This window comes from Diabrotica undecimpunctata, chromosome 6, assembly GCF_040954645.1.
Source record: "Diabrotica undecimpunctata isolate CICGRU chromosome 6, icDiaUnde3, whole genome shotgun sequence".
Classification (NCBI taxonomy): Eukaryota; Metazoa; Arthropoda; class Insecta; order Coleoptera; family Chrysomelidae; genus Diabrotica; species Diabrotica undecimpunctata.
In genome coordinates this window covers 135,955,308-136,084,927 of record NC_092808.1, presented here as the reverse complement: position 1 = coordinate 136,084,927, position 129,620 = coordinate 135,955,308, and the positions used below count along the sequence as shown (strand labels likewise).

At 32.6% G+C, this 129,620-nt stretch overlaps 2 protein-coding genes across 4 annotated transcripts; one reads left to right on the top strand and one right to left on the bottom strand.

Annotated features, from left to right (window-relative positions):
- Nucleotides 1-3,733: 3,733 nt before the first annotated feature.
- On the top strand, nucleotides 3,734-15,967 carry LOC140443958 (uncharacterized). The gene is made up of 4 exons (XM_072535493.1): nucleotides 3,734-3,852; nucleotides 4,219-4,661; nucleotides 5,431-6,258; nucleotides 10,654-15,967. Exons 2-4 carry the CDS (start codon nucleotides 4,228-4,230, stop codon nucleotides 12,986-12,988), a joined length of 3,597 nt encoding a protein of 1,198 aa, XP_072391594.1. The 5' UTR covers nucleotides 3,734-3,852; nucleotides 4,219-4,227; the 3' UTR covers nucleotides 12,989-15,967.
- Nucleotides 15,968-23,296: 7,329 nt separating this feature from the next.
- On the bottom strand, nucleotides 23,297-127,596 carry LOC140443957 (uncharacterized). Of its 3 annotated transcripts, XM_072535491.1 has the most exons (5): nucleotides 127,435-127,596; nucleotides 108,623-108,852; nucleotides 75,068-75,259; nucleotides 45,664-45,993; nucleotides 23,297-24,119 (listed from the first exon to the last, which is right to left on the bottom strand). In XM_072535491.1, the coding sequence occupies exons 2-5, from the start codon at nucleotides 108,645-108,647 to the stop codon at nucleotides 24,067-24,069; spliced, it is 600 nt and encodes a 199-aa protein (XP_072391592.1). In that variant the 5' UTR covers nucleotides 108,648-108,852; nucleotides 127,435-127,596; the 3' UTR covers nucleotides 23,297-24,066. The 3 variants fall into 3 exon arrangements, with proteins under 3 accessions (XP_072391592.1, XP_072391591.1, XP_072391593.1); XM_072535490.1 differs by lacking the exon at nucleotides 23,297-24,119 and having other exon boundaries at nucleotides 45,164-45,993; XM_072535492.1 differs by lacking the exons at nucleotides 23,297-24,119; nucleotides 108,623-108,852 and having other exon boundaries at nucleotides 45,164-45,993; nucleotides 127,363-127,596.
- Between the last annotated feature and the right edge of the window lie 2,024 nt (nucleotides 127,597-129,620).

Sequence of the window (129,620 nt, the reverse complement as noted above, 5' to 3'; positions counted from 1 at the left end):
CTCTCTGGCGATTTGTGTACACAAAAAAACCTAACATGGGAGAGATTAAAGGGGGGTTATGACCTCATCCCCTGCCGGACGACAGTTACTAATTAATATATAATTTAAACGGTATTATTTTTTTAAGAAAAAGGAGAATTGCTGATTATTAGATGATATCTTCTTCTTTGAGTACCGTGCCCAAGTATTAGGCGTGGGTAGTTTCCATGACGATTTTCCGTTGAGTATCAACTGCATTATTCTGTATCTGCTTCCTCTCATTATATGCCCCAGATATTCGAGTTTTTTCTTTTTTATCATCTTTATTAAGTCGCCTTCACCTTGACCTACTCTGTTCAAGATTTCTCTGTTTTGAATTGTGTTGAACCCATGATATTCTGAGCATTTTACGATATAACCACATCTCGAATGCTTCTAATTTGTTTATCATGTTAACCTTCTTAATCCAGGTTTCACATCCATACAGTAATACAGGATACACATAACATTTTAGAAACTTAATTCTCAGCTGTAAGTTCAGCTGAGAATTGCTCAGAATATATCTAAGTTTCATAAATGCTCCTCTTGCAATTTCTACACGAGTTTTAATTTCTTCATCCGAATTTAGTGTTTATCCAACATCCTAGGTTTTTAAAATGGTTAACTTTTGTTATCGGTTCATTATTGACAATTAGTTGTATAGCGCCGAGGTTTTTACTAACCATAAGTAACTTTGTCTTTGTTGTATTTATGCTTAGTTCGTTATTAGATCATTCTCTAGTGACTCGATCTATAAGGAACTGAAGATCTTCGATACTTTCGGCCATGATCGCGGTGTCATCTGCATATCTGATGTTAATAGTTTCTCCCTCGATTCGAACTCCACATTGCCCTTCCAAGGCTTCGTTAAAAATTATTTCTGAGTAAACGTTAAACAAAGTTAGGGACAACACACAACCCTGTCTAATACCTCTTTGAATACAAATTTTGTCTGTTTCTTTGACGTCTATCAGAATAGAAGCTTCTTGATTCCAATATAGATGTTGTAAAAGTCTCGGATCTTTATCATCTATTCCAATCATTTCTAGATATTCGAACAGCCTACCACGTTGAACCCTATCAAACGCCTTCTCAAAATCATTAAAACAGACGTAAATTGGTTTCTATACTTCCCATGATCGTTGAAGTAGTATTAGCATTGAGAACAAAGCATCCCTTGTTCCCATTCCTTCTCTGAAACCGAATTGTTTATTTCCCATTGTGTCTTCACATTTCTGCTTGATTCTATTAAGAATTATCCCAAGAAGTAGCCCGAGGGAGTGACTCATGAGACTAATTAGGCTAAAGTCTTTACATGATGATGTATTAGGTTTTTTTGGAAGTGGGATAAATGTAGACTCCAACCATATTCGTGGCAGTGTTCCAGTTTCGTATATGTGGTTATAAATGTTTGTTAGTTCTAAGACATTGTCGTCGTCTAGAAGTTTGAGCCAGTCTGATGGTATTTGGTCAGGGCCTGGAGATTTCCCATTTTTGCTTTGTTTTATGGCTTTCTCTACTTCTGCTTTTAAAATATTAGGACCAGTATTCGTATACTTTGTAGTGTTAAGTGGTGGCCTCGTATCCAGGAAGAGCTCTTTTATGTAGTTTGTCCATTCTTCCTTTTTTTCGTTTAAGTCGAGAATAATTTTACCTTTGGAGTTTCTCATAAAGTGAGGAGTTCTTTTTCTCTGAGTGTAGGTAAGTTTTTTGTGTATACTAAACTCGTCATGTTTTCTTTGTAGTTCTTCCATCTCACGACATCTCTGTTCCATCCAGGCCTCTTTTGCTCGCTTAACCTCGTATTATGATTAGTTGCTGCATCTGCACTTGCTAATGTTTTTGCAGATGTAATACTGTTTCTAAACCTTCTGTTAATGATAATGTAGTCGATTTAATTTCTGACTAGGTTGATCAGCTGGAGATTTCCAGGTATATAGTCGTCTTTTAGGTTGTTGAAACAAAGTATTTATTATAATGCAATTATCTTCTTGGCAGAACTGTATTAGTCTCTGCTCTCTTTCGTTCCTTTCTCCAAGTCCATACTTTCATTAGATGATATAGATAAGATTAAAAAAATAGAAATACAAATAACAATTTTAAACCTTGAAAAGGAAGTAATAGATATTGTTTTAAAGCTATTTTCTTGTGGCATCTTAAAGCAATTACTATTTTTATTAGGAATAAGCCATAAGTTTATTGACGTTTCAATTTCTACTTCGGAAATCGTTTTCAAACGTCAATAAACTTGTTTTAAACTTAAATTCTGGCTTATTCCCAATAAAAATAATAATTAAAGTAATAGATGTTAATTAATTTAAAAGTACAAATAATTAGTTACAAAAATTGAGGTACTCCTGTCGGTTTCCTGGTGTCTGGTGGTGTGGCGAACAGGAAAACTGCAGACATCCGGTTGGATCCAGGTGGAAAACTCAAGATTGTTCTTTCAACGCATACAAAAACGAAAGGAAAGAAAACCAATTCTTTTTGGTTCCGACCCTTCTTAGGGGAGATCGACGGCTCAGTGGTGCTTAACAAAAATGTAACATAGAAACTTGCATAGAAAAATAATAAAAAATTTAATTCGTAAATAAAAGAAAAATTTTTAGATCCGTAATAGGTAAATAGAAGTAAAATCAGTTGTAAAAAAACTTATGTTTGTTGCTATAGATCTGGGGTACATACCAAACAGGATAAGGATGGCTTTGCCCAAATCGGAAATGAAAAAGCTAAGCCTCTGAAATCGATAAGTCTGATATGATTCATACTTTAGAAAAAAGCTGGATAGAAACGTTAGGGATGGTGTATTGGTTGAAAGACCGATACATAAGGAATAGTATGAGTATAGATTAGGACTCTACGGAAACTGCACTGTACCATATCGTACAGAAGATGGAGTAGATACGTTCTGGAATACCAAGAGGAAATGCTAGGTGAATTTCTCGATAGAGAGGAAGTATTTCAAAAACATCTACAAAGCAATGATAAAGGCGATAAGTCTAAAAGTAATTATAATTAAAAAAAAGTAAAATATAAAAGTAATACTTATAAATAATAAGTAAAAGAGCAGTCTTAACCGCACTCTTGTGGAATCTGGTCATGAATCGGTGATAACTGGACTTATAGCAACAACAGACATTAATATACAAAAAGAAAGTAAGGCCTATTTTAAAAAATAAAAAATAATTCTGCATAAATAGTTATATTTATATAAATATGTTACGAAGACCTCGTTTAGGCTTTCGCTTCTTCACGTAATGGCTGCTCTTTAACGGAGAACCATTTCTCGGGGTTTTAACCATGATATTTTTCTTCCAATTCCTCGCTTTCCGAAGACGTTGCCTTGAAGGATTATTTTTTAGTAATCTATAAAGTAGATTAGCAATTATAGTCCTACTTCGTTCTCTACAACCAAGTGCATCAACGAACATTTAACGCTAATGTGTAGACAAAACAACATTAAAGCGATGTAAAAATGCTCCTAGATATACACTTCTTTACCTGTAGAATTGATATTACCTACTGAAATATATTTCTATAAATTCTTTAATATATCTTTAAATTTTTATCTTGTAGTTATATCCAAATGTTTTCTGTTTTTGTTTTAATTATAAAAAGAAGAATATGGCATATTTTGTTTATGTTTACTGTTGACTGTACAACTCATCGAGATGGTACAACTGTACTATGACATAATTTGTCATTTGTCGAATGCCAGATCTGATGTCAGAGTCAGATACCCCTTGAATGTTTTTTTACCGGCGATTTAGTTTATATCTAATTTGTTATTAAATTTTTGAACTAAATTTTTGTAGAAGTGGATCCCAATTTAAGGTAAGTTGGTTCATCGTAAGCATTTTTACTAAATATTTTCAAAAAAATTTGTTGAACAAAAGTTCATATAAAAGTTGAAAATGTTTAGGCATAAATATAAAGTCATTCAGCAAAATTTATAATGACTACACTACAAACAAGCTGTGAAAACAAGGATTTCGCAGTCAAACTTAGTTATGATTTTTTACATGGCTCATTCCATGCTCAGTCACAGATTATTGCTTGCTTTTTCATTAAAATATAGGGACACACAAGTACTGATTTTATTTTACAAGTATTTTTGAAGATGGCCTATTACATGGAATCAAATAAGCATTTGAAATATTTCGTGTTTTGGCAGTTTTTATTAACACTTTTATTTTTTAGGAAAACCTAATGGGTGATCAGGTGGACTTTGCAACAAGATTTCATAATCTTGATGGGGATTTAAAAGGGGAAAGATCAAAAAGTCTTTTTAAGTTATTAAAAACAACAATTTTTGAAAATGAAGCACAATTAGAAAATGTCTTAAAAAGTCTAAAACCTAAATCTTACCAAGAAAACTTGTTTTATATTGACACTTTAATTTATTATAAAAGATCCAATGACCTTATTGAAATTCTCAAAGGAGGAAATGATGTTTACATAAGTAAAATTTTGAAGCAAGTTTGGTTTTTCCAGAATATATTTGATGATATAGAAGCTGAAACATTTGTAACAGAATTCTTGCCACATTTATCATATGCTGTTAAAAAGAAGTTTCTAAAAAGGGTTTCAAATCATTGGAATGAACAAAAGATAGATTCACTCTTTGAAGCTCTTCAAAAGAAGTAAGTAAAACAACTCAAGCCTCTTAATGTAGTTATTTCACCATTTGTGTTTTCTGTGAAATCATATAATTATGTCCATTCTAGTCAGTTGTCATTCTCTCATTGTGCCCTTATTCCATATATTGCATGCCATTTTACCTTCATTATTTTAACATCTTGGATTCCTTATCATTGTATGATTGCTATATTTGTTTTTTTGGTATATCTTATGGTCTTCTTCTTGTTCTGCTTTTTGTTCTGTGGATGTAGCTCAGCAGATACAGTGGTAACATATTGGCAATGTTTTCTGAATATTTTTCCTTGTACCACTAGATGTAAAAAGTTGTACTTTTCATTATTGATAGACACAGTATCTTATTATCAATGCCCCAATATGTGATAATATTACACTAGCATAATAATATCCACTATTTCTATTTATTATCAGAATATTGGGGAATATATACTAGACTAGATTAACTTTGAACCTCCATCTCCCAATGTAACTATGATGTAGTCATTCTTGTAGACACTTAGCTAAATTAAAATTGCTCATATAATAAGTTCTCAAATTCTAACTACCACATTTTCAGATTGGATAGTAAATTAAGAAATAGCACTAAGAACTTTTAATTTTATTACGAAACCATTTTAAAGCTAAACAAATCAAATCTGACATTAATAATATTGAACATCTGTTCAAGTAGAATATGAACTTTTATCATTTATTTTGGGTGTAATAATTGCCCTATTATAAGATGCATTTGACTTAAAATCATAATGTTTTCAGGTATGGTTTACCACTAGCAGTGATGATCTTACACAAATGTAGTCCTACTAAAATCAAAACTGTAATAATTGTAGAATATGATTTAAAGTTAAATTCGAATCAAGTACTTAATATATACAATAAAAGTGAAGAGCTGTTTATGTTTTATTTGAAGCACTATTTCAATAGCAATAAAGGAAAATATAATGACGAAAAAGTTCTAAAGCACATAGCCACAAAGAACCCGAAACTTCTGTTGAAACTTCAAAGAGAGGAAAACATTTTGATATATGGAATTGGCAAAAGAACTTCTAAAAACATTTTTAATGTGGCTAATGATGACATAATAAAAGATACCGATTATTACCTAAGATTTTTAAAAAACTCCATAGTGATTCGGAAATTAGGTAAAAATTTTGAAACTTTATTTAAAAATCTGTTTCCTAATACGCTCAATAGTGTAAGTATATACTGTAGGAGCTGCATGTTATTAACCTATTATCCTAAAAACAGAAGGTGGAATTTATTTAATCAAACTTTTATCGAAAAATTCAATGGCCGAGATTTAAAAGATCTCTTGCTGAATTTTAATTCAATGATGAAGCTAAATCCACCCAAAGAAATTATTGAGCTATGGGCTGAAGTTAATTACAAAGAACAAAAGGGAGATTACAATAACTTTCTTAAATATTACCCACCATCAAAAGCAATACCGATCCTTAAAGAAAAAGTTAATGTCACTTCTGATATAAACGGTAGACTGTCTTTGGTGCGCCTAATGATAGAAGCATGTAGCAACAGTAAAGATTTGGATTCGCTGGTGGAAGTTTTGAAATATGTCTGTTTCAGGTAAGATATATTATTTAGTTACTTAATACTTTGGAATTCGCAAATAATAACAAATTTGTTGTTTAACACTTTTGCGGTAAAATCAGTAATGCGATCTGCATGCTCTCGCCTCTATGAGTATCTAGTGGTGACTGGGACAAACATAATTGAAATATACCTATCGAGTGTATTAACAGGTCAACTCTTTTTCTTCTTCTATCTTCTTATTAGGCAGTTCTTCCTGATTCTGTTTCCTTGGATTATGCCTTTATATTGGTACTACATTTTTTCTGTCGCTGGTCTACACTTCTTCCCGACGGCGATTTGTCTTTTGCTATGTTGACTACCCTATCATCTGTCATTCTGCTTATATGATTGTTCCATTCTCGCTTCCTATTTAGTATTCAGTTATCTATTTTTTTCACCTTGCATGCTGTTCCAATTTCGTCACGTCTTTTTCGATCGCTCGGTGTCTTTCTCGTGATTCTTATTAGTATTCGAATTTCTGTTGTCTTTAGTATACTTTTTGTTTTGGATGTATCAAATCTCGTTTCAAGTAAATAATACATTTTTTGTTTATAGAAAAAGTAAGAAACAAATGTTCGAAATGTTGGAAAAAATTTATTACCTTTGTACAATTTGTGGAACAAAACTTATCTTATGAAAAAAACACACAAAAATGCGTGTATGGGTGACAGAACTAATTTAGGTCTCAACTACAGTAGTGTGAAATGATGTAAAACATTTTTTGGAACATAAAGCTGCTGACAATAACTACATAGAATGTTAGTTCGTTTTTCTTTTTTTTTTTGTTGAGCAAAATCTGCATCGTATATAATTTTTTTGGACATCTGGTGAAAGTGATTCTACATTTTCTCACCCTAATTTCGCCTGAAACATCAAAGTTTCCCGTTCTTTTTTTATTTTTAAATATCACAGGTCGAGATTTCTTTATTGTAAAGTCATCATGTGAATGAAGAAATACCTCTTCGTTACCAATTTTGGTTAGTCTATTTTTAAATTTCTTTCTCTTCATTTGAAATCCATGCAAAATCATTACGCCATTTCCTAATATAACATCCTCTTCGATGTCAGCAACTGTGTCAGTATGAACGAACTTTTCTATCACAATTCCTAATTGTGTCTGAATTTCTCCATGAATGTTGGTATTTTCACCAGCGGCAGTCCGCAGTCGCAACCTCATTGATAAAGGTTTGTTAAGGTTGTTTATAATAATTGTTGGGTGTATAATGGTCCTAATCGCACAAGTATCCAGCAACAATGTTTAGTTTTTACCATTTATTTCATCATTTATGTATACACTATCTTCACGACATTGTAAAGAAGCTATTAGTATTAGATGGCATTTGAAAAAGTTTCGGATTGAAGTTGCCCCCCTAACGCCAATCCGTTCTTGATTTGTGGCGTACCTAGGATAATTCGTACATGTGCCATTTTACTACAACTACATCAGCTTATGATCTTCGTTTTTTTGGATGCAGTGCCTTTCATCAGATTAACAAGCTGGTTGAGTTTGTCTTCAGCCGCCAATCAGTGACTTGTGTCAAAAACCGAAGAACCCAAAAAGAAAAGGCTGTCAACCTGACTATTGCTCTTCAAGTAGATGCCTTCGATGTGCTGCATATCATAGCCGTAGAGGAGACAGATGATTTTGGATTAGGAAAAGACTAAACATGTCTACCAGTCACAGTTCAAAAATCGAAGACAAAAGCGAGATGAGGCCCTTCAAGAATATGAGGTATATGTTGCCAGGTTATGCCAGGTTGCCAGGTGCAATATGCTTATCTAACAGCTACTGAAGACATGTTAAAAAAGTTGTCTGTTCGAACATTTATTGGTGGTCTTCGTGATCATGAAATGTAGAAAACACTGTGATTAGATTAGATGTATACTACGGCTATGGTAAGAAGCACATCCAAGGCATCTCCTCGAAGAGCAATAATCAGGTTGACAGCCTTTTCTTTTTCGTACCATCCATTCGCTCTTGCATCTGCTTCGAACTGTTTCATGTAGTTATTTCATAACGATTTTCTGTAGAAAGTTAGAACTTAAATAAGAACAGAACCTTCATTCCCTTCAAAGTCGGCCGTGGTTCCAAATTACATTTTGTCTCTTCGTCTTTTGTCTCTACTGTAATTGATCGAATTCCTCTGTCAGCTGTGCACGTTTTCTTTATCTTCTTTTTAATGTCTTTCAGTTTCTGTTCAAAAGAGGATCAATTTCTTTTATCTTTCCTTTAAAAGACGTAATATCGGTAACAACTTTGGTTTCATCAAGAGAAGAGATCTCAGAAGTGACTTAGGAGATTTTCAAATACATGTTAGCAGAAACTTCGTTTTCTTCAATGAAGAAATATCGTTAGAAACTTTATTTTCTAACGAAACAATGTCCGTAGAAACTTTGGACGTACCAGAAGAAACTTTATTTTCTAACGATGTAATCGAAGAAATCACAGCAGCATTCTGTGGTTCGTAAACACATACATTTCCGGATCAAGATCCTCTTCTTCCAGAGTGTTTTTCAGCCGTTGGACTAATTCAGCCTTTTTCTCAACAGAATTTAGTTCTCTAGCTTCCAGTTTCCGTCGTAAATCGGTGACTTTAAATCGCCATTTAACAACTCTTGTAGCCATTTTTCACAGAATTTGTTTAAATATGCCTAATTGTGACACCGATGTAATGTTTATTTTAATGTATTTACAGTGTTTCAACACTAACACTAAAACACAATTAGTTTATAATATTTAATTATTTAAAATCCACAAGGAAAATAATTCCTGCAGCTGGCTGTATACCACGTATAACAAAAGAGGTTAGTCTTTGTATGTGGGTATATTTTATTTTATAAAAACCCTTAAAAGGGCAACATTAAAGCACGAACGTTTTCGGAACAACTGTTCCATCATCAGGTTAAAATACCTAAAATAAGTATAAACCATCTAATTACAGCAAACGTGGTTTAAAATTTTGACAAAGGTTAAAAATCAAAATGGTTATACTTACAGGTTACCATGCCTGAGCCACCAAAATATTTGGGTAAAAACCCTTTAAAATGTAATGTGTTACCAAAGATTGTACATGATGTTAATATTATTGTTATTAATATATTAATATTATGTTAATCATATAATATTATTATCATCATGTACAATCTTTGGTAACACATTACATTTTAAAGGGTTTTTACCCAAATATTTTGGTGGCTCAGGCATGGTAACCTGTAAGTATAACCATTTTGTTTTTTAACCTTTGTCAAAATTTTAAACCACGTTTGCTGTAATTAAATGGTTTATACTTATTTTAGGTATTTTAACCTGATGATGGAACAGTTGTTCCGAAAACGTTCGTGCTTTCAATGTTGCCCTTTTAAGGGTTTTTATAAAATAAAATATACCCACATACAAAGACTAACCTCTTTTATTTAATTATTTAACCGTAGAAATTTATCGCTCTTATATATAGTTGTCTTGCTTTTTGTGAGCCCTGTGGAGTGTTTTCGGCGTCGCTAGAACCTGTAGCTCGAATGATCAGAACGCTTTGGAATTATCTCGACAGCGATAGCTTCTTCGAACGTTCGATCAGTGGCGTAGCAAGGGTTTGGCGTAACACTAGAGTGCAAATAGGTTTCATCGGTGAAAAAGATTATCCTTAACAATCCAATTGGTCAGTATCTTTTAATTCTACGTAAATAATCAAGTCGCAATTTTTGCACATCGTGCTTTTCCATTAAAATGCGACGATTGGTTCTTGTTTTTTCCAGCGAAAACCTAAATTACATATTTCTTTTCTTAACTTAATACTTCTCAAATAATCACATTGTTCAGTAATTTTTTCTTTCTATTCTCTGTTATGTAAAAATTAATAATAGTCCGACTAAGTAAAGTCTCATCAAATGTATCCATTTTGTTTTGGTGGAGACGAAAACACTTTTTCCAGCATCAACTGCAAGACTTTTACCAGCAATTATTTTTATAGTTGAGAGACTCTAACCTTAAAAGTAGATTAGGTTAAAAATAATAGTTAAGCAGTGGTACTGCGACATAAACACCTGCCATTGCAGCAGTACGTTTCTGCACTTCGTTAAATTCATAAATAATTGTTCATCTTCTGCTTCATTTTTTGTAAATTTTAAAACCTAAACTACTTCTTGCACTTACCGATTTAGAATTTGTCGTTTTCGTACATTTTACTTATTTATATCACAACGTTGCAACACTGTAGAAGAGTAACCTTCAAGCTGTCCCCACTGTTCTGAATTTTTCCACAGCGTACGCAGAACGGCAGAACTCGTGTCTTTTCACCATATTGGTCTAGTGTATTTTATTGAATACAAATCATTGTACATCTGGCAGTTTCAGCTTATTTTTATTATTAACAACAAAATTATGTTTTTTAGACATAGAAACGAAGAGACGACTTTTCGCAAACAAGTGTTGGGTTCAGTAAGAAATAATTTCAATTTAGAAGATTTAAATGAAAACCACTGGAAATATATCGACGAGCAAATCCATATTTTAAGAATTCAGAAGAAATTGTACCTTAAGGAAAATGGAGATTTTATTGAAAAACATTTGGAATACTTAGTTAAGAATGGTAAAGATTACAAATCGTTGCTTATTGACTATTTTAAAGACATGGTTATAGAAGGCCATAGTATACATTACAGTTATAAGGATTTATCGCTAAGGAAACGACTTTATATAGAAATGATTGAACTCTTAGATGATGTTATTAAGAGTGTACAGGGTAATACGGATAATAAACATTTTAAACTAGATTTTCTCCAAACAATTTTAAAGTTTTGTCAGGAAAATCCCGAATACTGTATTAAGATTGCAGATTTTCCTGTATTTGTGCAGTTAATACATGAAAGTTTTAGTAAAAATTCTAATTTCGATAATCAAATAATAGTAAATGTTATTTTATATAATGTAAAATTCCCTCAATATGCTGTAGAGTACAATAGAGATATCTTTCAATTAATGCGAGAAGCGATAGAGGAAAATAAATCTTTGGGTCCGTTTGGTACACTCTTTAGTAAAATACTTTTTACTAAAGACCGAGATGATTTCGCAAACAAATTGTTAAAGTTTTATTGTGAAAATTTCTTTGAGAGATTTCCGGATTCTTCTATTATCGGCTGGTTTTTAAAAAATGAACCGAAAGTTTTATTGCCTTATATTGCAATAGTAGCACTAAATACCAAGTGCGTAGACCGTTATAAAATGTATAAACTAATTAAACATTATTCGCATTTAGGATTTGATAAAGCAGTGAGCGATTATCTGATAGCTCGATTGGATAGTGGTAACATCGATATATCAAGATTAATATTAATTAAAATATCTATCCTACTTTCTACTGATGATTTTATAACTTTTGTTTCTGAAAGATATTTACCCAAAAAGGACAAACTTGATCTAATGGATGATGAGATGCGTAAAATATATCAAACTCAGTGTGACGTAGCGAAACTACTTGGCTACGTTAATGAACCTTACAAAATGCTTCCCACAATAATGAAATTTTGCAGAGGAGACTATTTACAATCGGTTTTACCATCATTGCAGAAAAGTTTCTATAGATCTCCAGAGAGAATACTTTACTCGTACGTAGAAGCTTTGTCCAAACAAGCAGTCTCTGCGAGGAAACACGCCATATTCTTTAGCTGTGAAGTTCTGGATAAACAACACGCCTTGCATGTATTAACAAATACAAAAGAAAGCAATGTTTCGAGTTTAAAATATCTATTTTCAGCAACTTTAAAGTATTTTTTAAAGAATCCGTCTGAAGAGCTACTGGATAAAGTTATCGAGAGCATGAATAATATTGATGTTAACGATAAAGAAACTTTGGATAGTTTGAAGGACGTTACTATACCTGTCAAATATAGAGCACAATATATCGAAAAATGTTGGAAGTACTTTGAAGGATTGAAATCGAAAGATGTTAAAATAACTGATTATTTGAATTCATTTCTAAATCACATGTCTGCAGATATATTGTCAATACTGTCTGTGTCATTCACAACCCATATTATCAATCGTTACTTCCCCGTTGTAGACGAACGTCTTGATGATATCGATGATTTTGTGGTACGTGTGTTACGAACTCGTATACCGGAAAGAAACAGGAACTTCCAAATTGTGTTTGATATGTTGTCTAAATTTTTAAATACCATGAGAATTTCATTTTTTAAATCTTTCATCGATAGTATTAACAATGAACCCGACCAACAATTCCTAGCTATGTTCGCCGAAAATTGGTATAAAAACTTCAGTTTGATCGACAGTTTCGATGAGCATATAATTCTGAACTTGATCTCATTTAAATTGGAAAATTCTTCTGTCGACGATTTAGCCACCAAAACAGTAAATTACTTAGAACAACTAATCGCGGAATTCGGATATCATTGCTTTGACCGTTTCAACGACAAGTTTAAAAGTGCCTTTAATTACCTCTACGTGGTGGAAGAATATTCGTTATATTTGGCTATTTTGAAATATAAGGCAACTCCAACTACCTGTTCTTTGGTACTAAACAATGTAATCGATATGAGTGATGATGACGATGAAAAACTTAGAAATATATTCAATGAAATTATTAACATTATTAAAAATGTTGAAACACCAATTGTTCGAGTTAATTTAAAATCGTTTCTTGATGACAACCAAGTGAATCAGTTTGTAGCCAAAAAGCGCAAGGGTGCAAAACGGTTCCGTCGTTGTTAAGTTTTCCAATATTAAAATTCATTTTATTGCATTTTTATCTTATTTAAACTAATTTGCAGTATTAACCTACTAAGCTATATTTTTGTGCAACTTCTTTTGGTAAGTTTCGTGTTTTTTTATTATTCTGTCACTAAACATCAATATTAGTTTACTCTGAGCACTACTATAAGTGCTCAGAGTTTTTGTTGTTTTCCAGAATTGTATCTGACCTCATCTCAATATTCCGTTTTTTAATTTCGACTTAAATCTCGAAATACCGGATCTGAGGCTATTAAATGACTTCTGTATAATGTGATAATCTACTGTGGCACCTTCAGGCAGATTCTCTCAAAATCTGTCAAAATTTGTGATTTAGTTCTTCCATGACACTCTTTTACTATTTTTTATACTGCATATAAGGTAATAGTTATAATTTATAAATATACGAGCCCCTTCCCATATTAGTTGTTCCAACGTTAGATTGATAAGAAAATTAAATTTTAGAGAACAAAAATAAAAGTGCAGCGTAAATTTTAGAAGGTTTAATGCATCAAACAACATTTTTGAATTTCCTAATTATACAAAATATTTTATAACGTAAACTATTTAACGTTATAATGAAAACTATTGATTAAACAGAATAATAATAAATTTAAAAACACGCTGGAATATGAAATAACAAAAAAAAATGAAAAAGTTTACCACTGAGTTACATCCACTTTATTTTTAATGACATCCACAATTCTTCGAGGCATAGTTTTTACCAAGGTTTGACAAAATTCTAATGTAAATGAATACCATATTTCTTGCAATTTTTTCTTCAATTCGTTGACGGACCTAGCTGGATGTTTTCTTAAAGCTTTTTTCATTTCGCGCCACAAAGTCCCAATCGGGGGCAAGTCGGGACTGTTAGAAACCCATTACAGAAGTGGTATGCCATGGTCTTCAATCCATTTTAAACTCTTTTTCTTTTGAGGTATTACAACCTGCGCCGTGCTGTTGGAAGACAAAATCTTCCGCTGGTGTTAAACGGTGTTCCATAATCGGTAAAAGAGATTCTTCTAAAATATTCAAATATTTGTCCGTGTTTACAATCCCATCGATAAAATGTAACTTTCACAAACCTTTAGACGACATGCTGCCCCAGATCGTGACAGATGCAAGAAATTTGACTTTTCTCTTCATACAGTCGGGATGGAAAGCTTCATTTTTCCTGCGAATGACGCGACTCCTACTGTCTTCAACACACACTTCAAATCTGGAGTCATCACTCCATTGTATTGAATCCTATTGCGACAGAGTCCAATCTTTATGCTCTTTTAACCATCTTGGGCTATTTTTCTTTTGTTGTAATGTTAAAAGTGGCTTTTCCTTAGCCTAAAATATAATGAAATTTATTAAAATTTCGTACTAATTTTTTCGACTATAAAACTTACTTTGTAAGTACCAAATCCTAATTTGTGGGCCTCTCGGTGACATGTTGATCTAGAAACGTGTCTTCCAATAACGTCACTCCATAAAACGCTTAACTTCATATAATTTGCTCATCGATTTTTCACTATATTGCGTCTTAATGCCCTTCGATCTGCTTCGGTTATTTTACTTTTTCGTACATTTTTAGGTTTTGTGACCGAACCTGTAGGTTTGTATCATCTGACTTATTATTATTATTATACTATAGCGTGACAATTGCAACATATTCGCGATTTCCGAATTGGAGTATCCAGAATTAAAAAATCTAATGATTGAACAAATTTTCTCATCGATAACTTTACCTCGACCCATTGTACAATCCACAAAGGGCAAAGAGCTTTACAATACTACAAAATACATTTGACATTAACTGAGAATATTTTTGTTTTGATTTTATTTTTCCATAGCTACCTCTGGATTTAATGTAATAATGAAAAAATCAACGTATGTTGACATAAGTGAATGCGTAGCCAGGGTTTAGTGAATTTTTTTTATTGTTGAAAATAAATAAAAAACCATGAGGGCAATGTTTTTAATAAATATTAATAAAAATGCCATATTAATTAATGTGGAAATTTATAAAAACATGCAGGGTATAATTTGTTTATGGTAATCGATTTAAACTGCAAATTCCATAGGTGGACCAACTTATATGGGAAGGGACATATATATGTGTGTATATAATGATTTCATCCAGCGGTATTCAAATGTCGTTATCTCGTCTCTATAATATTCCTTTGGAAGTAGTGCAAAGTATTCATCTATGTTCGCAGAATCTAAATCTAAGGAATAGGCAGATACTCCGGCACTTCATAATGGATATCTTTCAATGTTTTAATTACCAAGACATTTGTTTAGTCATGTTAATTGTTCTGATGAAAAAACTTCTTTAAGGCCAGTCTACTCTCCACAGTGATTGTGTCCAGTTTCATTAGAAATTGTGAGTTATATTCTGCAGTTATGGTTTTCACGTTTTCAAGATATTCTATCTGCAAAGCCCTTTGTCTTTCTCGTTGATGGCACTGTCCTCGACTTGTTTGAAGTCTTCAAACTACTTCTATTCAAACTACTACTTCATTCAGTACTTTAACTGTTGGTGAGTTTAGAAGGGAATCCATGTTTCATTAATTGTAACGAATCGATGCCAAAATTACTACTGTTTTTCTTAAAACGCGTCAAGCACTTTTCGAAAAGTGTCTGGCGAATGCGTTTTTGATCCGCGGTGAGTACACGCAACTCCCATCTTCTATAAATTTTTTAATTTTCAATTATAGGTGCAGGATGTGACCACCACGTTTTTTTGATATTCTTTAAAGCACTAATAAATTCACAAATATTTATCCGAATAATTATACAGGGTGAGTCATGAGGAACTTTACATACTTCTACCATATGTAGAGTCTCTCAGGGAGCATATCATGTGGCCACTAAAAAATGTCAACTCCTCTTCTTTATTAATTAACAGGGTGATTGTTGTAATTGTGTAAATTGATTTCATTTTACTGTAGTGTTTATACGGCTCATTTGATTTTTTTAATTTTTGCATGATACAGTACACTACTATCAAGCATTCGATTGGTATTAGCTAAACTAAAAAATTCCAGGACTGGCTTTGGAAAAATTAATTTATAGATTCGTATTAAATATTACACCCTGTATATATTTTTTTTAAAATGCAATAAGTGATTTTTAAACTACATAAATAGCCAATGAAAACGACATATGCGACAATGTGGTCGCACTTTTATTAAATTTTTAGTGAACGATCAAATCTTACCAAAAATAGAACAACCATAATGAAGTATCAAATTATAAGGTAATTAATTTAAACAAATGTTATAAATTTCAAAAATTTTAATTGAAATGATAAACTGAGTCACTGCACAACAAAAAAAAAGTAACTACTAACAATAACGAAGAACAATTAAAAAAAAAACTAAAAATATGTACATAGTTATGATAAACCCATAAATTAGAACTGGAAAAGATACAATAATGGTAACAAAACAAAAATAATTCAAAATAGATTTTCGAAATGGAACCCTGCAGCCTGTACACATTTTTGTTGCCGAATTGTTAATTGACGTATTGAATTACGGATAGTCTGGGGATCGTTTCTAATAGTATTACAACAATGTATAATTCTATCAATTAATTGTTGTCGGTTATTAATATTCACTGCGTAAACTAGTTGCTTCAATCGTCCCCAAATATCGTAATCAACGGGATTGAAATCAGGGGATCTTGAAGGCCACGAAATAGGACCTGCACGTCCTATCCACCTGTTGCCATAAACATTATTGAGATGTTGTCTCACTGCCAGTAAAAAGTGTGGGGGTGCCCCATCATGCTGAAAATACATCCCTCGGATAGCAACGTTCGCGTTGGCAAGCAAATTCGGCAAAATATTTTGTAGAAAGTTCAAATAGACCTGCCCTGTTAAAGGACCATCAAAAAAGTGAGGCCCTACTAATTGGTTATTTATGACACCAATCTACACGTTAACCGAAAACCTTAACTGAGAACGACGTTCTCGAATAGCATGGGGATTTTCTTCTGCCCACACATGTGAATTTCGTGAATTATTTATCCCGTCTCTGGTAAATTGGGCTTCATCTGTAAATAGTGTCCTGTATAGCGTTGGTCGATTATTGTTAATCCATCTACAAAATTCCAACCTATCGATCTCATCTCCAGCATGTAGTCGCTGAACCATTTGAATGTGATATGGGTATAGATTATTTTTTAGTAAGACTCTACTTACTTTTGATTGAGTAACATTGAGTTCTCGACTTACTTGTCTAGTGCTTATTGTAGGATTCATAGTAACGGCGTCCATAATGTCATCTTCCTGCGCTTCATCTACATGTCGCTCTATTGTTCCTCTAGGAAAAGTGCCATTTTCTCGCAAATAATTAAAAACTGACCCAAATGTTGGATGACTAGCAGCCCTACCATTCCCATTACAGAATCCATAAACAAATATTATGTCTGCATATTCTCTGGTCGAAAACTGATGTGGCATTTTGAACGAAAGTAACAAAAGCTCTACCAAAACTAACACAATGTACTTAACGTAGATATGACAGAAGAAATATGTATTCTTGTACACATAAATAACAATTGATAATGACAATAATGACAATGGGTATAAAATATCAAGAAACGTCAAACGGTCAACGCCAACCTTCATTTTAAACTTTTTTAGATTTATTTTTATTTAGTACAGTTGATGCAATGTATTATTATTTGACATAAAATTTTAATCATTTACAATCAACAAAAACTAACACATACAAGATGTTTGACTTTTTAATCAATTTAATTTATTATTTATCGAAAATAATGCCCCAATACGATCTATGAGTAAAAATTTAAAATTGAAAAATAATTGATTCTATCGTAGAGATAATACAAAGTGACAGTAAAGATGTTAATTTTCTACGTATTAGATTATGTTGTAGGAACTCATTTTAATTAAAATGTTTGAAATTTATAACATTTGTTTAAATTAATAACTTATAATTTGATACTTCATTATGGTTGTTCTATTTTTGGTAAGATTTGATCGTTCACTAAAAATTTAATAAAAGTGCGACAACATTGTCGCATATGTCGTTTTCATTGGCTATTTATGTAGTTTGAAAATCACTTATTGCATTTAAAAAAAAAATTATACAGGGTGTAGTATTTAATACGAATCCCTAAATTAATTTTTCCAAAGCCAGTCCTGGAATTTTTTAGTTTAGCTAATACCAGTCGAATGCTTGACAGTAGTGTACTGTATCATGTAAAAATTAAAAAAATCAAATGAGCCGTATAAACACTACAGTAAAATGAAATAAATGGTCAATTACACAAATCACCCTGTTAATTAATAAAGAAGAGGAGTTGACATTTTTTAGTGGCCACGTGATATGCTCCCTGAGTGACTCTACATATGGTAGAAGTATGTAAAGTTCCTCATGACTCACCCTGTATATATTCTCTTAAAACCACATCATCCACTTCGTCGATGTTTTCCGATATGGTTGTCATCTTTTGATATCACCGCGTGGCATCTATGTCATCACAGCTATATTTAAATTCGTCTGTTCATTTTTTTACATTATTAAATTGAAGACGAATACTCTACAACCACATTTATAGACCGCAAAGGAATTTCAGTCGATATCAAATTCTCTTTACGAATAATTTTATCATTGCACAATACTAGATTGTTTGCGAGTTTTGATCAAGAACTGATCAGATCGCCTTCATTCATCGTTTGAAAAGTAAAACTGTAACTGATACTTTGACTTCCAAATCAATAGGCGTTGCCAAATAATTTGCTTATTGGAAGTCGAAACGTTATTAAAAAATCTTATTTTATAAATTTTATGTTGTTTTTCCAAGACAATATAAAAATGTGCCTTATTATTATTGTATTAACAATACTTTCATGAGTATTTATTCTGTTTTGAAAACTGCCATTTTTGTTTTACGTTTATGTCAGGATAGAAGATTTAATTTTTTCATCTGTTTTTTTTTTCAAACAATATAAAGGTACTGTTTTGTTATAATCGTTTAGATGCCTTCAGTTAAAACAAAGGGTAAATCATAATTCAGCAGCTGTATAAATAAAGTATTGGCACAACAAACGTCAATCGTGGTGATGTTTTAAAAAATGTCCACTTGCAGGCATTGATTAAGTAAAAGAGGGCAATGAAACAGGAGCGGACTCGTTTCTCTGAATAGCAGATGATACTAACACTCAACAGTAACTAACACGTCGCAGGTACGCCATCATAGACATATATTACAATATAGACTGCGATACAGTCGTGTTTTCCCAGTGCGACAGAGAAAACTGACGCAAAACAGTCCCTGTATCTCTGTCTAATGGGCCGGGTTTATCGACCACGTGACCTTCTCATTGGTCATTTAAGTCACGTGGTCGATAAACCTGGTAAATTAGAAAGAGATGCAGTGACTGCTTTGCGTCAGTTTTCTTTGTCGCACTGGGGGAACGGTCTTTTATTGTAACAATTGGACGGACTCAATGTTCATTTTGCGGGATAGGTAAGGGAATTTTTTATTACGAAAAGGATTAACATCTGTGTACCGGTTTAGGATCTTTAGATCCTCTTCAGGGTAGAATTGAATGTGTTGTTTGTGAGCGACAAAAGCAAAACAGTCCGAAAAACACAACTGAGGCAGTGTGTGTGGTGGAGCATCTTGGAGGCTGTTGAGATGGAGTCACTAATTGAATCGGAGGCGAGAGACTTGTCTGGATGTGGTGTTCTTTCCAGAAATGTAGTGGATGTGTTTTGAGTCAAATGCGACCGGGCCGTGTCTCTAGTTACTATTGTTCCTGTAGCCGTTTTTACGTCTACACCCAACTTCAAAACTAGTGTATTGAACTAAAATTTTGTTATTGGGTGTTTTCGCTAACGGCCAGGCCTCGTCATCTTTAGAGAGGTGGCCTGTCGTAGATAGCCCAGTGTGAATGTGTGTGTGTTAGCCTTTCAGTGATGGACGCTACCATTTCTATGTTACTTTAGCTCCGTCAGTCGTATAGACATCCGACCCAAGAATCCCGTGGAGTGCAGGGGTTCTGCTGTCGGTAGGGGGTCCCAGCGACGAGGATGCCTCGGTAGCAGAAAGAGGACCCATTTCACTGTCATGCTAGTGTGAGTGTTGTGTGTGTGTGTGAATGTGTGCGGGTCTGAATCGGCAAAGACGAAAAGCGTGTTCTCTAGTGATCCTTGTTCCTGCAAGCCGTTTGTGCGTCTGCGACCAACTTCAGAACTAGTGTATTGCACTAAAATTCGTATTATTGATCTCTTGCGTTAACGGCCAGGCCTCATAGGTGTTTGACATACGGTTTCGGCGCTTCCTGATTCAGGTGAGAAAATAGTTGCGGCTATTTTCTCAAAGACGGACAGGTATCATTGAGTCGTGAGATTGGGAAACCGCAGAAAACCGATCTCCACCAGTCCGGGGGTGTAACAATCAGTCTATCTTTTATTAAATGTCTATAATATGCCACTGAATGAATGCCGAGCTTTCGATCGCCAGTGGTAGAAGTCCGGTATTTCGAGGCGGAAATATGTATTTTCCTACACCTTTAGACAGTTGGCGTTTGCAGTATATTGTTTATTGCCTACCTTTCATTAAGTGATTAACGTTGATATTATTTGATGTTTTGAATACAATTACTAATATGTAATACTAATATTTAGTTTTATAAAAATAATTTTTGTTATAAGAATTAAAATATATTTTTTTATGTTGTATTAATAAAGTGTTTCAATAAAGTTATCGTTTGATTTATTATACCTCATCATAAAATTCCTATTTGGTATATCAATTTATATCAAATAAAAGAAAGTAAAGAAAATCAACTTGGAACATAGGATGAAATAAAGAAGAAATAATTTATATGTAACAAGTTTTTAAATGGGTACAAAACCGTATTAAAGACAACTATGATGAACCTAATTAAGCTGCATTTAAAAAAGGTGTAGATATTGGAAAGGAAGATCCAAAAAACTAAAATCAATTACGAACATCGATATAATATACAAGGATGGAACCAACGATGTAATATATTAAGGATGGAACATATTGATATTTTTACATGTAGCTGATCAACGACGAAACTGACGTCACATTATCGGCTACAATGTCCAACGTGAATATAGCTATTACCGATATTTTAATTTTAAACGGGTAAAATTATATGTTAAGTTAATAATTTAATGTAGTCTTTTTGGTAAATCAATAAATTCGTTAAATTTTTAATATTTTGCATCCAGTCATATCAGTGGCGTGCGATTCGCAACTACGTACCTGTAAAATATATCTATATATTTTTATGTTCTATATTTTTTTTATTTTACAATGTTACACGTCATTATATATTTTATTCAAATATAAATAAGAACGAAAATAAAAAATTATTGTACATACATATGTACCAAAAGAATTTTTTTCGAAAACCACTTACATTCCGGAAACAAGAGTAGGCCATTGTTATCAGCTACTTTGGATGCAAATATTTATTCATAGGTTCCACCCTTAGTATATTACATCGTTGGACGGAATCTTTGAATAAACACTTGCGTCCAAAGTAGCTAGTAACTATGGCCGATTCTTGGTTCCGGAATGTAGGTGGTGTACGAAAAAAATTCTTTTGATACATATGTATAATAATTATTTATTTTCGTTGTTATTTACATTTGAATCAAAGATATAATTACGTGTAACATTGTAAAATTTAAAAAAATATTATTTTTATAACATAAAAACATATATTTTACAGGTACGTGGTTACGCATTGCACGTCACTGGTATGACTGAATTCAAAATATTAACAATTTAACGAATTTATTGATTTACTAAAAATAATACATCAAATTATTTACTTAACACATAATGTTACCTGTTTAACATTAAAATATCGGAGATAACTATATTCACGTTAATCACCTGTCAAATTCACGTCGGACATTGTAGCTAGCAATGTGACGTCAGTTCCGTCGATTATGTGCTACATGTAAAAATATGAACATGTTTCGTCCGTAGTATATTTTATCGATGATTACGAATAACCATAATGACCTATGCAATGAAGGTAGACGTCAGCAGACGATTATGAAGAAAAAATACAAGGAAAAAACTTAAGAACATGAAATGTTAAAGAAACATATATGCCGAAGGAGGAATAAGATCACTGGTATTATAGAAGAAATCAGGAGATATAACATTATGTTGACAGCCATACAAGAAATGAAACAATTGGAATGCGAAATAATGGAACTTACAGATGCAATCTTCTTTAAGAGTAAAGTGTGAGTCAAAAGGCTAGGTAGAGTGGTTATAACCACAGTGGGTATGAGGACGGAAATAATTTCGTTTAATCATATTTCAGAAAGAATGTGTATCATTAGAATAAGAGTTACTAAAAGACACATCAGCGTCATAATTGTCCATGCGCAAACTGAAGAAAAGGATTAAGATAAAAAGGAGAAACATTATGAGAAGCTTACACAAGAATATGATTAACTACACAAAAGTGATATTAAAATAGTGATGGGCGATTTCAAAGCGAAAGTGGGAAAAGGATCTCAAAAAAAGATACTGTGTATGAGCGATTGCATCGTTTAATGGGACATATGATATATAGGTATAAAGCCAACGAATATAGACGCATATGCGCAGTGGCGCACCTAGAAATTTCCTGTGGGGGGTTTTGGTTGGCCACCGAAATTTTTTTATTCTACCTTCATTTTGAGTCCTTAAAATTTGTAAATAACCACCCCTGGGTGGGGAGTGTAATTTTATTTTATATTGTAGTCTTTATTAAAATCACTTTTTCGCCCGCTCTTTATTTGATACCTTCTGTTTTCCTTTGTTTCGGCAAGGTAACTACCTACATCCATTTAGAGTTTTCTATATTTGCTACAATGAAGTCTATTTTATATTGTAGTCCATTTTACCACATTCATTAATCTTCATTTGTAGTGCGACTGAGGCGATATTTAGGCTTTTTAGCAAGTTGGATTTTTGGCAACCCTCGTCCTCTATTCGGTCTTGGGACCGGCAGCACTACCATCGAGCTAGTCAATCCAATTATTTTTACTTATTTTATTTTTTGGGCTGCTTGAACTACTTGCTCTTTTGTTATTTTGATGATAGTAACTGTTACTGTCTTTTCTTTTTTTACGGGTTTTATGTCAAGTTTTTGTTAATAACTAAAGGTGTATTTTATTATTTATTTGTTATTTATTATTTATCTATCTTCCTTTCAATCTTCGGATTTTTGAGTTCATTTTATATACATATGTTTATAAGTGATAAATAATACAACAATAACAACGAATTATTTATTGGACCATCAACAACAAAGATATTTTTTTATTATAAAATGATTGGTGTACTCGATAAGGCACACGAAATTAAAAATTGTAGTTACAAAGCGAGGCAATAAGTTTATACAAATAGGTAATAATAAAAAGTCTATAAATAATGTTGAAAATAATATAGTTGATCACAAAAGTATCAGTGTAAATTATTTTTAATGTCTGTCTTTTTGATATAAATCCTGCCAAACTCTGTTGGGTTACCGAACATCGCCTACCTAGTTTGTTTTAAATATTATCTCTTGTCTTATGTCATAGTAAAATAAACTACAAAATTTTAATTAAATAAAGATGTACCTATGAATGAATACTTAGGTGCAAAACTATATTTTCGTCCTTTTTTTATGGTTATGGCTGTTTTCTCCGTTACTCGTTTTCTAATTCATTTTTTTGATTTTGATCTCTTTCTACCAATTTCTCTTATTTATATAAAGCCATGTTTTGCTGGATTTTAATTAATAATAGTAAGCGTTTATATTCTTTGATAATAGTTTCAATTTGCATCCTAACACTACCTAACCTAACCTAACATAACCTAATCTAATAACAATATTCTGCGCATAAAATACATTAAAAAGTGGACAAATATAGAGATCTTGAAATGTAAATAACAAGGCAATAGAAAATGGAAAGTGTTTCGACGATATTTATAATCCTATCAACTCCTGTTGTCGTTCCGAAGAATCTCTTAGACAACATCAAACGTCTTGGTCAACATCTTTATAACATCATACAAAAAGTATTGTATCTCGTGTCAGAAAATTTGAAGGAAGCTACAAATAAAATATGTAGTTATTACATAGCATGAATTAGACAAAAAATTATATTACATATAATACTAGCAAGAATTAAACTATTTTTACAACCTGAAATTACCAAGAAACAGATCGGTTTCTACAAAGAAAACTATTTTAAAATTATTCAAATTATCAGTGTTATATAGGAAGGTTATGTTAGGTTAGGTTAGTTGTATTTTTACTCTGGTTAATTATTTCCCTTACTTAAATACCAGACCATGAGGATATAAAAGAAAAATAGGCGACAGATCGTTTAGTTAAGCTTTATAGTAACACGACGTTTTGTTATTACTAAAACGTAAAGCTAGGTACGTAGAAATCAACTGGATTTCTAGGTGTATTAACCGTCCACGCTTGAGATAATCGGTCTCTCCGATTTAAATATAAAAGAAAGAATAACCTTCGTACATAAAACAGAAAATATAAGATATAAGTTTTTTTAAGTTCCACCTACATAAGATCTGTTTATTAACCAATAACATGAGTCGATTTTGGAGAATCAAAACAAGACTACGATGATACGCGTTGTCCATTTGAGAGACGATTACTCTTCAAGATATTCTAGACCGTAAGTAATGTCAAAATTATCGTATACAGCATATCTTTAAGTTGTAAGTTTTTAGTGATTTACCCCAAACGAGTAGATGCCCAGCAATGCTTTTTACGTCTTCACTTCAATGCGTCGGTGGTCAACCTCAGCTACAATTGTCTACTCGTGGTTGAAGAGACAATACAGAGAGGCAATATAGGTGTACCTACCCAACAATTACTGTATTTTTAAATTTCCGTTAAAGATAGAGCACATTTTAAATAGTATTAGTAAAAGGAATTGTTAAATTTTCCTATTTAGGAATGTAGTAACTCGTTTTCCAATTTTTACTGCAGCAAAATATACAAGAAAATACTAGTTATTTTTTACCTATTGTAAAATTTGCGATATGTAGTATGTAATATGTACTATGTAATACCATAGTGTTAGAAGTAGTCGACCGCAAGTTTAGAAATATTTTCATTGACCATATCGTACATTGTTTTCATACTGGAGTTCAGCTTGAATCAGCTGGAAAAATAATGTATTTAGAAAAATACTTTTAGTGATTTTTTTAGTACCAAATTGCTTTCTTGAATTTTTTATTTAATATGAATCTTGTGTTTAAGTTATTAAAAAAATGATATAATAATAATAATAGAAAAAAAACTAAAAAAAAAGAATAAACAAAAAATAATAAATATTTATGGATTTAAGAGAAAAATGTTTGTTAACACAATTCATACTATATATGGTATAGTAGTATATTCATACTACATTAATAGAATATAGTATTTCAGTAAAGTTATTGTGTACAAAAAAGATAAAATAACTAATAGTCACAAATAGTCTGTCTAATAGGCTAAGCCATACCCATTATATAATAAAAAAAACTTTTGTTTGATTATTTCATCATAGAGAAATCGTATTATACTGAAATTAAGATAAATTCATTGCTGAATAATCATGCATTTATAACGGTACCTATGTCACTTTATAAAATCTAATCAAAATTGATGTATAATTGTTTTGTTTTTAAAATTTAAATAAAATTTTGTAAAATCGAATAAAGTAATTTTATTATTTATTTATTTATTATTTGTGTTTTGAACAAATCATATTATATTCAAATAATTCAATAAATTATTAAGTTTGCTCCTAACGCCATCTGTTGACGTATTAATAAAGCATACGTTGTTTACTTGTGACAGACCTGTCAAATTCAAACGATATATTAAATTATAATAAGATATAAATCAATATCACTTCATAGCAAATTCAATTATTATATAAACTAAATAATATGTTTAAAAATATTAATTGTATTTATATGAAATTATTTTAAAACAAGAAGTGTGTTAAAAAATTTGAATTAAACAGATGACTCACTATTGTTAATAACCGGATGACATTTATGACTTTTAAATTTTGAAAATCGTTGCGAATCGAATCTTTTATTGACAACCATTCTTTTAATTTTTTACTTCTCATTTAATGTTTGTATCATGCAGTTTTTAATTTAAACCTACTTAGAATAAATATGTGATGACTAGAAATGAATTGATCGTGAGTAGTGGATCGATGTGAAAAACCGGTATTTTATGACGCTACGTGTGACGCCGCCATCTTGTGACGCTAGTTCCGTGACGCTCGCATCAGCATTTTACTTTAGAGAAAAAAGTATACAATTATATACAACGCCAGTATAGTCGTTTCGCTACAAAAACTTTGTGTTCCTTTTTGTGTATTTTTATGTTTTCATTATAGCGGCGGCGTCCTTTTTTAAGTCATTAATGACCTGAATGTATCGACAGTCTATTTGCTTTCTTATAATCGCTTTTAATATTGTCCATTCTAATCTAAAGAATCTAAATTCTTGTACAAATTACAACCATATATGCGATAGAGGGGAAAAATAAAAAATATGTTCTTAAGTAAATGATATTTAAGGACATATTTTGATAAACCTCGCTGATGAAAATAATTTATTTATTTTTGAACCACTGAATGTTGATATCCTAATAGAAAACTTATATTAATTCAACTGTACTTAGTGTCGAAGAAAAATTAAATTTTAATCTTTGTTATATGTTTTTTGCTTTTAGATTTTATTTAAATCACAAGCTGCACATTCACAGTTTTCGTCTTCCTAACTTGCAGCCGACTTTACATTTTAAAGATCACTTTTGTACTATCTACACGTTTATTTACAAAATAATATAATACAAATTTTTGTCTTAACTACAGACTGATAGTATAAATAATAATAAGGAAGGAATAGTTAAATATCTTCGCTATTTTGTGTTATATTTAGCAATTTGGTGTATCAAAGAAATAATACTTACAATTAAATTTTACAAATTTTACAAGTGCTAATAAATCAGAGGATAAGTTTAGCAGATGAACAACAGGGTTTTCGTAATGGATGATCGTGTACAGATGCAATATTCGTTATAAAGCAAATTACTGAGAAATCACTAGAGTATAATAGACCAGCATTTCTGTGTCTGATTGACCTAAAGAAAGCGTTTGACAGAGTAAGAGTCAAAGATGTAATCCATCTTCTGTATAATAGAGAAGTTCACCTAAATATTATAAAAACTATCGAAAACATCTACCAAAATAACAAAATGGAAGTCAGAATAGATGGACAACTTACAGAACCCATAGAAATAGGCAGCGGAATAAGACAAGGGGATCCATTGAGCCCCATGCTCTTTAATTTGATCATGGATGAAATCATCAAAAGCGTTAACAAAGGAAGATAGTCTGCAAAGACTGGTCTACAGATTTAACATAAGAGCAAAATAATTTAATATGACAATCTCATCTCAGAAAACTAAAACAATAGTAGTCAGCAAAGAACCAACCAAATGTAAAAAAATAGAAATTGATAGCATCAGTATTGAACAAGTAATGGAAATAAAATACCTGGGAATTACACTGTCTAGCTATGAAGACCTGCACAAAGAAGTGAGAGTTCAAGTACAAATAGCAAATAGACTGGCAGGATGCCTTAATAACAGTATATGGCGAAACAGACACACTAACACTGAGATGAAGTCAAGAATTTATAAAACCAGTGTAAGACTAATAATGACATATGCCTCAGAAACAAGACCCGACACAGCCACAACGCAAAAGCTACTGGAAACTGCAGAGATGAGAGTACTGAGAAGAATTACAGGAAATACGCTGAGAGATTGAAAGAGAAGTGAAGATATTAGAAGAAAATGTAACGTAGTGTATAAATGAATGGACACAAAATAGAAAAAAAAAATGGAATAACCACATAAGCAGAATGGAGGAGACCTGTGTCGTCAAAATAACAAGAGATAAGTAAGCAATCGACAGAAGTATCGGACGACCGCGCAAAAGATGGAGTGACAACCTTCCATAGAGGTATTAATCTGCCAATGAACAAGCAGAATTGCTTATAAAGAGGGAGAAGAAGAAGAAGAAAGAAATAATATTGGATTTATCTCATAAATTAATAGGTTCTTTATAAACCTTCTACGGGCTCCCACCGGTCGCGCCATTCTGCGCTGCACCTCTCTGTGCCGAACAGCACAGAGCAGAACTACATAGAGCGCCGCAAATTTGCGCGTGTGGTTTGTCGATAAGCAAATAAGTTTTTATTTACGTGCACGATGGAAACAAAATTAGCAAGTACTGCTGTTACAGTAATTAACCATTTTTGCAAGAAAAACGAAAAATCCGGAGGAGACGTCGTTATTAGGTTAGGCTCGCTCAGTTTACAAAGATAACAAAAACGTAATTTTTGTTTTAGCCTCTTCTACAGACCAACCTATATTGTGTGCACATTATACCCACGCGTCATGTTTCTTATTTTTTATATGATGGTTATTGCTTTTTGGATCCCACAATTCTAGTTTGTCTCTGATGCTTTAACTTCTTTTTTCACTCAAAATTCATCCCAAAAATAGAACAAAAACACAATCATAAGTGAAAATGTTCTTCGATCCCAAGAACCGTTCCAACTGAACGCGCAATTTTCTTTGATGTACCGACAACTAACGGATAACGTTCATTCTTGTTCGAACTTTCACGACGCTGCGCAATTTGCCTTCTCTCAAGTCCATGCCACGCATCAACGAACCAAAACGAACAGCGCAGCGCGGCCAATAGGGCTCCGACTTAATAGTAATAATTAATCAATTCTACGGGCACTGCAAAAGCTTCGAAGGACTTCTAGTTTCTTGAATTTTAATTTGTACTTCCTTGATCTCTTTTGATTTAGTTCGACTTTATATAAAATTTGTGGATATTTTTTTTCTTCCTTTTAATTTTAAGTAGATTAAATTAAGATCAAATAACACATGAAAATCACAAATATCAAGAGAAACTCTTCTCATTTTACGAATGTAAAGATAATGGACCACGCAATGCATTCATAAAAATTGTAACTTAAAATATACAAAGAAGATTTCTTGATGCATTGCAAAAAAGCATGAAAAGAAAGAAATACATACAACAATTACCACTTTCAATACTCTCTAAACAACTAATATCTTTTTGTGCAAAAAACACATCAACAGTGGAAACAGAACCCATTTTTAGTACTGGGTTAACTTAATATTTCCAAATCGTGGATGAAAAACAACCAAATAAAATCTACAAACTAAATATACTTTAAGATTCCTATATCAGATAGTTATACCAAACAAGACTAATCAATCTTCTAACCCAAATAGCAACAACCGAAAAAAGTAACGACGAATTCAATAAAATAAAGGAAAATGTACATAAAATAGTTTAGAAGTTCTAGAAAACGAAAAAAGAACTATTAGTAGAAAATATGTATAGAATATCTAAAGTAAAATATTTAAAAATGAATTTAGCAAAATTGTTAAATATACTGCGACATCGTATGTAGTAGAGTTAATTTAATCGACAATCAGTCTTATACAAATATTTTCGTTGAGCATTTTCGGATATTGTAATGCCGGCCCTTGCGCGACCGTTCAAGATTGCGATGGAAAATACATGGTCAACAATGGACTACCCAAGTCTGACGTCACAATCGGCGGGGATTTTATAAACCTTTCCAAACATTTCTAATTTGTGTATATTTGTCCCACAAAACGTTGGAAATATAGGTTTTTTTAATTGTTTGAAGAATAAATAAGGACTTTGGGTTATGAACATTCATTCTGTGCAATTAGTGTTGTCTGCTGTTAGTGACTTTGTGAGGTAAGGATATCAAAGTATTAAGATATTTACTATGAATGTTCATATTTTAAGATTGTGTTATTGTTTGATTAAAACTTTAATTATTTTTTTACTGTATTTCAAGGTAAGTACTTTGTTGTTGTTTTTATTAGGGTTATTTCAAAATAAATCAATAAATCATTGAATTTATTTACGTTACAAAATATTTAAAGGAATGTTTTATTCTTTTTTCGTTGCCAGTGATTTTATCCTGTAAAAGACTAAATATATTCGTTTTCTCGTAGTTTAAGTTGTAATATAACATTCTGTGGAAACCCTTTTATCAAATTGCCATAATGAGTGTTTAAAAAAATGTTTTTTGAATGTAGTAATTGTTAAAATCTAAATGACCTGACGACGGATCTGTCGTCTTTGTAACGACGCAAGCATAGCTTGGCGACAGCTTGTCGCTAAGGGAAGATAAGTAAGAAGTCCCGTTACTTCTTAACGGAAAGATGGTAAAACCAACCCTCCTCCGGCAAACGGCAAAAGCATTCTGTTTCAATTCATCGAAGTAACAACATGTAGTATAATATTATAATATTAATATATTTGTAATATTTTTTATTTTCATTACAAACAATTAAGTTTTTTCATATTATAACGTTTACATAGAAGTATTAAATAGTTTAATTTACGGTCTTGTGTTCCTTACTAAAACCACGGGAAGTCCAAATAATATTTAGCAACAAGTAACTGGAAGAATTCAAGATTTCCGTTTTCCACTGAACAGTTACACAATATACTGGTCCTTCGATTTGGATGCTTGCTGCTTTGGAAATACGAAATATCAAAGGTTAGTGCTTTTCCTTTTACCTTTATTTCATTTTTTACATTTTCACATGAGATTTACATTTGATTTGTTTCAATTCGGTGGAAAACTACTTCTATCTTAATTGTTTGTTATTACTCACTATTTTGTACAACATACGAAACATTTATTTGATTATTTTACTTGGTGTAAACGCGGTGGTGTACTATTACAGGGTTTTATTCCTTATTTTACATTTAAAAATAACTAATTTGATTTGTTTTTAAATAATTTCTGCATTCTTACACTACATCACTGAACATATATATTTTTACGTCCTATTTGGATGTATTTACTATAATTTGCTATAATTTACACTTTTGGGTTCTATAACCAATACGGTTCGTCATTTGCGTAATCGTAATCACACCTTATCGTCATTTCTACATCCTTTCTGGATATATTTGACATATTTTCTTAATTTACAACTTCTGGGTACTATTTACCAACCGATTCGGCTTTCCAACGATTCGGGCACGCTTTATAACTAAATAAAGCTACATCTAAATCACTTTAATCATTTACACATTTTCTGTGCTATTTTATTACAGCAATTTTATTATTTTATATTTTTTAAGCACAAAAAATTTACATTTAGTTACATTTTCATTTAACACACAAGTTATAATACTTAACATTGTACCTTACTTATTTTACATTTAATAAATTTACTTGTCACTATGGCTGAAGCTGCTGATAATGCTAAAATTAAACGCACTTCAATTAAGGGCACTTTAACTCGTTTCTCGAATTATTTTAACTCTGTCAAAGAGTTACCTGCAACTGAAATTAACTTTAGGGATTTACAGTTACGCCTTGAGAAAGTTGAGAAGCTCTATGACGATTTTGATAATGTTCAATCAATTATTGAGGCTGCTGACCCAAACTATACTACAAATGCATCCACTATTCATGACAAGGAACGAGCATCTTTTGAAAATCCATTCTTTTCTATCACTGGCCTAGCTAGAGAACTTCTTGCCAAACTTTCGACTCCTCCTGCTGGTCAGATATTCCAATCATCTACACCTTCCACAAGTGAAGGTAACATTTCTCAACAAAATATACGTTTACCTACCATTAATTTACCTTCGTTTGAAGGCGACTACGACACCTGGTTATTTTTTCGAGACACTTTCAACTCTATCATCCACACAAATTCCGAACTTTCGAACATACAAAAATTTCACTATTTGAGACTATCCTTAAAGGGCATTGCTGCAGATACAATACGCAATTTAGATATTTCTGATGCAACATATGCCACAGCATGGTCACTTTTAAGGGAAAGGTTTGAAAATAAACCACTTCTGGTTAATAACCACATCAAAAAGCTCTTCAATTTACCCAACATTTCTAGAAACTCACATAATGATTTGCGAGCCTTATTAGACGGTTTACAACGACATCTACGATCTCTTGAATCTTTACAAATAGACATTACAGGTTGGGATCCTCTTATTATCTACTTAGTCACTACAAAATTGGACAACACATCTCACCGCGAATGGGAACAATCGTTGAAAGATAACGCTACAAATTTACCCACATTAAATGAGCTCACAGAATTCTTAAAAGGAAAATGTAGAGTTCTGGAATCTCTTAATAATCACGATGATAAACTCCGCACCAAAGCAAAATCTTTTGTATCTACGAACAATAACAGCAACACTTTAAATTGTTCATTATGTTCACAAAATCATCTTATTTATTCGTGTCCTAATTTTAGCAAATTACAGCCAACCTCTCGCTTAAACGAAGCAAAACGTTTAAAACTTTGCATCAATTGTTTACGTTCTGGACATCCTACTAAAAACTGCAAATCTTCTGGCTGTCGCAAATGTGGCAAACCTCATCATACGCTTTTGCATTTTCATAATTCTATTCAGAACACTCCAAATTTGGAAGCATCATCTTCTCAAACACCTTCTAATCAAACTACAAACTCCTTAACAACTCACAACCATTTTGCTAGTTCGTCGCAAATTTTACTGTCTACTGTTTTAATTAAGGTCTTTGACTCCAAAGGTAACATGCATGAAGCTCGTGCACTGTTGGACAGTGGTTCGGAAAGTAATTTTATTACTCAACGGTTACTTAATACTTTAAAATTACCCACAACTGCAATTGATTTTTCTGTCTATGGCATAAATCAAACAAATTCTGTGGTTCATCTTAAAACTTCTCTTACCTTCAAATCAAATACAATCAACTTTACACGTACAATTTCTTGTTTAGTGATGCCTGAAATAACTGGAAGACTGCCTTCAGTCACACTAAACAGGGAATCTCTAAACATTCCCTCTAATGTTACATTAGCCGATCCACACTTTAACGTTTCGTCTCCTATAGACATTTTAATCGGTGCAGACACATTTTGGGATCTCTTATGCGTTGGTCAAATTAAGCTATCACATGGTCAACCAACTTTACACAAAACCAAGCTTGGCTGGATTGTATCTGGTCCTATACCTTTTCTTTCTCGTAACAAAACAAATTGTCACTTTTCTAGCAACAGAAATCTCGAAAATCAGTTACAGAAATTCTGGGAACTTGAAGAATTTCCAAGAACCAAGTTCTTTTCTGAAGAAGAACTTCAATGTGAGAAACACTTTAAAGAAACTACTTCCTTTGATTCTACAGGCAGATTCATTGTCTCTCTTCCTTTAAAGTTACCTCTATCAAATCTTGGTAATTCAGAGATTTCAGCTACCAAACGTTTTTTCTCTTTGGAAAAGAAATTAAACTCTAACCCAACTTTGAAAGCAGATTACATTCAATTCATCAGTGAATACTCATCATTAAATCATATGTCTAAACTTCCTCCAAATTTAGTATCTCATCCAGACTTCTTTCTTCCTCATCATTGCGTTTACAAAGGTAACAAGATTCGTGTCGTATTTGACGGATCTGCTAAAACTGACACTGGCTTTTCGTTGAACGATATACTTATGGTAGGTCCTACACTACAAGACGATCTTTTTACTATTATTTTACGTTTTCGAAAACACAAATTTGCTTTAACTGCTGATATCGTTAAAATGTATCGACAAATTCTTATAAAGGAAAATCAGCGTTGTTTACAAAAAATATTGTGGCGATCTGATCCAAATTCATCTATTGAGACTTATACTCTAAATACTGTGACTTATGGCACTGCTTCCGCCAGCTTTTTAGCAACGCGATGTGTGCAAGAAGTAGCTCACATTTACTCTGACCAATTTCCTGATATTTCGTCTATCATTTTACGCGATTTTTACGTGGACGATCTCCATACCGGTGCTTCCACCTTAGACGAACTTAAACGTATTCAATCTTTAACCACTGAATTACTTTCAAAACATGGCTTTCATTTAAGTAAATGGAAATCAAATTCAACCGAATTAAAAATCGATAATATAGATAACACTCCTTTGGACATAGGTTCCAATGAAACTGTCAAAACATTGGGTCTCTTTTGGAATCCCAAATTAGACGTTTTCTTCTTTAATGTTCAACCTACTGCAAACAATTCTAGGATTACTAAGAGACACATTCTTTCTGCAATTTCGAAGATATTTGATCCTCTTGGTCTCTTAGCAGCAGTTACAATAACCGCTAAGATCATTCTACAAGACTTATGGCGTCTAAAAATTTCCTGGGATGAAGTTGTACCCATGGATATTCATACAAAATGGTCAAATTATCAATCCCAATTAGTCAATCTTAATAAATTACAATTCCCTAGATATATTACTGTTTCAAATTTTACATCCATACAATTACATGGATTTTCCGATGCGTCTACTGCAGCATATGGTGCTTGTATTTTTATTCGTTCCTTAGATGCTCAAGGAAATATAAGTTGTTATTTACTCTGTGCCAAAACCAGGGTAGCTCCTTTGAAACATATTCTTACAGTTCCCCGACTTGAACTTTCTGGAGCCCTACTCTTATCTGAATTGGTGGACAAAGTAAAGCAATCACTACAAATTAATTTTGATGAAATTGTTTATTGGTGTGATTCCAACATTGTTCTAGCATGGATCAATACATCTCCCAACTTGTTAAAACCTTTCGTTGCGAACAGGATTTCACAGATTCAATCGTTGACTAATTCTAATTCCTGGAGATATATAAACACACAGGAAAATCCTGCAGATTTATTATCACGTGGTATTTCACCTACGGCACTACAAAATTCCGATCTATGGTTTCATGGCCCTCCATGGCTTTTATTATCTGAAAATTTATGGCCTCATCAACCCTTCAAACAGGTTAAAATTCCTGAACTTCGATCTTCTGTTAATCTATCCGTAAGAATTTGCATGAATCTCGACATTATTTACAAAATTTCTTCCTTAACTAAATTACAACGAATTGTAGCCTACATATTACGTTTCTGCAAAAATTCCAGGCTAACCATGCCAGAAAGAACCTTCACCAATTTAACATGTGAAGAAATTGCCTGTTCTCTGATTTGTCTTATTCGCATTGTGCAAAATCAGTCTTTTTCTGATGATTTCACACATCTCAAAAAGCATGGCAAGGTCGATCATAAAAGCAAACTTCTCACCCTGAATCCTTTTCTTGATCAAGATGACATAATTCGAGTTGGTGGAAGAATTCACAACGCTGACATCTCATACGAGAGAAAGCATCCCATCGTAATTCCACAAAAACATCATTTTACAGACATACTTGTACGGCATGAACACATGAAATTACAGCATGCTGGTCCACAGCTACTTTTATCTTCCTTGCGAGAGAAATATTGGCCTCTCAATGGACGCTATGTCGTTAGAAAGGTTGTGAGAAACTGCATCACATGTTTCAAGGCAGCTCCAAAACTCGAAACTTATTTAATGGGTAATCTACCTTCTTCACGTCTTACTCCTTCACGACCCTTTACCCACTCGGGACTTGATTATGCTGGACCTTTTCTTTTAAAGGACCGTCTTACGAGGAACTACAAGACTATTAAGGGTTATGTAGCACTTTTTATTTGTCTGGCCACAAAGGCTATACACTTGGAGGTTGTGAGTAGTCTGACTACGGAATGCTTTATAGCAGCTTTAAGACGCTTTACTTCTCGACGGGGTAAATGCGCTTCTATTCTTTCCGATAACGGGAGCACATTTAAAGGTGCCAACAATGAACTTTCCAACTTTCTCAAAACTAACAATTCTGCCATACATGACAGACTCTCTTCTGAGGGTATCGATTGGAAATTCATTCCGCCGCGTTCACCTCATTTTGGTGGTATCTGGGAAGCAGGGGTAAAATCGGTAAAATACCATCTTAAACGAGTAATTAGCAATACGGTTCTCTCCTATGAGGAGTTTTCCACTGTTATGATTCAAATTGAAGCAATTCTCAATTCCAGACCTCTTTTTCCTATGTCTAATGACCCCTCAGACCTACTTCCTCTCACACCTGCACATTTTCTGGTTGGATCACCTCTCACATCAGTTCCTGACCGCAATCTGTTAGATGTTATGGAAAACAGGTTGAGCAGATTTCAAAGGGTGCAGCAAATGGTGCAATGTTATTGGACACGATGGTCCAAAGAATACGTCTCTTCTCTTCAGCAACGCGTCAAGTGGAAGAAACAATGCAGTTCCCTTCTCAAGATTGGTTCCCTAGTACTTGTTAAAGAAGATGGACTGGAACCTCTTAGATGGACCTTAGGTAGAGTAACTGACATCCATGCCGGCAGTGACGGAATTGTGCGTAGTGTAACGCTAAAAACAAACTCTGGCGTATACAAACGTCCGGTTGTGAAGTTATGTGTACTACCGAACGAAAATCAACTTTAGTTTTTCATATTGACTTTTGGACATTATATATTTGAGTTTTTTGAACCCCCTTATGGCGTTCAAAGGGGGCGGCTTATGTTAAAATCTAAATGACCTGACGACGGATCTGTCGTCTTTGTAACGACGCAAGCATAGCTTGGCGACAGCTTGTCGCTAAGGGAAGATAAGTAAGAAGTCCCGTTACTTCTTAACGGAAAGATGGTAAAACCAACCCTCCTCCGGCAAACGGCAAAAGCATTCTGTTTCAATTCATCGAAGTAACAACATGTAGTATAATATTATAATATTAATATATTTGTAATATTTTTTATTTTCATTACAAACAATTAAGTTTTTTCATATTATAACGTTTACATAGAAGTATTAAATAGTTTAATTTACGGTCTTGTGTTCCTTACTAAAACCACGGGAAGTCCAAATAATATTTAGCAACAAGTAACTGGAAGAATTCAAGATTTCCGTTTTCCACTGAACAGTTACACAATAGTAATAGTTTTTGAGTTTATTTTTTAGATCTGGGCATATAATGGCTATTAAACATGTCTTGAAGATATCCAGTACTACTGAAGTTTTCAGTTATGGCAACAAAACTACTATTAACTACGAAAAATCGAATATCTTTAGTCTTTTACAGGATAAAATCACTGGCAACGAAAAAAGAATAAAACATTAATTCCTCACAAATTCACGAACAACAAATAATACCAATCGAACAGAATGAATGTTCATGACCAAAAGTCCTTATTTATTTTTCAAACAATTAAAAAAACCTATTTCCAACTTCTTATGGGACAAATACACACAAATTAGAAATGTTTGGAAATGTTTCTGAAATCCCCAACCATTTTGACGTCAGAGCTTAGGTAGTCGATTAATTTACTATAGTTTACCTATTTATAGCAGCTGCAGTAGCGCACCTAGAATTTGCCTCTGGGGGGGGGGGTCCGAAATTTTTTTTATGATGTTACCTCCTCCATCCACCTCCATGACAGTGTCGGAATAGGGTCCTGGGGGGGGGGTTTAACCTCCCAAACCTCCCCTACCCGCCCTGGGTGCGCCACTGAGCAGCTGTAAATCGACAAGAGTCTATGTGGATTTAGGACTGGCTTCGATGAAAGTTTCAGAACAATTGAATATGTGTATAAATAGTTAAATTAAAAGTAGATTTAATCTGAATTATAAATTTGTATTGTAAAGTCTGAAATATGTATTATATAAAAAAATATGTTGCAGTCTTAGTGTAAATAAATTAAAATAAGTTTTGGAAAATTGTACATAAATTAAAGTACTGTAATAAAAGAAATTAAAATAATTTTAATACCCTTATAATCACAGTGGCAGTGCATCTATAGGTCGTACAATTTTATTAATTTGTTGTTCATTAGAACTAGCCTAGAGAATTGATTGACATTTTTATTAATGATTTATACTAGATAAAATAAGAAGCTCCAAAATAGGAAGATATTTTTCTCCTCCTGTAACACATTTATTCGTTATTTTTCTTAATATTACATCCTAATTATTTCATTATCCTTAAAAAGTCAACAGTACGTGTAAAAAAGCGGACAGATATAAAAATTATAATTGTCAGTAATTGACATGTTCGAAGAAGCAGTGTTTTAAGCTAAAATTTTCGTTTTTTGATTCTTGTTGATTATACGATAAATTTACATTAAAAATATACAAGGCTCACTTGATAAAATACTCACATATACGAAAGAAACAAAAGAAAACATTTACCAAAATTGACTTTATGAATCCATGAAAAAATTGAAGTTATGGTATAAAAATAAGAATTTATATCAAACGTGTCAGTTTTAAATAACGGCGTCATTGTTTAAACATTGATATTATAGCAAAAATCACGGAGAATCAATATTTTTTTTTAATACTTCTTTCCTAATTAGAAGTTTTCAGTTTTGTTTTCTTGAAAGGTCATGAAAAAACAATTCATTTTCAAAAATATAACCCCTAAAATTAAGTATAAATAATGCCCTAATATGTTTATAAAGTTTTTTGTTAATAACTTTACCAGAAATGAAATGAATATGAAATAATGCCATTTCGATATTCGTTTAGCTGGTAATTTTTCACAAATTAAAAAAAAATTGTTCTAAAACCATTTGTGATAGATAGTCATTTGTTTTTCAGAAATTCACCATTTGTTTGAAATAGTTGAAAATAATTTATTTTGTTATTATAAATAACTATTTGGAAAAGTGCGAGTTTCAAATAATTCCAAATATGAAAAGTGGTGGAGAGAATGAACACGTCGCTTTCAAAAGAGAAATTGGAACTTCAAATTGAATTCGTCTGCAAATTTTACAATATATTTGGAAGTACTGGGCCAATTTTGATGTTTTTTTTTAATCTGTGCTATTTCGAGAAAATAATAGATAATAAATGCAGAGTCAGTTTTGTAGTGGCCTCACTTGAGAAACAGTTAGTGAGTAAAGCAGACGTTTGATTATAAAATGTGCACTGTGCACGTGGATTTAATAATAAACACCAACAAAACGAAGTATATGAAAATAAGCACGCAACCACAAATCCTACCACCACTTGTTATAGAAAACGACGTCATCGAAGCAGTGAACGAATTTGTATACCTGGGAGCGCTCCCTAACATTGAAAATAATACAACCGCAGAGATAAACTGCAGAATTTGCACGGTCAAAAGATGCAATTTTGCATCTGTTGGCGGAAAATTTGGTATACCAAGGAAATTGTTAAACTTAGTTCAAGCCACTATGACTCACACAGAAGCGCAAGTACGAGTCTAAAGTCAACTGACAGATTCCTTACCGATAACTAAAGGGCTAAAATTGGTAGAAGGACTAACTTCGACTCTGTTTAATATTTGTAGGAATATTCTAAAAACGTCTCTTAACTCAACAAATACCGTTGAAATACTTTAACACCTTTAAAAGAAATATATTGGGAAGGATATCGGGACCCATTTGGAACAATGGTGTGTGGAGAATAATGTTAAACCATGAGTTTTATTAATATTACAAAAAGCCGCAGAACATCTTATGACAACATCTAGCAGAACGCTTACTGGAACTATGGTGAGGAGTCTGCCAGTGAGAAGATTAATGAATAGGTGGTCAGACGAAGGGATCACCGATACTAGAAAAATGCTGAGGCGAATAATACTGGTGAAGGCCAGGACTTGATTTCGGATGTAGCGCCATTAGAGAGGGCGATAGCCTTTCACGGTGGTATGTTGTAGCGATATATTGGATTCCTATATTGCAGGCGTGGTCCGGAATTATTTCTTTTTGTAGTTTAATTTGGAAATCTCGGGCGAATATATAAGAAGTATATATTTATACGCGGTATAAATACCACGAATTTTCAAAAAATACGCTAAGTCAGAAATCAGATACAATTATTCCTGTTAAACCTGTGTAATAAATAATGAAGAAATCGATCTATCATTCTTGTAAATACTTTGACACTTATCAATATGGCATTACATATTTGTATGTATATTAAAGGTAATATTAAAGGTGCTATTAAATCAGTATAAACCAGACGAACTAGGTAAAAACACATAGTTGTGATGTACTGAGTTTTCGACTGCCTCTGTAGAGTCATCCTAATATCTCTACCATAATCTTTTTTTCTTTTTATGACCTTAATATGACTGAATTGTTATAACGGTATGTAATATGTATTTATTATTACATGTATTTAAACTACTTATGATAGTGTTGCACAACAAAAACTCTGGGAAGTTCTCGAGAAAACAAATATTAATGCAACCTTAATCAAGGCTGTTCAAGACCTCTACAACGACAACACAAGTAAAATAAAGAAAGGTCAGGAGGTATCCAAGGGTTTCACTATCAGCAAAGGACTCGAACAAGAATGCTGCGTGTCTCCTACTTTGTTTAAGATCTACTCGGAGCAAGCGATGAAGACGTAGAGAAGAAAATGCAGAAACATGGGAAATTCAGAAACTCTAAACGACGCAATATTATACACATTGAGTTTTGCAGATGACCAGATAGTGATGGCTCAAGACTATAAAGACCTCGATTATATAGCCCGTAAACTTATCGAAGAATACAAACTATGGAAGCTATAAGTAAATATCAAGAAAACTGAATACATGTGTATTGGGGGCATTCAACAAAATATAATCTTGGAAGAAATACAGCGAGAAATAAATCACTGTCAAAAATACTAATATTTAGGCATGCAAATAACCAACGATGGCAAATTAGACGAAGAAATTAAAGATAGAAATAACCAGGAAAGACAAGCTATTAGGCAATTACACAGTGTACTGTGGACAAAACAATCTCCAAACAAAACAAACACAAAATCTATAAGAGAATTATAAAAAGCATTGTTACATATGGAAGTGAGGTATGGCAACTGAAAGGAAAAAACTTAAAAGCATTAGAAGCAACAGAAACGGACTTCTGGAGAAGAGCGGCTTCCTAGAAGGAATCGATAAAGACTTAAGGGAGAGGGGAGTTGAAGAAAACCTCTGGAACCTCCGAGATAAACGGAGACTGGAAATCAGAAAACGGCGTAGAACGTTATAAACTGATTGATTGATTGATTTACACTACTAAGTTCATATCTCCCTTTGTTTCTTTAGTTTATGTGATCTTAAAATTATATGAATAAGACATAATCTTTGGTAGAACATATTACTCTTAAAACCGTATTTAAATAAATATTCCAAATAGATAATAAACAAGTTTTTATAGAAAATAAAACGAATGATATAAACATTGTGCCAGACTTTGTCTAGTTAATTTAAACAGAGTTATTTGTGGAAAGAAATAATGTTTTCTTTATTTTTCGCAATTTAAATGCAGCTTTATGAATGTTTGAATATAATAGTACGATCCAAATCTAAAAAATATGTTCTTAATGTATACAATTAACTGGAAAAATGACTTCTAAGTGTCAAAAGTACGATTACTAATAAAAATTAAACAATTAGTGGAAAGTTGGCTAAATGTATGTTTGCTAACTACTAAATTAAATAGTATTTTGTATGTTTTAAGATTTAATTTGTGTTATATATGGTCTCCATGAAACATTTGACATGATAAAGGAATTATAATAGTTTAAATATAGATCTAATATAGTACTGAGTGGAAACCTATAATATAAAAAAAATTATTACTGGAGATTTTTAGAAATTTAGTGATAACAGCATCTGACAAATATGGCTAAAAGATAAACACAGATTATAGAAAAATAAATGAACAAACAAAAGAAATAAATAAAATAAAGGTGGCTACACACATAACTTCAAGTTTGATTATTACAAACTAGTACAAGCTGTTAGAAATTTTCGTACTCGAGAAATTTTTTTACGATAAAAAAAACTCCAGTTTGCATTTCGATGGGCTTTATATTATGTGGAACATAAATATATTGTATAAAACTACTTCCAAAAATAAAATTACTTTTATAGCCGTCATATTATATCGACATGTCCATATTTAAGGAGATTAACTACTATATTAATATTAATACCAGTATTTATCAGATCTTCGCCAGGCCTTCACCTTTATTGTTTTTAACTTTTTTTTACTTCCTTTACCTTTTGTAAGCTTAGAGCTTGTTCGTGCATCTTGTAGATGGCTCAAGATTGAAATTTTGAATTAATTATGTAGCCAAAGTTTCCATGTGTTGTACCATCAATTCTGGTTTAGTCTATTGAAGTTCCCATTGAAGTGAAATAGCTCTTTTCTGCTTGTAATATTCAGTGTGATATTTAAAAAGTCGTAGTAAATTACAAACTAATTTGATTAACACTGTTAGTTGTTCTATCTTAGCTGCTTCGCAATATTTCAACATTTCATTTGGCAGAGTGGTATTTAACAACTTAATGCCTTTGTAGTTTTTTGGGTGTTTTTATCGTCTTTTTTAGTAGCGTTATTTGTGTCTATGTCTACAATATTCCGGTATATAATTCTGTTTTATAATTTTGTTAATTAAGGCTCTTCGGTCTGTAAGTTATTCTGTCAATGCTGCTCCTCAATATTTTAACATACGACGAAATACCCACATCTCAAAACTCTCTAAACATCATAAGGAGGCGATTCTTTATGTCCAAGCTTCCATCAGTCAGTTCAAGATTTCGGTGAGAAATTGCCGCAGTTTTAAGAAGGTATTTTGGGCCTATTTTATTCTACAAACGATTTCTTGCTCTGGACACAGCTATTATGGTTCTATAGAGATAATATGACAACATATATAATTGTTATATAAGCTATCACTCACGCTTAACATTTATGTGTATAAGCTCTCGGCACACTTGCCTATTAAATTCACTTGGTAGCGTTTTAATTTTTCTAGCCATTAAAATGTTTGTTAGTGTTGTACCAAGATGTGACTACATTATTACTGTTTTTTTATTACGTCTAAATACGCCATAATTAGGTTCCCATGTAATTAATTTTATCTGGGTGTGATTATGTTAAAAGAATGTAATTTTTCCCCTGAAAATGACTGCGTATTATAGACGCAAATGCATTTTCTTTCCCCCAAGCACCTAATAAAAAACGTCTATATTACCCTACATTAGTCTGGGAATAGGGTGTATAACACACAAATGCCCAGATTTCAATTCGTTCTTAGGTTTGTTGTTACGATGGTTCGTGAAGGTAAAATTAGTTTTTTTAAATACAGTTGTGTGATCAAGAACTTGGATTTAAGCCATAAGTATGAGCTCTTTGGCCACTTGAGCTGATTTTCCTTACAACTTCACCATAAAGCATCAATACAATTAAAATCTTGCATAAAAACCGTAAAGTAAAAGCAAAATTTGTACAAAAAAATATTAGATATGCTGTCAAATTTACAGTTACATGTGCAGCTACATGGGATAAGAAAGTATAAAACTTTGTTTCAAGCAAGCAAGTGTAATAGTAAACATAGACGTAAAATAGAAATGGCTTAGAAATTACAGTAAAACTTCTGTTAAAGTGTGCCTCTCTACAACGAAAACCTCTGCTGAACGGACGGCTGAACTGGAGAAGTCCATAACGATTCCTAACGCCTTCATTTGGATTCTGGCAGCGTGGAGAGACAACTTCAACCAAAACAATTGAAAATTGTTTCATTGGGTGCCGCTTTTTAAAAAAACGATAGTAATGGAGAAGAAACTAGGACCTGGAAGATGATTTGCCGTTGTCAACCTTTTGCGAAAGTCATAAAGTTGAAAATTTCTGAAACTACCTAAAGATTGATGCAGCCATATTGACGGAAAATCCTGAAGTAAACTTAGCTAGTTGTGTTAATGATTTTAAAGAAACCGAATAGGTGTCCAATGTTTCCGACAATGAGAGTGACAATGAAAAATACAATTATGTACAAACCAAAATGTATAATTAAAGATCAAGCAAATCGAAACCTCTTTTTTTATTTCGATTGATTAAGCGATAACTCTACACAACGGACAATTATTTTCCCCGTCGGAGTCCGTTATGGAGAAGTTTCACTGTATAAGCAGGATGAAGAATATTTTATAAATAACCTTAATAAATAAAATAACAAATATAAAAAATAGCTATCAGATCAAACAGAACATTATATTGATGGAAGATATCGCGAGTATTACAAAGGTAAGCAGCTTGAGGATATTACAGTAGCCAGAAAATTGGAGGCATTGCAAGGATTGTATGATATAAATACGGAAAAAGATAAAAAAGGGTGCATTTTTACAAAAAATAATTTTTACCTTAGATTTTAATGTTAATCGATATGTTCCACATAGTTATTTTACGTAATATATAATAATAACTGACTAAGGATTAAAAAAATCAAAATAACAAGCATTTTAGGAATGCTGCATAAATTAGATAAAATCTGTGACAGTCAACACGACGGATGACATGTGACAAGACTTATATATTAAGCGTCATCTGCTATGGAAACCAATTAGATCAGAATAGAAAATTTGTCGACATTTCAAAAGCATTTCTATTTGTCTTTACAATGTGACTTCCTGGGAAGGAATCATCATCATTGGTGCTACAGCCCTATAAAAGAGCCTCGACCTTCCCAAGTCTATTATGCCAGTCAGTTCTATCCATTGCCAACTGTTGCCAGTTTGCTGCGCCTATTTGTCTATCATCCTCATCTACACCATCCCTCCATCTGAGTTTTGGTCTACCCCTATTTCTACTTCCCACAGGTTGTGACATAAGGATTCTTCTTCTAGGAGGTTTGTTCTGCTGTGATCTTGCCAGATGTCCTGCCCATCTTAGTCTTCCTATTTTTATAAAGGATACTACGTCTTTACCACCAAATATATGTTTATATCTGTGATATATCTCGTAGTTGTACCTCCTTCTCCAAACACCATATTCACACATGCCACCAAATATTCTTCTCAGGATCCTTCGTTCAAATATAAGCAGGAGATTTTCATCTGCCTTGGAAATGGTCCATGTCTCCGACCCATATGTCAACACTGGTTGTATAAGGGTTTTGTATATGGTTATTTTTGTTGTTTGGCTTAAGTTTCTGCTTCTCATATGTCTACTCAGTCCAAAATAGCATTTGTTTGCTAGGATTATTCTTTGCTTGATTTCTTCTGTCATGACGTTCTCCTTGGTGATCAAGGAGCCTAAGTATGTGAAGGATATCCTTCCCAGGAATATTGCCCTATTTTTGCATCAACGTTACAAAGAATATCTTCTGTACCTAAATCTGTACAGTAGCTTTTCAGTACAAATATTTTTGTACCTTCTGTATTTAAACTGTGCTATAAGTTACCATTTATGAAGAGCCATTGATGAAAAGCGTCATGTACTTAAATTGTTATTGTCTTGAAAAGTGGTTTCTTCGTTGAATATCCAATAAAGGAACTAAAAACTAATCTGTACATCTTCTGTATATCATACAAATACAATAGCTTTTAAACATCGAAATTAAAATTGTTTTAAATATAGGATTTTTAATAAATATGATACTCTCACTAAATACCTCTGTTTAAAAATACATTTTAATCTAAATTCAAATTCTGGCAAAACCACCATATTGTCGTTGTTTTACTACAGTTCGTAATACTGCAATATATTAACTAAACACTCAATTGATACTCGTTGTTTACATTACTACTTTCACTACCTCTAACAGAGTTCACGTAATCATTCACCAACTCACTGTTCGCATTTTTCTCTCCTTTCAATCGTTCCAATTCACCAGATTTCTGCATAAGACTTATTTCGCTATACGAAGGCGGAAAGTCCGGAAATACATCTTCGTACGTCGGCGGGGGTACACCTAACGAAGTGGGAGAAATCCCTTTGGAAGTTTCACTAGAGTCCAAAATGCTAGGAGTGCTTCCTAAGTGCCTGTGCGTATTAAATAGATCAGCGCTGATCTCCATAAGTTCGAGTTCGGTGCGTAGGACGTTACGGTCCACAACCAGCATCCTGCCGTTGGGAAGGAGGATCACTGTTGGGGTGCAGGCCTCTTCTGTTCTTGTGCTACCTGTAAATATGAATATATGTTATAAGATATCTAAACTGCTTGAATACATTGGTTGTTGAAGTGTTGTTTTTTTCTACGTGTTTTTGTTTTGTTGGCATTTTTTATAGATGGTGTTTAACACAATATATTTGTTATTTTTCTTGCTAGCCTCTTCGAATCATTGGACATAATAGTAAGTAACAATAAAACACTGAAAACTTTGTTTTCAAACTTCCACAAAATTTATTTTAAATTCTTATCACTACAACTGTTTCGGCTGATTGCCTTTCTCAAGTGATCTGTTTTTGGTATGGGTTTACACTTTATAGTCTCTAATGAAATAGGTTGAGGAGGGGAGAACTGTTTGTCTCAAGCTGGTCATTCAGAATTATATCTGTGTTTTTTAATTTGTTGATTTCCATAGATTCTAACAAAGATAGCTTAAGGATTTTATTTTGAATGTGGAGAATTTTAAATTCGTCATTAAACAACGACAACAAGAGCCAACATAAAAAACACTTACACAGTGGTGCGTACAAACTTAAATGTGGCGACTGCCCAAAAACTTACATTGGTCAAACAGGTAGAAATTTTAATAAACGAATAGCAGAACATAAAAGGGCTTTCAATAATAGAAAAACAGATTCTACATACGCACTTCACCTTCTAGATCATAATCATTCTTTTAATGACGAATTTAAAATTCTTAGGTTAAGTTAAGGGAATATCTTGGACATCCGTGCAAAATAAATGATTTTAAATGTATTTAATTATCGTCTAAATTTAAACAGTGGTGAAAGTGTTAGAAGTTTAATCGATAAAGTAAGTGCTATGACAGGAGTAGGTTCTAGTACTATTTCTAAAATACGCAGAAAAGCTACGGAGAAAAAAGGCCCGTAAAAAAGTACGAAAACGTACCAAAAGTAGAGTGAACAGCAAAAAGTTCACTTACGACGCAGAAGTTCAAGACGTTCATAATTTTTTCTTTAAAAATTTAACACCTATATTGAACAAAGTTTTTGCAATGGTTAAAAAAGTCAAAGATTTAGCAAACATAACACGAACAACAATGTGAAGAATACTCCATGAAATGCACTTTGTATTTACAAACGAGTAGTAAAGTCGACCATGATGGAACGGTCCGATATTCTAAAATGGGGGCATCAGTATTTGCGTGAGATAAAAAAAATTTCGTTCAGTGGTTTATTTGTTTCCTAAGATATCAACATAGTGTTTCCTAAGAATGGAAGGACCTCTCAGTGACTTCAGCCAGGGATGCGTTTGTTAAGAGATTGTCAACAGACCTAAAATAGCCAACAAAATGAGATCCCCGATTTATTATAGTGCATGCAGGTAATGAACTGGGCTTTGTGGATGGCTGCTTTTTGGTTTTTAACTAAAAAAACTTAGCAAACTATCATGATGAGATGGATGGTTCTATATTTGAACTGGTTTAAGGAAAAGCTGAATCCTAATCTTCCAGAGAAAACTATTGTGGCGATGAACAACACCTCGTACCCATGGTACAATGAATACACAAGGTATGATATTGCGCATGACATTTGACAGCTGGCCCAGGTGTATGACGTAGTTAAGATCGCCTGAACCACCTCGAACCCATTATTACAGCTTAACGTACACATTAATTTTGAAATTGTGGTTAAAAAGTGATCTAATTTTTTTTTTAAATGTTTTGTTTTGGTTATAATTGAATAAAAAATATATTTTCAGTAGCAAAACCTTTACTTCTCTTAGAGATTCAGGCAAAATATTTATTTTTGTTTTCATACATATTTACTAATAATATAAGTACTCTTTTTGTATGCAAATCCCTTGAAATTTAAAATTTTTCTGCAGAAGAAATACTGTGAATAGGTAAATAGTAGTAGATTTGCTTATTCTGATTCACTGTCACTCACTTCCAAGCAGTTTTACTGAAATAAAAACAAAATAGAGTACAATAGAGAAAAATCTGTTTTACAATTCAATATGGTATTTTAGATGAGTTATAATGAAATTTAGTAAAATAAAAAATATACACATTACTATAACCTACCGATTATTATATGCAAAATTTACTTATCAAACAATATAATAATATGAAAATAAGACACAAATTAGTTCAAACGCAAAACACAATAAATATCGACTTCAGACGACTTTACACCGGCAAGACAGAAAGCTTGTATAAAAACAAAAGTTCAACAATAATATCGGTTATCAATGGTGACTATTGCAAATTGCAAGTTATGAGATAATAAATATATTTTAAAGTATCTTAATACTGACTGAGTCATATATTTTATAATAGAAAAATAATTTATATATATGCTTATATATGTGTCTTTATACAAATGGTGTTTAGTTACTATTTATTTATACTGTATAGTATATAGTAGTTATTTGCCATTGTATATCTGGTTTTGTATCTTTTTCAAAGTACGCTGTGCAATTGCTTGTTGCAATAGTGACAATGAAGATAAAATCTTTAGGTTTCATACATTTCCTAAAGATAGCGTGACCAGAAAACTGTGGATTGTATCTTGTTGTAGATAGGATAATTTTAATTGTAATACTGCAAGAATTTGTTATACACATTTTAAAACTGAAGATTACCAAAGAAATCTACAACAGGAACTTTTAAATTACGTTTCTAAAAAGGGTCTAAAACTCAAACCTGAGGCAGTACCTAGTCTTTATTTGCCTAAATCAACATCGGTTACCCTTTTAACCAACCAAAAGAAACGCGTACAAGGAGGCGAACAAAGAGAGTCCAAAAAGTATGTTGAGCAGCTTCTTACTACTTCTAGGTCAACGACGTAAGTCTAAATCTTTATTTTTATTAATTATTAGTCATGAAACCTTAATGGTTTTTTCATATCGATTTGTTAAGTAAGAAATTAGCCTCAGCCTGCTATGCAATTTGCAATAAGAACTGTTTCGGAGGAAATCAATTTAGCATCTTCCAAAATAACATATTTTTCTTTGTTAAATCATGTTATCATTATTAAAATATACAATGTTATGATCATTATAGACAATACCAAGATAATTTTATGTGTGAATATTACAAAAATGTCATTTTAAATGTTGTGCAATATTGTGTGCCCTCACTACACTCATATTCGATGGCCAGCTAGCTCATTCGATATAAATAAAGTTGACTTTGTCATTATTTATTTTGATTTTGTGTTTAGTTCAGTAGGTATATATACGTACAAATTTTGTGTACCTCCATTACCACTTTTCTGTATATTTTTAAACATCTGAAATATCGAACTCTGGAGTATAAGTTAATTAACCTGTACCTACGTGTAATAAAAGATAATTAAAACTTGTCTTATAAAGGATATCTATGTTTTATAAAGGATAAATATTATAATAACATAATTTTATTATCTCTTTATAATTACTATAATTAAATTAGCCAAATTATATAAAAAAAACTTAAAATTAAAAGTCTTTCCTATACAACTACATTCAAATGTTGCGGGAATAAGCGATCTTGACTACGTCATGCGCGAAAGCGAACCGATTTTGGAACATTATGTATCATACCTTGTGTATTCATTGTACCATGCCTCGTACCATTCGAGGAGAGAAGTGATTCCGACACAAGCGTTTAAGTCACGTTTAAGAATATAAAATATATATTCTTGCTTTATCTTGCTGTTTTAAAAACTTTTGTTGTTTTACTTATTTTAAATTTTATATGTATATTACATAACATACTTAGTTGTAAATTGCCGTAATTACTTTCATGACTGAATTCATTTGCCAAATAACATAAATATTGTATTAGTAAACGAAACATATGCTATAATTTAGCAGCAAAATATTGAGTTTGGCGTTAAAATCGCTTAATTTGACAGTGAAATCACTTAAGACAAATAATTTTAATAAATATAAAAGACCTCGTGTAAAAATAGCGACGCTATGAAAATAAGAGGTGTTATTATCCTCATTGCTTTAGTATTTTTGATTTATACAGTGGTCGTATCAATAAAGCATCTCCCACCAGTGTAACGTTATAAACCTCACATGTTTGTTACTTTTCTTTAAATAATTATTATAAGTATATATTATATTATATATAAGTATTTTGTTCTACTATTTATCTTCTAAAAATAGTTGGCGCTCCACTCTTCTATTTAGTAAATATTCTGTTAATCTATAAATAAGACAAAGCTACGACTTTAATGTAGAAATATGATTATTATTAAAATTTGGTTTAATTACAATAAATAATTTTAGGTTAGTAGATAATGGTTGAACCTCTCTAAATCCGCGATCGTCGATGAAAGCCGGCAACTCAAGAATTCAGTTGTTTTGCTATCGAAGTTAACAGGACATGAGTCACATAAACACATTGTAAATATTTACATAAACATTTTATCGAAGCAGTGAACATATATTTTAGTGTTGTGAGCAATATGGAAAGCGAGAGCAGTCAAATTAAACGATACTCAAATTTTTCGATGGGAGAAAAAACTATTACATACACGTGTCTTGTAGACTTCATGAATAGTATGTTCGTCAACGATATAGATACTCTGTGTAGTGATTTGACTAAAGTGTTGACGAGAACTGTATACTGTATACAGAATTCTAAAAATTTTTAAACAAAGTGAAGGCAAATCGGATAATGTATCTCTTGAAAATATTGAAACCAGAGTTAGAAAACGTATCCAGCTTGAAGATGACACCAAATACACTATTCAGAGAAAATTCAACGCTTTCTTTTTCGGAACGAAATCCCATCCTTAAAAGAAAGTTGAAGTCGAAATAAATTCCGATGATTAAAAACCCAAAATACACGACGTATTTTATTGCTAACATTAGGGCAAATGGACCTCAAATATATGAAAAGAAGCTGGAACAGTCTCCTCATAGAAAAAGATGAAATTATCTTATGGCGGAGACATTACTTACAAAAAATCCGGGAGTATCGTCGTGAAGTGCGAAAAGTGTAATATTTAGATGAAACATGTCTGAATCAAGCTCATACTGTCTTGTCAACTCTGTCAAGATGTAGCAAGATTTTGAAATTAAAAGTCGTCGACAAGCCTTCATTGAAGGGTTTTCAACAGGTTTAAAAACACCAGTGGGTAAAGGATGGATGCTCATAATAATACACATAGGTAGCGATTCAGGTTTTTTGGACAACAGCTTGTTACTATTTGAATCCAAGAAAACCAACGATTACTATAAGGAAGTGGACGCTCATAGATTCAACGGTTGGTTTTCAAAAGTGAATACGGCGGATCGCTTAGACGCTTAGCAAATGTGTAGAATGTAGCATTCTTTCATTTCGCCAGTTTGCTAATGTGTGTTTTTTTCAATTTTTTTTAATTTTTTTTTTATTTTTTTTTTTTTTTTAGTTTGATGGCCTTGGCCGAGCCAATAATGTGTGTTCATATGTGCATTTTGCACATAAACACTTATTCTTCTTATTATTGTTCTTATTTACAACCCTACGATGTATTACTACAATAGGTAATAAGAAATATATGTTATTTTTAATTCATTTGTAAATTAATTTATATTTTCTCGTAGGAAAAATGAATAAAATACTAAAGAGAAGAAAAATTAGTGAGGAAAACCGCGAATTTAATGAAAAGTGGACTTTTGATTATTTTAATTACAATAAAGCACTATGCTTAATTTGCCAGTAATCTATAAGCGTATTTAAAGAAAACATATAATTTGTGTCGTCACTACGAACAGAAATTTGTAAAATCAATAATTTGTATTTTTTCCAACACCTATTTATGCGAACCAGAGATATGTAAGACTGCTCTCTTACATATATCTGATGCGAACATACATTTTCATAAAATGAAAATATAGAACGTGGTTGACAAACGAAAATTTACAAAACTTGTTGAGGATTTTAGTATGCTAAACACTGCCGAACAACGAATTATCAAACAATCTTCAAGAAAAAAAGCTTATTGAATTTTAATGAATGGTAAAATGAATGATAAACTATTTTCCTTAATATTTTATATACATATTTGATATTTACATATTTATATATTTTAGGTATATAGGTACCTATACATATTTATACATATCTAATTGGAATTGTAGTTTCTTTTTCCTTAAGAATTGTAAAATTTTTGTTTTCTGGTATTATTGTCATGTGAATGAAAAATAAATTTTTTCTATATTTAGTTTTAATAAAATTTATACTCATATATGATATAAAAGCACAATTTGTTACATTTGAATGTGCGGCGACCCGCATAAAAAAATTTATTTTGAAAATTGCCAGCCGCCGCCGTCCCTAACAGGTTGTCGACCCCTGATCTAGGTGATCTAGGTGATAGTTACACTGGTGTACATTGGTTGAGGTACCTATTGTTACAAAAGTTTTGGTGGAATTCAGTGACATAATCATTAAAAATGTCGGATAGACGCAATTATATAGGATAATTTGAAATAGGATCATAATGTGGTATATATTATCTTATTTAGAAGCTAATTTTAAGTTTATTTAACTACTTAGATCATAAAATTTAATCCGAAAACCACAAAATATCCATTTAAGTAATATCAATTAGTTAAACAATATTTTCCGAACTATGAAACTTAAATTATTAAGTTTTTGGGCAATTGAAGTTAAAAATCCTTCGACTTCTGTAGTGGTACTTAAGCAAACAATTTTTACTCGATTTTCCAGTAAAAACACTATTAAAACAATAGAGAAAAAGAGAAACAACTAAAAATATTTAGGTATAATAATGATCCATATTTGAAATAGTGTCTTAAACAGATAATATACGAACATTCGCGAGTATTTTTATACAGACTGGCAAATAATCAAACAAACATTTTCGACTGTTAAATACCAGACCTAATTATACCAAGATTCTAATTTTAGTTAGCTCATTGTTATGCTTAAAACAAATAAAAAACATTACTAAGATTTCATAGGAAAGCGTTCAAAGGTCCTATTTTTATCTATGCAGTTGAAATTAGTAATATTATGTTCTCATCACTCGACGATTTGATGTCGGCTTATAAAAGCTTCCTTGCTGTGTTTACTGTTGTTATTTTTCGGCGTGTCAGCCTCTAGATTAAAGTCATGTAACAGTTGAGTTATCCCTGCATTCACTAAAAAAAGCTTTTAATCTTAGTTACATATAATGGCGTGTACGTGAAGAGAATACATTAAATTTTATACATATGAAACATTTTACACTGAAATTTTATTCTTTATTTCCTAAATTCCACATATTATGACAAAAGCACGTTACCATGCCCATTTTATGGACGTAGTGCAGAAAAACTGACTGTTTAACGTTCCACCAAACCTATAAATTACTCGTATCACGATTATTGGTGCTGAGTCATTATGTTTTCGTCGGTATTGATAACAGCAAAAAATCGACAGAGTTCTAATAGGCTAAACTAGATACTAGTCGACGAAAACCACCTTTTTGTAGGTATCCAATTAAAACATTAGTACAGTTCAATGGGTGGATCGAATAATGTACCTATAAATAAATGTCATTGTAATGTACCTATAAATAAAAAAACATAGAAAATGTAATAATAATTTATGATACTTTACCATAACAAATTTATATAAAAGAAATCTAACGAAGGCACTCTAATATGCTCCATTGACCTATGAATGACTTTGAGTTTTACTATTATTTCTTTCTTTAGTGTCCAAGTTTTGCAGCCATATGTCATTATTGGTAGTATAACTACGCTGATCGAATACTCTTCGGTATTTTCAGCTATTTTTCAGCACTAATACAAGATGGAGGTACGAGACTTTGCGTAGACGTAGATTATCAACGTTTAAACGCTGTAACTACAAATGACTCTTATGAACAATTTATTACACGTCGGATGAAACATGACAATGCAACGCCTAAGATACGCAAAAGAAATATGCTGATCGACGTTTCAAGGAACCCAGTCCATTCAAGGTGATTTAGTATGAGCCAAAACAACCACTCCCCGTAACAGGTTGAAAGGTCAGACAGCTAAATTCTACCGGAAGAGAGATGGACCCTATAGAATCAAGCGAGTGGTATTGCCTGTGAGTTACGAGCTTTGTGGAGTAGACACCACTAGTGCTCTTGCTTACACACGCTAATCTCAATGCTGAAGCTCGCACGCCCGTAGTGCAAAGGCGAAGACGAGGACGCCTAGAAAGAAACCTGCATCTTCTGCTTCACTCTTCTAACAAGTTCGATGCCCGGAGGGAGGGGGGGGGGGTGAAGACTGTAATAAACCGTACCTTCTATGACGGTTACGCCTATAGGACGTCGTATGAGAACAGGAATAAGCATCTGCGACTTAAGTGGTAAAAATCCTAAAAATCCCAGAGAAAAAGTAAGTTCCTGCTATAATTGATATTAAGAGGTTCTATATTTAGTTAACGGAGTTCTTTATTCTTCAGAAAACATTTTTGTGTTTGTCTTGATGTTACATGAAATTATACCTAAAATTCGCAATCTCTGTTAGAAAGAGCATTGCGGCTATACTGCACATGTACTAAAATTCATTAAATAAAAAAAAAATAAAATTTTGAATTCAAAATTTTTAACAAACTCACATATGACAAAAGGTTAGTATAAGTTCTATATTGTGTATCCACTCTTCTATTCTATTATAAACTTCTATATGCTACAAAAAATAAAAGCCCAAAAATTTAGTACTGTTTGTTATAAAAGTTTTCCATATTCTTTAATATGCTGTAGTTTTAATTATCCATAATAATAGGATTGTAAAAAAATAACTTAAAAATGCATTCAATAAATTAAACTGCTATATACCAACTTTCAATTGGTTGTACTATTGTCTATTGTACTGGATATATGGATTGAATGCATGATTTTTAACATTTTTTATTAACCATTCGGAGGTCGCGGTCATAAAGTGTACTGTATTGGTCGCGGTGTATCTCAGAGGTACATTCGTTTAAGTTCAATGTTTCAATAATATTGAAAAAAAAACTGATCGATTTTTTTAGAGAGGAAGAAACGTTTATTTTGAACATAACTAATTAAAAAATAAGCGGATTTAAATTAATTTATTGTCAAGAGAAAATAAAATAAATGCAGTATTAAGAATATAACAAAATAAAAACATGTAATAACTATTATTATTGTTACTAATCTAAGGCAAAAATAACCCAAACACATAATTAGATTTAGCTAAACTTGAATCATATTCATCAGCGGAAGGTTTAGTAAAATATTGCTATGCTCAAGACAGAAGAATGTGGTACAATATTTACAATAGTATTTGGATAAACGCGTCGTCTTTGTGGCATAGCAAGAAGAACACCTTTTTCTTTTATTGCCAGTTTTAGCAACATCTGGATCTGCCCCACTGGTTGAACTTTCCTCCTTATGTTTCAAAGAGCTGCTATGGTCTGTAAATACCAGTTGTAATATCCGATAGCCGTTTTATTTGCTCTGACAGTAACTGACTTGAAAGGTTTCGAATGAAGAGTCTAAGTCGTATTTTTGAATTCTGATTTAGCATGTGAATGGACTGTGCGATGATCCCAGCAACGTTCAAGACGACGTAAAATAGGCCAAAATAGGCCACCTTCTGCTGTTTCTGGCTACATTATACGAACCAACCATTTGGTCTACAGTGTCAACCCTGATTTCGTCTGATTGTAATAATTGATTATCTCTATCTTGTGCGTATCTGAATTTACTAGTGCATACTAGATACTAAAATTATGTTTTTCCCTTCTTCGGCACATGCGATACAAGAGTACAATCTTCACTAAAAGCAAAAAAGTTAGATTGCATTGGTTTGTTTGCCGTACTTACTAATTCGGGTGCTATTTGACGTTTGTTTCTTCTCACTGTCCATATATATGTTCTTCTTCTTCAAGTGCCATCTTCGTTCCGAAGGTTGGCGATCATCAGGGCTATACGTATTTTCGAAACTGCTGACCGAAACAATTCGTTGCTGCTACAGCTATACCATTCCCGTAGATTCTTTAGCCAGGAGTTTCGTCTTCTTCCTATGGACCCTTTTCCTGCTATTTTCCCTTGCATAATTATTCGAAGCAGTTCATATCTTTCGCCTCTTGTAATGTGTCCCAAGTATTGCAGTTTTCGCTTTTTGATCGTAAATATGACTTCCTTTTCTTTATTCATTCTTCTCAAGACCTCGACATTTGTGACTCTCTCGGTCCATGATATTCTCAGGATTCTGCGATACATCCACAGTTCAAATGCCTCTAATTTTTTGGTATCAATCTTTTTCAACGTCCATGACTCCATTCCGTAGAACAGCACAGAAAGTACGTAACATCTCATCAGGCGAAGTTTCATTTCAAGGCTCAAATATCTTCCGCAGAACACTCTCTTCATTTTAGTGAATATGGATCTGGCTTTTTCTATTCTTATTTTGATTTCTGCTGAGCTATCGTTGTCTTCATTTATAAAAGTGCCTAAATATTTGTATTTGCTAACTCGATCGATAATTTCATTGTGTAAATATAAATTTTGGACATTTTGTGTTGATTTCGATATTACCATAAATTTAGTTTTCCTTATGTTCAAAGATAGTCCATATTCTTCGCTGCAGTCTGCTATCTTATTCACCAATGTCTGTAGCTGTTCAAGTGTTTCTGCGATCAGAACGGTGTCGTCGGCAAATCTCAGATTGTTTAATCTAACACCATTTATTTTAATACCTACATATATATGATAGTCTGTTTTTTTTTCAAATCGCTGACGAGAGTTAGATCGGTGAACCAATTAGAAAGCAGTGATATTTCGTCCAGAATTATAGATAGGTTCAGCTAATCTCTTGACCACACCTACTTTTTTATTGCTGATACGAAATGGACATTCAGGCTGCAGTCCTGCATAAATTTCCATATTGCCTGTGTAAAATAGCTTAGAATCAACCATGGAAAAATTTTAATCCCATATTTGTTAGGTTTTGATGGGATATATTGCCTAAATCAGCATCTGCCCTGAAAGTTTGCCAACATCTCATCTATAGTTACGTTTTGTCCCATAGAGTATCCTTTTTTGCAATTGTCTACAAATAGTGAAAAGATTTGTCTAACAGCTGACAACTTATCAATCTTTAGTCGATCTGGTCGAGTCGTCTTGTCGTCGAATCTTATACAGTTGTGAATAAATTTAAATCTTCGCAGTGACATCGTAAGTCTAAATAATTCAATTCAACTACCATCTGTTGCCCATAAATCTTCCAAATTTAGTCGATTACTGCGGTGTAAGCCAGCTAAATACAAAAGACCCATAAATGATTTTAGTTCTATTTTGTTGGTTTGTTTAGCATCTCTTTCTCTCTGTGGCGCACCCAGGGGGGGTTTTGGGGGTTAAAACCCTCCTCAGGGCATATAAAGTAAACAATATATAAAGAATAGTAGGAAAATGTAACTTGTCTTTTACACATAATACAAAAAATCCAAAACACTGATTGAATAATTAAATTACCACTTTAAATATGTAGAACACAATAATTATTGTATAAATACACAATAATTAATAATATTTTTCACTATATTTAGATATAGATACCTAATATTAGGCTTATGAAAAAGTAGACAGAACGAGTCTGTTGCGAATAGCATGCGCCTACAGGACTTTATCTGCGGCGGCCTTGTGGACTATCACGGGTTGTGTTCCTCTGCATGTGTTAGCAGTAGAAAAGAGACATCTATATGAGAGAAAAAAGCATTTGACAACAGCTATAAAAAAAAGGAAGAAAGGGAAAGATCAATGAAAAGATGGCAAGAATAGTGGAACAACAAGGGATATGTTGCTTAGTGGACAAAGATGCTGATCCCGAGCCTAAGGGACTGGGTAGATTGTCTGTTTTAGGGCGTATCTTCATAGGTTCAGAAATACAGATACACATAAATGCCTATACTGCCAATATTCCGACATTGATACTCACACAATGCTGGAGTGTAATAGATGTACGGTGGAGAGAAACAGAATGTATAAAGAAATCGGTATGAACCCCGTGACTGTAAGAGAGATGATCGTGAAGATGTCGGAAAATACGGAGGGATGGAATAGTGTTCACAATTACATCCGAGCAGTCATTAAAAAGAAAGAAGAAGAAGAAAAACACCAACCGGGCTAACGACAGAGATAAGATCTAATTACTATTTTAATGGGAATAAGTCGCAATTGAAAGTTTAAATAAGTTTAATGACGTTTGAATTTTTGATCTTTGATCTTGCACTGATAACTTGTTTATACTCCAACAATTAATAGAAAAAAGAATAGCGGTTGGTACCCAAGTACATCTAGCCTTCATCGACCTAGAAAAGGCGTATAATACAGTTCCAAGACTTAAATTGTGGCAAGCTTAACAACAACTCGACATTAGTCCATACCTTTTAGGAATAATCACAGAAGTATACAGTGATAACACTACTTACCTAAAAATCGGATATAGACCATCAGAGCTAATAAAAGTAACTAAAGGACTAAAATAAGGATGCAATATGTCACCCTTACTGTTTAATTTATATATTGAGGCAGCCCTCCAAAATTAGAAAAACCACTGCCAGGGAATGGGAATCCCCATAGGAAATGACGTACTGTTCTCCCTGAACTTTGCGGATGACCAAGTCATTCTAGCTCAAGATTCTTATGATCTAGAATTTATGATAAAGCGTCTATAGAGAGAATATTTAAAATGGGGGTTACAAGTCAGCATGAAGAAACCAGAATATTTACTTAGTTATCAATTCAGATGCAAGGTTTGAAGTGTTGATAGACAAGGACGTGGAAATCAAACAAGTGGAAAAATTTAAATATTTAGGTCCACTCATTGCTAAGAACGACTTGGAAGAAACCAAAATTAAACACGAATTAATCAGTGACTTAAAATTGTAGGATGTCTGAACTCCTTATGGTGGGATAACAACATTTCCAAAAGGAACAAAAAAAGAATAGGGCAAACCATGGTTGAATCAATTCTTTGTTATGGCTCTGAAGTATGGACAATTAATGCAGATCTGAAGAGAAGATTGTTGGCAGTTGAAATGGATTATTTAAGAAGAAGTGCTAGAACATCAAAGCAGGAAAGGAAGACCAACGAATCTATAAGAAATAACATGAATGCTACAGAAACGGTCATTGACAGAATAGAAAGAAGAGGTTCAAAATGGTTTGGACATCTATTGAGAATTCCTGACGAACGTTGGCCCCAAAAACCCCACAAACGGAAGCCCTCTGGAAGAAAAAAAAAAGAGGTAGACCTCGACGCTCACGGAATGAAGGAATTAGAAGAGCGATGGAATCAAGAGGTTTGGAGGAGGAGCATGCCTTGGACCGGAAGGATTGGCGGAGGAGAACGGGAATACGGCGATAGCCGACTTCAAAATGTATTGTATTTACAAGTTGGATTAATGCCAAACGTCAATAACCTTATTTTAACCTTCAATTGTGGCTTATTCCCATTAAAATAGTAATTATTTTAAAATGCCACAAAAAATAGCTTCAGAACAATAGATAAGATCTAGATAAGAGAAGGGAGTGTTCCAAAAATGTCGTCAGCCTTACAGTGGCCACCCCACGTTCGGGGTATGGTACGTGCGACAGTCAACGGCGTACAAGTAAGAGAGGGTGGTTTTAGTTGGTAGGCAGGATAATAGATACCTGAATCTTTGGCACTGCTATCTTTAGTACTTTAAATTAAACTAAAACCCAAATTTTAGGGACTCAAAATGGAGGTAGCATAAAAAAATTTCAACCCCCCCCCCTAAGACAAATTCTGGGTGCGCCACTGCCTCTGGAATATTAACTTGAAATAAAGTCTATATATTTATTTGTATAATATAAAATTAAATCTAAAAGTTCTTCTGACACGAAACAGCTCTAGCATTCATATTCAGTTTTTGCATCTTTTGCAGTATTCCTTACTAGAGGCAATTGACACAGAATATTTTGTTTCTGTCGCTTAATTTTATTGCCGTAAATTGGCTTTTTTCCCCACTTTGTTACTTTATCTTTTCCGAAAAAATACTTCCCGTTTTCATATACGTTCTCTTCGCTGTCCTCACTAGAAACGTCTTTTTCGCTGTCCGAGTTTTCTGATCGCTCTTCGACATAATCGATTTCGTCCACGCCACTTTCGGCTTCAAACTCATTTCTTTCATTTCCATCGTCAGAATCGAGAAACATACTCTGAAGCTCTTCGACATCCTTTGATCATCCAACTTATATACCTTTTTCGACATTCTGAATATAATATATATCACACAACGAAATAAACACGAAGAAATATAGGTTCGATCTGCGAGGTCGCGGTATCTGTCAGATACAACTGTTCGGTTACGACAAACATTCACTTCTTAACCGCTAGAAATTACTACCTGAAAGCCGACGTTGTGTGTTTCCCCACTCCTAGAAGACATAAATGTGAAGCTAGACAGTGCCGTAGAATTATACGATGCACTTCTTTCAAAATATTTATAAAAATGGTTTCAATTTATCTCTCAGATCAGCCTCTACTTCCGGAGGGTTAATATTTATTAATCTAGTTTTTATTTTTATTTAGACGTTTTGTTTTCCTGTTGCAGGGAATTACTACAAGAATAATTCCACAGCCTGAGAGATGTGATGTAAACAAAAACTACATGATAGGTGAAAATATCAAGAGAATTTATAAGATCACCAGAGAATAATGTGTAACATTGACCAGGAGTGGGTACCTATGAAAGTTTTTTGATTTTAAGATTTTTGATATTCTTGAGTGAATTTTAAACATAATTAGAAATTACAGGATGAAAAGAAAGAATAAAAAAATAATAAAACACATCGCGAGAAAAGATCAAGAAAAAGTAAATGAGGACTGTAAGATGATCTACAAGTGGAGTGAAAAAGCAGTGGCGATTAGAGGTCTTACAGCGATACAGTTTACTTAAAAATGCAGATTAAATGATGAAGATCATAAACCGAGACTTAAGTGAATGATAGACTTAAGGAAGGTGTTTAGCTGGTTAAGAATTATGGAACCTATACATGTATTATATGACAGAGGAATAGTCACAAAGTTAATAACGACAATAAGGAATATAACGGGTGGTAAATCGTCAAACGGGCCATAGGAAAGATGAGAAACTATTTGTAGAGGACTGAAATCTATATTGAAAACAATGTTAAAATTGTTTTACGAATTAAACACATCCTAACATTTTGTAAAAATATAATACATTTGCCCGAGTATTATTGTAAAAGTTAGGACACACGTAGCGCAGAATGTGTATAATAGGTTGCGTTTGATCTCATTATTTGAATTTTCAATTTTTTTAATTTTTGAGACGTAATAAACTAGCTATACCTACTTCTATTCATCAGGTGACTTTCTTACCGTTTTTGTTTATCCTCTCTACAAGTGTTAAAAACTGAATAAACTACAGAATATTAAATAATACATGAAATACTTTTATGAAACATGTACGTTGATCCAAAAAGTGTTAAACATAAGATAAGCACATTTTTGCTACACGTTTTTCAACCAAGACTCACGTCAATCGAAAGTGGGGTTACGCGATTCCCCAATATGTTCAGTTTCCTGGTCTCCTTGAACGATCTTTTGCTAAAAACGATTCATTTTTAACAATATTAAACACACTCATAAAATATTAGTTATTAAAAACGTAATCTTTCAACACAAAAACGACAAGCAATGGATAATGTTTTTTTAGCCCAATTAAAAGTGTTACCGTTTAATCTAGTTGTGGCGTTTCTGAATCCAGTGTATTGTAAATATATTAGGTCCACACCTTGACAAAAAATATTTCACACAAATCATTATAAAAACAACGAGTTGGCATGCTTTTCACGACATATTAATAGACAACAAAAAAGCTGTTAGAATGTTTTGGATTGTTAAAAATTTTTAGATTTTCACGCGTTAGTTCTGATTATAGAGCCAAACGTATTTGCAGCAATCGATTTTCTTGCAAAACCGTAAACTGCATTACTATGCAGGACATTGAAAATTTAGATCACAATATTTTATTATCGTTGGTTATATTTTCTTCTTGTTTTTTTATTGACTATATATATTGGCAAATAACTGTTAAGTTAGCTTTTTCATAAATACAATTTTTTAGAAGGAAATTTTATTATCACCGAAGAATAGCAAAAATGATTATCTCATTGGATGTATATACCTTGTTTTTAAAACATATTAAAGCAAGTTCCAGACAATTTGATATCAAGATGTAATTACAAATAGCTTAAAGTACCTTTTAAAACTTTTTAAAACTATACATTCGCAAAACTTTAAAATGGTTCGATAATTTAAAGATAGGATGGGTAAGAATTTTATCTCTAAATTAAAGACACGTAAAATGATGGTCGAAACCATAGACGTAAAAAATATATTAACAGGGTGCGTTCAGGAAATAACAGCGGTTGCTTGGGTATGCGTGATACGCAATAATGATTTTTTAAAGTTTTTAATTAAACATTTCCATTGATCTAAAAACGGGATTTACAATGGAATAATGAAAGTACAGTTTGGTACTGAAACAGAATATTTATTTATAGAAGTATGTATGTAAACATTGAGGTTAGATTCATCGAAACGTCAAACATGAAATGAAATGTTGAGAGTGTTGAGACAATACTCCTTCCTAGTAGAGGTAAGACTGGTAAACTTCCTAACCCCTCTTCCTAGAAGGGGAGGGGGGAAGGGAAAAATCGATTTACCAAGAATCTGAGAATCTGTATGCCGTAGAAAAAAATGTTCCAAATAAAAAATGTAGCTGAGATAATTTTAAACAAAAATATTATTAGCACTTTTTATGTAGAATAAACTATTCTCTTAGAAACAACGCTTGAATCGACCGGCGGTTTTGAATGTTAGTTACGCGCGCGAAATCAATTTTAAAAAGATTTGTATCAATTCCAGGGTAAAAAGTCGATATCTTTTGATCAGGGTGTTAAATAAATAAATAAACAATGCATGATTTTTGCCATTTTACATTACAATCGATCTGAAACGTTTAAAGTTCTTTTTTTTTTGATAATACAAGTACGTTTTTCAAAACTTCACAACTTAAGCTACAAATTTAACCCAATACCGTCACACCGTGAGGTGCGATCGTTTGTAATGTCAAAGTTTAAAATCTGCGTTTCTTAGGCATATTTCAAATACCTCATATTTGTTGCCAAAACTCAAAATCGAAGTTTCATGTTATATGCTTTAAACACTAGACTCTAACAATAGAAATTCCACTACGACCAGTCAATGGAATTAATAAATTTTATTGATCTCATCAGAATCGTAAAAAATAGCAAAAATCACCTAACGTTTATTTATTGAACAGATTTATAGAAACTAACTTCTTTTACTGCAAAATACAAAAATTTCATATGAAAGCTGTACCCGACACCTTAAAAACGCATATTCATTTTCGTCGATAAGACACTCTGATAAAAAATATCGAATTTTTACCGACGAGTTGATACAAAATTTATTTTAAACTGATTTAGAACGCGTGACATTCAACATCGCCGGTCGTTTCAAGCGTTGTTTCTGGGAGAACGATTCATTCTACACAAAAAGTGCTAAAAAACATTCATTCTAAAACAGGTCAAATATCTGACGACTGGACTAACAAATGCGTTCAGATGGATTTTGTCTGCTAGATTTAGCCGCTGGTTATAACCACTAAGCGCTTTGTGCTTAAAGTCAGCCGTTGAGGTCATCTGAACGCACCCATAGACTGGCATGCCAGCAACGAGCAGTGACAACAACATATTTTGCGGATGTTGGATCTGTCGCTTCCTCTGGCATTGAAACTCCCACTCGCTCTCTCCTGAACAAAAAGAGACGCTGCTGTACTTACTTGATGTAAGATAGAAATACAACTAACAATGACAAGAAAGATGATGTCATCACCTAGCTCTAAATACTGCTCGCTCTATGTTAATGGAAGATGTACAAGATGTCTAAGGTGGAAACTCCTATAATTTTAAATACTTGGCACGTGTAGTAGGTGTCTCGCGACATACCATTCTAAAGGTTTATTTTTATTCAATAATGCTATTGTTTTCAAATTTATTATAAAAATTAACAGTAAAAAAAAATAAAATTATATTTGACAAAATTCGCTATAGCCTATTAAAAATTTCAAAGATAATAAGTACCGTTTCGTAATTGATAATGAGAAAATAAGCAAAAAACATTAAAGTTTGTACAGTACCAATGTAACCAGCAATAAAAATTTACCATAGTAGAATCTTAGTTCCGTTTTAAACAGATCAGTTAATTTTTAAGTGGTTGAAACTGGACGATATATTAGTTTTTTGGTTTTTAGTCTTTACTCTTTAGTCTTTAGTTTTTACTCTTGGTAAAACTCGATACTGTGTACCGTTTTCGGAATATTTTGATTTGAAAATTATGAAGTAATAATTGATGCTGGTATAAAATAGTTAGTAATTAAACAAAACTCACAAGAAGAAAATTAAAGTAATGACTAAGTAATGACTCTTTTTCTAAAGATTCCATTAACCTTCTAAACGGTAGGGGATCAGCTATGATGTCATTAAATTGACGTTGAATTCTTTCTTCCAATTCTTGGCGTGAATTAACCCCTTGTAGCATAGACTTTTTCCTTAATATACGACCAAACTGCGTAGTCCAAAGGGTTAAAATCGCATGACCGAGGAGGCCTTCGGGCTTCTGCATCTCTACCAATCCATGGATTCGGAAAATGATTACTCAACCAATTACGACACCTATCAAAGTGTGGTAGAGCTCCATCGTGCATAAAAAATAAAGATCTTCGCTCGTTTAGCGTTAAATCTTCTAATATCTCGAATAAGGAATTGTTTAAAAAATCAAGATACATATCACCATTTAAATTTCCAGGTAGAATATGATAACCTATTAATTTGTTACCTAAAGTTGCTGCCCAAACATTAACTTTAAATGAATGTTGGTAATGTGATACCCTTTTGACTCGTGGATTCTCATCTCATCACACCAGTAGTGTGCATTATGGGAGTTAAACATACCTTGTCGCGTAAAGGTGGCCTCGTCCGTAAAAGAATGCATTTTAAAAAATTTGAATTGTGGGCTGTCCAATTGTTGCAATGTTTCACAAAAATCTACTCTAACCGGTAGATAATCTGGCAAGAGCTCTTGGACTTGTCTGTAATGATAAGGATGTAATTGATGTTCTTTCAGTATCCGCCAAGTACTTGAAGAAGAAGTATTTGTTTGTCTTGCTATATTCCTTACGCTAACTGTTGGATCTTGATCAAGTAAATTTAAAATATTATTTTCTTTATTAATTGTTCTTGTTGTTCTTTGTCTACCAGAATTTATTTTATTTGGTCTCACATTCCCAGTTTCTCGACAACGTCGTTCAACGGCTCTAAATGTTTTTTTTACTTGGTAAGTTTCTTCTAGGAAACTTTTCTGCATAACGTGGCACAGCTGCACTAGAACATCCTAAACATTCGCCTAAGGTTAATAACATGTCAGTGTATTCAACATTTGAGTACATTTTGATTTTATTTTACAAATAACAAGGTTTCAAAACTCTAATTATTGTTGATTTATCGTCATAACAATTAATAAATGTCAGATTTCCATGGCACACTTGGAGAAAATAGAAGTATACCTATTAGAACTTTATCATTACTACCAGCATCAATTATTACTTCATAATTTTCAAATCAAAATATTCCGAAAACGGTACACAGTATCGAGTTTTACCAAGAGTACCTTTTTCGTGTAAAATTGAATGATGTTTAAGTTTACTTGAAATTTTGATTAATAATTATACTCTTAAAAAAGTTATATTGACTAATACTTAGTACGATCCGTGTAACTAGCGCCCTTTATGAGAATCAGATATAAAAACAAATTCATGGGATGTATCAGCTTAACATATTCGTATAAAATTTATTTACAATGTTGCCAGTAGTTTCGGCAAAATCGTAAGAAATGCGTAAATTTTTTTTTCTTCAACGCCCTGTATCTTGAAAACGGATGGCGTTACAAAAATTTTTTACTAAGCAAACCCCAATTATTTTTCAGTTTTTTACCTACCCTAGAGACGGGGTTACCTTTTTTTTAAACACCCTGTAGATACAGAATATCTCACAAATCTCTCATCGGATAAGAGAACTACTACATTGTATACGGACTTCAATTTCCCAGTAAATTTACACTAGATATTCAAATACTAACAAATCAATACAAACAGTTTTGATAGATGCTTAAATGTGATTATCAAAATCGTTAAATTTGCTGAAAAGCCCATTTTGATTTAAATTAGTGCTGTCAATAAATTTGTTTACTAATATGAACATCTGTCCATACTTTAAAAGCGCAAAATAATACTTTTTCTAATTTCATACACAAAAAAATCAAACATTTGATACAAGTTGGTTGCAATAAAGTTTTAAAAAGCACAAAACAAAGACATTGTAAATTCAAATAATACTGTCGATAACCTACTGTTGTTTTTAAAAGACTTTAGTTAACTAAGCAAAGTGTAATTAGCTGTTAAAGCTCCGCTGGTAACCTTATTAGGTTAAAACGGTTTTTTGGTAAATAAAACAAATTGTTTCTATAATTTAGTCGTAATATGGTGTAGCACAATATACGGGAACTTCTTGCGAATTTTTTTAAATCTATTGCTGCAAATACCTTATTTTGTTCTATAATTTACTCTTATTTGACATGGATTAAGGCCATTCATCTTTACCTTCTTTTTAAGCTCACTAACTTCATTTATTTCATCTCGCGTGTCATAACCATACCGTCGAGCGTATACTGAAATAAACAAACAAAAAATAAACAAAATTATATCTATATTGTATCATACCGTCTCAAATTAAAATAAATATTTAAAATATATTAACAACAATTTATCTACAATTCGTACAATTATTAATATAATATATTGCCAAAAAATAATTCTTTATCATAACGCTATCAAGTCTATAGCTCATGATGATGATGTGAAATGTCGATTATATCCGAACATCGATCAACCGAACGACCGCTTATCCTAACTCCCGACAAAAGACGAGCATAAGTAACTTTATGTCCCAGCTTGGGACCAATGGCCAATGGCAAGCATAAACTTCTGATCTGGCGCCATTAGACTTCTTCTCCTAGAGATATGTCAAAAATATTGTATTCAAAACTAAATCCCTCGACTTAACTGTCTTAAGAAGACGAAAAACGCTTGCGGTTAGATCGATCACGTCTGAGATGTTGAGTAACGTTAGACTAAATTTCTATTTAAGATTAGGATGTTGCCAAGACGTTCGCGCCAAGCATTTTGAATGTCTCCTACATTTCAGTAATGTACCCAGCGTTTTCCTTCCATTTTGCTATGAATGATCAACCATAGTAAGCGATATTTAGGTTGACGTTATATGACCGAAGTATTGGACCTTTCTCAATTTGATGATCAATTCTCGTTCTTTGTGCATGGTCTCTAGCACATGTTCGTTAGAAATGCGTGCTGTCCACGGGATTCTAGGTATGCGACGGTAGCACCACAACTCGAACGCTTTTAATTTGTTAAGATTTTCTTTGTTGTCCAGGTTACACCGAAAATAATCGACGTAAGGTGCCTCAAGTATAATAAGAATCATCCTGAAATACTTCACACCCCAGAGAGCGGCGCCAACACAAACAAAAATCAAAGTCGAAGGACTAAATACGGAATACTTATACAGAAAAAGAATATCAAAGAAGCTGGGGATGAAATATTAGAAAACGATAACATCGAGTAAAGCTGGAAAAAACTCAAAAATAACATAATTAACGCAGCAACAGAATCATTTGGAGAGAGGAAAGTACCTAACACTATTATATCAAAAAAGAAAACTCCATGGTTTAGAGAGGAAGTGAAGAAAAATGCGAAGAAAAGAAGAAAGCCTTTTTACAATACAGAACACAACAAACACAATAATCAGAGGACCAAGAAAAGAGATCTTCTTTTTTCTCTTCTTCTTCTTTTTATATAAACATGACTCTGTCTGTTTTTCAATGTGCCTCCAGTATATTGTCGTTCCATCGTTTTCGTGGTCTTCCTACTGATCGTCTTCCTATTGGGTAACCGTCTCTTGCCGTCTCTACTACTCTGTTTGTTGTCATTCGGCTTATATGATCGTTCAATTCTACTCTTCTATTTCTTACTCAGTTCCTAATGTTCTAGACCTTGCATCTACGTCGTATATCTGTACTTCTAGCTCTGTCCCATAATGTCTTGCCATAAATTTTTCTAAGTGTTTCCATCTTTGCTGTTTCTAACATCCTCTATGTCCTCTTTGTGTCAGGTCTTGTTTCTGCCGCGTATGTCAATATTGGTCTGATGACTGTTTTGTCAATTTTGCCTTTTGAAAAGAGATGAACGAACTAATGAAAACGAAACACATTCAGAAGGAAACATGGGTAGACTACTTTCGATCCCCATTTGCTAAAGGTGACGATAATAAACCACAAACAACAGAGGTGACGACAAACGAAGAAATAAATATTTTGAGGAGGAAGAGGTGAAGGAAGCATAAAGGAAATTAAAAAATGGAAAATCACCAGGAGAGAACAGAATACCAAACGAACTCCTAAAGTACGGAGGGCCAGATCTGAGCAAATATCTATTAAAACTACATAAAAAGAAGAAGAAAAAGAAGAAGAAGAAGAGGTTACACATCCATAGAACAAAGTAGACCGACTTTAATACCCTTAGACGCGTGGTCAATGACAGATTTCTACTTCACAATGCAGAACGCCAGTTAATAAAGCTTTTTCGTGCAAGTTCTATTCTGGTTGAAACCTCGTCACTATCAACTCTGCAATTAATCCAGCTACCCAGATAGCATCCATTTTGTCTTCTTTGCATTGATTTTTAAGCCCTTTTCAGTGCATTCATTGTTTACAGCGTTCAATTGGGTTTAAAGGTCTTCTAGGCTCTCTGCATTGTGGCGGTGTTATCTACGTATCTAATGGTATTAATAATTTCAACAAAGATTTACTATATAAGTACATGTCATTTATCTGGAACATTCTGCGGAATCCAGAAATTAAATGATATATAGGGTGTTGTATATAATATAAGAAAGTTGGTATTTTTCACTGTATAACTGTATGAAAAGTTTTGATTGCAAAAAATGCGCAACTAAAAATACCAATCGACGTATACGAGCGTTGTTTTTAATTACGCCCCCATTAATATATTATCAAATTTATTCCATTTGGCTGTTCCACTCTGTATACAGTTTATTTATATTTAACTAAGTTTTTTTTTTGAAAATGATTTCGCGATCGGAGGTTGAAACGTAAAAAATATGTAATTTTAATTACAATTAATGTGGTTTATTCCCCAAAAAAATATGTTATTCAATATTAGAAAAGCTGTAAAATTATTGTTCATCGTGTATCGGTACTAGTTCATATTGACAGCACTAGAGTATTCTTCTAAATGTTATTTATACTTTCAAAACTAATTTAAATTATAAAAAATGAACACAGCTGCGTTAGTAACAAATATTTTTAAAGAATAATTCTGAAAATACTTTTAAAATAAAAAAAAACGAAAGTGTATATTAAAAATTGTACGAAATGAAATACTGCATTCATATTTTGACAGTCATAGATAATTAACTTAAATCTTGGCTTCACTGAATTGCAAACCATTATCCAGTTTATGATTTTGCTTTCAACGTTTATCGTTTGTCTCGGAGATATTCACAGAATATTTATGGCCCCGGTATTCCGGCATTTGGTTTTCAGTAGTAGATTGCTATTCAGAACTGACGCAGAAATGATTAATTTTGCATTTAAGTTTGATGTTGTTATCGTTTGTAAAAGTGAGTCAATGTAAATGTACTAAGTGATATAGAAATCAACACCCGTTATAAATCATTATATTTTGAAATCTTTGTACAATTATACAGTAAAATAAATAAACGATCAAAATTTCAATGTGATAGAAACAACTTACAGAGGAAAATTAATAATTTGTTGATGCACCTCAGAGATCAACACACTCTTGGATGCATCTGGGCTCGCTTCTGATTCATCATCATCAATTATCAACCTGTATGCGTCCACTGCTGAACATAGCTCTTCGTAAGCTCTTTCCATCTGTCTCTGTCTAGTGCGGCTTCATAGCCCTTTGAGTCACGCGAATCTTATTAACTACTTTTTTTGTGAGTGTTAATGGTTCCGCTCCATAAATGACTACAGGACACATACATTGGTCAAAGATTTTTCTTTTGGGGGATATGGGTAGATTTAAATACCCAACCGAATTTCACGTCCAAAGTACTTATACGATGTAGTCTGCACAATATCCCTTCAGTATGCTGTATTCAGAATTTATTTGTTTCTTGTTCAGATAGTCTTACGCTAGCTGTGGCATTTTGGTAGATATATTTGATTATGTTAGTGCAACTGGTCTATTAGGCATTCTGTCAATGATATTAACATTTTCTGATGGCTCATGGTATCAAATGCTTCTGATTAGGTGGTCAATATCCTCCTGTCCATGTCCTAATTAAACTATGTCAAACACGTGTTCAGTTGGGTATAAATCTGATGATCTCGGAGATGAGGGCAAAAGATTGACTCCAGCCTGTTCAAAGAAGTCCATAGCAACTCTCGCCTTGCGTTACGATAAGGTTGTAGAATTTCTTTTAGGTATCGCTGAGCTGTTATGTTAACTCAAAAGCCGGCCACTCACGATACTGCGGTGTCGTTCGACAAAATCGTCGATGATATCAATTCTGCAGTACTTCATCATAGAAACCAGTTTCTCTGGTTGGTCAATTAGTGGAATTCGATAAAATTGAATGACGTCGCAGTATCGTGAGTGGCCGACTTAACAAAGATTAGAGGTGACCTTGAACCAAAAGCGATGGCACCTGACGGCATAACCTCACGCCATTGGCACCCGCGTGTGCATAATGCACGCATGCATTACACGTGCCGTTCGAAAAAAAAACTGGATATTTAGGGTTGCATCCCTAAACAGAATCGAAATTCGTCACTAAAGACAACGATTACGTCGATTTTCATGAATAAAAGGTAGCACCCAGTATAACCGAAATAAAAAAAGCCAAAGATGCGAATTTGATAAACGGACATACTGAAGATGCATGGATGTGTGCGATGGAGGTCGCGGTCGCGGTCGATTCATCGATGTAAAAGAAACATTCATTTTCTTATGAGATCGCACATACCAAGGATGTTTCACCCGTTCACCCTCAATACCTATCAACGCGGTTTACAGCGATGTCGATGCCAGAACAAAATAGTTTGTTTTACATCGCAATCGAGCTTTTGATCGCGTGGTTACAAGTTTACGAAAATTACAAGTTTATTGGTGGTTTTCAAATCACGTGACATTCGCCGGAGATACGGATGGTATGATAAATATACTGAAATGTATCCAGACTCGTTCTCATATAAGCATAAAATCTATCTGAGTGGTGTTTCTTAAGCTCTTTAAATAGGTGATGGTATTCTCCTAGATACTGCCTTTTTTATCTATACGATGAGCCGAAAGCTGGCGATTTAAAGAATTACAAAAAATGATCCACTACTTTTCACTTCAAGACATGAATTCCCTGTCGTTACTACTGTTGCTCATGTACATTATTTTATAATGTAAAAAAACTAATTTTCCCGAAACACATGTCAGTCACCCAAGAAACCGCAAAGAACCTTGAAAGGAAAGAATCTTCGGTATGTTCTGCCCGTCATCGATGTAAACCTCTACCGCGACCGCGACTTCCACGTCGCACATCCATATATCTTTGGTATGTTCGTACCCCCTGTAGACGATGATCTTGATGCTTTGTAGTTCTCCGGCGCCACCCTGTGCTCCTCTTACGCTATGTCCGATAGTTTTGGATAAAATAAAATTGTTTTTCCAGACTATTCTCATTTATCAATAAAGGCAAAACAAAGAGATATACATGGATAATTTCGTTACAATAGACTTTTTCTGGGTCATCGAATTTTTTTTTAAATCACTAAGGATATTTAATAATTTTAGTATGCTGGACGTAGGAAGAAGAAGCAAATTAGCAATAAAAACCAAATTAAGACTCATAAACAGCATCATAATACCCATAATAACAAAATAGACTGTCTTTTTGCTCGATGGGTGATAGCCAACGTTTGATCACAGATACGGCACTTGAAGAAGTTACTTTTTGAAACTGTGTTGGTATTCAAAACAACCAGCAATAGCTTCCAATTTATGCTTAACAATAAATTTTATTTAAACACTTTTTAACAATATCCATAACAGTTGACTAACAGTTTATTTAATATTATGTATAATGTTATAATTTTATCCATGTTCGAATAAATACTTCTTTGGGGTAGGTACCCAAAGATCGGGTTGAGTTTTTATTCTGAACAGTTGTTATCATGCTACGTGTAGGAGTATTTTAATTTTTATGATGTGAGCTGTAACAAAGTGGGTTTGTGACAATTAAAAATTCCCCAAGGTGATTTGTTACACACGTAAATAAGATATTACTCATATTTATCATTGTGGGAAGTGGTTTATATAAATTAAGATCCACTTTCTGCTTTACTGCTTTTTACTGCACCATTATTTACACTTTGGTTGTTAAATATATTTGTATTTGTTAAATACCGTTTATTTATAATCTTTACATGTTCAGCGTTCTTCACTTGCAAATAGGTAGGTACTCTGTTTTCGCGAGGTTAATATCTAGGCCAGCCTTGGTATATTCTTCTTGTAGTTTCTTCATCATGTAACTGAGGTCTTCTTGGTCTTGCGCAATTACTACTTGATCGTCTGCAAAGCTTATCGTATATAGGTATTCGTTTCGTACCGGTACTCCCATGCCTTCGCATTTTCTTTTCCGTGTAGTATAGGCTTTCTCTAAGTATATTTTGAATAGGGTTGTACATATGATCCTTGTTCCCATTTTAATGGACACTTTATTTTCTTAATACAGAGTTTTTGTAGCTTCCATGAGTTCCGTCTGTATTTCTAATTTGTACATTGCCTTCAATAGTTCTGACCTTGGTACAGATTCGTACACCTTTCTCAGGTCCACAAATGCCAAATGTATATCTCTATATTTTGCTTTTTTCTTTTCCGACAGTTGTTCCAGTGTGTATATGTGGTATACTCATGATCTTCATGCCGTGAAGCCTGCCTGATCCTCCCCGATTTCGCCTTTTATCGCTTGCTCTATCTTTTCTCGCAGTATCTTCCCATATAATCTTCCTATTGATGATATTACGCTTATTCCTCTGTAGTTTTCGCATCGTTTTCTATCTCATTTCTCAAATATAGATGTCATATATACCTCCGTCCATTCTTTTGGGAGCTGTTCTCCATTTATGGCTTTCTGAAATATCCATTTTATCATCCGGTGTAACTTTTTGAGCCATACTTTATAAGCTCAGGTGAGATGCCTCCAGGTCCGGGTGCTCTCTTATTTTTGATTGCTTTTATGGCCGTTCTCATTCACCTATCTTTTATTTCTATTTCTTGTTGTGTGGATCTGCTTCGTCTTTGCCTGTTTTCTTTTCCAATGAATTGTGGTCTTTGTTCTGTTAACAGTTCCTTGTAATAGTCCTTTCATTCTTGCCCTGTATATTTCCCAATTCAATTTTTTCTTTTGAATTTTGTTTCAATCCTCTCAGTACTTTCCATGACTCCGAAGTTCTTGCACCTCCTATGTATGTTTCAATATTTAAGCAGGTTATTTCCCATGCTTCATTATTTTGTTGTGTTATTGGTTTTTTCACTTCTCTATCTTTTTCTCCACATTCTTTATAAACTTAATCTTTGTTTGTAGCTAGCCAGTTTCTGTATAGTTGCTTTTTTTCTTGAATTATTCTTTTTGTTGGTTCATTTATTTTATAATAGTGCTGTTTATTTATTATATGTTCTTTCTCTCCAAGGGCTTCGAATGATGCTTATTTTATACTTGCCTTTATATGCTCGTATATTTCTTCGATATTGCCATATCTGAATTGTATTAATTTTTGGTCTAGACGTTGTTTGTATAGTTCTCTTATTGATTGTTCTTGGAGTAGTTCTATATTATATTGTTTTTCTCTTATAGTGTTCAACGGTTCTTCTGTAGAGGGGGTCTTGTTATGTTTCCAATTAATGCCCATTTTTGCTGTCAGTAGTTTATGGTCAGTTCCACATTCTACTCCTCTTCCGAATCTCACATCTTTTATCTTTATTGTGGTATCTTGTTTGAATATTACGTAGTCTATTATCGAATTCAGCTTTCGTGTTTCTTGCGTCCATGTATATTTATAAATATTTTTATGTCTGAAGAATCCGCTGGTAATTTTTAGGTTGTTTAGTTCGCATAATTCAATCCGACGTCCTTCGTTATCGTTTTGTTCATCCTCTCCAAATCCCCCCACTACTTTATCGTTTTCTTTCCTTTCGGTTCTGCCGTTAAGGTCTCCTGTTATAATTATCTCCACGTTCTTCTTGATTAGTTCTATTTGGTTATTTGGTGTTGAAGTTGTTCCGTGAAATTTTCTTTTTCTACTCTCGGGGAATCGTTTGTTGGTGCATATACTGCGAGTATCATTGTCCCTTTACCGTATATGTCTATATGCATTTTTAGTTACAACGTCACATACTCATTACATCATCGCTTATCCCCTACTACTGTAGCTTTTATACTGGCGAATTATTCAGCATATTTCCAGCTATCAATACATTTCATCAACAAATAAGCAAGTTGCTATATGCTCTGGCGCTCTAGCCTCAATTCAATGTATGTATTGTTACGCTCACGCTACGCTGCTGATCTACTGAATTCTAAAAGCATAGGCGCACCATATAAACGAGTAATTACAATTGTAGGAGTTAATCAATAATATAAATTAGTCGTGTTTTTAGTGTTAGCGTTTAAAAAACTGTCAATAAATTAAAATAAACATTACAATATGTTGCAACTTTTGTTTTGTAATCGTCCGTAAAATAAGAATTTGCAAACAAATTAATAAAAATAGTTATTAATTTATTTAAGTCTATATGAGATATCTTTAAAATTAACACTATTTTAGATTATTACATTAACTGCAGCAGTAAACTTACCGTTATCTATATTTGGGTCATTTGGAAGACACCGCCTAAAGATATACCTTTTGCACATCATTCTGATTCCTGGTGAAGCAAAACAGCAAAATAGGACTATGATGAATAAAACTGATATCATGACAATGAGCGTCGCATAACCCTGTTGATTCGTGTGGGGACTAGTAGTCTTCGGTGGCGAGGGAGCATTGCCTGCAAGCAAACAAAAATGTTAATAATTAAAGACTATTATACTGAAATTTATGGAAAATTATAGTATATCGATGAAAAGAGCTCAGTTGAATACTAATATGATGGTAACAACGTCACGTTTAATATTAGATTGATTGGGTGACATTGAAATAAGATTTGGATATGAAAAGTCCTAAGAAATTCCGATAACATGATAGCTTAAAGCTAAAGGAAACTAGCAAAAAATTAATACCAAATTTGTCTATGTGGTTTTTATTATATACCACTCATTTTATACCTATTGCTTGCATGCTTCTGTATCCTGTGCGAATATCATTCACTGTTTGCCCGCCACTGCTCTTATGTAATCTACACAACTTTCGAGGTCTTTCTGTGTTTTTTTTACCTCCAGGTCTCCACTCTAGGATTCTATGTTTACCTTGTGTTCATCGTATCTAGTTATGTGTCAGACCCATTGTCATTTTATGTTTATCACCTCTTCCACGATGATTCTCAAGTACATTCACAATCTGCCGGTTCTGTTGTCAGACGTTTCAGACGAAATATAGTTTGAAAGTATATAACTTATAGTTGTTGAATTGTACTGGTTCCAGGCTACAAACATCAAAAAGCCAAAGAAAAAAACAGTATTGTATCTGTCATTGTACCTACTATTTTTGGAAATCGATCCGGAAACATCTTGCATATAGGAATTTGCACACTATACAGCCAAGCAACAAATTCAACTACCTCAAACAATAGCTTCTTCTTCTTCTTCTTTCGGCGCCATAATAAGTTGCGCTGTTATAAAACGAGGACCAAAATATGAAATTTTCAGACTCATAATACATTTAATTATTCAAGGAAGAGGATCTCTTGGCCGAAGACAGAAGTCTTGGTTGAAGGATCTACGTGATTGGTACCAAGGCAGATCGATTAATTTGTTTAGAGCAAGTTCAAAAATAAAAATAGCCATTATGATTGCCAACTACCTTAGAAAGACGGCATTCTAAAAACAAGAACGTTGGCAATTACATTGGCGAGTTGTTCATGGTTTTCAGCTGATCGGAATAGTTATTCGACAGTGCGCATTCCTATCTAATCGCGAATTTTCTTGAGCCATGACATCTGCTCTCTTTAAATTGCTCTGTGGCCCCCGATTTTCCCTTTCATGATAAGCTGAAGACTTCTGTATTGGTATCCTCTAAGAACATGCCCTAGGCATGAATTTTTTTATATTTTAATAGTTTTCAATAACTGACGAACGGCAAACGGTAGCTACTTCGGCCCAAATAAATGTACTGATCAAATATTCAAGGGCTTAATGGAGAACTAGCTCATTTATCAGCGTTATATTTGTATATTTTTGACTTAGTCTTATCGTTGGGGATGTGCACGTCACATTTCTCATAGAATCTTTTTTTCTGTGTCTGTTTTATCCTCGGTGGGAGAATGTGCGTTTATGAGACTGTAGTTAAAGAATGTTCCAAGTGTTCTTAGAACACATATTCTACGATTTATAGCATCAAAACCTATTATTAAGTTACTACCTTTTTTGCTAACTACAAAGCTTACACCAACGATATGTTGCATTTGATGGCAGCTATAGTTATTTTATTCAAATTCTTCTGGATAGTACAGGTTCCTTTCTATCGTACTTCCTGTATAGCTGTTATGTCCATATTATATTTGTTAGGAGTATCTAAGAAGCATCTCATTGTTCCTGCAGAGTACAATGTTCTCACGTTCCATGTTCCAAATCGAATATCCTTTTTTCGTTTGCTAGATTGTCTACATAAGTCCGAGCCATTTTTGTTTTTTCAGCTGTGGTGTTAAACTCTTATGTTAGGGTTACTATACCTTAGTCTGTTTTGGTTCGCGGGTGGTATTTTAGGTTAGGGCGTCCTCCTATCCACCACCTGCGGACGCGTCCGATGGGAGTCCGACAACTTCACATGGACTTATAGAACAAACTAATTTTATATAAAATTACCATCAAACAAAAGTATATCAAAACCAATTTAGGTTTATGCAGTTGAATATTGCTACTAAGAGACCATGATGGCGATGGCGATCTCGGTTTCTATAGAAAGCGAACACATTGGACCGATAGCGACCTGCGATTTCAATAGTATAAAGAATACAGTTGGAAATATAGTGTATAAAATGTGCGATTTACAAGAAGAAAAGTATGTGTATGCCTTCTTTTTTTCCATATTTTTAGAATGAATTTTGAAAGCTTTGATTTGAATTTTAAATCAGACAAAAAATCACCAAACAGCAAACAAATTTTAGGGAACGAGTTGATGCTACAGAACGATTTTATTTTTAATATGTACGTTTTTATAATCTGAGTGGGGCAGGTTTCAGAATATATCATATTTTTTTTCGACAAGTTTTTCGATATCCATTTTTATTTGCATCGACGCGACCAGCAATTAACATAAACTGCTGCGTTCTGTACGCTAAACTAATTATATCGCCGCGATTTACTGACAATTTATACGACAATTATGTGCTGATCCATTTGTTTCTTAAAGACGAGTCGAATCGCAGTCGCCATCGTGAACGCCATCGCGTCGTGATCGTTAGATGTGTTTTCCGCTGTATACAGAGGTGCCAGTCTACAATTCTTCATATGGTGGAAAATACTCTTGGAAAATCTGTAACGAAATTCACACTTGAACATTTGAATATACCAGGACGTCATACATACCCAAGGATGTCATGACGGAGCCAAGTATCAAACACCATGAAACTACAGAAATAATCTAATCTACTCCATCCACTTTTTATACCATACCTTAATAAAAGACTCAAAGTACTCTGATCAACAGAAAAATTATCGTAATAAGGAGGACCTGTCGCTGGTCAAGGCTTCATCACGCTATTGTAGAAGAGACGTACAGCTCTACAGTCATCACATTACTTATAAATAAACAAGTAAATAATTCAAGAATATTAGATCTTTCCATAAAATATTGTGCAAACTGTTAATTATCCAGGTCTGTAAATTTTAAATGTTAGCTACAACATATCGATTTGCGATGCTTTCGAACTAATCGAATTTACCATTATATATGTTGTAAAATATTCAGAAATTGCTTCGTTATCTCCCCCAACGTACGAATGTTCGATTTTTGTTCACCTTTTTGCGACTTATTCCGTGGGGTCCATTATTATTTAATGAGAACGGTTTAAACATGTTCGTCGCTTATTTTACCAACCTTTTGACCTAGACTTATTATTGACAGAATACTGTACTCATCTATTTTGAATGCATTACACTGTTTTGTTTTCTAACTGATCTCTCTGTAATCTTTATAACTCTGTCGATATTTAAATTCATATAAATATAGCAAACACATGTTTTATTTCCAAACCAGTTTTTTTCTGCGAACTTTCTTTCAATATGATATTTTCATTGTTTGGTTAAAATAAGTATTATAAGTAGAGAACTTATATGACCATCAAAATTTCTTAGCCATTTGTGTTTACTTCTTCCCCACCTCTTCTCTTTTCAGGGATCTCTGTGCCTTACTCTTCTTCACCACTTATTTCTCTCCATCGTAACCTCTTCACCTAAACCATTCTTTCTCAAGTCCTCTGCTACATGGTCTTTCCAAATCCTCATTGGTTTTGATCTACCTCTTCTTCCATCAACTTCTAACAGCTCTATCCTTCGTCCCACATAGGGATCTTTAAACATCTTTAAGTTTATCTTGTGCAGTTACAATCCAGTTTTTTATTACCTACTTTCTTTAAATCATCTGTTCATCTGGTAGGTGGTCATCCTGGATACCTTGTCATCGTTTGATTTTCCATTCTACAATCTTTGGTCCATATGGGAATTTTTTCTCGTTAGGTGATCGGCATATGTCAATTTTAGTCTTAGATAGATACATTGTCTTAAAATAAAAAGAAGATACATTGTCTTAAAATAAAAATAAGAAAAAGAAGAAGAATAGTCACCTCTTTACCTTCATTAGCTTTATTTTGTAGATAGTTGTAAAAGTCTACCATTTTAAATCAGAAAATTAAGTGTATGGAATGCAAGAAAGATGGTACTGAAGAAGAAATCCTTTATTGTGATAGCTGTGAGCTACCTTTTCACAAAGATACTTATTGTTCTGGTCTTTGTTCATCAGAGATTAGGATTATGGAGTTAAAAAAGAATCGTGTTCTGCAATTTTTGTGCCAAGAATGTAAATCTGGTATAAAACTTGTTACCAAACTGTTAAAATTAATTGAAAAACTGCATAATGAGGTAAACGATATGAAATTACGGAATTCTAAAAACCAAGAAGAAGATATTCTAAATGATGTGTTTGAAAAACTAAAGAGAATGATCAACTTAATTATTCATAATATAGGGGAACCTGTGAATAAAAGATGATAAAGAGAGAGAAAGAAGATAAGAGATTATTCAAGAAAATATCAAAGTTGTCCCAGCTGTTATATTTGGAAAGCAAAACAAAAATGGCGCCGTATATGCTCACCTCCTTTATTAATTTATTATCAAAATGTTGGCGGGTTAAGAACTAAACTAAGATCTCTGGAAATTGTAAAAGCTCAACGTAATTATCAAATAATTATTATGGTGGAAACTTAGATAACTTGAGATTACAGCAATGCGGAAATGACATAAATGCGCGGAAAGTGATAATTCCTGATTTTGAACCAAAGCAAATTTTTGTATTATTAAAAATTAGCAATAAGTGTTATGGAGAAACCTTGCTACTAAGTGGTGATTAAATTTTACCAAATGCCTATTGAAGTAATGTCAACTTTGGTTTAAATGTTGAATGCTCTAATGGCTCTCCTGCTGTGTACTTTTCCAATTCTTTTGGATAATTTAAAATGTTTCAAATTAATAATTCACCTAATAGTCGTAATATCTTTCTAGACTTAGTATTTACAAATTTAAACAAAGTTGATGTAGTTATTTTACTTAATTTAGTATTTTATAATAGTATATTATCCATTCCGCTATAGTTGTAGGATTGGCTGGTTTTGAAAAGCATTATCAACGGAACTATGAGGAATTTTATTATGATTTTAAAAATGCAAAAGACAAAACGGAGTTGCAACCAACGAACATCGGAGCGTATGGAATTGAGTTAGAAAAAGTCCATAATATTATCTATTTGAGCGCAAACGTTAACGATAACTGGGATATAAATAAAGAAATAAGAATACGCATTGAAAAAGCCAGAGCAGCCTTCTATAAATTAAAGAAAATTCTAATTAATAAAGATATTACGTTAAACCTTAAAATCAGATTAATACGCTGCTACATATTCTCCACATTGCTGTATGGTATGGAGAGCTAGACCCTTACAGAGACATTAATAGAAAAATTGGAGGCCTTTGAGATGTGGATCTATCGAAGAGTATTGCGCATAAGTTGGGTTGATCGAATAAGAAAAGAAATAGTTTTACATCGAATGAAAAAGAGCCCAGAAATAACAAAAACGATAAAAATTCGAAAGTTACAATATTTCGGTCATGTAATGAGAGATCCAAAGAGGTATAACCTTCTACACCTCATAATACAGGGTAAGATCGCCGGACAGGGTACTGAAAGAAGAAGAAGCTCTCTGACATAATTGATAGTGTTTTAAAGATCCTTGGAAATTATCGATTGGGCCAGATTGTTTGCCAACGTACGTACTCAAACATTGCATTTTTACTGTTGTAAAACCTATCCACCACTTATTTCATTTATCACTGAGTAGTGAGTACTGCTATCTGTCTGAAACTTTCATGGCTGCGTAATATTCGGCAATATAGTGTGTTGTCACAATAGAAGAACTATTTCGCGCAGTAGCCAATAGAGAAAGGTTTCAGGAATTTGTAAATATCATGATGGACAACGTCCAAAAACGGACACGGCACCTAAAGAAGAAGACTGGTATCTGACACTTGATTTTTGGTAAACCACTTTAAACACCGATTTTCAAGTCCGGTAATAAAAATGTAATGAAAATTATAGGGCTGTTTGTAAACAATTAGTATTACCCAAACTATTTGATTGTCTTGTAAATAATTTGTTAACATGGGATTCTAAAGATTTAATTGATGTTCAACAACACGATTTGATAAATTTGATTTCCTTTTCTCTGAAATATTATGTAATAAATATTATCCAAACCTTTTTCTTTGTGCCTTGATTTCTGAGTAGTGTATTGTTATGTTTCATTTTATCAAAGATAGAATAAAAATTTTATTTGGTTATAGAACGTGGGCACATAAATTTGCAACGCCCTGTATATCGATTTGTAAATATTTGTTATAAGTTAGTTTTAAGCAGTGGGTTTATCCATAATGAGTTTTGCCCTGAAGGATTGAAAAATATTAGTAAATACTTAAATGTGAATAGACAATTGTTTCCCGGCATTTGTAGATATTATATTTTAAAAGCCTTTTGTTTCGTTTCGCTGGAAAGGCAAAAGACACCAGGTAGTTATTGTATTTAGAAAGTATAAGATAAAACCGTTATCATTTTCAAAGAAATTTGTTTAGAAGCGGTGCTTGGGTTTTTCTGATGTAAAATGAGAGGCGGGATATAGTAATTTTCTGATTGGTTAGCGAGTTTATAATGGGGATGAAAGAGAGTGAATGTTTGAAAGTTTGGATTAGAAAATAATTATTATGTGATGGGCATCTGAGAGAAGCAAGTAAAGTTTTGTGTAGTCAGTTAAGAAGAAAGTACCAGTTTGTAAATAGTTAGAAGTGGTTGGCTGAAAGGTGGAACGAGAGATAGGTCAAAGTTAAGAAGTCGAATACCTCCTTGATTCCATAAATTCCAAGTGAGTAAGTGACAAGAACTATAACTATTAAAAATATTTGCGACACCAAATAAAAAAATACTTGGGTCTCAGGAGATTGTTAGTATATGAAAGAGAGGAGAGAATTTTAGAGTTTGTTGAACGAGTACTGGTAAAAAAAGCCTGCTCGTGTTTTGGAGAAAGAGTTGCTGGTATGCTGAGAGTTTGATACTTAGAACGGAGAAGGCTTTGATTGGTAGCCTAACATAATCAACAAGAGGGAGCTGTTTTGATCGAAAGAAGACATCGTCGGGTGTGAATTAAAAGGTCATTCAATTATTTTTTGCGGCAGATTTTTTTTATGTTTCAAATAAAAGACTCTATACCATCAGAAGATCAAAAATTATCGCTATTTTAAAATACCATAAATTTTATAAAAGTTTTTTTTTTCGTCAAAGGATAATTATTAATATTGCTTAATAAATTTAAAAAGTTTCTTTTTATAATATTCAGAATTTTATATTTTTTGAGTACAAAAACATATGAACACAATTTTTCAAATTTTTTATAGGAAATGTAATTATTTCACGAATAACCAAATTTCTTGTTTATGTTGTTTTATCAATGTTATAAAAAACAAACCGATAAATATTTGGTAGATTAAAATTATTTTATATGGTACAATTTTCATTGGGACAGTTAAGCCCATGAAATTTATTTGATAAGCCTTAATATTATTTCTTTTGATAATAAAAGATATTTGTATTTGTTTATTTATGTTATTTCTATTTATTTCCTTTTCCTATTTTATCCCGATAAGGAACAACTAAGAGATACTGGAAGCCACGAGAAAGGATAAGTATAACCTAAGCTGATTTATTATTTTTTTATATATATAATAAAAAGGCACCTTGAGATTATTTTTTTATGTATGATTTTGCAACACTTAGATAATTAATTAAATAATTAATTAAAGAAATTAAATAAATAAAAAGGTTAATATAAAAGTAAGAAAGAGCAGATCATAATAGTATATTATATTACTAAGCTGTTTTCATGTATGTTAGCAGAATATTAATAAATACAGTTTTAATTTAGCTCCCCGTTTATAGGGTATATATCATAATGAACACATCAAATATTTAATCTCGTATAAGGCTCTTGAAGTGATATGGCGTCTATATGCTGTGTGTATCATTTAAGTTAAAATAAAACCCTACTTTTAAATTTTAAACACATTTTCAAAGTCATTGTTGACGAAATTAAACGGTAACTAACGATTTAACAAAAGCAAACATCACCTTTTTGTAATGGCTCTATAAAATTTTATGTAGAATGTGTTTGTTATTTCAAACCATCATTGTTTCTGGTTAAATTCAAAATGTTTGTAGAATAGTCAATAATCTTCCCATTTGTATATTTTAAAAAGAATTTTTATCTTGATATTGAAGCTTTCAGTAATATCAATACAGGTATTTATAAATTGTTTTGTTTTCTTTGAAATCTTTACTAAGTGGGTGCTATGATACTAAAATGCATATTTAATAAGATTAGTTGATAGATAGTGATTGTATTTAAAAATAGAAAGTAGATATTTGCTATACTTCAATAATAAATTGAAGAGGGTGATGCATATATTGTAACATGATATATTAATCGTACGAGGTGTAAATCAAATACGCCGGTTCAAAATAATATCGGTTCACAATATTTTGATAGCTTTGCATACATTTTAATGGGTAATATGAGGTCCTTTACAGTGTGCCAGCTGTAACAACAGTTATTTTTACGATAGATACGTTTTAGCAAATTAAAATTTGGTCAGCACAATTTATTCGAATCCTTAATTATTTACTCTCTATCAGTGGCGTTTCATGAAGACATCTTAAAAGTGCCATTTAAAAAAAGAACCATCGTATAAATCTATATCGAAATTTGAATTTATTTAAGACATTTATTTTGAAAATAGATATGAAAGTAGGTGCTCCTCATCCATAGGTATATCCAATACACCAGTCGTAACTAAGCATTTCACGTATTTCAGAAAAATTTATAAATATTTGAATAAATAATCTAACAATGAAAATTACTTTATATTATGTGATTTAAAATTATCGTTATCTTACCTTTACGTATCTTTATCGTATCTTATTCGTATTATATTCGTATTATATTCGTATCATATTCGTATTCATGTAATTCGTATCTTTAACACAAATATAGCAAATTCATGTTTATGCGATATAAATATTTATTTTTACTACATTATTACTTACAGCTTGGTTTATACATTATCGGAATATTGGCAATCTATTGAGTCTTCTGATTCATTGGCGCCGACCTTATATTATAGGTTCAATAACATATTCCATTATCCCATTCAGCTTGCACATTTTCTCTTCTATTTTCAAGACATTGGTAACAGCGTTCTCTTTACTTGTGCCAAAAAGTTTTTAGTAATACTTATATAGCTGTCAATTGCCACGAGTAATTATTAATAAGTACAGTTGAGACCTTAGCATGGGCAGCACTCAGAAATTACAAACAGTATTTAAATCAACTTACCAAATACTTTAAAGGCGAACAATTTCGATCAGAGTATGCTGCCGGTATTGACATATGGAACTGAAACATGGGCTTTTAACAACAACATAGTCCACAAGCTCCAAGTTACTCAGAGAGCTATGGAACGGAAAATGTTCAACATTAAGCTTACCGATCGCAAATCCAATGAAGAAATAAGAAGAGGAACAAAAGTTATAGATATAATCCAAAAGATTGCCATGTCAAAATAGAGCTGCGCAGGCCACATAGGATGAAATGGAAGACAGCCGTTAAATGAAAGACCTAAAACCAGATGAACTGATGACATCAAGCGAATGCCTGGTCATGAATGGATGCAAAAAACAACACACAGAAATGAATGAGCACACCTAAGGGAGGCTTACATCCGACGATGGAGGCGTGAAGGCAAATTGAACCTAAACATTTGAAAATATGTATAGGTGTTTGTTAAAATCTTATACAGGGTCGAGTAAAAGTTACTGCTTTGTAAATCAAATCAAATTTAGAAAATTAATGGATTTTGAAGCGTTGCAATATTCGATAACGAATGTGGTTTTTACATGACGGTGCTCCAGTTTACTATACTGCTCTTAGCTCTACAGCAAGCTAAATAATAACTTTCCTGCGAAGTGAATAGGCAGAAGATGAACTACTGATAGGCCACCGCGATCACCGGAATTGTTAAAAATTGATTTTTTCATGTGAGACTATATAAAAAACCTTGTGTACCAGAAGCCACCAACAATGACAAATGATATATAGATGATATTAAGAGAAACTTTTAACAATATTGACTTATACATGTTAATAAATATGGCATTGTCATTTGAATATCGGTTACAAACTTGCACATACGTTAAAAGTGGACATTTTGAATATTTACTTTACACTTATTTCCTTAATAAACACATTAATTGTTACATTCATTGCATATTGTTATAGTTTATATTTTGTATGTTATTTATTGAATAAAAATAATTTCTACTTTTATGGAGCCTATTAAATACTGGTTTTCAAACGAAAATTGCACATTTCTTTACTGCACGAACATCTGAAATGAAGTATAAAGTAGAAACGAGTTGGATACAACGAACGTCTCGAAAGTGGTACATGAATAAGAAAATATGGAATCTTGTAAAGCGAAAAGACCGCGAGGAATACTCTAAATGGGTAAAAATGATGACAAATGAAGTGAAAATGGGTTAAAATATCTGTATGACCAATGGGCAAACGACTGACTCAAAATAGAGATAGAAGCAGAGCGATATTCGGCGGTAAGAAAGGAAGAAAGGCTTAAGAAAGGTTTTGAGTATTTTCTTCTGTTTAATTACCTCACCTTTTATATATGCACACATTTATGTTTATAAAACATTGTATCAGTCATAAGAATATACCAACAGTTGCATCGAATAAATCAGTTTCCGACAACACGTGCAGCAAATGTATTTTTTAGATTTTTGCCAAAATGTGACCACGAATTCGTACATACCCTGTACTTTAATTACCGTATGAAATAAACATTGTATTAATCACAGTGCGTGCTTCTAATCTGGCAATCGGCTGACAATGTAAGTACCCAACACATATTTTTGTGATACAACAGACTTCCCAGTCTCCCGTCTATTTTCTTGACTAAAAATACATTTGGGATGCTCCTACTCACTTCACAAAAGAATGACAGTGATTGAGTGCTTTTTAAATAAGCTTTACTAGATGTATAAAAATTTTACGTTGATCATGATACCTACTTACTAAAATCAGTTTGTAAAAAATATTTCTTTGTATTTTTTTACAACACATTGTTTTCTTTAGAGTGACAATAGTTACGAGGTTAGGTTGTTGGAATTTATAGTTTAGAATGTTTGTTTCTATTTCTGTGCAACTTGTTTGTTTTCTTTACGTTCATGATAATAGCAAACGTCATTAAGAAGTCCACTACCTTACAAGACATATTTAGTCTTATTTAATCTGTTATCTCTATTTTTATCCAATAAAACTTAATTTTTGAGGAAGATATCCTCATGAATATTTTTTATTATCATCTGCAAATGTGCAAAAATTGTTACGTTATTTGAAGTTGGTAAATCAGACGTATATATGTTGTACTCAATAATCGAATTCGGCCATTGACCGTAATTTATACCCACAACGCGTTGTGAATTTCGTTTATTTCTCACATCGCGTTTCGTGTGTATTTAACGTACACAGAACGCGTTGTGGATATAATGCAAAGACCCACAATACGAAACTACAAAGACTGTCGGACACACATGAAGATTTTTTGCGTTATGGTCAATACAAATACCCACAAAGCGAAACTTCTAATTCTATTTAAAAAATATAAATAAAAATACGTTAATAAAAATGATTTCTATAAAAGATGTACATGATGCTAAATGATGTAAATAAAAATACCCACATAACGAAATTTCTAATTTTATTTAAAAAAATGCAGATAAAAATAAGTTTTAAACACAAACATTTTTAGAACCAAATTTCTTCATTTATTTTTGCATGTCAGCGATCCATGACACTTTGAATTACATTGTTTGTACCTTTATTTACAGGAACATTTATTGTCGCCACAAAACCTTTTACAGTTGCATCTGAGAAAACTTTGACCAGAACCTTTGGATGATATATTTGCTGCAGTTCTCAAGGGTATTTTCTTATACTAATATCATTTGATTCAAACATGGATAGCGAATCGGTTTGAAGGACTTTATTTCTTGACCAAAACGATGAGTAATGTCAATATTATATACTTCATCATGTAGTAACAAAAGAATCTTCGATTACGACAAAACTACATGTCGTTTTTGATGCATCTTCTCCTACTAGCAACGGAATATCTTTAAACAATAATTTAAAATTAATAATTCAATTAATAGGACCTATACTTCAACATAATCTATTTTCGATCATTTTAAGATTTCGACGATCCTTCAAAACCATTAAAAACGTGCTAGTTAATCACTATTACCTGCGGTCAAGCTTCAGCTAGTTTTCTCGCTATACGTTGTTTGGTACAATTAGCAAACGAAGTTAAAGATTCCGACCCAAGTATTGCAAGAATAGTCAAAGAAGACTTTTATGTCGACGATATGCTAACCGGAGCTGATTCTATTCAAAAAGCTCAAGAAATTTACACCAAGCTATCCAAGATATACCCAATTCTGAATCAGCTTTCGACATTTTAGAGTTTTCAAGCGATGATAATAAGATCAAGACTTTAGGGTTAATATGCTCGTGTTCGAGCTATAGCTTATGCTATAATATCAATACAAATTTCTCTAAACAAGTAATCACTAAGAGATCGGTTTAATTCTCAAGAGCAAACATTTTTGATCCTTTAGGTCTATTAAGCCCATGTAATATCATAGGTAAAATCATTATGCAACACTTATGGTGCAATCAATTATCCTGGGATGACAATTTACCTGAAGAATTGTATTCTAAATGCATCAGCCTGCAAAACGAACTTCCTTTGTTAAACAATTTGTCAATATCACGGCATGCAATATTATGCAATCCAACAGAGTTGCAGTTGCACGGTTTCTGCGATGCATCAGAGCGTGCATATGGTGCTTGTGTATACATTAGGAGTTCCGATAAACATGGTAAGGTACAAGTTAGTTTATTGTGTGCAAAATCCAAGGTTATACCTGTAAAAACCATCAGTACTCATCGCCTAGAGCTTTGCGGTGTCTTGCTACTGGCACGCCTAGTGGATAAGGTCAAGACCTAAATAAATTTAAAATTTAATCAACATTTTCTTTGGTCTGATTCAACTATAACACTGGCTTGGTTAAAAACCAGTCCAAACTTGCTAAAAACTTTTACAGGCAATCGTGTCTCGGAAATACAATTATTAACGAGGAATTGTCAATGGAAGTATATTTAGACCAAGGAAAATCCAGCAGATATAATTTCAAGAGGCATGTTTCCCAGTCAAATATTAAACTCTGAGACATGGTGGCATGGTCCATCCTGGCTAATTTTGGATTCAGAATTCTGGCCCAATGAAAAATTTAAGGAAGATCATTTACCGGAATTAAGAGGTCAAACTCTATTAGCTCAAGGTACACAAAATATTTTGAGCTTTCCGTTTGATCGATTTTCTATATTCTCTAAAATGCGTAGAGTCACAAGTTACGTGTTTAGATTTGTAAACAATTGTACTAAAAAGAATGATCGGAAAACCGGTGTTTTGACATTATTGGAACTAAAGTATTCCCTAAATTCATTAATCAAAGTAAGTCAAAAACAATCATTCTATAATGAAATTAGAGATATGTCTAATAATAAATGTCTCCCATCAAAAAATAGGTTATGTGGCCTAACCGGGCCACATACCTAACCATTTCTAGACAGTCAGAACATTCTACGCATCGGTGGTAGACTCAAGTATTCTGACTACAATTTCAATAAAAAACATCCTATTCTAATTACTGGAAATCATCATTTTACAGAATTATTGTTCCAAAAACAACATCTTATATTACTACACTGTCGCGCCCAATTACTTCTCAGTACTATAAGAGATATTTACTGGCCCTCATCTGGTCGCAACTTAGCTCGTGTTACTATTAGAAAATGTATAAGATGTTTTAGATTCAATATAAAACCCATTCAGCCTATAATGGGAAATCTTCTTGGTGCTAGACTAATGCCTTCTAGTCCATTTACAATAACAGGTGTTGATTATGCAGGTCCATTCCTTATGAAGGACAAAAAAGGTCGTGGATGCAAAACTACTAAATGTTACTTAGGTCTTTTCATTTTCTTCTCTACTAAGGCCATACATCTAGAATTAATTTCAAGTCTTTCATCTGAAGCGTTTCTACAAGTTTTACGAAGGTTTGTGTCCCGAAGAGGAAAACCAGTAAAAATGTTCTCAGACAATGGAAGCAATTTTATAGGGGCTCAACGAGAATTGGCATCTCTTCTAAATTCACGTGCATTGACACACAAACTGTGCGCATTAACAAATTCTCTATCAATTGAATGGCATTTTATACCTCCCTATTCTCCTCATTTTGGTGGACTCTGGGAAGCAGGAGTAAAATCGTCAAAACTATATTTAAAAAGAGTTTTATCAAAAACTGCTCTTATTTATGACGAATTTCAAACTTTAATTATTCAAATAGAGGCAATTTTAAACTCACGCCCTCTTTCTCCTATTAGTCCAGAACGACCTCAGTCCCTTAACACCTGCTCACTTCCTTATTGGTAAACCAATGATGGCAGTTCCAGAGCAAGACCTAAGCGATATAAAGGTCAATAAACTAAACCAATACCAACTCATCCAGCAGATGTGCTAAAGCTTTTGGGAAAGATGGAAAACCGAATACATCTCCCAGCTACAAATCAAGGGACGCTGGAAAAAAAAATAAAGATTCTCTCACAGACGGTAACTAGGCCAAATAATCAGTGTACATCCTGGAAATAACAATATCGTTCGAGTAGCGTCAATTAAAACTTCCACTTGCATCATCAAACGTGGATTCAACAAAATATGTCCACTCCCTCTAGATGATTGAAAGGAAGCTTTCAAGGTAGTAAGGGAGTATGTTTGAGCAATTTTTATAGCGCCGTCCCTGATGTGTGTTGCCCTTCACTCTTCCACCGAACGAGTAAAAAAACCAGTCAAGGGACACAGACACAACAGTGACCAGTTTATTACCATTTTTTCACATGCAATATTTAATATATAAAGTTCATTACTTAAAGATTAAAAATAAAATAATGCCATGTATTTCCTTAGTGCTTTCAATGTCCGCCAAATAATATTATATGAGCTGGAGCCTTCACACTAGGTATGCATTTACCAGTAAGTTTTGTTTCTCTTTACATCGCCATCGCGCCATCGTCAACAAAATATAAACGATGTAAACATGCTGACAAAATATGATTAGTAAAAATAATTCTAAATATAAAATCAAGAACATATTCTGTCTTTCTGGCTTCTGGTGTGATGAGTTTAATTTTAAACGTGTTGGCGTTTTAAAATTTAAATTATGTTAACTTGCCGTTCACACGGATAATTCTTCAAAAACGCGTGAAATTGTGGAAAATAATGATCTACTGTTGTTAGGCTATATTTCGATTTATTATTAAGCTCGATTAAAATAAACAAATCTATTACTTGTTTTGTATAGTTTAAGGTATTAAAATCTCTAATATACAATTGGACAGTTCTCGTCAAATATTTAAAAATTTATTTCTCCAATATTTTTCATACTCAACGCTTTAAATATTTGTGTCAGCTTTACAAATGTTGTAATGATCAAAAACAAATAAGAAAAATTTAACGACGGGATACAATATTTTTATGACCGATTAAAACCACATGTAAGCAATAAATGACAAAAATTACAATAGTTTAGTGGCACATTTATTTTATGTGATTATATTGTCGTTTTTGATATATTTTTTAGATATACTATTAAATATAAAGTTAAAAATACGATTTTTTTAATATGTACAGATTTTAGTAAACCTTGTGCATCTCTAAAATGAAAAAGTGTGAACCTTTTAATAAGATTAATACCCGTTTCGCAACTTTATGTAAATATTAATTAAATATTAAATAGAAATTATCTTTACGTCACGTCGGTGACGTGACGAAAATCCCATCTAATTGCCAGTGGTACAAATTAAATTAGCATGGCTCAGCACTAGATGCAAGAATGAAACAACATTAACATGGTAATCCCTATCTATATTTCCTGAATGTAACGCTTCCAAGCTCAACTAATCACTTTTGTTCCTGGTCTGCTGGGAAACAGACGTCCATTTCGCTAGGCGGTAGTAACTGCTACCATAATCAACCCCATGTGGTAAAGTACAACTTATATACACCATTGCGTCGATGCTGATACACTTGTACGTTTACTGTTTCGAATCGTACAAGTCCTGTTTGGAAATACATTATTCAACATATTGTTACGATAAATATGACTCATGTTTGGCCTGTAAACAATTTGTTATTCTAACTTGTGTTTTCTAGTAGGTAGACCCGCTAGAAACCTGTCAGGCGTTCCCTTCCATTCGAGAAAGGTCAACATCCAGTCGAGGGTATTCCAGACTAACGGCTGTTTTATATATATAGCGGAATTTTCATTGTGTGAGTTAGTCTGAATAATAATATCGAGTCGAGTTTTGAAATGTAATGCGCGTATTGTCGGGAATATAAATTGTAATAAATGTTGTAAATAAATTATGTAATAAAATTATAGTGTAAGATAAATTAGTGTAATATTGTATAAATAAAGACTTTAATAAACTAAGTGTTAAAACATTTTTTTATAATAAATAAAGTTAATACATTAGAATAATAAACTCAGTTCAATATTATTTGTTACCAAATCACATTGTTTCTATGATTTATTCAAATACGTCTATTTGTATAACGTAGTTATATTCATTATTGGCTGTGCATTCATATTGTCTGTGCTGAACTTTATTTAATCTTGTGCCGCGTGTTTTTGATTAACATTTTGACCGTTGGGAACATCTTACTTTCGTTTCAAAATTATAAACTTTATAGTGTATTTGTAATTTAACTGCTAATTGTTATTGATTTCATTATTAATTGCCGAATTATTTTACTGTATTTCCCATTTATAGCGAGTTTTACAACTTAGGACTAGATACATAGCATATATAAATTTAGAGAAACCCTCGTAGAACGACAGCCATTCATTTCTATACATTATTTTTAATTTTTTTTTTGGTATTTCTTTATGTTTTTTATATTTTTTTCTAAAAGTTCAATAAGCGGTAAGAAATTATTATGTTATCGTACTGATTTTAACAACCAGACCAATTTGGTACTAAAATGTTTTGAGAATTTTTAATTATATTAAAATGACAGTAACATCAACAGATGCTGTAAGAGCAACGGCTTTAGCGCAAGATCGCCGTGGCCAATATTATGCCGCCCAGGCGCTAGGTATAAATCGTTGTGCTATTCAATGAGCCATTCTGCAGTGCAATCAAAACTGAAACTACAGTAAAATGTCATGATCAGGCCGCAGCAGAACAACATCCACACGCGATGATCGATTTTTGGTTTCTTCGTGTTGAGGAAATAGACATATAACTTTAATAGAGCTGTCAAATCGCCTGAACAAAGGCAGACATGTGGAGGTAAGTAAGTGGATAGTTCGTCGACAATTTCATGAAGTGAATTTATCATATATGTCCACAGCTACCCGTAGAACACCACAGACCTCGACTTGCTTTTGCAAGGAAACACGAATATTGGAATTACGTAGATTGGTGTAATGTTTCGTTCTCGGATAAGCCCAGGTTTTGCTTGAGGTCGCTAAATGTTCGTGAAAGAATCTGGAGGAGAACGATTTGCCCAATGCAATATTACCGACAGCATAAACTAGAAAGGATACTCAGTTACCGTTTGAAATGGTGTTAGTTCCGATGCCTATACTGATTTAGTTCTTGTAGATGGAGGTTCTATAATAGGAGCAAGGTATATAACAACCATTTTAGATGAGCATGTGGTACCTTCTGCGCCATTCATAGAACCTAATTTTAGTTTTATGGACAATAAAGCGCGTTCCCACCGTGCTAGAATCGTCAATAAATACTTAGAAGACGTCAACACTTTCAAAGATATGACTTCCAAAGGCTGTTTCCTGCTCCTTATTTGCTATGTAGGATCCTTAGTACCAAAATTTAGTTGGTTTTGTCTTCGTTGATGACTAGACCAACATGTGTCGCCGCCGTTTCCAATTCTCGGAAATATTACTCAACATCTCGCTTTACGCTTTAACAATCTGCTACGCCCTATTATATCAATGTTAAATAGGAGGCAAGCCAGGGCATCCCCTTGTCTGAGTCCATCCTTTATATCAAACGATCGAGAATTTTCTCCCTGTATCCTAACGCTGGTTTTAAGTTATTCATGGTCATTCTCGTTAATCGGATAAGTTTTTCTGGTAGGTACACTAAACTCACGCATTGATTCGTATAGTACTCTTCTCTTGACACTTTTGTATACGGCCTTGATATCGACGAATAGGTGATGGATTTCAATGTTAAATTCTAATGTTTTCTCGAAAATCTGTCTTATTGAATGAATCTGCTCAATTGTTAATTTTTCTGGAGTAACTTCGGCCTGATATTTTCCAACTGTGTAACCTTGTAGCCTTTCGTAAAGAATATTTGCTAGTATTTTGTAAGCAGTTGTTAACAGGGTTATACCTCTGTCGTTGTCACACTGGAGCTGATCGCCTTTTTTATGTAACGAGCATATCACACCTTGAGACCATTCACAGTGCATGGTCTTATTTTGCCACATGGTAACACATTTTGACAAAATATGCACCCTTAAAAATAAAACTGACAGATGAAAGCGTGTTTTTGCATCAATAAGAACAAGGTGTGGGTAAAAAGTTTATGTTGAATCACCTTGCATAATCGTGCATTATATTTGGGGTTTATAGCCCGTGGTGTAGATTATCTATTACCATCTGACGTTTCGCTCACAACTGTATCAGACATTGTCAGCAGATTGGGCATAGATTTAATGTTCTGTCACTCGATCACTGACGATCTTTCTCAAGTGCTATTTGTACTTATCGTGTGTGCCCAGTGATCTGCCGGTTGGTCTAATTCGCTGGTTGGACTAGATATTGTTTCGTGAGGTTGAGAGCCATCCTCGACATCCTGCATAGGAGGGAAATGCTTTTCTTTTAATTAAAACTAATCGGATGTTTTTGAATGTTGTTACCTTCTGTAACTATTCTTAGAGAGTAGTTTGATGTTTGACTAAGCATCTGTAGTTGTTATGTGTAGTTAGATTTTTCGCAGTGACAAAGAGGACCGTTTCTTTTATGTACAGCTAAACGAGTAGTTACACTACGTTTTGTTGTTCCAATGTATACTGAACCACAACTATAGGAAATACATTAAACTATTGGAGTGGACAGCGATTCTCTTGGATCTCTGGCCGATCTTAGCCGAACTTTTTATAAGGACTGATTTGGAGTTTGCTTGATATCTTTTGGAGCATAATCGTTCTGTTTCAAACTTTTTTTAAAGATATTTTAATTATTCTAACTATTTAGTTCACATATTCGGGTAGCCTAATCCACTAAGACTTTCATGACTTGTGTCTTTTGGGGTTTATCTGCTGAATGAAACCATAGTAATAATTACTATTTTAACGGGAATAAGCCAAAGGCAAGATGGGCAAGATTTAATAAATAAACTGTGCTCGATATCTCCCTTTAATTTGATTAAAATTCATTTATTCGAGCATTCAACCTAATGTCACTTTATATTTTAAATTGGTCAATTGATGGGGTACGGCATACTACGCATCTAGAAGATAAGGCTGTTAAGTCCTTACCACTGGTGTCTTTGTCTCTGGTGTGTGCTTTATTTAAGGGCGCCTTGTTTAAGTAACTCTTTTGCTTCTTCATGGCATGTTGTTGTATTATATTGTCGTTGTGTTAGTCCATCTGGGAATTGGAAAGTCACTGTAAACATGGTGTATAATGTCCATGCAACAATGTAATCTTGGGTACTCCTGCTGTGAGAGTAAAAGGTACTAAGAATTGATTTTTCACTTTGACCTTTATGCTTCTATCTGAGATATATGAATGAATGAGTTTGACACAAGGAGCGTACAGGTCAATATTCAGTAGTTTCTTCAATAGTCAAAAATGTGGAACTTGATCTAAGACTTTTTGAATATGCTTTTGAAGATTAAGAAGAAGATTTCGTCCTATTGGTGTCCATTAAACAGAAGTAGATCGAAGACCAAACTTCAAGACAGGACAGACCTAATACTCATCATACGCCGCCCTGAATTGATGTGGGATCAGAAGAATTTATGTTTTTATTGGCTGCCTTTTGCTGTTTTATGTCCAATTAATAAAACAGAAAATCCTTGTATATTTTCAATTTATACGTCCAGATAATAAAAATGCAATACCTTGTATATTTTAAATCACTGTAACGATAAAAATTGAAAAGGCGGAAAATTCACAACGCAAACTTGTTTTATGGAAAGACGTAACTGTTTCAAAAATTTATACATAATCATTCATGTATATTGTCTATAAATATTAGTTTAAGTCAATTTGCTTCTGGTGTAAAATATTACTGCTAACACTGTGCAGGTGAAAGTAATAAATTGATTGGGATATCGGGTGCACAAAGAAATAATAAATATTGAAAGAAAAAAATACCGTTTTATTATAAAGAAAATAAATTTCATCTTTTTGGATGGTAAACGGTGATTATTATACATTTATCGATAGTGAATGATATGTTTGTTTATTTGTAACTGATTATAGGTAGTAAAAGTCTCATAAATAAATCTTGTCTACAATAATTGACCGTCAATGTTATACTTCAATTTATATATTCCATAATTTTTAATTTATAGATAAATTAAAAAGAACATAATTTCAGCGTAATTGAATGCTGGATATGTAAAACATCACTTAAATATTATTGATTCATTTGAGCTTTTTTCTATCCGAATTCACTAAAATTTATATTTTGAAAAAATTATTAGAATAAATTAAATTCAAAATCATAAATTTATATATTTTATTGACACTTAAATATAAATATTGATTGCTTCCGATAAACTTAAAAGAGTCAATTGAGTTATTTAAATTAAATAGATGATGTCTTTTATATGTTCATGAAATCGTTACTTAAAATTTATAGAAGTACGCCAAATACTTGCCTGCTCCCATTATTTAATCATATAGAGAACAAGTTGTGAATTATGACTCAAATTTCTCTTCGTCATAACTTTTATTATTACTGTATCTTCTGCAAAACGGAAGTTATTCAAAACTTCTCCATTGATAGATATACCTTCTATCGTTTCTATTGAGTCTGAGAGCGCTTCTTTAAATACCGCTTCACTGTAGACATTGAAAAGTAGTGGTGACAGCACGCAACTCTGGCGGACTCCTCTCTGTATTTTGATATCTCGGGTGTTGTTGACTGATTGTCAACTCTTACCTTTACAGTTTGATTCCAATATAGATTAGATATAATTTTCATATCACCAATGTCAATATTTTTGGTTTTTAATATATTACAAGCTTTTTATGTTGAACCTTATCAAATACCTTTTCAAAATCTACAATCTGTCCAGATTCAAGTCCATGCATCTCTGGGCCAGCACATTCAAGACAAACAAAGCATCTCTTGTGGCCGTACCATTTTTAAAACCAAATTGCGTGTCACTAATTTCATATTCAAGAATTTTAACAATTCTGCTGTGTATTATTTTAAAAAATATTTTAAGTGTGTGGCTCATTAGAGCTATTGTTCTGTGATCTGAGCAGGATGTTGCACTTGACTTTTTGGGTATTGCCACAACGGTCGATTACAGCCATTGTCTGGGAATTGTGGTAGTCTGGTACCTATATTAGATTAAAGAGTTCAGTAATTACATCAATAACAACTCGATCAATAAGTTTTAATAATTCGATGGGCATATCATGTGGTCCAGTAGCTTTGCCCTCTTTTGTGTTTTTGATGGCATATATAACTTCTTTCCGTAATATTGGTAGTCCGGTATCCTCTCTGGTTTCTAATGATAGTTCTTCTCTTTCATCATTAAATAGATTTTGGACGTAATTGGTCCAGCGACACAATCTCTTCTTCCCATCAGTAATAATATCTCCTTTTTCTGAATTTTCTTTCTGATGTTTTTCTGAATTTCTTTGTGTTTATTCAGGTCTTTTGCTTTATATTTTCTTCGTTTCTCCATAAGTTTAAGAATTTCTAGTGCCATCCAAGATTTTGTTTTTTTCCCAAGTGTTTTGAGGGTTTCTTCTCCAACTGAAGACTTCTCTACCTTGTTCGATGGTTAGAGCTTCTGTATTACCTTGTTTGACTTTTCTTAAGTTCTCATTTAATATAAATTCCATTGTTGTATATGTGTTGTCTTGTTTGAGCAGCCTTGTAGCCATAATTTTTTTCGAGCTAGGGTACCTTATATTTTTTAGTTTCACTCTCATCGACAAAACAACCAGATTGTGGAGGATATGTCTGTTCCTGGATCAGTTTTGGATGATATTATAGAATTTTTATATTTTTTGTTGATAAAATGATCTATTTGATTTTTGGCTATTTTGTTGTCATTTTCAGCTGGAGACCTGGTGACCACTCATTTTTCCAGAGTACTTTATCTTGCGCCATTCGGTTCAGCATGTTGTTTTATGTCATCTGACCATCAAATTCTGGTCTTCCTCTTTGACGTTTATAATTCATCGATCATCCTTCTGTCTTAGTTTATGACCAGTAAATTGTGATATATTTTTCTACTTGAGTTAAGATGTCTTTTACCTAAGTTCTACTATGAATCCAGCTATTTCTGTTTCTATCTGACAATTTAATATTTAGCATCTCTTTTTCCAGATAACTTTTTTCGTTTTTCCTATATTTTCTATATTATCCTTGGTGAATTTCCAAGTTTGGTAATTGTATGTAAAAACAGATATGTAGAACAAAAACATTTACAACATAAGCAGAAAAAGCTCAAATGAATGGTTCAAAGAAATTTAATTGAAAAAATTGGTGCTGGAGAATAGTGATCATTTATGGAATAATTAAAAATATAAGAAATTGGATATTCAATGTGTACTACCCAATTTTACTTACTTTCTAATTTTAATTATTCCATACATGACCACTATTTTCCAACAGCAATTCTCGTTTAAATTTCTTGTCAATTTGTTTTGACTCCTTCAGTATCTTTACCTTTTATTTGAGCTTTCGCTTTTTGTGCTGTACATATTTTTGTAAGTTTTTCAGTATTTTCTACCTCTAATAATATTTTTATTACTGAAAGTAAAGAAAATAAAGAAAAATCGCTTAGATTTTGGTGAACTTCCAACTTTATAATATGCTTATTTTACGACTATTTCTAAGCCCTTGAAGCGAAAAAGCACGGCAAGGCCTACATGTATATTAGTATTAATTTAATGTATTAATTTTATGGAGTTAAGACATGAATATATATATATATATATATATATATATATATATATATATATATATATTAACTTAGTAAAATATATTTTATTACCACTTGTACCTAAATTAGATCACATTACACACATTACAATAAAATTGCAATGCATGTAGAAAATTTTATATTTTATGGTAACGAATTTTCGTTTTATATTTTTATTATACACGTGCATGGTAATTGATTGTAAAAATCTCTAAATCTCTGCTTTATTTCAATTATTAATGAATATATTTATAGAAGACTTCGAAACATATATTATTTTTATTCTATTCTGAGATAAGACGTGGAGCGAAGATCAGGGATACTGTGGAAGAAATAAGAAATTACAAAAATGGTCAAATAACTAGATATACTGATAAAAGTGGATATGGCGAATCCTATAATGGAGACCAACATCTAACCTCTATTTTATTAAAAAATTATGATTATTCTTTGTCATTTATAAATAATGAATTTTAAAAATAGAAAAAATGGAACAGAACATAGAACGGGATCTTACAACGTTTATAATGTTGTAATTATCAACCTTGACATACGTTTACATGTATAATATATGTTTACATGAATTATATCAAAATGCTACAAGAAAATAGCTTCAGAATAATCCACAAACGTAGATAGATAAAAAAAAATTGATTCGAGAGTGGCGAAAATGGGTTTACTCCACTCCTATTTGAATATTATGCATTGAAGTTAACTTTTTGATTCCGAAGGTATTTTTAATTCTGTAGAAGTATTGTTATTAACTGAGTGTAGTCATTATACCTTTTGTTTCGTAAATATTCATGCATCTGGGAATTTGTCAAACTTCCTTTCTTTCACTTCACAAAATTGTAGAAAACGCTGAATTCTTTATTAGTTTATTTAGGACGTTAGGTAGGTATAACTAATACGAACAAAAGGAATATGGTGAATATGTAAAACAATACAGATTTCAAGCTAAGCTTGAGAGCCTATTCCCTTGGAGCAGGCGTAATCTTCAAATTTTTTGGGAAATATTAATGAATGAGATAAAAACAAAACGTATCTTTTTTAAGTGAAAACAATAAGGAAGCAGTTATCGTTGATGATATCGGTACTATTAGGGAGTCCTCACAAGAACACAAATTGCATTTTTGTAGGGAAAAAAGATTTTTACTCATTAAAAACTCCCCAAACAAGATCTTGTACTAATTATAACAGTGGATTATTGTTATATTTTGTGAGTTAAGTATAAGGAGAATATGGAGAATATAAAACCTCACTGCATTTTCAAAACTAGAGCTAATCGAAAACGTTTTTAGTGATTTTGGTTGTAACAGATGAAAATATGGTAATAATCAGACATTTTTCAGTCTGAATACGTCCATAGTTAAGCAGTTTATTAGTCGACAGAGAAATGTACGAAAAATAATTTAAAAAATGGGAATAAATACAATTTAGGTTAGAATAAAACGAGAGTTTCAGATATAATTTGGGTTTCATCCAATTTTTTAATTCCATGTAAAGTGTTTTGTTACTTGTATTATCGTTAATTTTGCTTAATGGTACATAATATATTTTTTTATAATTCAATTATCGCGGTTGGACTTCAAACATTAACACATTTTGATGTGTTTATCATATTGTGTCATGTGATTTTTTCATGAATGGATTCTGTCCAAGATCCATTAAAATTGTTTATGAAAGTTGCCCAAACCTGAGTTAAAAGAGTTCATATCTCATTAACAGCTGACTTTGTAACTAAGAACGTGGAATTTGGTTAAAAGATTTACGTTATTTTAATGTTTTCGAAATTAAAAACATCGTCTTAATATATTGCTCCTATACAAGATTGAACATTGTCTAGGGCTATCTTAATAACAGCTGAGTTAAAAGCAACTTATCAGATTTTTTATTGAACATTAACTTCTTTAGATTTGACTTTCCTTAATGTTTTGTAGCAGAACATTTTACTGGAGAATTTATTTTTAACCTCACATTAAACAGTTTTTATGTATTATTGTTTTTCGTCATTATCAACGTCGTTATGTTTGTTTTTATCCTTATGCTGAACTGTTTTCAAAAGTAAAAGACAAGAATCCACACTCTTTATAAAACCCATATACAAGTTGCCTTGTTCGGATTAACAGAGTTGATATGTCGGTCAAACTTCACAATGGCTCAAACAAAGAATAACACAGCAAAAAAAGGGACTGTATAAAAAAGGAAAATAGGTGTGTAGTAGATGATTATGATTTAAAAACTGGATACCATTTTGTCTATTCAAATGTTAGGGTTTTACAACAAATAAGTATGTAATTATAAAAAATATTGTTTTTGGAAATGTGTCACATTAACAAAAAAAGAAGCAATAGATTACAAAGCGGACACGATTAAGCAATATCTACTATAATATTACAAATATTTTAAATTAATTTTTCTGTTAAACAATAAAATTTTAACCACCCTGTATATTTTTAACGTATATAAAAATAACTAATTTTATTGTGTGTTAAATGTGTTACTTGTTTTAATGTTTGCTTTATGCAAGATTATCCAAAATCAGGATAAGTGGAAAAGCATTCGAGAGGCATATATCCAATAGCGGACGTTGGACGCTAATTGATGAAAGCAGTTGAGTTAGATTCTGATCCCAGAGGAGTGTGGGCAGCGTTAGAAGAGACAGAATAAAGTTCGCTCAAAAGTTTTTTAATATAATTATGTAAGAGGGACAAATGCCAGATGAATGTGAGGCAATATCTTAGTAGGTGCTTGGGTACAAAACAAAAATGTTTAGCAACGTACAAAGGAATAAAAAAAAGATCATAATATGACGTTCATTGATCTTGAGAATGCGTATGATAGAGTACTCCAACTTAAGGTGATAAATAAATATTGTGCAATATATGTATGATATAGTACAAATGATGATAAGAAAAGCATAGGAGAGACTAATAAATTTCATGTAAAATTAGGATTGCATTAGGACTCGATGTCGAGTACTTATTTATTTTCATTAATATTGAGTCAGAAAAAAAGGAAACTCCAAGATAATTATCCTATAGATGTATAATATTGTGTTAGTAAATACTGAAAGATAATTAGAACAAAGATTGGAACGATAGAGACTGGATCTTAAACAAAACATTTAAAACTTAATTGAACAAAAATAAACTTTATACCTACATGATGATTAATTTAAAAATAATTGTTTTATTTATATACATCGGATGGGTTTTAAAAAGCAATATTCGAATAAAAATGAAATATACATTTTATAAGACCATTTTAAGACTAGCCATGATGTACGACATTGAAAAATCAGTTAAAAGAAAGATGAACAGCGAATGCATGTTGCGGAAAAAGCTGAGGTTGCTTGACTGCATTTATTAGAGTTTAGAGGAAGTTTAGGTATAGCATGATTTAATACTAACATGGTTAAAAAAAATTTAGAAGATTAGAACAAGTTTAACGCCGAATGCAAAAAATATCTGATTTTCAAGTCTGTGGAAGGAAAGAAAGACCAAAAGATATAGTTACAGATGGTAAAGACGATTAATATATTTACATTTCTTAGCCATATCAATATTAATCCTCTGTGAAGAGGATTAATATTGATATGACTAAAAAACACAAAGATACAAGACACTCATACAGAAACATGGTTAGGGAATTCGGCAAATCATACGGCAAAGTCTACGATGATAATAAAAAATACATATATTGGCAAAAATTAGAAAATTAGACAGTCTCAGCCCTTCATCCATAGTACGTATGGTTCCTGTGATCGAAAAATAGGATAACCTTCCACCTCTACTACAAAAATGTACAGAACAGTAGAAAAGATCAACAAAAAATCATTTTACTATTGTGTTCTGTGGAAAATAGAACTGCAAGGTGACTGTAAGAAATTTATATTGAAATTGAAAGCATGCCGACACAGCTTAACAAAACTCTCTGAACTCTATTATCTAAACTCTAGATAAAGCAGTACAACAGCTTTTCAAAAATATGACGGTTAAAACTGGAAACAAATTTTCTGGAGAAATTCCTATTAGTAAGGATCTAAGGCTGCTGTATAGCACCAACACTCTTCAAAATATATCTGAATGAAGCGCTCTCAGTGTGGAGAAGAAAATTCTGCAATATGGGCTTTCCAATCGAAGACAAGAGATTGTACATGGACTTTAAAGACGACAAAGCCATTCTAGTTGAAGACGAGAGCGATATAGACTATATGCTTAGAAAACTGGAGGAGGAGTACACCAAGTAGGACCTTACAATTAATATACAAAAAACTGAGTATTTAGTTACAGGAGAAAAATTAGAAAGCCTACAAATTGAAAGGGGAACTATAAAATCAGCTTAAACTGAAAATGGAAATTGACCTAGACATAATAGATAATATCGAAGCCAAAAGACTAAACTGGTATAGACACCTGCAGAGAATGTCTGAAAATAGGTAGAAAAGATATAAAGAGAAAAATGGACTCCAACCACTAGAAAAAAACGAGGTAGACCAAGACGGCCATAGAGAGAAGATGTTGAAGATGCAATGACCGCCAGATATTTAAAAACTGAAGATTACTTCGATAGACAACGGTGGAAATAAGGATGCGAGAAACGGCGCCAGCTGTAGAAGACCCGCCTATTATATGTATTACGAGACCAGTGGCGCACCCAGAATTTGTTTTAGGGGGGATTTTGAAATTTTTTTATGCTACCTCCATTTTGAGTCCCTAAAATTTGGGTTTTAGTTTAATTTAAAGAAGTAAAGATAGCAGTGCCAAAGATTCAGGTATCTATTATCCTGCCTACCAACCAAAACCACCCTCTCTTACTTGTGCGCAGTTGACTGTCGCACATACCGTACTCCGAAAGTGGGGTGGCCACTGTAAGGCTGACGACCTTTTTGGAACACTCCCTTCTCTTATCTGGATCTTATCTATTGTTCTGAAGATATTTTCTTGTGGCATTTTAAAGTAATTACTATTTTAATGGGAATAAGCGACAATTGAAGGTTAAAATAAGGTTATTGATGTTTGACATTAATCCAACTTGTAAATACAATACATTTTGAAGACGGCTATCGCCGTATTCCCGCTCTCCTCCGCCAATCCTCTCGGTCCAAGGCATGCTCCTTCTCCAAACCATCGCTCTTCTAATTCCTTCATTCCATGAGCGTCGAGGTCTACCTCTTTTTCTTCTTCCAGGGGCTTCCATTTGTGAAGTTTTTGGAACCAACGTTCGTCAGGCATGTTCAATAGATGTCCAAACCATTTTGAACCTCTTCTTTCTATTCTGTCAATGACCGTTTCTGTAGCATTCATGTTATTTCTTATAGATTCGTTGGTCTTCCTTTCCTGCCTTGATGTTCTAGCACTTCTTCTCAAATAATCCATCTCAACTGCCAACAATCTTCTCTTCAGGTCTGTATTAATTGTCCATACTTCAGAGCCATAAAAAAGAACTGATTCAACCATGGTTTGCCCTATTCTTTTTTTGGTCCTTTGGAAATGTTGTGATCCCACCATAAGGAGTTCAGACATCCTACAATTTTACGTCCCTGATTAATTCGTGTTTAATTTCGATTTCTCCCAAGCCGTTTTTAGCAACGAGTGGACCTAAATATTTAAATTTTTCCACTCGTTTGATTTCCACGTCCTCGTCTATCAACACTTCAAACCTTGCATCTGAATTTATTCTGTTTTCTTCATGCTGACTTGTAACCCCCGTTTTAAATATTCTCTCTATAGATGCTTTATCATAAATTCTAGATCATAAGAATCTTGAGCTAGGATGACTTGGTCATCCGCAAAGTTCAGGGAGAACAGTACAGAACAATTTTCGAGGGCTGCCTCAATATATAAATTAAATAGTAAGGGTGACATACTGCATCCTTGTTTTAGTCCTTTAGTTACTTTTATTGGCTCTGATAGTCTATATCCGATTTTTAAGTAAGTAGTGTTATCCCTGTATACTTCTGTGATTATTTCTAAAAAGTATGGACTAATGTTGAGTTGTTGTTAAGCTTGCTACAATTTAAGTCTTGGAACTATTTTATACGCCTTTTCTAGGCCAATGAAGGCTACATGTACTTCGGTACCAACTGCTATTTCTTTTTCTATTAATTGTTGAAGTATAAACAAGTTATCAGTGTAAGATCATAGATCAAAAATTCAAACGTCAATAAACTTATTTTAACCTTCAATTGCGACTTTTTCCCATTAAAATAGTAATCAGCCTTTATCTATGTCGTTAGCCCGGTTGGTATTTCTCTTCTTCTTCTTTCTTTTTAATGACTGCTCGGATGTAATTGTGAACACCATTCCATCCCTCCGTATTTTCCGTCATCTTCACGATCATCTCTCTTACAGTCTCAGGGTTCATACATATTTCTTTATACATTCTGTTTATCTCCACTTTTCATCTATTACACTCCAGCATTGTGTGAGTAACAATGTCGGAATATTCACAGTATAGGCATTTATCTGTATCTGTCTTTCTGAACCTATGAAGATACGCCCTAAAACAGACAATCTATCCAGTCCCTTAGGTTCGGGATCAGCATCTTTGTCCACTGAGCAATATCTTCCTTGTTGATTCACTCTTCTTGCCATCTTTCCATTGATCTTTCTCTTTCTTCTTTTTTTTTATAGCTCTTGTCAAATACTTTCTTCTCATAGAGATGCCTCTTTTCTACTGCTAACACATGCAGAGGAACACAACCCGTGATAGTCCACAAGGCCGCCGCAGATACAATCCTGTAGGCGCATGCTACTCGCAACAGACTCGTTCTGTCTACTTTTTCATAAGCCTAATATTAGGTATCTAGATCTAAATATAATGAAAAATATTATTAATTATTGTGTATTAATTATTGTGTATTTTTACAATAATTATTGTGTTCTACATAAAATTTATGTAGAACACAATAATTAAAGTGGTAATTTAATTATTCAATCAGCGTTTTGGATTCTTTGTATTGTGTGTGAAAGACAAGTTACATTTTCCTACTATTCTTTATATATTGTTTACTTTATAAATATGTACTTTGCAAAATTTCCAGAGATTTCTATAGATAAATTGACATAAATATGGGAGATTATGTTAAAAAATAAAATTTCTTTAAAAGCATCATTTATCGTTTTCACAATTAAGCCAAGAACTTTTTAAAGCGCCAATATAGTATTAAATTATTCAAATATTGTGTTAACTGTACTGATAATTAAAATATACAAAACTCATGTTGTAGTCCATTAATCGCACAAGACTGATGGAAAGCTGCCAAAATAGTTTTAATATAAATCTTAAATATTGATATTTAATCTGAATCTAATCAGATTTTAATAAATGTATTGCTATTTGCCAAGTATTTTCTTTTAGATGATAAATAGGTTTTATTATGTTCTAGTTTGCATATTTTGATTAGTGAGATTTATTGGAACGTTTTAAAGCTTTTTAAAAGTTTTTGCCTTTACAACCCTGTGTGAGTTTAAAGTCGTGGCCTAGCCTCCATGAGAATTTCTCTCCAGTCATCCCTTTCTATCGTCTTCCTCCGCCCAGCATGTATTTCCATATTTCTCATGTCTTCATCTTTATGATAGCATATTAAAAGTAAACATCATCATCATGTTTTAAGCCCATTGCAGGACATAGGTCTTCCCTGCACGATCATATTCTCATCTAATTGAAGGATATTTATAATGTACGACGTCAGAGGATGCTTAGCTTACGCTTTCCCCACGTAATATTGAGAGTGGATTGAGACTTATGAGTATATGGCTTTATAATTTTCGCGAAGATTTGGAAAACAATTCATTCCACTTTATCTCAGTTTGATGTTGCATAACTAGCCATAGATAACCATAACTATCCCTCCATTTCTACTGGCACTTTCACCACACCTTAAATAATTAGATCACATCCTTTAAATGGAGATACTTCACAAAATGAAAAGCTACAACAAACATCAATAGAGCACAATAACCAGCCCAAAAATGATCAGACCTCATCCTAAAGCCGAGACCAGGACTTCAACAAAGGGTAGAAAGCGAGCAACTACGAAAATTCTCACAGTTAGACCAGAAAAACTTGCGCTTGAAGCTGAAGTTAGGGCTAAATAAGAGAAAAAATTATAAAAAGAGCAAAGGATCATAGTAAGAACACTAAAAAAATAACTGAACAAAAACTTAAGGATTTGAGCGAATCTTTAAGTTCGGGGAGCAGTGACCTTACATTACCATCGTCAGAGTCGGAATTAGATCCTAATGGTGAAATGCAAGTAGAGACAGATATTGATCAAATGACTTGATATGACCAAAAGCAGAAGGTGTGGAGTTAAAATTGAGTGTGCAAGATTGGATAATTGTAAGCTTTGTCTCCCAAAGAAACTTAGTCTATCCTTACATAGAACAGATAACGGGAAAAAAGAACGAGGTAAAATCAAAGTTGCCCAAAAAAGGAATCACAAAACCTTTAAGCCGGGCTAGAAAAAGAAGAGCTGAGTGAAGTTGCACGTGAATTTTAAAAAAAGTTACCCAGCTCGAATTTTAGGAGCTACAGTAAGCGCATAGGATGTTTTGTCTTTCCTAAATCACTGAGGATGTTCAATATTCAGCAATTTTTTTTTACTTTTTAACTTTTTGAGTATATTGTTTGGCCAAAGTGATTATATATTTAATAATATTATTTGTTATTAGTCATGACATAGGAAAATTTAATTTTTAGCATTCAATTTTTAGTTTTATTTTAATGTCGTTAATTTGCGAAGGCATAATTAAGTCACCCATACACAAGGATCAAGTCTCCCGAAGTACGGGGAGACATGATTAGTTTCTCCCTATTACTAGATTCTAGAAAAACTCGTTATTTATTAACAGTATACTTTTCGGGTGTATAATAACAAAAACTGTGATAAATTTGCAATGTCCACTAAATTATCAAGGTTCTAGATTGGTTGTAAAAAAATTTATCTGAAAAAATGTAAGGGCGGGGTCAAGTCTCCCTCTTCTCCCCTACTGGTATCCTGATTTTTAGAAAACTAGTTATTTAACACAATTTTCAAGTCCGGTAATAGAAATGATTTTGAAAATTTGTCAACATAGGATTGTAAATATTTAATTGATGTTCAACAGTATTGAGAGATATAATGTTTTGGCGATATGTTACATGGCTGTAGCATTTTGCATTTAGTTTATTTTAGTTTGATTTTTTAAACGCAACTTATACGTTGTATAAACTGAAATGGCGAAACTGAATTTAAATATTTACCACTGTACTTTCTACAACTTGCAAAGCAAACAGATTGATGAATTGGTCGGCAAGGGAATCTGAAATATGCATTCCGCAAGCCGTTCATCATGGTCAAAATTCGTAAAACGATGAGCTCTGATGAGACCTAAAGAGGTTGAAATACATATAAGAGGCTTGCCTAATACCGTCATTATGTTTTATTTCAAAACTCTGTTTGGAGTACCAGAAACTGAATTCACTACGAATTTTGACCATGATGAACGGCATGTGGAATGCATATTTTAGATTCCCTTGCCGACCAATTCATCACTCTGTTTGCTTTGCAAGTTATAGAAAGCACAGTGGTAAATATTTGAATTAAGTTTCGCCAGGTAAGAAATCTTATAATTTCCTTGTTGTAATTCTAAATAAGTTTTATATTTCATAGATAGAGAATATTATAGAGCTTTAATTTTTAACTAACATACCAAATGAAATTGTAATTTATTTATTTTACTGTAACCCTTAGGTTAATACGGTTATTAAATAAAAACAAAACAAATAAAAGTATGTATTGGTTTTTGATTTCTCTTTAGTTTCACCTGTCTATTCTTCTAAATTTAAATATGCTTTTCATGTTATTATTATATATTTGATAAACGATTATGGTAAATTTTGTAATCCCAATTTATCCGTACTAATGTAAACAAAACAACAACCCGAAAAACGTAAAAACCCGGCATCCTTAAAAGACATATTAACAATAAATATATAATAAACCGAATAAGAAACTATAACTAATAAAAACATACTTACTAATAAGTTTCCTTTGTGAATCCATTCCTCCGAAGAAATAGGAGTCATTGATATGTATATGTATACACTAAAAACTCTCACATGGCTTTGAAAAATTTGAAAATTCTATGGCCCAACTCCAAGTCGAAACTCTAAATATACTCATCATTGTGCTAACGTTTGTTTGGTAGGTACGTTCATTTTTAAATAAGACAATAGACAATTGTTTCAAGCTAAATACCGAGAACCGTCTGTTAATAGAAACAATTATTTAGAATATTGTTGCAGTAACTTCGATTTTTAAGATTATGGTCTTTCTCGAGTGTTATTTTATTTAAATATATTATAGATACCAGTGCCAACTACCACAAATTTAAGTAAAGGATTCAAATTTTAATGCTGATAAACTTAAATATATATTTCAAGACTTGGATAAACGAAGGCTTATCCCAAGAATAAAATTGATGGAGCATATATTGTCGAAATTGTATTTCAGAAGTAAATTGCTAGCCCTGACCTAACCTAAATTTTACATTCGAAATTATTAAACTATTTGACAAAAAACAAACAAATCGTACACACAATTGTTAAATAAATTTGAATAGAATGCAAAAAATAACATTAAAGAGTATATTATACCCAAAGTGAAATAATAATTAATTACGAAGATATATTACATAAACAATTATTTTATGACGGAACAGTCATGCTGAAATTACGTCATATTGATACCGATTCAAACACGGGGGGTTTGACGAATTGTGCGCCTACGCCATATATTTGGCTTTTCAATTCTTCAAAGCGATTACAAGCTGTACATACTTGTATCAGCCCGAGTATCTAACGAAGCAGGGATGCTAAAATAACGTCATAAAATTGTATTGATGCCGATTCTAACACGGGATTACGCATTAGAGACAAGCAATTGGGCTTCTGAATTCAACTGTCATATTATTACTACCTAGCGCGAATTTATAAGTATTTACATGTTAAGATTATTAATAAAACAGGCCTACATTTTAAAAGTGTTCAGGTGTCTTGTAGTAAATGGGATGTGCTGATCACGAATCTGTACTTAGTTTTTTCCAGCACGTCAGGTTTTCAAAAAAAGTTTATTTGAAATGTTTCATATAAACTGCCAAAAATACTGAGAAAATATACATATATAAAGAAACTGTATTTAATACAAAATTACACTGCAAAATTGAGTGGTTCTTAAAAAAAGAATTCAGTATAACCTACGTTAGATAATATTTGGTTTTTTTTTTTAATAAAACCGTTCTCTTTTTCCATGAAAACTGCATTTCGCGGTCTTCTTTTTATGGATTTTTGTAATCGAGTCTCTCTGCAAGGTCCCGCAGTAATCAGCCATTATTCTTATATTTCATCTTCTTTATCTCATATAATGAGGGGCGAGAAGTACGTATTACTTAGGTTAATTAAGCAAGGGAAGATACAAGGGAAGAGAAATCCAGGACGACGCAAAATATCCTGGCTAAGAAATTTGAGAGAGTGGTTCGGTTGCAGCTCATTAGAATTATTCAGAAGCGCGGCCAATAAAATTAAAATAACAATGATGATTCCCAACATCCGATAGGAGAAGGAACCTGAAGAAGAAGAAGGAACCTCTCTCCCTGCTCCTCGCTGACAGCTCCAAGATTTTCGGGAAAATAGTCAACGTGGGAATCCAGAAAATGAAGTTTGACGCTCATATGGCATCCCAGTTTTTTATAATATTTGGACCATGACTTCTACGAAAGAACTCCATGCTTCAGATTCATCCTGGGTCATTGTATTCTGGAACAATCTCTCCGATTTTAAAGTTCAAATTTGAGGGCCTACAAAAATTCCTTCCTTAAGTTTAGCTTCAGAAAGTGCAGGAAATTTGTCGCACAGATATTTAGCAGTCACCTTATTTATCTAAAGCTTCGACAAACTGTCTCACTCGCACAAAAAACAAGGATACATTGTGAATCCAGACTGCTGACCCAAAAGCATGGATATTATTTTGAGATCTCTACAGAGTTGTTAAAAATATTAGCTATACTTTATTTTACTTAGCAACAGCTCAATATTCTCAGATATTTCGTTGAGATGCACAGAGTGAGCAACAGGCACTGAGGCATAATTATTACCATTGTGCAACAAGACATCCTTCAGACTTCTTCTAGAAGAATCAATTAATAACCGTCATGATGTGGAATCGTAATTGTCAGCTCCCATTTTCATGACTACTTCAGGAATATTATAACAATACACCAGTGAGCCCTCTTGAAAAAATATTCCGCGAACTCGTTTACACGATGCCTGTACCACGAAAATGTGATATCTGGAGCCAATAGATTTTTATCTTTCAGTCGTGATCCTAAGATTTGTGCAGCATCCTTCGATAGGCCCAAGCCTCTCACCAAGTCATTTAGTTCAGCTTGGATAAACTTTTGAGGTTGGTCTATCTCAGGATTGAATTCGTCTTCATCGGTTTTTTTGTCTGAACTTGCATCTGATGATTGCTGTTGAAGAAAAGATGGAGGAATAGGGACTCCTGGTCCAAGAGATACAGGTCGCTTAGCAGAAAGTAAATCAGGATATTGAATTTTGTGTTTATTTTTTGAATTGAAACCCTTGCTATCGCAGGAGCAAAAGTAGCAGTCGTCTCCATGGGTTTTTAGTTCCCTACATACCATAGGAATGCAGAAGCGTAAAGAGTAACATGTACTTTTGTCCATTTTCTCAGTAGTTCGACACACCGAAAGTACACTTTGTGTGGAGCCCAAGGTTTGTCCTGATCACCAAGCTTTACACTGAAGTAAGCGTGATAAGCTTTCTTTATAAAGTCTGTTATGTTTCGTTGATGCTTTCCTATTGTTAAATCACCACGTAAATCATAATAAAATATATCAAAACTGTTCTTACACTTTCTTGATGACATTATGGCGCGATAAACATTCATAAAACAAAATCCAACTCGATGCTACAAACAACTGACGCTAACTAACTCTACGCAATACACAACTGTCGTCAAGTTGACGGCATAGTCAATGTTGCCATTCAAATGAAATTAACATAATGTATTAAAATATTTTCTTTCGAAATAATTTAAAGAAATATTTCGAAAGTATTTTAAGAAATAATTTTATTGTAATTTACGAACTATCAATAAGGTACTTGTTCGCGCTAATATATAATATCGCACAAAGTTTTTCCAATTTTGTGTTTTTGTGAAAAATTTTGACGTGATGGGCTTAAATCGAATTTATATTCAGAATCAGCGTACCCGTATTAGCTAAGGACACATGTCAAACTAAAAACACCAAAAATCATGTCGGCCTGTGAATCTTGATTTTAAAAATGTTTTTGAAAACGATTTCGGATTGGAAATCGAAGCGTTAAAACAAATGTAAAATGTAATTTCTATTACAATATTTTGTAATTTAATCCCATTTTAATAATATTAAAGCCAAATAAGAATAACTTTCAGGTGAAAATAATTCACGTTTTCTAATTTCTACAATTTACAAAGTTTGTTTTTTTTTTCGTTTGCTTGACTTAACCTGTTGTTTTCTATAATTACTCCAGTTTATCTGTGAATAAATCATCGATTTCACGTAAAAATCTTATATTCGTTTTTGAAGGTTCTAAAAGGTATATAAGGGGTAGCTAATGACATATTATGTGAAAACGTACTGCTAATTTTGCTTTGTTTTTTTTTTTAACAATCATAAAAAGTGAAAAAAATCATTCGTGACTTTAAAACGTTTCATATACATTTTAGGGAATTTTTTTTTATTTAAAAAAATGGCCCTGCATGAACTACTAAGAGTTATTAGCAGGGGGTACAAACACAAATTACAAGTACGTATTCAATTTCTTACAATGTATATAACTTAAATATATTCTACTGAACACTGTAAAATTTAATGTCTTTCAAATATTTCAGCACTTGGTTGAACTGGCAGCTTAAAGTACATTCATTTAGCAAATCCCCATCGGTAAATATGAGCACGTGTTGATATTCGCCGTCTCATTCGTCAAGAGGCTATTATATATTTTTTATTACCTTAAGCAAGACAGATTTTCATGTTACAGATCCAAACTTGCCAGCATTTTAAATTCAAATTGTATCGTGTTGATTTTTAAGTTAATATATTGTGTTATATTTATGTTATAGTTTTTGTTAAGTTATTTACTGGTCGTGTTATTTTTTAGAGTTTAGTTTAATTGTAATATAATTATTAAATTTCAAGAAATTCTTACACTAACAGTTTCAAAAGTAAATATTTTTAAAAATCATATGATACACATCAGTGCGACCCTGTTTGGCTTTCACGTGCTTCTATTGACAATTGGGAATTTGTAAAATGAATACGGTTTAGTAGATCCTTCATGTTGGTAGAGAGGTTATTTTATCTTCTTTCTTTTCTAATAGAATATGTTTCACAGTGATTTGGACCTTGCAGTTGTGGCAGAAAGAGATGGCTTCTTTATTTATTAAGTGAATATGGGTTGGTATAGTATGTCTAAATCGTAGTCGAGTTATTATCACTTGTTAACAACGTTTGAGTGGGAGTGGTAAGGTGGTGCCGACAGTTTCTATAACATCTTTTAATTTGATGGATGTGGAATTCCAGTTACTCTGCCATAAGTTGGTAGTATGTCTTTTAATGGAGGTTTTATGGTCGTTTCTTGTTAGCATGTGTGACACAGGGATGCTTTCATCTAGTGCAGCTTCATTCGCAAGTTGGTCCACTGCTTCGTTTCCCTTGATTCCCAGTGATGGCACTCATAAAAAAGTTATTTCTATGTTTTTTGTTGATAGTGGTTAGAGTTCATTTTTTATTAGCATTATAATTTCATTTGATGGATACAATTGCTGTAAAGCTTTTAGTGTACTTAATGAGTCAGATATTATAATATAATGAGGTGTGGATTTTCTTCTGCAAACTTTCAGAGAAAAATTATTCAGATAAAAGTTGTAGATCTTATAAAGCTCCTTACTTTGAGAGTTTCTAAATTAAAATTTATAAAAAATTTACCGAGATAATTTCAAAAAAACTTTAGTTTTGCAATAATTTATCAATTTTGCAAGGAACTTTGTTTTTACTTTGACTATAGAGGTATTCATCAGATCGCAATCGATTCTGTTAGGCTTAAGTTTTAAAATTTATTAAAAAAATTTTATCAAAATTTTTATTAACAAAAACCATTTAAAAAAGAGCTGCCTTTTTAGCTTACAAACATTTATAATAACTTTGATATTCTTTCTCTTGTTCTTTTTCTTTCTATATTCTTTTAGCTTGTTTTTTGTTTATTGGCCTAATTATATCCTTTAAATTTATATGCTTTAAGTTGGTAGATAAAAAATAAAATAGTTTTACTACAAAAATTGCAAACACTTTTTTACTCAAAGATAAAATTTTGAGTATTTCCGATTATTTTATTTGTAAAAAATTCTATGAATCTTGAAAGAATCTCAAAGGAATGTTCAAAAAAGCGATATATTAGTTTTATAAATAAGTATCATAAAAAATCATTTTTCGCGTGGCCAGGATACGTGCTGTTAAAAAAACATTCATTAATAAAAACCTGTAAAATATGAGTGACCACAGGAACTCCTTGAAATAACAAATATGTCTATAGTGGTAAAGTTTGTGGTGAACATCTTTTTAGGAAGTAACCTCAAAATATGAATAACAGTTTACATAATGGATTAAGGTTAAGGAGATCGAACATAACTGATATAACTATAAGATATATGAAAAATTACAACTAGTAATCAATAATGCAATAGATGAGTCATTAAAATTACCTGGGGTGTGTGATACAAATAAAATGAAGACATACCAGTAAATGTAAACCCTCTGAGTCAGCGTAAACAATTTTATTATATACCTACTTATAATGCGAGAGATGATATTAAAAAGATATACTTTTAAGTACTTATACCAAAATGTATTACAAGCAGATGTTCAGCCTAAAATCAAAACAAGGAAAAGAAAGAAACAGATAGGCACTTGGAGAGGAAACCTTATTAAATCTTCCAGAAATAGTGGAGTCCAATACATGAACTAGAAAGAAAATTTTCAGAACAAAAGAACTATTAAACCGGCTTGTCGGAACTGCAGAAAGAAATGTGTCGAGAAATTTTCAGAAGAGGATCGCAATGTAATATTTAAAAAATTCTGGAAATTAGGTGACATCAATAGACAGAGTGATTTTATTTCTAAGCACGTGAGAGCTCAGGACAAGCAACGTTGCCGCCAAAGATCAAAACTACCGGAAGGCGAAGGAATACCTAGTAGAAAAAAAAATACTTATACGTACAGCCACATATAACGAAAAAACAAGTGCATCATGTTGTAAAACTTTTTTTCTTAACACGTTAAGTATAAGCGGACAGATGGTGGAGACTATATTCCAGAAGATGGGAAGTTCTGATGTAATAGCTGAAGATAGGAGGGGCAGAGCATGTAAAAATTCTCAGCTGAATGAATCGATTAAGAATTCGGTGAGGAATCACATAAATTCCTTTGAAACGGTTGAGAGTCATTACTGCAGAAAGTCTACTGCACGAAAATATTTACCATCTTCTCTAAACATTTCAAAAATGTATACGCTTTATAAAGATTTTTGCAAAGAAAGTCACATTCCTGAGCCAGCTACAGAAAGTATTTATCGACAGATTTTCAACACAGAGTTTTACCTTTCATTTTTCCAACCCAAAAAAGATTTGTGCCATACCTGCCACAAGTATGAAAATTTGTCTATAGAGAAAAGAGCTGAGATGGAAGGGCAGTACACTTTGCATCTTCAAAAGAGGGATTTGTCTCGAGACCTTCAAGAGACAATCAAATGTAGGTTTGGCATACTATAAACTAAAATTACCCACTTATAACTTTACCATTTTTAATTTGGCAACTAAAGAATGTCAGTGTTATATGTGGTATGAGTCCATTGCAAAAAGTGGCTCATCTGAAATAGGAAGCTGTTTACTACTCTATGTTCAAAGTCAGGTAAAGAATGGTGCTAAAGAGTTTTCCTTTTATTCGGACAACTGCGCCGGACAGAATCGTAACAAATAAGTATTTGCTGTATATAATTATGTGTCACAAAAATATTCTATAACCATTCGCCATACATTTCTTGAATCAGGCCATACACAATCTGAAGGTGATAGCGTCCATAGTTTTATTGAGAAGGCTTCAAGAAACATACCGATATATACACCCCATCAGTGGTACACTATTGTAAGAACAGCAAAAAGAAAATTGCCCTGGTATATTGTACACGAGTTATCCCAAAATGAGGTATATGATATAAAAGATCTTCAGAAAAAAAAACAGCAATAAATTTTGACAATGATGAAAACAATGAGAAAGTTTACACGAACAAATTTAAAATAAGCTTTGACGCTAAACTGATAAAACTCACAACAACTATTGAAGCAATTGGAATTAGAGTCACAGACACAATTTCTTTTTCAATTTGCAATATTTACATTCCCCCCAATAAAGAACCCGATTCAAAAGAAATTTCAAACTTATTAAATCAACTACCTGCTCCAAGGATAATAATTGGAGATTTCAATGCACATAATCCGTTATGGGGTTCAGCAAAACTAACATCTCTAGGTCGAAAAATAGAAAAAATAATAGAAGAAGTCAACCTAAATATTCTTAACGACGGACAACATACGCGCTTTGACACAAGAACAGGTGAAGGCTCTTGTATAGATCTATGTATTTGCGAACCATCAATTACACATACTCTTACGTGGGATGTGTTACCAGATCTATATGATAGTGATCACTACCCTATCATAATAAGCAATGAACTACAATCAACTACCCCGCAACAACTAAAATGGAATTTAAAAGGCGCAAATTGGACAGAATTTCAAAATTACGTTGAAAACAACCTGCAAAACCTAAATGACAATGTAGATATAGACAAAACAATATACTCTCTGACAAACGTAATCACAGAATCAGCAAAAAAGTACGTTGGAATAATTAAGTACGATCACAAACATCAGTCGGTACCTTGGTGGAATCATGACTGCAAAGAAGCATTAAAACAATCGAAACAAGCTTTTAATAAATTCAAACGACAAAAAACTCAAGAAAATTCTATAGAATTCAAAAAATTAAGGGCAGTCGCTAGGTATACCATTAAAAAAGCCAAACGTGACTCTTGGAGAGAATATGTCACCACAATACATAGTTCAACTCCTATAACAGCTATATGGAAAAAAGTCAACAAAATGTCTTGTTCCAAACCCCATAAATCAATAAACTTTTTAACTCAAAATAACACTATTTATAAAAGCCCAGAAGAAATATCCAACATACTAGCATCTACTTATGAATATAACTCAAGTAACTTAAATTATACTTCCAATTTCTTAAAAATCAAAATAAAAGAAGAAAAAAATCCTATAGAATATTACGATCAAAACAATAACGATCTCAATATACAAATAACAAAGGAAGAATTAGAAAATGTATTTCAGAATTGTAAGAACACTTGTCCTGGACCCGACAATATACCGTTTATATTTCTTAAAAATTTAGGCCCTCAATCTAAAGAACACCTACTCAAAATCTACAATATAATCTTATCCAGAAACGTATTTCCTAAATCATGGAAAAATTCAATCATAATACCTATTCAAAAACCAACTAAACCAAAATCAGATCCACAAACATATCGACCGATATCACTCACATGTAGCATAGGTAAAATATTAGAAAAGATAATAAACAATAGGCTTATGTGGTATTTAGAAGCAAACAAATTAATTATTCCAGAACAATGTGGTTTCCGAAAACATCGCTCAACTTTAGACAATCTCGTTGACTTAGAATCAGAAATCCACGAAGCATTTGCAATAAAACAGCATTGTGTTGGAATATTTTTTGATATAAGCAAAGCATATGATACAGTTTGGAAATATTCAATCATTAAAACACTCAGCAGCTGGTTAATAAGGGGTAACATATTAAAATACATTTCAAATTTTCTTGAAAACAGACAATTTCAAGTTCGAGTTGACGGAACATATTCTCAAACAAAAATTCAACAAAATGGTATACCACAAGGATCAAATTTAAGCACAACTTTATTCTTAGTAGCAATAAATTCGATATTAACACAAATTGAAAACCCCGTCAAAGCTAGATTATACGCTGACGACCTAGTTATTTTCTGTAGAGGAAAAAACATAGCAACGATTCACAATCACATTCAAAAAGCGTTAACACACATTGAGAAATGGTCAGCTACAAGCGGACTTCAGTTTAACACTACAAAAACGAAAGCAATATGTTTCTCAAAGAGAAATCAAATCCAAACAAAAGAATTATATCTACACGAACAAAAACTAGATTATGTAGAAGAAATCCGATTTTTGGGTATGACGTTTGATAAAAAATTAACTTGGAAGACACATATTCAACAGCTGAAAAAATCCTGTCTACCTGGTATAAATTTACTACGATCCCTTGCCTTTAAAAACTGGGGTGCCGATTATTCAAGTTTAATACTTATTTACAAATCCATAATTCGATCAAAACTTGACTATGGAGCCATCGTCTACAACTCTTCCAAAAAAACACATTTGAAGTCACTGGATATTATCCAAAATAGATGTCTACGTATTTCTTTAGGTGCTCACTACACAAGTCCCATTCAAAGTCTTTATTGGGAAAGTGGAGAACTTCCTCTTTCTTTCAGAAGACAATATCTAAGCCTAACATATGCAGCGGCAGTGTCATCAAACCGAAATAATCCAGTACTTCATAACGTTTTTGCTGATCGATTTACAAATAAATTCCAACAAACACATCAAATTGATCATCCTTTTTACTTTCGTATAAAATCATACTTATCCAAATTAAATTTTCAATTTCCAAAAACCTATGATACCTCTTCAATCCACAACCCAGCACCATGGACAATATCTATTCCTGATATCGACATCAGTCTAACAAGCCTAAGAAAATCAGAGATATCATCAACCGTCATTAAACAAAAGTTTTATACACTATTAAACAGATATGGCAATACCTACAACGTATACACCGATGCGTCAAAAAATGAAGACAGAGTTGGAGCAGCAATTTATTCGGAAGACTCCTCAGTTAGTTTCAAATTGCCATCAATTACAACCATCTTTTCGGCTGAATTATTTGCAATCCTAAAAGCACTATTGTTAATACAAAACAAAAACAAAGAAAGATATATAATAATTACAGATTCTTTGAGTTCATTATCCTCACTGACTCAATTGTACTGTGACAACCCCCTTCTACTTCTAATTAAAAAAGAACTTAAAAACATTGCAAATAAGAACATCCAAGTTCACTTTTTATGGGTGCCTTCTCATATAGGAATTGAAGGTAACGAAGTTGTAGATAAACTGGCTAAGAACGCACCAACTAACCCGATGTCCGAAGAAAGTAATATATTGGTACAAAACGATTTAAAACCATACCTAAAACAAAAAATAATTCAAAAATGGCAAGAAACTTGGAACAACACTCCATCAAGGCTATACGAAGTCAACAAACATTCACATCTTTGGAAACCAAAAATAAAAGACAGGAGAGAGCAAGTGATACTTACCCGTCTCCGTATCGGCCATACACGACTTACTCATGACTATTTATTCCAGCGCAAAAATAAACCAGTGTGTGAAGTGTGCAACAGTGCTCTAACGGTTAAACATTTTTTAATACAGTGTCCCAAATATAATAGTGAACGACTAAAATATAACATACCCAACTCCCTAAGAGATGCCCTAGAAGAAAATACAGACACCCGAAAAATATTTTCCTATCTTAAAGACTGCCAACTCCTTCAAAAGATCTAAAATGAACATTGTAACATACAAAGATATTATTATTATTATTATTGTAAACTAATGTATATTTTACTTATTGTATCTATATTGTATTAATCTAAATACGCTAATGACCCTGCGTGGTTGATGCGTTAATAAAATAAAAAAAAAAAAAAAATAAAAAAAAAAAAAAAAAAAAAAAAAATTTAAAATAGTCAAATTCGACCCATATGTCCCAAACATTATTTTTTTTTAAATTGCATATAATGAGGCCTTTAGAAAAGTAAATTTATTAGAAAGAGGTAGAAAAAAAAAAATTTTATCATTGAAGATGTTCAGCTTAAATGTCTTTACAATAAAAAAATACCTCTTACAAAAAAAAAGTATGACCATTTAATGTATCTTTGTGAAAAGGAAGTAATAACATCACCATACCATGATTTTTTAAAGCTTTACCATTTACAACGCAATCTGATAAAGAAGACTAGGAGAATGATTAACTTTTGGTTTTATTTTTTGTTTAATTTTTTCTGTTATGTTATGTTTGCTCTATGTACAAGTTAAAAACTTATGTTTTCTTACTGGGTTCCATCTATGTTTACCAATTTTTTTCTACTAGCATAATAATGTCTTACGAATTTGAAGTTTTATTTTTATGTTATTGAAGTTTCAGGGTTCAACATATTCGTGATAGGTTTTTTTCAGTTCCTAGTATATTTTTTAGGCTTTAAGAACAATTTGTTTTATAAAACCTAAAAATAATACATATTTTGTTAACTGCAGATTATCAGCAATGATTTCGTACTCTCATTTTACTTCAGTTTCAACTCCATTATTAAGAAATTATTATTACATTCAAAGAAAAAACAAAAAAATCTTCTCCTGTAAAATTTACTTTTTCTGACTTACAATACTTCTGCATTCAGATGACGATAGGTTCGGATATTTAAATATTAAACACATCTAAGACAACAACAACTTCTACTGCTGTTTTTCGCTAACGTTTGGTAACTCTTAGGACAAACATCATACATATTTTTGTAGAGCACTTTAAGACCTACAACTCTAGTTTAAGGTTTTTTTGATACAAATTACTGTTTTCGAGAAAAATCCAGAAATCCTCAAATTTTGACCTTTGACCTCAAATAACTTTTGTAGCACACATACAATCGATGGGGATTTTTAAAACTTTATTTGTAATGGTATACCCCAGCTCTCCACCAATATTTGGCTTTCCGGAAATTTTTGTTATTTTAAATGTCTACTTTGACCGGAGTATAATACGAAATATATCATCGTGAATCAATTTTCCAGGGTAGAAATTATTCAGATTTTAAGATTTTTAAATTATAGTAGGCAGAGAATCGCGAAAATGAGCGTCAAACATGGGATTCTGTGTTAGATAGAGACCAAATTACTCAGATTCTGTATTTTGTACTATATAGGAAAAAACGGTTCATCAATAATTACCCATTTAACCATGAAAATTAAATTGGGCACTACAATACTTTAAAACAGATATTATCTTATAAACGTTTTTACTTTTTAGTTAGCGTGATGTGATTCTAAACACGACATAGTAATGATTTCTAGAACAAAGACATTTTAATAATAAAGTTAGAGGCTATGGCCACGGTCATGATCATACTATAATATGTATCGATGTACTTAGACCTCAAAAAACCGATCGGAATAAAATGTTAACTGGTAAATAAGAAAAAAAGATGTTTGTCGAATATAGAAACGAGCGTGAGAAAACTGCAGCATGCTTTTAAACAGGTACATTAAAAAACATACCTATGTGATCACTACGTTAATGTTACTGTTGATAAATGGATTACAAACATGAATATTCAAAAAAAAAGGAAATGTAGATAAAAATTCAAATGGAGTGTGGAATATTGGAATACATTTCATCTGATAGAATAATAAATTGATGAAAAAAAAATAAAATAAAAGACTAAATTTTATATAGTATTTTTCAAAGTAAAACGTTGTACGTCACGATTTATACAAAGTGACGTCACTTGTATTTAAAATTTCCAGAACATCAACCTTAGAGTTCAAATTTCCCCAACACAGCTAATAATACGACACCCGTACGAAACTGCTCGATCTTCCATAGGCTTCAGCATTGTATAATAATCAGAAAAATGTAATCATTATTATATTGAGAATTTTAGTATTATATTGATTAAATAACCACAAACATTTGTTATTATTAATAATATAAATTTTATTAAATAACTGTTAAGTTTAATACTGCACAAAATAATAATTTTAATAGATTAGATAATTGTACGCCACTGATAAGGTAATAATTCAAATTTCAATGACAGTTCAACGTTTGGAAAAATTGTTTACAGTGTTGCCTTTTTTATAGTAAGTCTTTTGTTTATGTTTTGATTTGTTACACAATTTGATTCACAATATATTATATATTATTAAATTGTATTTACAAAAAAAATTTAGAGTTAGCTTAATAGCTTTAAAAACTAATTATTGTTGTATATTGTGATTGTACTATTCTAAAAACAACTGAATAGTCTCTAGAAAGCTGATAATAGCTGGTAAGCTTTAATAGATTATTTTGAACAAGAAATGATGGGGAAACGTTTTTACTATTAAATGCTCTAAACGAGGTAAGTTATAGAATTCAGAATATACAGCTAACGACATTGTTTTGTTGACCATAGGAATTAAGATTTATTGCAATCCGATCTCTAAGAGTATATTTAATTATTATGCTAATTTTTTGGTTATTTTTTACCCTTAATAGCAATACAAATAAATAAGTAAGTAAATAAGTAATATGCTTTATTGTCACTGAAAATTGTACAAATTTTATGGACAAAGCTTATAACAATAAGACAAGAAAGAAGAAAAAAATCAGAATACGAATCGTTTGTACTTTTAAATAAAAAAAAACAATCAAATTCTTCCAAACTTAAACATAAAAAATACTACCTAATTAAGAACCTACAAACTTAGTAAAATGTACCTACCAAAAAATAAAAATTAGGAAAGCAGATTAATAAATTAAGGGCTCAAATATTCCACCTCCTTGTGCTAAACAGTAACCAAATCTGTCATACAGATTTCTCCTCATATTTTGGAGTAGGGCTGGTGTAATGCTTGCAGAGAAATGAAGTATTTTTGCCGTTAATTCGCCTAGGTTTGTGGCACTTTTAAACTGATGCCTATAAATGTTTTCTTTGGGAAAACCTCAAAAAGAAATCGTTAGGCGCTAAGTCACAGGATCTAGTGGGCCATTTAATTGTACCACGTGTACATATCAGTCGATCAGGAAACGTTTGATTCAGGAAGTCAATAGTTGTTCTAGAGTTGTCCTGAAAATTAACGGGAAGGCGTCGAACTGCCGGAATGATCTCATTCTGTAAAAGCTGTAAATATTTGGGCCTGTTTAAGTTTCCATCGATAAAAAATGGACGCCTAACATCCCAATTCAAACATTTAACTTTTGCGGATGCTGCGTTCGCACTGCAACACTGAGGTGCTTATTTTTCCGAGAATAATACCTTGCAACGGATGGATTGTGTTTTTTATGTAATGAAAATGAAGATTCGTCAGAAAATAAAATATTTTTTAAAAAGTGTACATTTTCATTCTGTTTATCTAACATAATTTCACAAAAATTCCATCCGCCTAAAGTTATCTTCCGGAAAAAGTTCTTGTGTTGGTTGTATCTTAAAACAGTGATATCCATTCCTTTTAAGAACTCGCTGGACAGTTCGAGCATTCACGTTAACTTCCCTAGCAATTTGTACACTATTGCAGGGTTCACTAGCTTCCACAAAAGCACAAATATCAATATTCCTGTTTTGACGCTCCTTATCGACAGGTCTAACACATGGTTCATTACCTTTATGACACTTTTTACAACTGTTTACACATCCCGAAGTTTGAAAATGTTTAGTGGTATTTTTAACTGTTGCAACACTTGTTGGAGGTCTATTTTCGAAGGCAACAATAAATAAATCAATTACTTTACGAAATAGGAAAAATTTTAATAATTTACCTTAAATGATATTTCATAAGGCTTCAAAGCTAACTGTAGCCTGCCAGATGACTTTAGCTTTTATATCATAATTTTTACTATTATTGTTTTGAATTACACGCTCTTCCACATGCAAAAACTCGATTTGCCAGTACTAGATTTTTCCCTTTCTTTTCGTTTGGGGTTGAAAAGATAAATTATGATGAATTTTTAGAAACCCAGTTTTTAATACTAAATTTATTTTGTACATAAACTGAAAAAATATAATTAAAAAACTAATTATTAATACTTGTCAATTTCGTATCTATTTAACATAATGTTTAACCTCAAATTGGGAGGTCCAAAACTGTCAGATGAAGGCGGTAGATGTCGCGTCAGTCACGCACAGAGCGAATACAACGTAATAGGCATTTTATTAATTATTTGTTTATTCTTTGAAAACTTCGTTTGAAATTTTCAATGTCAATGTGACAATTACGACAATTCGTACCTACTGTGAAATGAATATAGAAGTGGAAACGTGTAACATGTTACAGCGATTGCCATCGTGTTGTATGGTCAATAAAACAATGTCGTGATCTGTATATAGTTTTGTATTAAAATGTTTTCTTATGTATTTTAGTATGTTGCAGTAGCCTTAAAACTATTTTAAGTGTATCTATTGTTAATAATATTTCTCAAGCTGTTAAAAATAATGAAATTTTGAGATCACCTCCTAAAAAACGGTATTACAAAAAGACAATACAGTCAGTGGTATCCGTGATGTTATTTACGACATATACAAAACAAGTAAGAACTGTGACAAATTAGCAAATGTAGCCAAATTATTGTTAATACGAAATGTTTATTAAATCATAGTGTTTTCTTTGTAAAAAAACATGTAACTTTAAAATTATTAAGAGACGACTTGGTTAAGAAGCAGATAAAAAAAATTGCTATATTGCTCGATTTTTACCATTATTTTCTAACGTCGTTATTGCTTTAAGAATATTTTACACATTGCCGGTGAGAGGTGGGCTAAATATAACTACCCTGTGATTTAGCAGCTGTGATTAGAAAATAACAATCACGACCTGTGAATAACAACAAAATATACTGTGACTGTGATTTCGGTCTTATTCCCCTTTCTATGTCTGTAGTTCTTGATCGTCAAAACATGGTATTTCACGTTCTCGTCTCAGTCGCAATTTTGTGAAATGAGAGACGTGTAACAGGATAATAAGGAACGAGATAGAGGTAGTCGGCGGTATTGTGAAGTCTCTTTCTAATGAGGCAAAGGAAAAATAATATTATATCGTCTTTGGAGGAGTATGGACATCGCTAGCTTAGTGTAATATTAGTACGTAAACAAATATTATTTGAAAAAAATGAAAAGAGTATTAGATGAAAAGAGTATTTAGAGTTTCAGTTTATTGAATTTGTGTAGCTTGTCGTATTTGTATCGATATTCACAAATTTTTTTCTTATACATTTTAAAAATGCCACCAGTGCCAAATAAAAAAAGAAAAAATAGTAATTTATGGAAAATTGTAAGGCAACGTTGTCTTATAAAACGAGTACATCTAATATAAAAAAAAAACATGCAGGTAAAACATCCAATCATATCGAATATATCGAAATAATAACACGTGTAGAATTTTGTGATGGTCCATAATGGCAACACCTTTTTATTCGAAGTTAAACATACGACTATTTCATTCCTTTGTTAAATCACAATCACAGACAAAAATCACAATGAATAAAAAATCACGATCACAGTTATACCTGTGATTGCAGAGTCACAGTTTAGCCCACCACTATTACCGGTGACAGTCGCAGAAGCGGCAAGATATTTAGTTGTCTTTCTTGCATAAAAAATGCTATGAGATCTATAATGAAACAGGATCGGTTAACTGGCCTAGCAACTTTGCGCATTGAGCATGATTTGGTAAAATGATGCGATTTTTCGAAAATTATAGGCAGCTTTGCCAATAATAAATCTCGAAAAGCACCTCCATTATAAATATTTTCACTATTATAAATATAATCAAAATTTAATCAATTTTATATTTGAAATGTTAGTTTAATTAACAGTTTAATTAAGTTAAATATTAATATTTATTATTGATAATTTTATTTCTATAAAAATTAAACAATTTTGTTTGCTCTTTACTTTTTGCCGGGGGTCCGCCCTTCATTTCTCGGCGGTCCTGTACATGACCAACCTTGTATTGGCCAAAAACATTTCAACTAATGGCACGCAAATTGAACAAGTTTATACCAATAAGTATCTGGGTCGCGTGACTAAATTAGGAAAAGACAATCAAACAACAGAGTTAAACAGGTGAATAGGACTAACATGAGCAGCTTACGGAAAACTGAGGGAAGTCCTTAGATCAGGTATTCCCATGTACTTAAAAAGGAAGGTCGTTGATCAATGTGTACTTCCAGATCTACCGTATTGTGCAGTAACATTGACCCTTACCAGAAAAGTTATCAATAATATACAAGTGCCACACAGAGCAATATCCAGGTCAACATTGAATATATTCCTAAGATACAGAGTGTCAAATTAAATAGTTAGGAGAAAAACTGGTGTTACGGACGCAGTTAAAATAATTACAACGCTGAAGTAGAACTGGGCAGAACATGTTACCAGAGTCAGATATGGAAGATGGAAAATTTTAGAATGAAGACCTAGACACGATGTTTATCGTAATCGAGAACGTTCTCCAACAAGATGGTTGAAAGCGCACCCAGCACAACTGGATTCAGGGTGCTCAAGGAGTACCGCATGCAATGGGAGGTCTATGTTCAGCAATGGAATCAAAATGGCTAATGATGATGATGATGACGGATTTGGAAAGGTATCCCTTAAGAACATTACAGGTCTCTATGACTCCAATCGGAGTCCTACAGACAAACCTCCAGCACAATAAGATAGTTTTAACAGAAATAAGTCAGACGAAAATGTAATAGCGTCAAAAGATCAGTGAGTGAAAAATGAAAATTGAACAGACTGTGGAAATGTCACGGCTCCATAAAGTGTTTTCCGACTATAACAGAAGTCAGGCGAATGCACTCAGAATGGTGAAAGACAATGAAAACATTTTTCAATGAGTACTAGATTCCTAAACTAAATTGATACCACTAGACACATTGTATTGAAGACCATGACTTGTTCATGGTTCTGACGAAAACTGGCGTATGGCAAAAGAAGTGGCAGATCAGGATAAAGTCCAATGGCAATAATTTTATGGATATGGAATTTTATGGACAATCTGTAATGGATATAATGAATAAATGAACGAATTTTATGATTTTAGTTTATATGAGCAAGAATCATCAGAAAAAACGGAAATATATTAGAAAAGCGCACAATTTAGACCATTGCGAAAGGATTTGAGAAAGCCATTTTTCAAACACTGGACGAATGCAATTTAAACAAATACTTTGATCAAAATTCAAAAAGGATTTTTAAGACAAAAGACTGCAAACTGATAAAAGTAATAAAATATATACACAAAGTTGGCTCAGTTGAACGAAAGTTCAAAACAAAGGTTAGTGATACGTTCTTTCACTTGCAACAGGTAATCAAAATCGAAACGAATAACAAAGAGTAAATACTTTCAAAAGATTCATTAGCTTTTGCTGATTTAAATAAAGAGTATTCTAGTATTCATTCATAAATAAAGATATATACAGTTTCTCAACAATTTTAAAACTTTGTATTTTCGAAAAGATTAAATTGGACGCTTCAACCTTTGGCAAATATTTAGAATATGTATTTAGACACATAAAACATTAACTTTAAATTATATAATCAAAAAACTTTTAACACTCAAATAAATTTTAAACTTAAAATTAAATCAGTCACCAGATATTATTAAACAGTTTTGAAAAGCATTGAATTTAACTTTTTACCTGAAAAAAATCACTGAACGAAAACTAACTCGAGAAAGACCATGGTAAAAAAAAATTCAAAAACGAAGTTACCTCTAACAATACTCAAAAATACCAGATGATCGATTGTTTTGGAAAAGCACACCTAGCTTTACGCGGTCCGTGCGAAACACTGCATCGCGTACGGCGATCGTCTTTTTTTCACTTCGTTATTATCCAGCACGCGACGCTTCATGACGTCATGACGTCGCTCGCCTATCCACGTCGAGAGTGAGTTTAGCCTAGTTTTAAAGCCCTGTTGGAAAGCTGGCGGCGGGGTGAGGAAAACTACCTAGGTCAGCGGAAGGGATGGAATTGGGGTAGTGGTAGAAGGGTAAAATTTCGAAACTGGGCCAAGTTCAGGGTTAATAGTAGCAGAATTTAAAGTATCAATGTTTTTATAATTGACTTCGTTATTTCTCGAGGTGAAATATTGCATTTTTTCTGCAAACGTCGGTGTGTTTCGTACACGCAATGTAGGAAATATGTAAATATTTTAAAAATAGCAACTAAATTGTATAAAAAATCGCATATGATAAAATACTGCACACCGAATGTTACAAAATTATATATATATATATATATATATATATATATATATATATATATATATATATATATATGGTAGTTGGTGGATATTTCTCTGCAATCTCGGCAGGATAGATCTACTTCAGGAATAGCCCAACTGCCCACACGAACTTAAGGATTTCCCCAGCCTCCAATCCCCGGGGAAACCATGTCCAAACCCAAAGCATTTCCATCCCCCACTTGAAAACCAACTCGCCAACACGCACTAGCCAAGCGTGGCGTTTTAATGGCTTAAAACCCCAAAAGTTATTTTCCAAGAAACACGAAACTAAGGAACGGCCCTTAGTCTCCGGCGGCTACAACACACATAATTAAGGTAGCGTTTGGAACAGGTTTGGAGCAGAGGGTGCTAAGAATCCCCGGAAAAAATCAGACTACTACAAAAAGAGCCATAATACCACTTCTTGCCTGCCATACGTTTATCTGTGTTGAAATTGTGTTTCAAATTGTTTCTTGTTGCCAATTCAAATACCAGTTTGCGGACGTCTCGTATGATTATCGCGCACATTCGCTCTTCGAAAATCATAATATGCTTAGCCAATTCTGCTTCAACTTCTTCATTAAATATAGTAAACTTGTCCATTTTTTTTTTCATTTGAATTATTTGCCCGTTTGTTTTTCTCTTCGAAACGTCTTTTTAGTGTAGCTTTAGATCAGATACGAGCCATTACGAAAAGCGGAAATAGCACTGCTTAAATCTTCAGTGCTCCACTTGCCGTATTTACCACGCGATGACATTCTGAAATAAAAAATAAATCTATCAAGAACTAAATGGGACTGGTTTAATTTACAATACTGGTCCAATTTACAAGTCAATTGCTGGTCCAATTTAGGCAACCTTGTTCTAAAGCTAAACAATATCAAATTTCATCCACAACAGGTTTTACCAATTGAGAGGTTATGTCACGATAATAATCCCTAAAGTATGGCCTCCTTAATGAATCTTGAGAAATAATGATATTATAAATGCGATTACTTACTTGAACGGTAAGTAGTAGTATCTTTGTATCACGAAGTGATAATAAGTTAAATATTCACGAAAACATTAATATTTTCTTAACCCTTGTTTACAGCTGCACACGTGTTGAAACTCTAACAGTTTTGGGGATGTAGTTCTAGTTGTAGGATAGCACCACTTGTTGTCGCTTCGCTCAAATCTGCAAATCTCAAATTTGGGAGACGGTCCAATATAGGCGACCGTATCCTAATGTGTTTTTATACCTGCTGAAATTTAGCTTTAGTGCCAAATTTTAACAAAAAAAAATCTCTTTGAAAATAGCGGTCAATGAGACCGACGTTAGTAATGATGTTAAATTTAACCACGTTTGTTATGGACGGTTAATTATTAATAACTAAAAACCTACACCGAATTCTCTACAGAAAACATGTTTTCTTCCTATAAGGACTTATTATTTACAAACTTGCTACATATTTCACCCTCAGTGCAAGACTGCAGTAACTCAAAATTTTATGAAAATGAAGTAATCATGGAATTCGATTGTAAACATGCATATCTATTATCTATCCCCTATAAAACTTTAGTAACTTTCAAATGCTTAACCGGCTAAATATTACAACAACAGTTTAACTATTTTGCGTTTTTGTACATAAGTTCCGTGCAAAACTGTTGTAATTCTAATGTAACGGAGTTA

What these genes read in the sequence shown, in the direction of transcription:
- LOC140443958 (XM_072535493.1), top strand. Translation starts at nt 4,228, where the DNA reads ATGGGTGATCAGGTGGACTTTGCAACAAGATTTCATAATCTTGATGGG. An exon ending in TTTGAAGCTCTTCAAAAGAA is followed by an intron (nt 4,662 to 5,430) that starts GTAAGTAAAACA and finishes TAATGTTTTCAG; the next exon opens with GTATGGTTTACCACTAGCAG. An exon ending in TTGAAATATGTCTGTTTCAG is followed by an intron (nt 6,259 to 10,653) that starts GTAAGATATATT and finishes TATGTTTTTTAG; the next exon opens with ACATAGAAACGAAGAGACGA.
- LOC140443957 (XM_072535490.1), bottom strand. Translation starts at nt 108,647, where the DNA reads ATGGATTCACAAAGGAAACTTATTA. An exon ending in TTCACAAAGGAAACTTATTA is followed by an intron (nt 75,260 to 108,622) that starts GTAAGTATGTTT and finishes GTTTGCTTGCAG; the next exon opens with GCAATGCTCCCTCGCCACCG. An exon ending in TGACCCAAATATAGATAACG is followed by an intron (nt 45,994 to 75,067) that starts GTAAGTTTACTG and finishes TCATATTTACAG; the next exon opens with GTAGCACAAGAACAGAAGAG.